At 44.1% G+C, this 144179-nt stretch overlaps 1 protein-coding gene across 1 annotated transcript; it reads right to left on the reverse strand.

The window, feature by feature from the left end:
• Positions 1–15996: 15996 nt before the first annotated feature.
• Positions 15997–87481, reverse strand: LOC139414157 (zinc finger protein GLI2-like). Its single transcript, XM_071162039.1, has 14 exons — positions 87293–87481; positions 76746–76868; positions 53566–53671; positions 45350–45549; positions 42687–42866; positions 34829–35030; positions 32596–32794; positions 31496–31606; positions 30399–30539; positions 26049–26198; positions 23844–24008; positions 20715–20978; positions 19236–19605; positions 15997–19112 (listed from the first exon to the last, which is right to left on the reverse strand). Exons 2-14 carry the CDS (start codon positions 76858–76860, stop codon positions 16723–16725), a joined length of 4593 nt encoding a protein of 1530 aa, XP_071018140.1. The 5' UTR covers positions 76861–76868; positions 87293–87481; the 3' UTR covers positions 15997–16722.
• Between the last annotated feature and the right edge of the window lie 56698 nt (positions 87482–144179).

A 144179-nucleotide genomic window follows, 5' to 3' on the forward strand; every position in this document is an offset into this window, starting at 1 on the left:
GAGGAGGCAAACTGAAAGTGGAATTGAGCAGTTATTAGTTGTCCTGCTCCTCTTATGGGCTCACAGGTGCACTGTAGCCTTCCCTACTCAGGGGTAGGATAGAGGGCACAGGCCATTACGCTTAGGATGTGGTGAATCGGCAGACCACAGACACTCATTTGTCACTGCAGCACCCTTGGCTTGTGTGCGTTCTCCAGTCATCTGAAGGCTCCCCAATAAAGAGTGGAAAAACACTATTACTACCTGCATCATTAGTGATCAAAAAGAAAGTGTTAGTAGGCTGGCCAGCTTTGAAGCGGATTCCCTCTAACAAACAATACAATCAGCGGCATATGATTCAATTAACATTGGGGCAAATGTGTCACCGCTGAGACATCCAGGTTTACAAGCTTTAACTAGGCATTAATCTTTGAACTCTTCTGGATCACCCAAGACTCCAAAAAGGTCCTTTTCATTTAGAGATGAAAGCTGAAGGAGAAACAGTGCAGTAGCTGCAGTGAGCGGCCTGTCAAGCAGCTACCTAGTCTCCACCGTCCTTAATACCCTAAAACAGTCTCATTAAGGCAGGTATCTCTCTGCGGTGGCCGTGTCTCGTCTCCGACACGCCACCACCAAGGTCTGCTCAATTCAGCTCTATTAGTATTCACACGCTGTTGAAAATGTATTCTACTAAAGCCCCCTCCATTTCCACTGCCCCGGCCAACCCCCTTCTGTTTAAAGATCTTTATGGTGTGTGATTAGCACACATTTCCCCAAGCAGGCAGGGGAGTGGCGGCTGGGTCGGGAGGTCGCCATAATGAAAGAAAACAACTTCATTGTGAGATGACTAGGCCATAAATCATCGGCCATTTTCTATAAATCACGGCAGATGGCAGGGAGCGGTGTGGGGACTCATGGGAGCTCGTATGCCCCTGTGCATGATGGGAATGGTGGTAGCATTACCGCGGCAGCAGACGCTGGCAGACTAAGAGGTCAGTGAGGAGAGGAAGACAGTGAGGCAGAGCAGGCAGTGGGGGAGAGAGGAGAGGTTTTCTTCTTGTAGCCCATGTTGTGTGTGTGTGTGTGTGTGTGTGTGTGTGTGTGTGACCTCACTTCCGTACCTGCCTGATGAGAGGCAGCAGGACCCCGGAGGTCTCGGTAACAGCACCTCTCCAGGCTGCCCTCCGTTTAAGGTGTCTAATCTGCCTGTTTAATATGGAAGGGCCCTCATCAGGCCCCTGGCTTAGTCCCCCAGCGGTAGAGAGCAGAGCAGCACCAGTGTCAAACTGACACCTAGATGTCTGCTGATCTGGGAATCCAGGAGGTGAATTTCTCTGTTTTATTATACAGGATGATAAGAAACTGGAACAAAGTAGGATTCAGGGATTGATGTGATATTCAGTGTTTTAAGCAGTCTGAACACACCACGTTTCAAGTCCTTTCAAGCCAGCAGAGAGCCACTTCTAGTTAAAAGGATGTTCTGCAGAAAATAATTCAATCTGACATTATTTTTAAAAAACGAGAACACCTTACAAACAGTCTAATTCAACGCCTGTTGTGATTTGTATCCCTTCTGAAGATGTCTGATTTGAAAGTTTGGACACAACTACTCATTCACGGGTTTTTCTTTATTTTTACTTTTTTCTACATTGTAGAATAATACTGAAGACATCAAAACTATGACATTACACATATGGAATCATGTAGTAACCAAAAAAGTGTTAAACAAATCAAAATAATTTTATAGTTGAGATTCTTCAAAGTAGCCACCCTTAGCCTTGATGACAGCTTGGCACACTCTTGTAAAAAGAGTACTGTATATGTTTTTAAAGTAGTAATTTAATTACACTGTAATTAAACTATAATCATTCTACACACTGTATGTACAGTATGGTAAAGATCTTAAAGGTGTTCTGTCAAATTGGTTGAGTTAAAACTGTTCCATGTGTGTCCACTAGGGAGCGCTTACGGGCTGCTAAATTGAGCTAGACACTTCAACCTGTTGAACATGCATTCTACAATGGATCAACACCATTTCATATGTAGGCTATATAATATAATGTTTTTGTTATTCTGTCTTTATAATGTTCTCTCAACTTACAGTAAGCACTTCAAAGTAGATATATGTTATCATTTAGGATGTATATATTCATATAAAAAATAATTTGTTTTGTATTTTTCATGTAGAAAACATTTTATTTAAAAAAATTGGTAAAGCTGCCAAAATGTATTTTTGTGAAGCAGCAGAACTCTCTCGCTCTCTCTCTCTCGGAGGCAGCACATTATTTTCCTGCTCAGCTCACAGGCTAATTGATCTCCCTCCGTATTGTAGCCTTCTCTCTGCGCCATGGGTCGGGGCCAGCAGCACAATGCAAGGCTGTGATTATGGTTTGATTTAACAGCATAATACAAGATGGCTTCCTCTGAGAGAGGGGATTTATGGGCCTGTCTTGGCAGTGGGCCCGCCATTTCTCAGATCTGCTTTTTACTCTGGTGACCCCTCTGACCTAGGGGTCATTAGAACCCCCAGAGTCTCTCCGATTGGCTGGACGGTGGATTCTGGAACGCTTGTTCTCCATCAAACACTGTAGTTACCATAGCCGCAGCCCGGCAAATCCTATAGACATCTGGTTGAAATTGCCACTTGTGATAATTGTGTTTTGTTTTTTGTTTGTTTTTCACCTCAGTGCTGAGGCTACTGAATATTCATGAAGGTGATATGAGGGGAAGGAGAATCACATTTTGTTTCAACAATCCTCTGAATGAATGCAAACACAACTCCTTCCGATGACATCGACATCTGTGGTAAAAATAGAAAAGGCCATTTTGTTTCATTTAGTTTGTAGAATTTCTTAGCTCTCTAAGGCGATGTGTATGACTTGATGCTAGTTAAAGTCTAAATTCTCATGTATTATACATAGAGTACAACACATACTATTCTGATCTTCAAGAGAATATCTAAAAAGAAGCACATCAATACACCCCCCCCCCCCCCCCCCAAAAAAAAACAGCAATATTATTTTGTCTCACTAAAGTATCTCCGTTAGTTGATGGATGTCAACAGTGTATTCATTTCAGGATATTGTTTAACTTCAACCTCAGTCCTAATTTAGATATAGGTTTTAAAGTTCCTCAGCCAAAAGACGGAGAAGGAGAAGAAAAAACAGTGTTCCTCCTTAGTGTGAATTGGTGCATGTGGGGAATTCTCCACATTCATCTATTCCTCTGGTACATCACACTTAAAAGTGGAGCCCCATTAGCCTCTTCTCTTATTTTCCTACTCCTTTTTTTTTTTTGCCTTCTTCTTTTTAGTCCAGCTGGCTCTCCATCAGAGGCTCCGTTTCCCTTGGAGACCCCTCGGTTCAAACACTTAGTAAAAACAGGACAACTGAACTGACTGAGGCAAATGTTTCCAAGTCCTTGGCTGCTTGGCCGTCTAATGAACATTGCTCTGCTCAGGGGGTTTAAGGGGCTTGTTCCAGTGGAACGTCTGCGGTTCGGGTCACTCTAGTCGGTGATATTGGACAGATGGAGGGTCAGATGAATGGTCAGTGTCTAGCTTTGGTATGATGATACTGCTGTATATATTTATCGAAAGAGACAACCGTAGGAAAGTATGTGCTTACAGAGAATTGTGCATATTGTAAATACAGTTGGAGTCGGAAGTTTAGGTACATCTTAGCCAAATACATTTAAACTCATTTTTTTTCTCACAATTCCTGACATTTAATCCTAGTAAAAATGCCCTGTCTTAGGTAAGTTAGTATCACCACTTTATTTTAGGAATGTGAAATGTCAGAATAATAGTAGAGAATTATTTATTTCAGATTCCCAGTGGGTCAGAAGTTTACATACACTCAATTAGTATTTGGACTCCAATACCTTGACTTTGTTGTCCTTATGCCATTTTGCCACAACTTTGGAAGTATGCTTGGGGTCATTGTCCATTTGGAAGACCCATTTGTGATCAAGCTTTAACTTCCTGACTGATGTCTTGAGATGTTGCTTCAAAATATCCACATCATTTTCCTTCCCCATGAAGCCATCTATTTTGTGAAGTGCACCAGTTCCTCCTGCAGCAAAGCCCCCCCTATTGTTTGTACAGATGGACGTGGTACCTTCAAGCATTTGGAAATTGCACCCAAGGATGAAACAGACTTGTGGAGGTCTACAATGTTTTTTCTGAGGTCTTGGCTGATTTCTTTTGATTTTCTCATGATGTCAATGCAAAGAGGCACTGAGTTTGAAGGTAGGCCTTGAAATACATCCACAGGTACACCTCCAATTGACTGAAATTATGTCAATTAGCCTATCAGAAGCTTCTAAAGCCATGACAAAGTTCTGACCCACTGGAATTGTGATACAGTGAAATAATCTGTCTGTTAACAATTGTTGGAAAAATTACTTAAAGTAGATGTCCTAACTGACTTGCCTAATCTATAGTTTGTTAACAAGAAATTTGTGGAGTGGTTGAAAAATTACTTTTAATGACTCCAACCTAAGTGTATGTAAACTTCCGACTTCAACTGTATATACTAAATCGGTATAAAATGAGTACAGCAGTGGAGGCTTCTGAGGGGAGGACGGCTCATAATAATTGCTGGAATGGAGTCAATGGACTAACACCAACAAACCAATGGAGTATAGATATCAGGACACTTTATGCTGTTGAGAATACTATGTTGAATACATCCTACTGTGCACATGGCTTAATCAACGTTGTTTCCACGTCATTTCAATGAAATAACGTTGAACCAACATGGAATATACGTTGAATTGACGGCTGTGCCCAGTGGGATTGAAGCAAAGTTCAGGCCATCTTTCTCAAGGTTAGTAATGAGTCCTTATGATAGTGACCATCATCATATGGGATGTAAGACAATAACTCTCTGGAGGCCAAGGACAACGGGTGCTCTTGAAGGTGGACTCGTCCTAACAAACCAGAGAGGCGCGGGGGCCCTAGATAGCTGTCAAGTCCCCCAACACCCCAACCAGACATTAATGCAAATTATGGGCTGATTATTTAACTTTAGAGGCTTGATCTGTCCTTTTTATTACAATTATCATCAGTCGGGGGGCTGCGTTCCGTCATCACAAAATAAACATCATCGATCATCCTTGTGGTGATTAGCCGGTGACAGGCATCGGGCTCTGGCTGCTTTGCATAACTGGGTTCTAATGCCGGGCAGTCCGGATGAGGGGCGAGGGGTGGAGAGAGCGAAAGAAGGACTATTTTTCATAGCCACGATTTTAGATATTGTCTGTCTGCAGAGGCCTTCTGTGAGGTTATTACGGTGCTGATAATCAGACAGGAGAAAAAGGGAGTGGATTTTCTTTGGCGAGAGAGGCGATGTGGTGAGAGGATAGGAGAGCAGAGGAAAGGAAAAGGGGTTAAGAGAGGAACGGAGAGGAGAGGGGGAGAGGAGGCCAGCTCGCTCTCTGTAAGCAGCGTTACATCACCATGTCCTCTTGCCCAACTCCAGCCCTGCTTTCCCAGCCAAAGCATGCTCTGCTCAGCCGCTGTAGCCCTGTTAAGTCCTTCCAGCAAGGCTAGAAGGAGCCACACAACATGCCTGGTGCCTCAGCCAAGTTACTTTACATCAGGCTGTCTAATTGCTGTGGAAAATGATGTTGCATTTTCCTGCTTATTGAAAAGGCGTGTTAATAGCCACAGTGATTTATAAACTGAGAATGACTGTACGTTTTCTTCAAAAAAAAAAGAGGAAAACAATCATGTTTTGGAGCCTTTTTTACTTGGTAGATTTTTGGCAGGCGTGAATTATTTTCTCGCTAGGAAAACCATTAGCATGTGTTACTGTGGAGTTATTGCATCAGTCTGTAAACCCATGATATCAGTAGCCTAGTCACTGTTAAATCCTTTTCACAAATAAGATCATTTTCTACATGGAGACATAAACTGTATCTATTTTCAATGGCTACAATAGTTTAAACTCTACTTTAAACAGTATAGTCTTTGCCACTGGAGGAGCACAATCCCATCGTCAACAGGGACATGTACTTTCACCCTATGTAAGCCAACACAGGGCTCCTTTGTTATTTTGGGCCTTAGCTACAGTACACTTTTGTTTTGAAATTCTGGGTTGAAATGAACTTCCTTTCAGGGGAACCTGTCTTCTCAGACCGCAACGGAATGCAATCTTCAAACCAGCTCTTCTTTGTGAAAATGTAGAAATATATTATTCATGTTTGAACCAAACCACCATTGTTGACCTTGTGTGGCATGCAGATCAAAGAGGGATGGTTCCTGTTTGGGTCTTTGCTCTCTGAGGGAACACGTCAAGAGTTTTGGGAAGGTTTGCTCCGTTACGGGGTAAGTGGGTATGTTCTGGGAGAGATTGTCTTGACAGCTTCATGGTTAAGATATTCTGTGTCTCAACTGCATTCCCAGTCAAACCTTTATTTCACCTTCTCAAGCCAGCACTAGATGTAGAAAACAATGTACTCCACAGACTTATATTGTATGGCAGATGTAGGTTTTATGAAACTGATTCTATTGAGGCCTTATGAAACATCCCTTTCAGTATAGATTTGTTCGTGACAAAGTAAGAAACATTCAAACAAATACATGGAAAAGGTGTCCAAGTACACAGAAGTCAAATCCTCTGTCCTGATTGGAAGAATCTCAAATTAAATAGATTTTGTATCAGTTCTGCTCATTGAAATAGTTCCGTAGTAACCGTCTCAGGGTCTTGTTACTACTGTGTCCTTGCTCATCACAGTCCAGGGACAATCACACCATCAAGGGCATTAGCCCTTCCCTGCCAGTGATACAACACTACCACCATCCTGGCCGTATAAACATCACCATCCACCGTTAGTCTGTCCCAGAGAGGGTGGTAAAAACACTGGATACCCTTTTAGTTGAATGCTGAACCTGACAATAACAGCAAAACCTCCGCTTTAAGCACTTGAAAGGTGTTCATCCTTTTAGGTGGGAAAACATCTCTGGCATGAGGGATCGCTTGACATCCTGGGTAGTGCAGGGAGAGAGAGTGTGACCACGGTCAAAGCACCTCTAGCATCTCTAGCCCAGTCCCACTGCAGTGATTCTCAGTAGTGATCAGCTGTTGGACTCTAATATCCAGGCCCTTAGTAGCATTTCAGGAAAGTTCCAGGCTGAGACAGCGAGGGAGGGATGGGATTGATGGAGCGTGTTAAAACTCTGCAGATAGCGGGGTCTATGAGAGTCAGGAAGCCAGGGTAGTGGCAGCAGCAGAGGGGGGTCAGGAATGCCACCTTGCTGTTCACAGGACTTCCAGGTCTCCCCTCTCTGGGGCTTCAGGAAGCACTCATTAAAAAAAACCTAGCCTGACTTCAGGTTCACCACACTGCCCCCTCCATCCTCTCCTCTCCTCTCGATTTTGTACAAATACTAAATTGGACATTCCGTCATCCACATCAATAAATGACTATGAATCAAAATACCACTGATACCTATTTTTGTGTATACACTTTCAAGGTAATGAGCATCACAATTGTTTTCCAAACACCTTATTGTGTGGTATTTCTCTCATAAACAATAAATATTACAAAGTCCCTTAAACAGATGGTAGGCTATTGAAAGACAGATGCTATTTTGCATAGCAACACATCATGAATATGTATGTTATATTAGTTAATGACACTGATGGCCTCGCAACCGATTGGATAAGCCTTCTCAACTGTTTTTGAAATACTAGCATACATATCCAGGATTATACTGATATACATTATTTAAAATTGTACTGTGATGTTTGTGCGGCAATATTTTGATCAAATTTGCTGTGATGTTTTTTCTTTGTCAAAATTAAACCCAACACTGCTTTTGTTGGGAAAGTTTATTGTCATATTCTATCTCATTTGATTTATAAGAATCAATGAATACTTCTTGGTTTAAAAATGTTCAAAACTGAAATACTTCTTTCCTTTCCATTGCATGTTCTCATTTCCATCGTGTGATTAACACGGACAACAACGCCCCCCTGCATCTTTTAACACTTTCTCCCCACCCCTATTGTCTGGGATTTAGGATGAATAGGTCCCCCAAAACCACTGCATTTAAGCTGCAGAGCAGAGAGAAGAGAAAGCCTCCACTCCTTCTTGACAGACTGTTGTGTAAGTAGGTGGGTCCCAGGTGAAAGAGCCTGTTTTTGGGCTGTGGATGTGGGACCAAGCTGGACACTGTCGGGCCTCTGCTTGACGCAAAGACAATTTTACCCTCTAATAACCCGTCCTTTCTTGCCTTCGTGAACTACTCGCCACGATTTTAAAAGCCTATTTCTTCCACCAGTCATATTTTCTTTCAAATCCATGAAGTGGGGTTAAAAAGTACACCCTGCCGGAGAAATGCACTTCTATTGGGACGCAGGGTTGGTGTTTCTGTGTGTTGAGGAGAAGGTGGACCTTCTGCATGAGGGTGCCTACTGCTTAGCCTCCTCTGCTTGAATAGGGGTCTGGTCTGCCACCAGAGTTCTGCTGAGCTGCTCAGAGCATCACAACTGGGACTTGGTTTTGTTGAACCTGCATCTGGAATCCATTTTCAGTAAATCTTTCAACTTTAAACCACGCCATCTGATTTGACATTCCCCACAAAGCTTTACAACATGACTGCGTGACAGAGGTGCTCACCAGTGGTGGGGGAAAGTACCCAATTGTCATACTTGAGTAAAAGTAAAGATATCTTCATAGAAAATGACTCAAGTAAAAGTGAAAGTCATCCAGAGAAATACTATTTGAGTAAAAGTATTTGGTTTTAAGGTTACTTAAGTATCAAAAGTAAATGTAATTGCTAAAATATAGTTAGGTATCAAAAATAAAAGTGTAAATAATTTCAAATGGCTAATTATAAGCAAATCAGACAGCACATTTAAAAAAATTAATATTTTTTTATATATGGAAAGCCACGGGCACACTACAACACGCAGACATCATTTATAAACAAAGCATTTGTGTTTAGTGAGTCCTCCAGATCAGAGGCAGTAGGGATGAGCAGAGATGTTCTCTTGATAAGTGTGCGAATTGGACCATTTTCTTGTCCTGCTAAGCATTGAAAATGTAACGAGTACTTTTGGGTGTCAGGGAAAATGTATGGAGTAAAAAGTACATCGTTTTTTTAGGAATATAGTGGAGTAAAAGTAAAAGTAGTCCTAAATATAAAGTACAGATACCTAAAAAAAAAAAGACTTATGTGGTACTTTAAAGTACACACCCACGCACAAACACACACACACACACACACACACACGGTCGTACAGTATTGGTAGATACACACATTCAAACACGTATAAAATACAAGTTTGCAGCTATTTAAATCCATGAACTTGGCCATTTTATAAGACTTTATCATGAGTAAGACACCAGATTTTGAAGTGAGTGACTCCCTCTCCCTCACTAACTCAGCCAGTGGGTGTCTTTCTTTCCCACTCCACTCTGACCTTTCAGCAGAGGTAGATTATGCAGGGAGCGTTGTTAATATTCACCAGGTACAGAGACATGGCCCTTGACGTCCTACTCTTCCTAGTCATTCTCCTCCTATTGGCTGTTTGGTGGTCCTATTGTAATGAGCGGATCAGAAGTCAGGAAGTCAGTAGGACATCACCATGAGTTATTAATATATTATTAATTCTCCTTATAAACCACCTCAGAAGGGTTTATGACTCCCAGGTTGCTGCACCGTTCACCTCAGTGCTGCAGGAGAATAATATTCAAGGAGATCTTTCTCTCTCTTTGGACCTTCTAAAACATGGATCATCAACTAGATTCAGCCGAGGGACAATTTTTTTCTTGAGGGGGAGGGTCAGGGGGCAGGAACTCCATTTATCATATTTTATCATATTTGACTAAAACATAATAATTTCAAACCTTGCTTACATTTGTTTACGAGCACATACATGTACAGTTGAAGTCAGAAGTTTACATGCACTTAGGTTGGAGTCATTAAAACTCCTTTTACAACAACTCCACAAATTCCTTGTTAACAAACTATAGTTTTGGCAAGTTGGTTAGGACATCTACTTTGTGCATGACAAAGGTCATTTTTCCAACAATTGTTTACAGACAGATTATTTAACTTATAATTCACTGTATGACAATTCCAGTGGGTCAGAAGTTTACATACACTAAGTTGACTGTGCCTTTAAACAGCTTGGAAAATTCCAGTAATATATGTCATGTCTTTAGAAGCTTCTGATCGGCTAACACAGAACCCAAACCGGCTACGCGCGTGTAGCATCGTGCAGAAATGTATTTTGTCCCCCCACACCAAACGCCATCACGATCACGACAGGCAGGTTCAAATATCAAAACAAACTCTGAACTAATTATATTAATTTGGGGACAGGTCGAAAAGCACTAAACATTTATGGCAATTTATGGCAATCTAGCTAATTTATGGCAATCTAGCTAATTTGTCCTATTTAGCTAGCTTGCAGTTGCTGGGATACTGGGATATAAACATTGAGTTGTTATTTTACCTGAAATGCCAAAGGTCCTCTACTCCACCAATTAATCCTTAATCCTTAATTTCTTCTCTTGACTTTATATTGCGATTGTCAACTTTCATAAATTAGGTGCATTACCGCCACCGACCTATTTTGTCTTTCAGTCACCCACGTGGGTATAACCAATGAGGAGATGGCACATGGGTACCAGCTTCTATAAACCAATAAGGAGATGGGAGAGGCAGGACTTGCAGCGCGATCTGCGTCAGAAATAGAACTGACTTCTATTTTTGCCCTTGGCAACTCAGACGCTCGCGAGCAGTGTGGGTGCAATAATTGAATAATATAGATTTCAAAATGTATTTTGCCATGCTTGCGCACGCAATGCGAGCGGTTTAGTCAGCCTGTAATTGACATAATTTGAGTCAATTGGAGGTGTACCTGTGGATGTATTTCAAGGCCTACCTTCAAACTCAGTGCCTCAGGAATTAGATGTGTTCTGTCTCCTGGAGATGAATGTACTTTGGTGCGAAAAGTGCAAATTAATCCCAGAACAACAGCAAAGGACCTTGTGAAGATGCTGGAGGAAACAGGTACAAAAGTATCTATATCCACAGTAAAACAAGAAGCCACTGCTCCAAAACCGCCATAAAAAAAGACAGACTATGGTTTGCAACTGCACATGGGGACAAAGATCGTACTTTTTGTAAAAATGTCCTCTGGTCTGATGAAACAAAAATAGAACTGTTTGGCCATAATGACCATCGTTATGTTTGGAGGAAACAAGCCGAAGAACACCATCCAAACCGTGAAGCACGGGGGTGGCAGCATCATGTTTTGGGGGTGCTTTGCTGCAGGACGGACTGGTGCACTTCACAAAATAGATGGCATCATGAGGCAGGAAAATTATGTGGCTATATTGAGGCAACATCTCAAGACATCAGACAGGACGTTAAAGCTTGGTCGTAAATGGGTCTTCCCTAAGGGTCTGACCCTAAGCATACTTCCAAAGTTATGGCAAAATGGCTTAAGGACAACAAAGTCAAGGGATTGGAGTGGTCATCGCAAAGCCCTGACCTCAATCCTATAGACAATTTGTGGGCAGAACTTAAAAAGTGTGTGGGAGCAAGGAGGCCTACAAACCTGACTCAGGTACACCAGCTCTGTCAGGAGGAATGGGTCAAAATTCACCCAAATTATTGTGGGAAGCTTGTGGAAGGCTACCCAAAACGTTTGACCCAAGTTAAACAATTGAAAGGCAATGCTACCAAATACTAATTTAGTGTATGTCAACTTCTTGTTATGCTATGCTTGGTGAATACTTTTGAACATATTTCCCCAAAAATTTAAATCACTTGGAGTGGATTTGCTGGTGTTTTTACAGTCTTATGTCTAACAATAAAACATAAAAACTTTTTTGTTATTGCGCAGAAAACATTTGGCCAGTTGGGGAACCTTGTTTAACCATCATTGAGATCATATAATGACCAGCAGACATGGTGTCACTCAAAGCCAATGCTAGTTGTTGGGTTGAATGGTGTCTCTGACCGATGGAGAATTCTGATTAAATGAATGATTGCAATGTCGCTGGTCCAATGAGCACCGGATCCACCCTGTCAGTTAAAGAAAATCTACTTTGTCACAAAGGAGATGGTGAAGGAGACTGCATGTCCTCTAACCCCCCCCCCCCCCCTCCCTTACACTCCCTTGTGCTGCTTATCAAACACCACATTACACCATTCAAGCCCCAGCCGTGCATTATCACACATATTATTACATATTACATGCTAACAAGGCCGAATCGTCCCCACAAATATCCCCGCAGTTTTAGTTCCTGCTTGTGATGTCATCCTTGACGGATCATGCACGGAAATCCCTGATAGGGCATTCATTTTTATTAAAATAATATCATGTACGTTTCTCTGAATTCTAGCCGGGCCTCTTTGCCACTGAAATACAACGTTCATTTATGAATCAATTTGAGTTCCCATGCGGCCAGTCAAACAGAGAGCAACACTGTCGTCGTGTAGACTGGCTGCCCATATATAAAATGTGCTGGTCCATCTGAGCAGCCTTGGGACAATCACATTTCAAACACAATAATTTCCCTAATAAGGACCAGCCCAGGCACTGCTACATCCTATATGCAGGGAAAACCATCATCTCCCCCCTCTCCTCCTCCTCATCGGGGGTGCTTGTGCTGACAACTTTGCGGTTGCTCGCTCGATCTCTCTCTCTCTTTCTGACAGAAGCCCGTGACACCACTTTGGGAGAGGAGAGCTTTGGTATTGTGCTATATCTAATTAACAACATCCAGGAGATGTAGGAGAGGCACTTCAAGTGTGTTGGCCCGGGTGTGTCTCATGCAGCAAATGCTCTTCACTCTGAAAGTTAAATGAGAGCGAGCACCAGTAGAGTGGAGCGGTGGGGGGGGGCTGGCTGCCCCTCTTGGAAGCTCTCACGGGGGCCTGGTGAGAACGGAGAGACCCTCAGATCTCCGGCAGATCACTAACAGACATGTGTAGGCCCCTCCGCAGGGGGAAGTGTGTGTGTGTGTGTGTGTGTGTGTGTGTGTGTGTGTGTGTGTGTGTGTGTGTGTGTGTGTGTGTGTGTGTGTGTGTGTGTGTGTGTGTGTGTGTGTGTGTGTGTGTGTGTGTTGAGGCTGATCTGATGCACCACCGTGGATGGTGATGTTCTGACTAGGGGACAGAGGATGAAAGCCTTCTCTGATGAAGGTCTAGGGTGCTGCAGAAGACAAACTAGGTGTTCAGAATTTTTATCAGGCAGGGCTGGTTTAGGAAACTGTCACAGCACAATTTTACTGAGGTTAAAATGACAAATCATTACATACATAATCTTTTGCAATGCTTCATTTGTTGAATAATCAAATGCAATTGTTGTTCTATTCAATGACCCAAAGATGGTTGTTTTAGACCCCATGCTGAGCGATGTAAGGACTTACTCCTGTGTGGTAATTAGGGGGGCCTGCCTGCCTGCTGCCTGTAATCGAGCCAGCCTGGATCTGCCTGCTTGGTTAATTGATTGATTTTCCAGCATGGTGCTTGCAGCTCTTTGCCCTGCTCTCATTGCTCATCCAATCAGTCAAGGGCCTGTTCCAGAGGACAGCAGCGCTATATTAAAGCATCATTAGTACTGTGCTCTTCTCCTGGGCCTGTGCCTCAGTACACTGCTCTAGCACTAGTCCCATGTCCCACAGGTTTGACTGGATGGAGATGATGTATCTCAGTTGTCTGTGGATGTTGCCAGTGTATCATTTGAGTTGTTCCAGGTCCAGTGGTCAGCAGCGGTGGAGACCATTCCAGACCAGTAACAGTGTTAGTCAGCATGTAGCTGCCCCGCTATGCCGTGTGCCAGACTGTCTGTGGCTGATGTTTGTGGGCAGCTGTATGGAGAGTCGTGTGTGTGTGTGTTCTGAATACCTTGTCACTCACAAGGAGACCCTGTAAATCACATTCCTCTCCCCTTGGGGAGTGAAGAATGCAGGACATGCTGTAAAACGCATACTTCGAAAGCCCTTTTAATTCACAACAGACGTGTCTGCTTTACTGCAGGGTTTAGAGGGACATGCTTTCCTTTGAGGGCCGAACCGGGATGTTGAACCGGGATGTTGAACCGGGATGTGGACATGAAGCTAGGGTTAAACCAGGATGTGGACATGAGGCTAGGGTTAGGGTTGAGCCAAGATGTGGACATGAAGCTAGGGTTAGGGTTGAACCAGGATGTGGACATGAAGCTAGGGTTAGGGTTGAACCAGGATGTGGACATGAAGCTAGGGTTAGGGTTGAACTGGGATGTGGACATGAAGCTAGGGTTAGGGTTGAACTGGGATGTGGACATGAAGCTAGGGTTAGGGTTGAACTGGGATGTGGACATGAAGCTAGGGTTAGGGATGCTAGGATTGAGGTTAAGGCTGTAATAAACCTGGGTTCTTTTAAAACATCTCCAGATTTCTAAGGACCAAAGGTTTTTTCCCCTCAATGTCTACCCAATATAGATGATGTGTTTGTAGTCTATGCATACTGCACAAGTCAGTACATCTCCCTATTATCATACTATTAGATCTACCAATACATTGAGGTGTTGCTAATTTATGACTTGAGTCTCACTAACCCCTTTACTGATACAACTTCATATCCTCGGGCTATTTTCTCGCTTTCATTTCTGAGAGAATAAGGAATTCCTGTGGCAAAAGCTCTCAAAAACCTCAGATCAAACGTATTCTCGGCTGAATTAGCTGTCAGAATAAAATCATTTGTTCCTCAGCGCCTACACTCTGCTTGACACTTTGTCCCTCCCTGGACCTCATTCTCGCTCTTTCTCTCTCTCTCTCCAACTGGTGTGTGTTTTATGTGGTTTCAACAGGCATTTCCTTTGGGCTAATCTGACAATGCTAATGTTGGACTACACACAGGCTAACTTTTTAAACTGCTCTGTATGCGCTCTGCGCTTTTACAAGTGTGTCCTTTCTCATCGGTTTCTAGAGTGAAACTAGTATTGTGTCCATGCCAACATTACAAGCAGGGGCAAGACAGGGTCAGAAGAGCCTATTTCAAAGCCTCCATAATCACCTTGAAAGATAGCCGGTGTCTTATAAATGTCTGATATGATAGGATACGGTGTGGAGGGGAAGAAATGCTTTGTTGGCAGCAAGGAGGGAGAGAACTTGTGTGGCTTCAAAGAAGACAGTTTTTCTCCTGAATTATTTAAGCAATCAACACTCATATACTTCTAAGATTAAAGGAGAGGTTAACAAAGAAGAGTTCATCTCTCTGATGTACCGGCTACTGTGTATTGTGTCGACTGTCTCCATGTTCAGTTTTGAACCAAGGAGTGGGAAATACAACAACGTACCATTTATATTGTGGCGGGGATTTCTGTACTTTACTTTTCTAGTAAAGTGTAACATGAATTTACAGGCCAATTTGAATTAAAATCGGCCTGGTACTGTATATGAGAGAGCTAAAACAATGCAACCTAATTTCAAACATGTCATATTCCACGAGAAAAAACACCCATGGTTTGAAATAACTCACCAGACAGCAATTCTGTAAAAAAAACAAAAACAATATTGTATTTCATAAAAATGTACAAAATATATATACATATCCAACACAACAGAGTTGCATGGAAGTATACAAAAAAACGTTGATTCCTAATACTCTATGATATCTTATTATCCTCGTCATCATCAAGGACTGGAGAAAAAGTCATTTGACACGAAAAAAGGAGGATCCTTTTTCCCTTTTCGATTTTTCCTAATTCATCACCAAGCGTTAATGGCAATGTTATCACCCCCAGAATACGTATCATATCAAGTATTTGCATATTCTTTTGAAATTGTTGCTTAATTCCAGTCACAACTTGTCCCCGACACTGAGACGTCACTGTTCATCTCAATAGTCCAACTCAACCAAACAGACAAATAAGACAATGGCTCATATTGAAGACACTGTATGGAAGTAGACCTGACATGACTAAATAGATTGGAAAAAGATTTCTTCTGACTCTATTGAATTATTTAATCATTTTTCTCCCATATTTTTTTTTTTTTTTTTTTTTTTTTTTTTAGCAATTTCACTGACAGAATATTTTTTAATGAGTTTCAAATAAGATCTGAAAGAAAGAATCAAATCATTTTAGATCAAGTCATTTACACTATTTACATATATACGTGTGTCTTTAAGATCGAAAAATCCCAAATCCGTATCATACAGAAGGACTTGGTTGCGTTTCAACGTGAACTGTGTCATATGCTCGTCTTGCATATTCTGCGGCATAGCCAGGCACTTGGTAAACTTGTTTTACTGCAGAACTGCACACTATCTCATGTACAACATTAACAGAATTGTGCTGTGGATTACATTATACTTACTTACTCATCTAAGGCAAAATATGGCTTCTCAATAGATATGAAATCGCCATATTAGCTTCATAACGATACTGTACAGGATAATACAATAAGTAGCACAAACATAGTGGTGTTTTAGCATGAAGTCTTCAGAATCTCATAGGTTCCTTAGTCTCTGGTGGTCGTCAAACTTCTCCAATGAGGTGCTTAGTGTTCAATCACATGGTCAGGAGGACCTCTGCAACAATGTTAACTAGTAGGTCCCCCTCTTGTCATTCACACAGTCAGTTTAAACTCTTGGTGGTAGATATACTATCGTTCATAGAGCTTGGGTCACAATAGGTCATTTCTTTTAACACACGTCCTGGGCCAAATACACCAAGGTAGGTACCCTGGTTTTACCTCTGTCTGCCTTCAGTGTATTTGGGATCGTCCTTATGACATCATGTTGAGGAACTTGTTCTCTTCTGCAAGCGCGGTGAGCAGGGAGCTCATATCGCCGATGGCCATGTTGCTTCCCCCTGCAGAGAGCGGCAGGGAGGGCAGGGTGACAGAGTTCTGGGGGGTGGTGAGTCTGGAGGAGGTCTGGGACAGACTCTGGAGGATACTGGGGCTGATGGTGCCTGACATCAGGCTGGAGTGGTCCCCGTCATCCAGCATGGTGTCAAAGTCAATCTGGGGATCCTCTGCCCCTGTCCCATTGGACGAGTCCACCGTACTGGAGACCTGGTTGCTTACTCCCGGTGAGGTCATGGCGGTCTCAGTGCTGTCTGAGGGACATTGAAGGACGTCCACTACTGATGATGCCATCATCTGCATGTTGACGTTTCCGTTTGGCTCAAACACGTGAATCTGTCCTGTGTATAACATAACATTGCTGTTCTTGTTGTTGCCATTGCTGCAGTGATTGCCAATTGAGTTTTGTCGCTGCATTGTCATTGACCCTGAATGCTGTCTGCTTAGAGACTTAGGTTCTGTGGGCGGCCTTGGCTGGAGGAGTATTTGACCTCCATTTTGGATGGGATTCTGAACCTGGGACGCTATATTATACTTCTGTGAGATCATCCGCAAAGAATTCACACCGCTATCCTTAAATGTGACTTGAGACGATTGACTCCCCCCTGGCTGCGCCCCCAGCCGGCTGTTCTGCGTGTCTACAGTGTGCACCGTCTGTTGTTGTTTACTGTTTTGGCTCAACATACCCAGAGTGCCACCAACTGCCATACTACTACAGGAGGACCGCTGGTTAGCGTTAGCGGTAGCATCGCTAGGACCAAGACCCTGGTTAAACCCATGCCCGAGACTCACTGGTTCATTGAGGTTAGCATTAGCAGGCTGCTGTTGCTGTAGGCTCTGTTGCTGGACACAGCTCAGCCTTGAGTCCGCCTTCTGCAGCTCTATGTATCTCCCCTGCTGGGCTGCGTGAGCCAGGTTGTGAATCATCTGTGCAATGTGTTGGTTGGAGTTAAGATTCTGATTCTGGAACGAGACAAAGTTCTGTTTCTGTTGGACCATGGTGAGGTTTGGGTTGCTTCGACTGAACGGCAGCTGTTGACTTGGGTTGTGAAGAGCTTCCACAGTACCTGAGCTGACCTCGTTCCACTGCACCGGCATGGTGCTCGTCTTACTGGGTAAGGAGGGGAAAGACTGCTGCGGATGGCCTGAGCTTAGGGCACAGAAGAGGGGCATGGTTTGTGGTGCAGATGAGGGGTTCATATTCATATTGGTGTCCACCACAGCCATCCTTTGCTGGTGGTAAAATTGCTGTTGCAGCTGGGGGTTAGGGTTTATTGTGTTTCCATGGAAACCACATTGTGCTTGTCGGTTGTACCCGTTGGCACAGTCTGACTCTCCAGCTCCGCCCTGAGAGGCGATGTAGTGAACGACGTCATCAGGAAGTACCATCATCTCCTCCTCACTGTTGTTGCGACTACCGCTCATGTCGCCGGCCATGGTCTCGATGGCCACGTTCTCAGAGATGCTGGGCGGCCGGGGGCAGTATGGGTATCGCTGCAGACTGCCGTCGGAGCGCGGCTGGTGGCTCTGGGGCGCCAGGTGGCGGCGCTCGGCTGCAGACGGGGCCTGGTTGGGCTGGGAGGCGTGTGGGTGGAGATTCTGCATGTTGCCCGTGCTGTTGTAGCGCTGCACCTGAGGCTGATGGGACAGCGGGTCCAGGGGCGGCGGTCGGGGGACGGGGTCGCTAGCCCGACGGGGAATGTTGGACGGAGCTTCGTGGGGCATCATGCTGCGGCCGTTATAGCCTCCCATATCGCCGCTGCAGCGCCTGGGAACACCACTGGGGGCAATGGGGTTGAAGGAGGAGTAACCAGACGACGAGTCTCCCTGGGAAGCATCCCTGTAGAGGGCCATGCAGGTCTTGAGACTCATCCTCTCCATGTTGGGTAGAGGTGTGGGTGGGGCTCCGCCTGTAGCCGCCGCATATTTAGCCTTGAGGTGGTAGAGCTGGGCGGGGGTGAGGCTGAGGTGACTGGGCAGCCCTCCCCCTCCTCCACTCTGGCTGGCGTTGCTGGACCTCCGAGACAGGTCTGTAGAGATGGGGTCGTAGGAGCCGGTGGAGCTGATGTTGTGGTGGCGGTGGCCACTGAACGTGGAGGCGTCGCTGGAGCGGCGGCTGTAGTGGCAGGGGGAGATGCCAGAGGAGCGCCGGCTGATGTAGGCAGAGGAGACGGTGCTGGTGGCGCTGTCCCTGCGCTCCATCAGATGGTCCAGCTGGTTCAGGACAGTCACCTTACTGGAACACAGCTCACTGAGGCTGAGGAACGATCCAGGCCCACCATCCATATTTCCTCTCTCCAGAAGGGACCCTGAAGAGAAGAAAAATGGATTTCACACAGGAGAAATATAGAGTGGTTTTCTGAATGTACTGAATACTCAAAAAAGATAATTATGAGAACACTGGTTACTTCTTTCTTTTTACGGTCACTCACCGCTTACTGGTATGGGCGGTAGCTTGGTGTTCTGGACTGGAGGAGCTGGATGATGATTGGCCCACTGGCAGGAGTCCCTCACCATCTTCAGTTTCTCCTTCTTCAGGTGTTCTAGTCTGTGGATGTGGCTGAGACCTAGGTGTTGACGGAGGTGGAGGCCCACCCCGACCCCTGCTGTCCCAGACCAGAGGCCAGAGAAGGAGGAGTCCATGAGGGGCCCTGAGGGGTCGTCCAGCCCAGTCAGGTCCCCCATGCTTCCCCCGCTGCTGTGGAGGGCCATCTCTACTCCACTGTCATGGTTGGTGGAACTGCCAAGTGGCGACGGCTCGCTGCTGCATGACGACTGACCACCAGGGCTGGACTGATACATCTAGAGAGAGAGAGAGAAGGAGAGGGAGGGAAGGGGAAAGAGCGAGAGAGTGGAAGAGAGAGAAGCAGAGAGAGAGAGAGAGACAACATGTTTATAAACTATCTAAAAAGGAAAGGGATCGCCATCTAACGAAGAGAAAGTGGAACAGTGATAACATAACAACATAAGGAGATGTACAGTGAATCATGCAAGTTCTTTTCTCCACAACTTTAATTGTGAATAACGAGTGTTGGTTGGGGTGGCTACAGATTACAGCTCCCTTAAGACCGTCTGTGAATTAGAAATGGGGGAGATGAAAGGATGCTTGAGTACATGCTAAGCCAGCACACAGGGCTATGAATCTATGGCTCTCCGGGTTGTTGGGCTCCCCAGTCCCTCTTTATGTTGTACAGTACGTGGGACTTAAAATTCTGTAATAACTATTATACACATTTTTGGACTGTGTTCCTTACTGGCTGTGGCTTGTCATACAGCAGTAGTGCATGAAATGATGAAAGATATTCTGTATTGAACTGAAGCTCAAACTGAAGCTGTGCTCACCTTAGTAATGTCTGTCCTTAAGGAAAAGTTCAAAGAGAAGAGAAATGGAAAGGAAATGTGCAGAGAGTGTTAAATAGGAAGGATAAAAGTTTGTTAGGTAAGATTTGCATGCCATTGTTAGTAGGGGCTCAGACTGAGAAAGTAGAAGGGCATTGTCTGACTGCACAAATCTATAAAGTGGCTTAACCATAGATTGGGAGGCACACATTTTTTATCTAACAAGTCAGTTAACAACAAATTGTTATTTACAATGACGTCCTAGGAACAGTGGGTCAACTGCCTTGTTCAGGGGCAGAACGACAGCTTTTTACCATGGCAGCTTGTGGATTCGATCTAGCAACCTTCCCGTTACTGGCCCAAATCTTTAACCACTAGGCTACTTGCCATAACCGTATGGTAAACATAACCGTATGGTAAAACTGTCTGTTTGCTGAATTATACTTCTACTCCAAATGATCTCTCATTGGATGACACGCTGCAACCCCAAATGATCTCTCATTGGATGACACGCTGCAACCCCAAATGATCTCTCATTGGATAATAGGCTGCAACACCAGATGATCACTTACCACAGAGTTCTCCGTCTTGATAGACGTGGCCTGGAGGTAGTCCTCCGTGCCTCTCGAGGTGCTGTCCATCTTCTCCTCCATGCCCCGGCCTGTCTCGTTCTCTCCATTCTCTTTGGGTGGCATGGGTCTGCTGGGCGGCAGGTCGCTGCGCTGTTTCTTGGTGACGTGGGCCTCTGGTCCGTGGACTGTCTTCACGTGCTTCCTGAGAGAGCTGGGGTCCGTGTAGCGCTTCGTACACCCGGGGACTTTACACACGTAGGGTTTCTGTGGACACAAGTGTATTTATTTCACCTTTATTTATAAAGGTTATACTCAGAGCGATAAAATACATTACAATAGAGACATGTCATGTACATCTACAGTTGAAGTCGGAAGTTTACTTACACTTAGGTTGGAGTCATTAAAACTTGGTTTTCAACCACTCCACAAATTTCTTGTTAACAAACTATAGTTTTGGTCGGTTAGGACATCTGCTTTGTGCATGACACAAGTAATTTTCCCAACAATTGTTTACAGACAGATTCTTTCACTTATAATTCACTGTATCACAATTCCAGTGGTTCAGAGGTTGACTGTGCCTTTAAACAGCTTGGAAAATTCCAGAAAATGATGTCATGGCTTTAGAAGCTTCTGATAGGCTAATTGACATCATTTGAGTCAATTCGAGGTGTACCTATGGATGTATTTCAAGGCCTATCTTCAAACTCAATGCCTCTTTGCTTGACATCATGGGAAAATCAAAATAAATCTGTACAAACAATAGTATTCAAGTATAAACACCATGGGACCACGCAGCCGTCATACCGCTCAGGAAGGAGACGTGTTCTGTCTCCTGGAGATGAACGTACTTTGCTGAGAAAAGTGAAAATCAATCCCAGAACAACAGCAAAGGACCTTGTGAAGATGCTGGAGGAAACAGGTACAAAAGTATCTATATCCACAGTAAAACGAGTCCTATATCGACATGGCCGCTCAGCAAGGAACCTGAATGGCCGCTCAGCAAGGAAGAAGCCACTGCTCCAAAACCGCCATAAAAAAAGGCAGATTACGGTTTGCAACTGCAGATGGGGACAAAGATCGTACTTTTTGAACAAATGTCCTCTGGACTGATGAAACAAAAATAGAACTGTTTGGCCATAATGACCATCGTTATGTTTGGAGGAAAAAGGGGGAGGCTAACAAGCCGAATAACACCATCCCAACCGTGAAGCACGGGGGTGGCAGCATCATGGGGGTGTTTTGCTGCAGGACGGACTGGTGCATTTCACAAAATAGATGGCATCATGAGGCAGGAAAATTATGTGGATATATTGAAGCAACATCTCAAGACATCAGTCAGGAAGTTAAAGCTTGGTCACAAATGGGTCTTCCAAATAGACAATGACCCCAAGCATACTTCCAAAGTTATGGCATAAGGACAACAAAGTCAAGGTATTGGAGTGGCCATCACAAAGCCCTGACCTCAATCCTATAGACAATTTGTGGGCAGAACTGAAAAAGCGTGTGGGAGCAAGGAGGCCTACAAACCTGACTCAGTTACACCAGTTGTGTCAGGAGGAATGGGCCAAAATTTAACTATTGTGGGAAGCTTGTGGGAAGCTTGTGGAAAGCTTGTGGAAAGCTCCCTGAAACGTTTGATACCAAATACTAATTGAGTGTATGTAAACTTCTGACCCACCTGGAATAAGATGAAATCTTTTTAAGCTGAATTAAATCATTCTCTCTACTATTATTCTGACATTTCACATTCTTAAAATAAAGTGGTGATCCTAACTGACCTTAGACAGGGAATTTTTACTAGGATTGAATGTCAGGAATTGTTTAGAGTTTAAATGTATTTGGCTAAGGTGTATGTAAACTTCCGACTCCAACTGTATTTAATCTGAAGCGATTTACAGTTCAGTGAGTGTATACATTTAAATGTGGCCCCAGCGGGAAGCAAACCGACAACCCTGGCGTGGTTACCACCACACTCTTACCAAGTGAGCCACATAGGATCCAGAGGGAGATGAATATCATGCAGTTCATATTCTGTTTAATAACATTCAAATACATGCCTGGGAATTAGAATATCCATCCCCTCCTACTTACTCAGATTAGCTGTGACTGGCTGTTGTTGTAAACACGCAATTAGAGTGTATAAATTATGTATGTTAGACCAGTGACTTGTTGGTTCTGCTTACAGCCACGGAGTATCACTAAGATTTATATGGTTTCCAGTAATAAAGTTAGTTATATTGGTGGGATGGATCCAGTCTTATTTTTCATCCCGAGGGGTTGTGTGTGTGTGTGTGTGTGTGTGTGTGTGTGTGTGTGTGTGTGTGTGTGTGTGTGTGTGTGTGTGTGTGTGTGTGTGTGTGTGTGTGTGTGTGTGTGTGTGTGTGTGTGTGTGTGTGTGTGTGTGTGTGTGTGTGTGTGTGTGTGGATCCATGGGATGCTGTGCTCTCCCCCTACACCTCCCTCCTCTATCTCCTGATGGATAGGCCAGTAGGAGGCTTGAAACGGTTCCAGGGTTCATTTTGTATTGGTGATCTGCAGGTGGTCTGGGTCTCCATTAGGGATGCCTACGCTTGATTCACACGAATCCGTTGTGGGGCTGCCATGCTCATTAGTTCTGTACATCATTATTTACTCATACACACGCCTGCATACACACACACACACACACACACACACACACTTAGGAACACACGCACGGCCGTGGTTTAATGCGGCAAGTATAGACATCCAAGAACAATCACTGTGCGTGATGAGAAAAAGTCCACACATCTCATTTCAGCCTGAATATGTAAAAGGCTAGCAGACAACATCATTTTCTTGATGCCACAATCTTTTGGCCCAGGACCTTACAGTAAGTCACAAAAGGTAGAAGAGTATTGATCCTATGGATGTCTGTCTAAGAGAATATCTAATGGGCTCTATAAGTGAGTCTGTCTGAAGTCTTGGCAGGGCAGAATGGAGCTGCAGTGTGGGAACGTGTCTGCATCCAAAATGGCACCCTATTGCCTGCATAGTGCACCGTTTTTGACCAGGGCCCTGAAAGTAGTGCATTATGAAGGGAATAGGGTGGTGTTTGGGAGGCTACCCCAGTAGGACCTCAATGAAGTGTGTGTGTGCGCGTGTGCACACCTCGTTGGAGTGTGTGCGGTTCTGGTGCTTGGCTCTGTCCGAGGCGTTGGAGAAGGCTTTGTTGCATCCCTCGTGGTCACACACATATGGTTTTTCCCCGGTGTGAGATCGCAGGTGGGTCTTCAGATTCTCCAGGCGAGAATAGGCCTTACAGCAGCCCTCAAACTGCAAGAGAGAGAAAGGAAAACACCAAAGCAGTCAAACACAGGATCTTTGTACAGTTTATTTCACATCTATCCTAGTTTTCCATTTCCTTTTAATTTCTATAAAGATGACCTTTGCAATTATTGTGTAATGAATGACACTCTGGTGTGGAGGCATGTACAGCGCATTCAGAAAGTATTCAAACCCCTTGACTTTTTCCACATTTTGTTATGTTACAGCCTCTGTCACGACTTCTACCGAAGGTGGCTCCTCTTCCTGTTCGGGCGGCGCTCGGCGGTCGTCGTCACCGGTCTACTAGCTGCCACCGATTCCCTTTTCTGTTGGTTATGTCTTTATTGGTTTCACCTGTTTCTTGTTTTGGGGTTATTGCAGGGCTATTTTAAGCCTGTTTGGGGGCTATTGAACATCCTGTTTCCATTGATCATCCTTGAGATGTTTCTACAACTTAATTGGGGTCCACCTGTGGGAAATTCAATTGATTGGACATGATTTGGAAAGGCACACACCTGTCTATATAAGGTCCCACAGTTGACATGGCTTGGCTTGTCCATAGAGCTCAGAGACAGGATTGTGTCGAGGCACAGATCTGGGGAAGGGTACCAAAAAATGTCTGCAGCATTGAAGGTCCCCAAGAACACAGTGTCACGTCTGCTCTCACGTTCCTGCCGGTTCGTTGGGCTTCCATGCCCCAACCGGCTTGCCCAGCGCCCATGACTCGGCCGGTTCGCCGGGGGGCGCCCCTAGAAGGGGGTGTACTGTCACGTCTGCTCCCGCTGCCCTGCATCATTGCACTCCTATCATCCATTACACACACCTGCCTTCCCTCGTCACCCGCATCAGCGATATTGGACTCACCTGGACTCACCCATCACCTGTTATTACCTCCCCTATATTTGTCAGTTCCCCAGCTCTGTTCCCCACTTCTGCATTAGTTGTTTTTTGTTTGTTTTACCTTTTTCCTGACCCTGTTCCTGTCTCGTTCCATGTCCGTTCTATATTAAATGTTTTACTCCCCGTACCTGTTTCGTCTCTCCAGCGTCAACTCATGTGACACACAGTGGCCTCCATCATTCTTAAATGGAAGAAGTTTGGAACCACCGAGTCTTCCTAAAGCTGGCCGCCCGGCCAAACTGAGCAATCAGGGAAGAAAGCCTTTGGTCAGGGAGATGACCAGGAACCCAATGGTCACTCTGACAGAGCTCCAGAGTTCCTCTGTGGAGGTGGGAGAAACTTCCAGGTCAACCATCTTTTCAGCACTAGGCCTTTATGGTAGTGTGGCCAGACGGAAGCCACTCCTCAGTAAAAGGCACATGAGAGCCCGCTTGGAGTTTGGCTGAAATCGCTGCCAGAGGTACTCCAACAAAATATTGAGTAAAGGGTCTGAATACTTATGTAAATGTGATATTTCTGTTTTTAATTTTGTATACATTTGCAAAAATGTCAAAAAATCTGTTTTTGTTTTGTCATTATGGGGTATTGTGTGTAGATTGATGAGGGGGAAAAACTATTTGAATACATTTTAGAACAAGGCTGTGTCGTAACAAAATGTGGAAAAAGTGAAGGAGTCTGAATACTTTCTACATAGTCACCAATCCTAACTTCAGAAACAAATCTCCCCCTGACACCAGTGCATGATTTATGTGAAAAGTTAAGGATTTGGCCTGAAGAGAGAAAATCTTAGATGTTGTACATGAGGGACTTACAATACAGTACCGTAGAGGATATATCTAGGTCTTACTGTAAGAAGGACCCATTGCCCTTACATGATATAATGGTAATAACAGCTGGAACTACTAACATACACCCTACTAACCAGTTTAGGGACATCCTCTATGCGAATATGTAATGTAATCAAACTGTGAGCACATTTTTCCTTCTTTTCTAGAATGATCACGTGAAATATTGAGAAAAGCCCAAACGGCATTTCTATATTTGTGTGTGTGTGTGTGTGCGTGCGTGTGTGTGACGGTACACTCTGCAAGTGTTTAGCGAGGCAAATGCTCAGCGAAAGGCCGAGCCTGGCGACGGTCAGTTACTCACGGTACACTTGTGTGGCTTCTCCCCCGTGTGTCTCCTCATGTGAACCACCAGCATGTACTGGGCCTTAAACGGCTTCTGCTCCCTGGAACACTCATCCCAGCGGCACACGAACTCCTTCTTCTCCCCGTGGATGTGGTCGTTATTGATGTGCTGTGGGGGAGACACGCCCGGATGAGACTGGATCTCTACAGCCTGTGAGACTTGCGGACCTGTCCAGTAACAACCCCTAGCCCCTAAACACTTGTGTCGATCTAAGGGATTGGATAGGTGTAAAGCAACAGTCATTCGATTGTAGTAATTATTTTACATCTCCATAAGTGCCTAAGGGGAAGGGGGCGGGGTTTTCTTTCTGTGCATGGCCTGCAACTTCTCCTGTTGTTAATAAGGTTTACATAATGTGGACATATTTTTGCATTACTCATCGTATATGTACAGTTGAAGTCGGAGGTTTACATACATTTTAGCCAAATACATTTAAACTCAGTTTTCCACAATTCCTGACATTTAATCCTTGTAAAAGTAAAAATGCCCTGTCTTAGGTAAGTTAGTATCACCACTTTATTTTAAGAATGTGAAATGTCAGAATAATAGTAGAGAATTATTTATTTCAGCTTTTATTTTTTTCATAACATTCCCAGTGGGTCAGAAGTTAACATACACTCAATTAGTATTTGGTAACATTGCCTTTAAATTGTTTAACTTGTGTCAAACGTTTCGGGGAGCTTCCCACAATAAGTTGGGTGAATTTTGGCTCATTCCTCCTGACAGAGCTGGTGTAACTGAGTCAGGTTTGTCGGCCTCCTTGCGTGCACACGCTTTTTCAGTTCTGCCCACAAATTTTCTATAGGATTGAGGTCAGGGCTTTGTGATGGCCAGTCCAATACCTTGACTTTGTTGTCCTTAAGCCATTTTGCCACAACTTTGAAAGTATGCTTGGGGTTATTGTCTATTTGGAAGACCCATTTGCGACAAAGCTAAAAATTCCTGATGGATGTCTTGAGATGTTGCTTCAATATATTCACATCATTTTCCTGCCTCATGATGCCATCTGTTTTGTGAAATGCACCAGTCCCTCCTGCAGCAAAGCACCCCTACAACATGATGCTGCCACCCCCGTGCTTCACGGTTGGGATGGTGTTCTTCGGCTTGCAAGCCCCCCCCCCCCTTTTCCTCCAAACATAACGATGGTCATTATGGCCAAACAGTTCTATTTTTGTTTCATCAGACCAGATGACATTTCCACAAAAAGTACGATCTTTGTCCCCATGTGCAGTTGCAAACCGTAGTCTGGCTTTTTTTATGCCGGTTTTGGAGCAGTGGCTTCTTCCTTGCTGAGCGGCCTTTCAGGTTATGTCGATATAGGACTCGTTTTACTGTGGATATAGATACTTTTGTTTCCTCCTGCATCTTCACAAGGTCCTTTGCTGTTGTTCTGGGATTGATTTGCACTTTTCACACTAAAGTACGTTAATCTCCAGGAGACAGAACACGTCTGATTCCTGAGCGGTATGACGGCTGCCTGGTCCCATGGTGTTTATACTTGCATACTATTGTTTGTACAGATGAGCGTGGTATATTCAGGCGTTTGGAAATTGATCCCAAGGACGAACCCACATTTTTTCCCATATTGTCAAGCAAAGAGGCACTGAGTTTGAAGGTAGGCCTTGAAATACATCCACAGGTACACCTCCAGTTGACTGAAATTATGTCAATTAGCCTACCAGAAGCTACTAAATCCATGACATAATTTTCTGGAATTTTCCAAGCTGTTTAAAGGTACAGTCAACTTAGTGTATGTAAACTTCTGACCCACTGGAATTGTCATACAGTGAATTATAAGTGAAATAATCTGTCTGTAAACAATTGTTGGAAAAATGATGTGTCATGCACAAAGTAGATGTCCTAACCGACTTGCCAAAACTATAGTTTGTTAACTTGTAGAGTGTTTGAAAAACAAGTTTTAAATGACTCCAACCTTAGTGTATGTAATCTTTCGACTTCAACTGTGTATATACCGTATTCTATTCTACTGTATTTCAGTCTATGCCACTCTGACATTGCTCGCCCAAATATGATATATTCTTAGTTCCTTTACTTTAGATGTGTGTGTATTGTTGTGAAATTGTTAGATATTACTTGATAGACATTACTGCACTGTCGGAGCTAGAAACACAAGCATTTCGCTATAACATCTGCTAAACGTGTACGTGACCAACACAATTTGTTTTGTTTTGATTGAACGTTTCTCTCCCCACAGAAGTCCCTCTGAGGTTGTCTTTTTTTACTAGGTCTCTAGTTGTGTTCTGTTCTGTCTGTCATTGAGTGCATTTGTACTACTACTATCACCTGGAGACAGAGGTTTTCTCTGTGACAGAGGTCCATTAGAACAAGCCCATTTCAGCTTGTGACAGAGGCGGAGCAGCCATTTGCCTTTCGAAGAAATTAGGAGTAAAGCCATCAATCAAAGTTTGCCGTTAACTTTCCGTTTTGTCAGACAGTGAAGAAAGACGACGTGATTGTGTTGTCGGGTACGCACTATTTGCCGTGTGGCTCCGTTAGTCTTTGATAGATGAGTTCCACTGGTCTACACTCTTTCCACAAGAGGGATTCTACGGTTAGGGAAATTAAAATCAGTCGTCAAACGGGCAAATGCTCCTTTGCTCCGCTCTGTTTGTATGTGTCTAAAGGGGCAGCCTCTCAACACTTTCATTTAATGGAATTGCCCCGTGACGGATTTCCAACTCTCTTATCCAAGATTGATGTGGCATCCCGCTGGCTGGCGTGCATAGCCTAGGACAAATGGGTCTGGACAGGAATTGTGCTCTTCCCTCATTAGGGCTGTAGTTTTTAAGTGCAGGGACCCAGTGAGCGTGGAGGGATTACATCTCAAACACCACCGTTTCCTGGGATCCCTTGATGAGCACATCTGCAGAAATAGACCTAATACCCTGAGAACATCAGGAATTACTAACAACCAGGTAACCAGTAGGAGGCGTGGGTTTCAACCATGCAAGCTTATAGAGCTAACAAGCATGTATGCATTCACACACACACACACACACACACACACACACACACACACACACACACACACACACACACACACACACACACACACACACACACACACACACACACACACACACACACACACACACACACACACACACATATACACTTCAGTGCCAAGGACCATCATTGTGGTAGCTAAATGCCAGCATATTCCTTAGGCTACTCTCTCTACTTGTTGGTTTGATGTCTGGCCCATGATAATTAAGCCAAAGACACGGTTGAGCGTGCGTTGACTGCTCTCTCAGACAAGCAGCTCTTTGTCCGTAGCTGCCTAACCTAAACCATCCTGGCCTATCATTAGGAAGGTGTTTGTGTGTGTGTGTGCCTATCATTAGGAAGGATCTCCGAGAGGTTTAACGTTCAGCTGGAGTGTAACTGTTGGTGACTGAGGGAAACAATGAGGACAGATAATGGAGGCCTTAGTCTGAGCTCTGCGTCACAGTGCCCCACCCCCCACCCTCTCTCTCTCTCTTCCTCTCTCTTATCTCTCTCCCTCTCTTTTATCTCTCTCTCTCTCTTCATCTTCTCTCTCTCTCACTCCCCCCCCCCTCTCTTTCTCTCTGCCACCCCTCTCTTTCTTTCTCTCTCAGTCTCTCTCTCCGTCTGTCCCCGTCTCTCTCTGCTTCAGTGATGGCCTGGAATGCCCCTGCTCCTCCAAAACTCTACATGCCAAAAAGTCCAATCGAGTAAAACAATCCCAGTCTCATGGAAGCTAAACACTTAGCGAAGCTTACTTTATGTGAACAACCAATGAATCAGCTGACTCTCAGTATCTATCTGGAGGAACGCATAATAAAACAGGAGCCCAGTTGAAGTCCATTGACAGGTCTCAGTCTTAGAAAGCACTGAAATATGGACTCTTAAGTATGTTAGAGGTTACTGTGGAGACAGTGAAATCAGGGAGGGGTTAAGGGTTTAGTGTTCCTGGCCGGACGGCTTTATGTTGGGCTTCAGAGGTCAGAGGTTAGGGAGCACATATAGACCAAGAGGTCAGTGGGATTTATTCTGCACTTATTCCAGCTGCACTGAAAGGCAGACCTCCTCTCTCTCACCACACACTCATCAGATAGTGACCTTCCTCTGCTCTTGGCCCAGGGCCTGGTTTCTTCGTTAGAACCACAGGTAATATACTTAGCCGTAAGGTGCTTTTAGGAAACCGGCTCCAGGTTGGTTGATTTAAAACAGGCAGGAACATTTTCTGAGCTAGTTAAAGATAAGGAAATTCTTGTCTGATGCCTGTCCCTTGTCACGTGTCCCTGTCCCCCGTCCCCTCCTTACATGGACCAGTTGTTCCTGCGTGTCGTACTCCTTGGAGCATCCTTCCCAGTGGCAGTTGGTCTCATACACCATCTCTGGCTCATGCTTGCATTCATCTTTATCCAAGTCCTCCTTCATGTCCAGCATCCCACCTAGATGATCCTGTTACGAGAAAAGAAAAGAGGAAGACTTTATAATCCATTCTATCTTACTGTCTAGGAAATGTGTATTTAATTTTAACCCAACACAAGCCATTAACACTATTAACTGTTACTGATGTGGGGAGGGGACACCCTGGCATTATCTGAGAGAGCCCAGATTGACTTGACTGGAGGAACAGACAGGTGTGTTCATTTTGTTTCTGACCAGGCAAGGATTCGTTGACACGGCTAAGACAGATCCCAGGCCTGCAGGCCGTGTGCGTGTTTGTGTGACGTGCAGCACATCCCCTGGTCTCTTCTTTCCCTCTCCACAGCGCCAGCCTCCCACCCTTCCCTGCTCCAATGTGCTGACTGCAGCATGTTTATCTCTGCACCTCGCCACTATCTTCATCAATTCTACTGGCCCCAAGACGACTATGTACACCGCCATCCCCATGCATCAAACCTGCCTCTGAGTCGAAGAGGAGGGCTCCGCAAATTTGTCAAAAGAGAGAGAGAGAGAGTGAAAGAGAGAGCGAGGGAGAGAGAGAAAAAAGCACCTCAGATGACAATAACGTGGGGCCAATATTTCATTGAAATGAAGTGCTGTGGCACAGTTTACAGCGGCCAGGGAGAAAAGAAGAGAGGGAGGAACAAACGAATGGATGCAAAGCTCTTATCACACAGAGTTTTTCTTCTTTCAGCCGTAGCAGAGAAAGAAACGGGGTCAGGGGACTGGCTGGTTCCCAGGGGTCTGTGTCAATTCAGGACAGAGGAGTATTTGGGCAGAGGAAAGGAAGTAAAGGAAACAGTTTTTTTTTCTTGATCAGTTGCAAAGGATTGATCGTTTTTTAATTGCCCTCAACACATCATTCTCTTTAGATCCTATCAGCCCATACGTCTCATTTCCTGTACAGGGCAACAAAGTTCATCATGACAACTGATTTATAAAGTAGTAGATCCTAATCCCATTCTTACCGGAGAACATGGGGACAGTGGCCTCAGACACTCCACCTCTGTCTTCACCTTTGACCTCTTGGTGATCATGGGATTAACTGTACTGCTCACTGCCGAGTCCCCACTTGTGTTCTGGAGTAGAGGAGCGGAGAGAATAGGAGAGGAGACGAGATGAGAGGAGGGGAGAGAGGAGAGGAAGGGAGAGAGGAGAAGAGAGGATAGGAGAGGAGTGGAGAAAAGAAAAGAGAAGAAAAGTTAGGGGTTAATACAGGGCTCGAGTCAAATAGACATTCATATATCAGAGTTGAGTCACCACAGAGACTAAACAATTTCAAGTGTTTTATGATGAGAGGGTGGAGCACAATATGAAAACATCCCATCCATCTACAGAGTGAGACCACTGCCCGGGGCTTCAGTGTAAACCTCAGGTGACTCCTGGAGAAACGAGAGTAGGCACACCCCACCACCTACACAGTTGATGCTTCACAATAAGCTGACATAGGCTGTATCTGGCAGTTGACTTTAATAGTCATGCTAGACTGGGATTCTGGGATTGCACTAAACCACAGCAAAGTGTTCCTAATCAGAGGAAGACTTTGCTTCTCCTCAGCATCCCACTGTGTTTACTGTGGTCTGTAACAGAACCGTGGGGTTGGGATCGTGTGTGTTTGGAGAATGAGGGTTTAACGTCCCCAGTCCCCTTATTCATGGGTATGGAGTTTACCTTACGGAGGGGCATTTCAGTGAATGGTATTATAAGAACCACAGAGACGACCACAAACCACAGTGGACGTACACAATGGATGAGGGAAAGGGACAGCAGTATTTATGTTTTAAATCATCTTAAAACAAGTTCACTGACAACGCAAACAAACAGAAGAAAATTGTACGGCTATAGATGTCATACTGGTTTGATTTGAGCATCCCACACACTACCAGGATTTCCAGAAGGCCACAGGGCAAGGCTCACATTTGGCGGTTATGGATAATGAGAAGATCTACCTCGTACCAGACAATTTAGGCACAGTTCAGGAAGAAGATTGACAACCTGGAGGAAAAAGTCTACGCACATCAAAGCTGGTTTGCATACCACCGTTACCAAAGAAGAACAGCAGTCTCACCTTTGACTGTGAGCCATTGTTGTGGTTGTGTGAGGCGGGGGGCAGAGAGGAGAGACCCAGGACAGACTGGCGACTGGAGAAGGTGGGTGGGGGCTGGATGAGCGGGGGGGTGTGGCCGAACACACTCAGGCCTCTCTGCTGGGACAGGAGCTGCTGGTAGGCCATGGGGTTGATGTGGTGGGGGAATGTAAAGGACGGACTGGAACACAAGACATTAACGCACATGAGAGATGTGTCTCTTATCTCCAACTGTGACACAAAATTCCACTTTCAACCCAGGTAGCCTAGAGGTTAAGTGTCTTGGGCCAGTAACTGAAAGGCTGCTGGTTTGAATCCCTGAGCCAACTAGGTGAAAAATGTATCAATGTTCCCTTGAGTTAAGGCACTTAACCCTAATTGCTCCTGTAATTCAAGGGTCTGCTAAATGACAAAAATCTAACTCACACGTTGCAAACTTTTCACCCGAACCCAATGTTAGTCATGTATAAGACTGTGGCAGCCGTGCAGTTCTGTCAGCCGGTGATTGTCAAGCAAATAACTGTCGGTCTCACGGTAATTGAACATGAATTAACATAAACACTTTTAGCAACTCCTGGCTTCCACACACGGCCTACAAGCCACTGATGCAGATCTTTGGAACATCTACATTTTAAAAAGTCTAATACATCCATGTAATATAGGCCACACTGTCACAATACATCCATTATTTATTTTAGACAGGTCTAAAGAAACATGATATTAAGGAAAAGTAGTCTATTTCAGAAAAACAGAATAGCATACTCCGAGTTGTCCTGATGCTGTGGGCTACACTAGTTCATTCAGCAGACAAGATTTGCTTAGAATTCCATAGCATTTTTTATATTATTTTATAGTATCATGAATACAATTGAACATAGCTGAATAAAATAGAAAGGATAGTTTCTCCAAACAATTTGAGGGAGTGCACAAGTGGCTATTCTGTGTTGAGTTGTTAACAAAGAAACAGGTCCTCCCATATGCTTAATTTAGAGTTACATTAGTTGTGATATAAACGTTGGGCTATATGTTTGGATTTTTAATACATTCTAAGGCTGCATACTGCGACTCTAATGATGATTTGAAAAAACTTGAAAGGCATGAGCTCTGCTTTGTTTTTTTACGCAGGTTGTACACACTTCATCAGTCTCTCATTCACAATTTGACAAGAACTTGATAATGCCTTAAATTTCCTGGCTGCATCACCTTTGTGTGGCCATAATGCCCCCTAACAAATCCATGCATTTTGCGACCCAAGTGGCCGTTGGGCTGAATATAATAATTATAATCCCCTTCACTCGGCTCCTTGCTGAAGCACCTCTCACTCACATGGCTCTCTGTCAAGTAATCAGGTCTTTCTCACAGGCTACAAGTGAAGACAGACACATCGGGGACTCAACTACGCACGTCCTTATCCAATTCCGAGGCGCATATTGAAGATATTGGAAGAACTGTCCACATTTACTTTTCGTCAGCCTAACGAGTACTGAGTAGGCCTAACAAACAGCAAAAGAACTAGCCTATGTCAATCTACTATCCCCCATAGTACAAAAGTTTACATTCTATTCTGTGCGAGAAATAAATATTCCAAACATAGTCTTGGACACTAGCATAAAGAAACTGTTTAATCAATGAGCCTTATGCAACAGATGAGAACGTTTAGCTTAAAAAAGGCAATTTCTTCACATTATAAGCGCAGCAATATGCACATGGCAGTAGGCTATAAGCGCGAATGTTCCATAGGCAGGAAAACACCATTCTCAAAAGTGTCCACAAATGCGATTATGCATGTAATGCTTTTATCATCAAGGTGCATTGTTATGGTGAAAATTATCTTCCCCAAACTTGAAACTATGCCAGTTAGGCTCTACACCCATTGTAAAGCGGATTCATGTGCTTCATTTTATGACGTTATTTGGCCACTTTAGTTGTGATACAATCTTTATCAAAATATATAGGCCTATGGGATAGGCCTTATGGGTCTCCCGGTCGGGACACAGCCTGAGATAAAAACCTGGGTCTGTAATGACGCCTCTAGCACTGCGATGCAGTGCTTTAGACCACTGCGCCGCTCCGGAGGCATGTATAACTTTATATGACTTAAATGGAGTTTATAATCATGTGACCAGTATATCAGTTAACCCTATCCAAGCATCTTATATCAATAGTTTGAGCAATCAGTTATTACTACATATTGACTAGTTACTGGCTAGGGTACCTGATGCCTCCAACAGAGAGGTGTCCGTAGGAGCTGCTGGCTGCAGAGCTGGAGCGTGAGTTGTTGATGTAAGCCACCAGAGAGTTGGGTGAGGTACGGATCATGGTCTGCAGGTCGATGCTGGCATCCGAGAGAGGAGAGATGGACAGGGCTCGCTTTCTGTTCAGCCTGGGGGTCAGTCTGGGACTGGAGAACCGTGACACTGTGGAAAAGAAAAACACACAGACACATACAGACCGTTAGTCTGACAACCTCTGAACTTCTCCTCTCAGCTGGGCATAGTTGCATCTGATTCAAGTATGCAGAGACGTATTGTCGTAGTTTGCATATACTGAATACATACGTACATGTGTGACGCACACAAAATGTATGGTCACATTCGTGTTTATGTATTGTTTCTTAGTATTGGGGAAGAATGCTTTTACTGAATTGTCAGTCCCCCAAGGTTTCGCCATTGCTATGCGTTGATACTACTGTTGGCCAGTAGGGGGCAGTGAGACGTGTTCGCTTCGCACTGGAACTATATGCGATCCTGCACGTGTATGTTCTAATAATCAGAGGTGGAAAAAGTATTAAATTGTCATACTTGAGTAAAAGTAAAGATACCTTAATAGAAAATGACTCAAGTAAAAGTGAAAGTCACCCAGTCAAATACTACTTGATTCAAACTCTAAAAGTATCTGGTTTTAAATGTACTTAATTACAGTGGTGGAAAAAGTACTGAAGTGTCATACTTGAGTAGAAGTAAAAAGTAAATGCTATACATCAAATTCCTTATATTAAGCAAACCAGACGACACGGTTTCCTTACTTTTATTGTTATTTATTTATTTATTTGACAGCCAGTGGCACACTCCACCACTCAGACATCATTTACAAACTAAGCATTTGTGTTTAGTGAGTCTGCCAGATCAGAGGCAGTAGGGATGACCAGGGACGTTCTCTTGATAAGTCCGTGAATTTGATAATTTTCCTGTACTGCTAAGCATTTCAAATTGTAACGAGTACTTTTGGGTGTCAAGGAAAATGTATGGAGTAAAGAGTCCATTATTTTATGTAGGAATGTAGTGAAGTAAAAGTAAAAGTTGCCAAAAATATAAATAGTAATGTAAAGTACAGTTACCCCCCAAAAATGACTTAAGTAGTACTTTAAAGTATTTTTACTTAAGTACTTTACACCACTGCTCATAATTGAGAGAACCTTTGAAAGAGCCACGTTCTCCTGTTTCATAATTTATCCTGTCAGTAAAGTGCAAAAATACACTGAATATCACAATATAGTTATGTAACTTGTCCGTTGAAGTGAATGTAATGATTTTGAACAACATAGTAATTGTATAACTTTGTACTAGATAGAAAACGTATGTCGAGTGTAAAGTGAAATGATGGCAGGGAATTCCTTTGATCTAGAAGAAAACAAATGGTTAACTCCTGAACATTTTTATTTAAAAAAAAAAGACACTCCTGACAATATCCTAAGGATTTAGAGAATTTAATGTTGCAACTGTGATGTTTAATAATTTTGTAATTGTTGTACTGTAAATGTTAGAAAAGCTGCTAGCTTAGAGCTAGCTCCGGTTAGCTTTTGGCTAGTTCCGGTTAGCTGTTTGCTAGCTCCGGTCAGTTGGTTGCTAGCTTCGGTTAGCGCTGTGCTAGCTTGTTCAGTCATTTTTCAATAATTAGCATTAATCTCAGTTGCAATAGTATTGTCTTTCTATTATCCCTTCTTACACTTGGGTGAATGTATTTTGAGCATGGGTTTATAAAGTAACTTCTAATGAGTTATACCATTCAAAAGTGTTCATGCTTTAGAGTCTCCTATGGGGCTATAGTGAGCAACAGTCAACCACATAATTATAACCTAAACAAGTGAATTCCAGTTAAGAGTAAATGTGTGTGGGGTATAAATGTAAGGAATTTTTGGATTGGAATTCGATTGGAATGTAATCATTTTTATGTGTGAATTTATGTATTTTTGACATGTTTATGAAATAATATGTCAGGGATTTATAAGACAAATTATTAAATACACCTTAAAGAAAAGAAAACAACAAATTTAAATGCAATGAAAAGACAGAAAAATACGATTTGTACTTGAGAAAATGTTGAATAAGATAATTGAGAGAACCTTTGAAAGAGAAGCCACGTTCTCCTGTTTCATCATTTATCCTGTGTTACAGGAACGATTATCTGCTCCACCAGTCCCAAAACTGGGACCTGTAACACATGCATTACATACAGTATATATACAGTACCAGTCAAAAGTTTGGACACACCTATTCCTTCAAGGGGTTTTCTTTATTTTTTGTATTTTCTACATTGTATAATGATAGTAAAGACATCAAAACTATGAAATAACACAAATGGAATCATGTAGTAACCAAGAAAGTGTTAAACAAATCAAAATACATTTTAGATTTTAGATTCTTCAAAGTAGTCACCCTTTGCCTTGATGACAGCTTTGTACACTCTTTGCATTCTCTCAATAAGCTTCACCTAGAATATTTTTCCAACCGTCTTGAAGGACTTCCCACATATGCTGAGCACTTGTTGGCTGCTTTTCCTTCACTCTGCGGTCCAACTCATCCCAAACCATCTCTATTGGGTTGAGGTTGGGTGATTGTGGATGCCAGGTCATCTGTTGCAGTACTCCCATCACTCTCCTTCTTGGTCAAATAGCCCTTACACAGCCTGGAGGTGTGTTTGGTCATTGTCCTGTTGAAAAACAAATGATAGTCCCACTAAGGGCAAACCAGATGGGATGGTGTATCGCTGCAGAATGCTGTGGTAGCCATGCTGGTTAAGTGTACCTTGAATTCTAAATAAATCACGACAGTATCACCAGCAAAGGACACCCACACCATCACACATCCTCCTCCATGCTTCACGGTGGGAACTACACATGCGGAAATCAGACCAAAGGACAGATTTCCACTGGTCTATGTCCATTGCTCGTGTTTTTTGGCTCAAGCAAGTCTCTTCTTCTTATTGGTGTCCTTTAGAAGTGGCGCTTGATGGTTTTTGCAACTGCACTTGAAGAAACTTTCAAAGTTCTTGAAATGTTCTATATTGACTGGCCTTCATGTCTTAGAGTAATGATGGACTGTCATTTATCTTTGCTTATTTGAGCTGTTCTTGCCATAATATGGACTTTTACCAAATAGGGCTATCTTCTGTATACCACCTCTACCTTGTCACAACACAACTGATTGGCTCAAACACATTAAGAAGGAAACACCTGTTAATTGAAATGCATTCCATGCACCTCATGAAGCTGGTTGAGAGAATGCCAAGAGTGTGCAAACTGTCATCAAGGCGGCTGCTTTGAAGAACCTCAAATATAAAATATATTTTGATTTGTTTAACACTTTTTTGGTTACTACATGATTCCCACATTATTCCTTATGTGTTATTTCATAGTTTTGATGTCTTCAGCATTATTCTACAATGTAGAACATAGTAAAATAAAGAAAAACCCTGGAATTAGTAGTTGAGTCCAAACTTTTGATTGGTACTGTACACACACACACATATACATATTTATCCCACACCATGCTTGATCTATAATGGCTATCAGTTTAACCTTTTATGCCATGTATGTAGCCTGCTTTCTGCTCCTCCCCCTATCGCTCACTCCAAGCCAATTTAAGAGCCCAGTGGGGAAGGCACCCACTTTACCACTGTGAGATATTACGAATGTTTGCAAATATTTGTGTTTATTTCATACAGGCAGAAATAATTATATCGAGTCAATCTTTTTTTCTCACTATCATTGTGTCATTTCCCCATCCTACCCTGCCCAACTCTGTGCTATTTCTGGAGCTCCAGCGAGAGAGACAGACCTAGAGGAATGCTCCAGCTCAGCCTAGCCTCTAGCCCAGCCTGGGACTGGGTGATGGATGCTAACGCAGCCTCCCTCCGACACCCAAACCCCCTGGGAAAAGAGCAGCACTATCAATAAGTGCTCAAGATTGATTCCCAGCTAATACAGTAAACAATTTGTCTGAGGTGATGGAAACCGAGCCTGGCAGAAGATATTGTTGCAGTAAAATAAACTCATCTCTTATCCGGTGCTGGAATTATAGCAGGGGAAGGAAGTAAAGCAGAGGACGGATACGGGATGGAGATGAAAGATGAAAATAAAAAACCTAAAACAACAATCCTCAAACAACTTTAATGTGCCCTAGTGACACACATTTTCCACGTACACAGTCTAAAATTTCAATAGCACAAAATGCTCCAAACAAACGGCTTCTATTCTGTTTGAAAAGATCTTAGCTCTGTTGTCTTTCAAAATCGATGCATCGTAAATGGCAACCCATTTCCTACATAGTGCACCACTTTTGACCAGGGCCTTATGAAGGGAATAGGGGGCTATTTGGGATGCACCCATAGGCCACGGTGACCTCATTAAGATTCAGTGTAAAGGATAATACATCTAAGCCTAAATAATGTACTTTAATTAAAACAGATAAAAATCTCACTGTGATCGAAATAACATTCTGTACTTCACTTTGGTAAATGAGGCCAATTTAGAGAATTGATTTCAACTGAAATGCATGCAAAGTGTTTTTGATCGCTCTTATGTTCATGGTTTATAATGTGCATTTTGTCACCGTTTATTTGTATACGTCGCTAAGCTACCTGGTCATACTTTGAAAAATGACAAGGTAGGATAATAATTACATAATAACAATCCAATAATTACTTAATGAAAAAGTGCCACTGTGTTTAATTTGCTACTAGCCAGGTACAGCAGTTACTGTAACCAGCTGTTTAAACATATTTTAAGACTAAAAGCCTTAAACTGTATCGGTAATGGCATTTTGTAAAAAAATAAATAATTCAAACACCAAATCACAGGTGAAATTCATAAAGCTGGTTATTATCTAATTTCCTATGATATGTAACCGGTGTGCTTCTGGAGTCCGTTGCTCTAGGGGGGCCAGTGATGTCAGCAGGAGAGCCAGTCAGCCAGTTGTTCAGGGCTCAACAGGTGCTAGACATTAGCAGTGGTGTTAGTGGAGCCAGTCCAGAGCAACAGTGTCATTAGGACCTGTGGGATAATAACCAAAGACACTGCAACCGGACGTCCATAATGGCTCAATAACATGTGTTGCCAACACCAGGCACTGCACCAGCAGCTCTACACAAACAGTGCCTCGGCTGATTAAACTCAGGCTACTGTACCACCACAGAGAATAACATGCTGAGCCATTATTCTTAGCAGAAGCTCTAATGGCTAACTGTCATTTCTACATTTTATCTCCAATACAGTAACACACACGTGCTCAGTTTTAGTGTTTTGGGACTTTCGGAAATGTCCTGGGACATATTGACCAGGGCTGGGGTCAATTCAATTGAAGGCAGTCAGTTCAGGAAGTAAACTTGAATAACAACAATATATTTTTTTAAATGCATCTATTTTCAATGACTTCTCAATAAACAGATGAGTAGAATATATTTATTTTTTAAAGTTGACCATTTACATAAAAATGTAAAAAATCACTTTTAAATTAAAATGGATCCCAGCCCTGAAAGGGACTCCACCACTGTCTCTCAGGGGATATTTCTGCTGTCAAACGTAGTATAAATACATTTCTCACATGAGCTGTTAAAGACATTGAGCACACGATCGGGGGAGGGGGTTCGCGTTGGAGAATACGTGTTGTAATTTAGCGGTAGTTAACTAGTTAATAACTCAGGTTCATCCTAAAAAAAAAGCTGAGGTGAATTTAGCCCTTAGTATTTACATTGCATTACTGGCTCTATAGTTTCAGTGACTGGGACAAGCCATTCAGAAATGGCAGCCTTATTTATCTGTGTTAGCGGCTCACCTCAGGGGAGATGTGTTTATTAATGTGCCACTTCCCCTGATAAATGAGGTAATGGAAAGCCGGGCCTGGCGCTCACCACACCTCTCCTCGTCCCCCCTCCCCTCGCCTCCCTTTTCCCCTGTGATTTATGTCAGCAAGCCAGGCACCAGGCAGCGACCGACCGACTGCTAGGCTGTGTGTGTGGACAACCGACTGCTAAGTTGTTGTGTGTGTGGACGACCGACTGCTAGGTTGTGTGTGTGTGTGTGAAGTGGACCCCTCCTCCTCCAGAGGCTGGGCTGGCCTTGAGTCCTGAGTGGCCATGTCACTAAATAAGGCTGGCTCTCACACTCACAGCCTGCTCTGGCCAGGCCTCCTGGAGAAGCTGTGTGAGCCAAAGTGTCTGTGGTCTTACTTAAACTTTTTTTCTCCTGGTAGTTAAGGTCCATTGTGTCTCTGTGTAGCATATATATTACACTACTAACAAGCCAAATGCATCATACAGTACACAGCATTTGTCTTGGGAGCTGGGCTACAGAGAGGCCTGCTCAGTGTATTTCACTGTTTGGGAATGAAGTTATGACAGTTTTTATACGCACAGCAAGCTGAGGCCTTTGGCTGCGGGCCCCTGGTTGGCCTGAGCAAGCAGAAGCTTGGCCCAGACACAATGCAGCACAACAGCTCATTCAGAACCCCGGGCCTGCTGGATGCTGTACAACTCAGAGACTGGAGGACAATGTTTACTCTCTCACAGTACACCCAGGTAGACCGACTAGCCTCAGAGCAATAATTTAACTTGTACAGGACAGGTAGCAAAACTCACTGTCTGTGTGTCAAATCAAACCCTACCCTTCACCTGGGGCAGGGGCCCGATCTCTCTTCCTCTGAGTGTTTGGAGCGAAGTGTGAGCTGCTTGAGGCGACATCTATGGGGTGAGTTGTGTGTTTTAATCGGCAGAGGAAGCAGTAGTGGTAGTAGCTACCATAGCAACACCGGTAGCAGTGAGCCTCATATGGTGACGGATCAGGGCCGACAGTGTCTCCTATTGCCTTGACGTCTTTCGGGATTCCTGTAAATGTCACGCAGCGATACAGTAAAAGGCAAGTGAATATCAGTGGCTGTCCTAATCTGAACCCATCTGTTATATAAACACAGTCAACTCGTTTGATATCCACGCTTCTGTATCGGGTGGTCTTTGTTGTCGTGTTCCCTCACACCACACTATAGCCTAATGGGTAACGCCACTGCACGGTAACACTATCCCTGTGTATAATAGTCCGTCTCCCCCTTAGACACCACTACCCTTTTAAAGGTGACAGAGGTAGTTGAGGATGAAAGTAGGCATTCATTACATTAAAACATATTTCTGACCCAGGCGCCCTCTGCCTCACCCCTCCTCCCCCTGTCCCCCTCCTCCCCTCTGAATGAGCAACCTCCTCCAGTAAATGTCGTCTCGGTACAATCAGGTCTGTAGTTTATGGAATGTCCTGGCACAGACTTGAGAGAGGGAAAATACTTACTGAAGCTATACTGTGGTTACAGTACCTGAGGGCTTCTGGCCCGCCCTTTGAAGTTGTTTGTAATGAAAAATGTATAAAAGCCTTTTTTTTTAATGTTCTGCTGCCTACAGTTCCATTGATCTGGGGTTTCATCATTCTCCTAAGGTGAGGTCGTTGCAATCTCAGTGTTGCTTTTAAAAGTTAAATACCTTCCAATACAAATGCCACCATATCATAGTCTTAGAGTACACACTGGTACCAACAGAGGAAGGGGCAGGGGACACAAAGAAAATCGTTCCCCTAAAATGAATGTTACAATTCATACCCACACACTTCCAAGGGTGGAAGTCTGGGAACTGGCGAAGTCTGAGAACTCCCCACTGTAAATCACCAGGAATTGAGTGAAAAAATACTCGTAAAAATGTTTCCCCTTTTGTTCCCATGCATTCCAGCCCTTCCCACACAGACAGTATCAACCTGTTGTGTAGATACAACAGATATACGGTAAAGAGGAGTGGGCCTCTGTGGTCCCAGTCTAACTCACCATCCATGGGGGTGATGTAGTCTGGCAGGTGTGCAGCTGCCGCCCCACCCCCCTGCATCAGCAGCTCTCCGTAGGGGTTACGGTGGCTGGCCATCAGGTGGTAGTACTCAGCAGGGCTGGCTCCAGGAGGGGGAGGGGGCAACCCAAACAGACCCCGCTCTTTCAAGTGTTCATGCGCCACTGCAGGGGGAGAGGAAGGAGGAGAATGAGGGAGGGAAGACCGACATTAAAGGAGAGGACGGAGGAGAGGAGGGTGAGAGAGTGAGTGAAGGCAGGAAGGAGGAGACGAGGGAGAGAATGAGTGAGGGGAGGAAGGAGGAGACGTGGGAGAGAATGAGTGAGGGGAGGAAGGAGGAGACAAGGGAGAGAATGAGTGAGGGAAGACAAGAACATTGCAGGGAGAGGAAGGAAGGTTTAGGGGGAATGAATGAGATGAAGAGAGAGAGATAATGAGTGAGGGGGGAGAAAGACATTCCAGATTCCAGCCCCGGTTGGTCTACTTGGTCTCACCACATGCTGCCAGAGCAGTTTGAAAAGGGTTAGGGTTAAGATTGGCGACATCATGGCCCTGTCCTAGGGAGACATTATCTACATCCCAAATTGCACCCACTTCCCTATATGGTGGACTACTTTTGACCTGGGCTCTGATCAAAAGTAGTGCACAATATAGAGCATATAGTGCCATTTGGAATGCAGTCATTGATGCAGGACAAGAGGAACGGGAGGGAATGGGAGGGCTAGGCTGGCTGGGCAGTGAGGTTAGTGATGTGCAGTGAGGCATGTCAGAAGTCCTGCAGATTAAGGAGAGAGAGAGAGAGAGAGAGCGAGAGCGAGAGCGAGAGAGAGAGAGAGAGAGAGAGAGAGAGAGAGAGAGAGAGAGACAGCGAGAGGGAGAGACAGCAAGAGAGAGAGACAGCAAGAGAGAGACAGAGTGAGAGAGAGAAAGGGCCCCACTCAATATTCCTGCATTTCCTCCAACTCAGAAACAAAGTAGTGTTGGGGTTTCTCTCTTTGAACACACACACACACACACACACACACACCCTGAAGGAGAACCCTGAATCCTACAGTGACAATGGTGTTAGTCTGTTAACAACTACACCCAGTAAAGCCCTTTTAAAAGTGTCAGGGGCAATAAGAGTGGGATATGGCCTATAGCTGCTGTTGAATAGCAGCACTCTGTCCCAGAGGCTTCCAAAGTCCATCTGTTTCTCCAGGAATTTAGAAGGAAATATCTGCTCTGTTTATAGTTTGGGTCAGGGTCCAGAGGAGGAAGAGACCAGGACTCCCCTCATTTTCTCTCCCTCTCGCTCCCCTCTCTCCCCCTAATGTGTCACCTCTCCCACTGTAAGTGATCTTTCAGACACAATTAGGCCGTGCTGCGCTAAAAGAAAACAGACATGTGCTTGTACTGACTTCATATAGCAGAACCAGACCTTTATTTTCTCCTTCTCTCTCTCTCTCTCCTGGATCACATAACCACTTAAATGGAGGGAGTCACTTTGGATCAGCACAATGAGGAACATATCTTTTGAAGCAGTCCGATGAAGGCCCGAGCAGAGCTGAGCCGTCCCTGCCGGGCAACTGTTCTTTTTTTTCAATCAAATGAACAGAAAGTCCATAGAAAGAGAATGTGAATGACAAATAGAACACAGCAGACTGGGCCCAAAGGAATCCTGAGGCCTGTCAATGCTAATGTCATGCTAATGGGATGTAGCGCAGAAACGGCAATAAGAAAAGAGCAGCAGAAACTCTGCCTGTTCTACCCCTGTTATACCTCTGTTATATGCGTTGGCCAGCGACTAAGAAGAGATTTTCCTGAAACCATTTCATTTCCATGGGTAGTGTTCTATATTAAATCAGTTTTAATTGAAAACTAAAGGAACAAAATCCAGACTGAAACACGGTTGCCCTATTCTAGAAGATATAACAGTTGTTTTTGAAAAGGCTCACATAGGAACATCAAACGTCAAACTAAATGTCCGCCGTCTCTCAATGAAATCCAAGGCCATCTCTCCTCTCTCGCCAAACCACCTATTTGCGTTCCCTCAACCGAAAATAGCCTCCTTCATTTGCTCCCTCTTTCCCATGGCTTTATCACTGCGAGATCTCCAACCCTGCACTGCTTATTTAACTTTAAAAGCAAGACCACATTACTGTTGACAGACTGTAAAAGGTGATTTATTTCCTATTCTGGCTCCTCGCCTCCACCCGTTATTGTAATTCAGCTCTGAGGTAAAGGGGGAAAGTTGGGGGGAGTTCCATTGGGACTGTTTTGTTTGATCAATTTCCATGGCTTTCCAATAACCCCCTTGTTATATTGAACACGTGGTGAGAAGAGGGAGGTCAGAGCTTCACAAAGAGCAATATGTAGCATATATGACTAATTTATGCAACGATGTAGCACCTTCTCTATGTGTCTAACCTAATCTGAATGCCCAATCAAACATGCTGTTTACTGACAATCACAACAGCAAATCCCCTCTCCACACTGAAAACAATTGCGTAACTCTTCAGAAGTGAGAATCCTTCAATTCTCCACCAAGCTTTCAGTAATAGATCAATGACACAATTCCTTCTGTTGGGATCCACATTGTAAGGTGATGCTCATGGCAGTGAATGACCTTGGGTGTTGCACAATCTAGGCATGCAGTTGAACTCACAGTCTGCAGGGCTGAGTCCGCGGGCCGCAGAGATCATGGACAGGGTTGGGCTGCTGTGAATGGAGCGGAGGTAGTGCTCCATGTGAGGGTTGAAGTAGGGGTGAGCGGGGCTGAAGGGGGACTCCCCCGTTCCGGCTGCGTGGGGGGACAGACGGATCAGAGAGATGTCTGACATGACCGGGCTGCCACCTAGTCCAGGACTGGAGAGGAGAGGAGAGGAGAGGGTGCGTTATTATCTTAGTTCACGTACACTGTGGTTCATGGCGTATTTAGACGGAAACTATTGAACAGGTTCCTGTGATTTTCTTTAAGTTACAATGGAAATACAAACAGTTACAAATGAAAGTAAAACAACGGGACTCTCTGCTGTATCTCACCTGACCTAAGTCCTTACATGACATAGCCTAAGGCCTAACCATTTCCCCATCTGATACTACAGAGCGGTGCAGACCGTGCTGCGCGATGCAGTCAGAGCACTCGTTCACACACACACACACCTGAGACTTTTGTATAAGTGTATCAGCCAGCCAGGTCTAAGCCTGAATAATGAATCTAAGGTGAATCTGATACGCTCTGTCTCCTTGCTCTGTGTCTATAGACTGGAATGAGAATGAGATCACGTCTAATATCATGGCCTGCATCCCAGATGGCACCCTATCCCCTAGTGCACTATAGGGCCCTGGTCAAAAGTAGTGCACTGTATAGTGATTAGGGTGCCATTTGGGACGCAGGTCATTCCACATCCTATCAGGGCTTTGATCTGGAAATACGTTGCAACAGAGGTTTCCTGTGAGATGGGGTCATGGAGCAGACTGTGTGTGTGTGTGTGTGTAACGCAACCATGCAATGTAATGATATTACAGCCCTACGGCATTACCTGATGTCGCACTAATTTACCCTAAGTTACCTCATCCACAGACAAATATACTGTAACATCAGGCAGGCAGGCAGACAGATAGACAGATAGACAAAAGGTTCAACCCTCAACATTAAAAGACGTTGGTCTGGCTCTGGCACTGTAGCTGGTTTCAGCATTTCACCTGTCCTTGTTCCTTTAATCCCAGACAGGGATGATATTGAAGATAGTCACACTGTGTCTGATATGAGTTCTAACCTGACCCGGAGAGGAGAAAGTGAGGAACTCATGGCATGTCAATGCGAGGTGTGTCTCCTGCCTGGTTGCTGCTAGCTGTACAGATAGATCCTCTGACAGGCTGAAGATCCGAGGATACAGTAGCACACACCAGGTAGTCTCTTCCTACAGCCACTGTATGTCTGAACCTCTGGGGTTGGAACCATGAGTCTGGAAAGCCAGACTACTCACTATGCAGGAGATACCAGACTCATTTTCCTTCAGCACACCAGAAACTAGTACATACAAATATCGATATACCCAGACGGAAGACTTAAAGCAGGTTGAGTTTCTAGAGTTTCTCTAGTTACCCTATGAGAAATGAGTGTACAGTTTAGTGTCTGAAGCTGGAATCTTCGTCTGTTTGTACTCCTTCTGAGACGCTTTTTGAATACAGACCCATATTGACCTCAATCTCTCAGTTATCCCCAGTACTGTCTGTCTCTAGGGGCCGGTTGGTCTGTGCTTGACCCAAAGTGAGTCCACTCCGTTTCCAGTAAATGCCCCCCAGACGAGCAAGGCTTGTCTCAAAGCCAACTTTCTGCCATGGGACTTAGCTAACGGATGACCATAAAGGGCTCTGTCGTTGGCCTGAGAAGAAACAGATATTCCATACACAGAAAGCCTTTAGATTACTGAGCAACTTAAAACTTTAACTTGATATTATGGACTGGAACCTGGCTGCAAAATGCGCTTATCTGCCTATAGCTCAGTCAGTCGCTCTAGCCACAGACCTTTTCATGTCCCTGAGTCTACCTGTACCATGGGAAGGAGTCTACTAGGTCCAGAGAGCCAAAAGGAATCACCAAAGTATGTGGACACCCCTTCAAATTGATGGATTCTGTCACGCCTGCTCCCGCTCCCCTGCTCTGGTGCTCAAAGGTGCCAGGCTGCCCATCATTACTGTCACGATCGTTATAAGGAGTGGACCAAGATGCAGCGTGGTATGTTTCCATCCTTTATTATTGAATAGAAAACTTAAAGAACAAAACAACACGAACAACCGAAACGTGCCGCTAATAATATGCTCAACAGGCAACTATACATAGACAAGATCCCACAAAGCACAATGGGAAAATGGCTACCTAAATATGATCCCCAATCAGAGACAACGATAAACAGCTGCCTCTGATTGGGAACCCTATCAGGCCAACATAGATACACAATTCCCCTAGATAACCCACCCTAAATCACACCCCGACCCAACCAACATAGAGAATAAACAGCTCTCTATGGTCAGAACGTGACAATTACGCACACCTGTCACCATCGTTACGCGCATCAGCACTTCTTTGGACTCCATCACATCTTTGATTGCCTCCCCTATATCTGTCACTTCCTCAGTTTCTTCCCCGTGTCTGCATTAATGTTGTTTTGTTTCCCTTGGCCAGACGCTGTCTGTATTTTGTTTCATGTACGTTATTAAATATTCACTCCCTGTACTTGCTTCTCGTCTCCCAGCATCTGTCCTCACAGATTCGGCTATTACAGCCATACCCGTTGCTGACAGGTGTATACAATCAAGCACAGAGCCATGCAATCTCCATAGACAAACATTGGCAATAGAATGGCCTTACTGAAGAGCTCAGTGACTTTCAACGTGGCACCGTCAGAGGATGCCACCTTTCCAACAAGTCAGTTGGTCAAATTTCTGCCCTACTAGATCTGCCCTGGTCAAATGTAAGTGCTGTTATTGTGAAGTGGGGCAACAACGGCTCAGCCGCGAAGTGGTAGGCCACACAAGCTCACAGAACGGGACTGCCGAGTGCTGAAGGGCGTAGGGCGTAACAATCGTCTGTCCTCGGTTGTAACACTCACTACCGAGTCCCAAACTGCCTCTGGAAGCAACGTCAACACAAGAACTGTTTGTTGGGAGCTTCATGAAATGGATTTCCATGGCCGAGCAGCCACACGCAAGCCTAAGCTCACCAAGCGCAATGCCAAGCATTGGCTTTAGTGATGTAAAGATTGCTGCCATTGGATTTTGGAGCAGAGGAGACGCATTCTCTGGAGTGATGAATCACACTTCACCATCTGGCAGTCCGACAGACGAATCTGGGTTTGGTGGATGCCAGGAGAACCTGCACCAATGCATAGTGCCAGCTGTAAAGTTTGGTGGAGGATAAATAATGGTTGGGGGTTTTTCATTGTTCATTGTTCATTGCCCTTTAGTTCAAGCGAACGGAAATCTAAACGCTACAGCATACAATGACATTCCAGATGATTCTGTGCTTCCAACTTTGTGGAAACAGTTTGGGGAAGGACTTTTCCTGTTTCAGCATAACATTGCCCCCGTGCACAAAGCAAGGTCCATACAGAAAAGGTTTGTCGAGATCGGTGTGGAAGAAATTGACTGCCCTGCACAGAATCTTGACCTCAACTCCATCGAACACCTTTGGGATGAATTGGAAGGCCGACCCAAAATCAGTGCACTAATGCTCGTGGCTGAATGGAAGCAAGTCCCCGCAGCAATGTTCCAACATCGAGTGGAAATCCTTCCCAGAAGAGTGGAGGCTGTTATAGCAGCAAGGGGGGGACCAACTCCATATTAATGCCCATGATTTTGGAATGAGATGTTCGACGAGCAGGTGTCCACATACTTTTGGTCATGTAGTCTATGTAACATTGTGACTCGAGAGAGAGAAGCCAACGGTCGTATTCTATTGCAGCAATACAGTGTGATTGCGTCACGAGTAAAGCAAGACCTATTGTTGGATCTGAAGGAGATAACGATCTGATTGATAGTTAAAATGTCTCAACGTCATTAACCCTCGCACCACCATAACTATTAACACGTCATCTGCATGAACTGACAAGACCTTGTCATAGAATACCACGGGGTTGCCGGGGTTACAGTAAGCTATTTGCATAGGACCTGAGGTGTTCGTATATCATAACAATAGCAAGCACCTACATCAGGCATCAGTCCCGTCACAAGATCATAGACCTGAATAGATTTAACTGACTTTTAAATATGAATCACATAAATATTGATTTCTTTAGCCAGCAGTCATGCAAAAAAACGAGAAATGCTTAACTTAAACAAAACCCTCGTCCACAAAGAAGAGTAGGCCTTTACTTAAAATGATACGATGTAGAGAGAGCAGCACCCTAAATAAGTAATACAATATTCAAATGTTAAAGGCCCTCCCGTGGAATGGTTTCATCATTACTCTGCGGAGGCCTGGGCTTCAGATGCGACGGGAGCTTCAAACATACAATGCCAGGCTGTGGAGCGTATCTGGGCCTGGCGCCCGGTGGGTGTGAGATCAGGGAGGTTGTGGGGTTCTCAGTCGCCCTGCAGAGCAGGAGGCTCCTCCAGTCCTACTCTGGCTGTTAGGACTAGACCAACGAGTTGCTAGCCTAGCCTATACAGTTGTATACTTGTTCTAATTAGTCCACTTAGTGTTCTGTCTGAAACACTTTGGGTAATTGAACAGTGCGTGTTATCCCCCGGCTGTTCAGTTGACGGGGGTTTTATATAGGCTGTCTGGATTTAAAAGTGTGCTCAATATGAGATATCATGTGTATAATGAGGTGTGGATAATAATGTGTGTGTGTATGCGTTGTGTGTGTGTGTGTGTGTGTGGTGCATGTATGGCTGGTGTGTGTGTTTGTGTGTGCCTGTCTGTGTGTGTCATCACCCTGCGCTGGGCCTCTGCGGTGAGCGACACTAGAGATGAATTACAATGTGACGGTGTCTCCTCTGTAGCTACCTCAGTGCTGGAGATGTGATTTAGATAAATCACATCGTCCACTGCAGGGCTGGAATGAACTACTGCTGTAGATTTATATGGGCCTGGACTGCAACATGATATGGATGATTTGGGCTTAAACTTAGCATGCAATACTTTCAGCAGTTCCACATATGCAGAAAGAGGGGGGGAATTACTTACAACAAACAGTTGTTTTGTGGGGTTTGAAACAATGGAATGTTAACATATCACTATTTCTGTGGACACAACAATCCTTTGTTGACTCGGGTCAGCACGGTATTGCTCCCAGTGGCGGTCAGTGCCGTTTATGTTGAGGGAGGACAATTTATATATATTATTTTTACAACATAGGTGCGCACAGGTCAAGAGAGCTTATCTACGGTGTAATCATTAGTCCAACAGATGCAAACGAGAGTTTCTATTGGACAAATTCAGTTGTTTTTTTTTGCTTCCGTTTAAAAAACTTTTTCCAACAGAATCGGTGTAATGAGTACACCCCTGATTACGCGTAAACACAGTTCACTTTCATAGCATCCAAGGTGTATTCCTTGGATGCTATGCTTTCAGTACTAGATTCATTCTGTGATCCTTTGATTGGGTGGACAGCATGTCAGTTCATTCTGCAAGAGCTCTGAAAGGCTTCCTCTGGAAGTTGTCATAATTAGTGTCTATGGAAGGGGGTGTATTGAAGTCAATGTACCCAGAGAAGGAAGGAAGCAAGCTCTCCTCCGGCTACACCATGGTGCTATCCTGCAGATTGCTGTTGAGGTTACTGTAGACCATCATTGCAAAACAGAGTGTTTTAAATCAACTATTTGTTGACATGGGAATATATTTTGCATAGTTGTATCTAAAAAGTAAATTTTTAAATGTTTTAAAAATGTTATTTGTATTAAATTCACTGAGGAGGATGGTCCTCCCTTTCTTCCTCTGAGGGAGCCTCCACGGACTTCTACCTACTAGGAAAGCTGGCCAACCTGTAGCATTATTTGCCGATTGATAAAACATCTACTAATTGTTGTGTTTAAAACTAGAGCTGACAGGTAAAACTGTTGAAACAGCACTGCCGTAATAACATTAGAAATAGTCTTGCTTGCCTGACTCATAGCGATCCACTGTGGGAAGAAACTACATGATTCACCCTTTTTTTAAATGTACCTTCTGGGCTGACAACACTTTACCAATCAACCAAACAAGTAATCTCTGCAGAGTTGTTCCTGGTAGCTCTAAACAAACAGATGGAATGGGAATGAGACAGCGATTATAGAGTCGTTAGAACTGAAGTCACAGAGCAACAGAGTCAGAAGCTACAGTGTTAGGATATTAATGGGAGTGTTGCACTCACTGGCAGCCTCTGTCAATGACTTGATCTGATCTTATAGCCCTGGGCAGTTTAGTAGACGCAATCCGCCTCATAGATAATAATGGGCAGACTGAGACACTGTTCTTTTTTCACCCCCTAGTCTGGGATACTCAGGATGGGAACAACAACATCTAAAGAAACTGAACCACAACTTGTGCACTTTGTTTTAATGATCATATTGATAAAGGTAAAAACAAACAAAAAAAAGATTCTCTCTGGGAATAATGCTAAAGTGTTAAAATGATATCATATTCTCTCTGGATTGTCATTCGTTGGAAAGTAGCTGTAGCTGAGCTTATATCTTACAATAGGTCTTCGGGTGAAAAACTACTCCTAAAATGTTTTGGGAGGTTTCTAGAACAGCCATGATTTGTCATAGTGTCATGAATGCCGGGACAGCTTGTGTCAACGCACACACTCCATGCGGGTGGTTTATATCATAGCTTCAGTCCAAGCTCCTGCATAGCTACCCGGCACAGCAAAGGAGGTTAGTATCCCCATCCCTACTGTTCTCTGTCTCTAGCTGAACCACTGCTTTGAGCCCAGGACTGCTCCTGTCCTCTCATTTGACAGTGATTAAAAATCTCTCCTCCATACAGTAGAAAAACCCCAGAAGAAGAGACTCTTCCCACTTCCTCCCACTGCCGCCGCTTCCTCCCCACTTTATGACAGCTGTGACAAAATAACCAGCCCTCTCATTATGTTATATGCAAACAATGATAAAGGGGACTGTATGGAGATGTCATGTTCGACAATCAAGCAGGGGACCTCTGACACGCAGCCACCAGCGTATAATAAAGTGGGCCTGACTGCCGCGTCTCCTCGACAAATGACACCACACTTAATTTGCTGTGCAATGTTCCTGTAATTAGAGTGAATTTGGCACAGGCACGGGGAAAGACAGCTAGATCAAGGTCTTGATGAATTAGGGGTCCACTGTCAAGATCAAATCACATTAATCAAGGTGGCCGTGTGTAGAGACAGATTTTCTTCCCCCTCTACTTCCCTGGTGCTGTGATAAATAGCCCTGCTGAAGCCAGGCAAACAGTATGTATCACCATCAAATCTACTGAATTGAAATGGAAATTAAGCCGAACACTATTTCCAGAATTCTATTGACTTTTTTGTGTTTTACTACTATCGTTGTGAAGATAAAGATAACGTCTTTACTATAGCAAAGTCAAAAAATGTTCTGGTTCAATTTCACTTGTTAAAGAACTGAGATGTTGCTACCAAACCAATTATGGCGACTACTAAGCAAGCTAAATATCCAACAGACAGCACAATAACCTGAAAGTTGAATGAATGTACATGTAAGCATCATAGAACCAATTACGATACTGTATTGGAGACCTCTGTACTTGTACTGTGTGGGAGAGTAATGATGTTGTTTTCTTGGGACCAAACAGATTAGGTCCACTATAACACAGTAAGGAACATGGAGGACTGTTGTAGGTAGAGGGGGAAAGGTTGTGTGTGTGTGTGTGTGTGTGTGTGTGTGTGTGTGTGTGTGTGTGTGTGTGTGTGTGTGTGTGTGTGTGTGTGTGTGTGTGTGTGTGTGTGTGTGTGTGTGTGTGTGTGTGTGTGTCTGTCTGTGTGTCTGTCTGTGTGTCTGTGTGTCAAGTCATTTGTGATGGATCCAGCCCTGTACAGCTAACTAATGGAAAGAGGATGTGTATTGGCTGGCCACAGGCTTGTAGGTTGATACCTGGCAAAAAAGCAACGCTGTCCCCCATAATCATCAACTGTTATAGGAAATGAGAGATGTAAGGAATAATGTTAACATTCTGTATGAAATGACATTGGATAGTAATTTGTAAAGATAATAATATTTCACCTGTGATATTAAATCTGGCCAACACTTTTGCTCTCATCCTTTAAAGGGAAGGTTGCCCTTTAAATACTATGCAGTGTTGGCTAAAACAAGGCCATCTAATAGCTAATTTCTATATATTAGTGTAAACAGCTTGTGTATACAGCAGAGACCAGCCTGAAGAAGACTTACCCATGCATGGCATGTAGGGTGTGTGGTTCATAGAGGTATCTTCCCTCATGGTGACGCATGTCAATCGGGATGGGCGTGTGGAACGTCGGGAAGACGTGGTGAGGGGCTGCAGAACAGAGAAGAAAAGGGCGAGACGGAGAGAAAAATTGTTCAGACTCAAAAATAAGAGCTGGGCTTTTCAAAAGCTTCGTTTCAAAGGCAAAACGGGGCTACAATAAAGCAACATGAATTTCAGTGCAAGCTGAGCAGTTTCGCCTAAAATATTGGCACTATCACACAAGAGGAGTGGAATAAATAAATAATCAAAGTCATCCTAAGAAATCCTACATCTTGAACATAAAAGACCTCCAACTGGGCTTTTGACAAAGACCTGCAGCTAGTCAGTCTTTGAACTAAGAGGGATGATGGAGTGCATCAAGGAGAACTGGAGTCCCGACGCAAACTGGGCCTGACAGCATTGGGAAGAGGCTTCTTCTTCTAGCCCCCTGCAACAACACTACCCATCCAAACAGTAACAGCACCTCTGACGTCTGAGCAGGCGGTAGACAGTAGACACCGTAGACAGCAGTGACTGGGTAGTATAGTGTACCCAGCTACTCACTCAGTCACACTCTAGTCTAAAGCATGCTTGTGAACATGACAGAATCAAATTCCCGAAATGCCACAGTATTATTTAGCTGTGAGACAAATTATTATTCAGGGTTATACAGGATTACAGCTCAGAGTCAGAGCCCAATGAAACACACATGAAATAAATTGTTGTTTAATTTACTTAAGATATATTAGTACATTTACAAAAGATGTCTTAGTAAATGCTTAGTAATCGAAGCTGCTTTCTCAGCAAGGCTGTTGGAAGAGACCTCATTTTTGTTTAAGACACACAGATCATTTTAAGATACTTTTCAAAGTCACGTTAGTGTATTAGGGTTAGCATGAAACGGCTTTAAAAACAGCTTTACAGTCTCTTAACCAAAACCAGACCCAGGGACACAGGAATTGTATTATTTATGTCCGGAAACACAAGAGAGCACAGCTGGCCACGCACGGAAAATGGAAAAAAGCAAGGGAAAAAAATGAGGTTTTATGAGGGTCAGGTCATTTTTTTTATAAAACATTGGTGTTAGGCATTTCAAGACAAATTTGAGGGCCCCCAAGCAGACAGTCAAGGAGCAGGCCGGTCTCCAACCGGGAACTCCCCCCTGCTAAGGCACCGGTCAGTCTTGGATCCAAACCAACAGGAGGCATCCCTCCACATGCGGCATCCCACAGCAGCTGGTCCTAATTTATGTTTTACAAGAAACTCCCTGGCTGAGATTGTTTCTCCATCCAGAACCTGTTGAAGTGAACGCTATGCTGCGTCCACTGTAACAGCATTGCCGTGTTTCACAGCAGAGATTTCTAAAGCAACCCTGGATGACTCTGGCCTGAGGGTGATCAAATGGAATTCAGTGAGGAGGTTAGAAGCTAAAGTCCCCCCACTATCTCTCTCCTGACCACACCTCTTTAATGGAGAGAGTGCTGGGCAGGCAGGTCACTCCTGAGGAGCTGAACAAGTTCTTTGTATAGAGAGGGCAGAGTTTGTATAAGCTAAGGACACAGAGGTCAGAGGACAATGTGGGCGGAGAGGAGCCGGGCCAATCCTCTTATACTAGCATTCACAGAGGAGACCTCTGGTAATCTGGGCTGAAATAGGAGCTGTTCTGTCCACCCACCACCACAGAGTGGTTTCTGTAGTGGCCACCACTGTTGGCCTGTTTGAAGGGCTTAGTTGTAGTGGAGCTTTCCATTCTGGGAAGACTTGGAGCTCTTTCTAAACATCCCTGTATGAAAGCCAGTCGAGAGGGGACCTGCTTTACATCACAAACAGCAGTGAAGTACCTCGGACAAAACAAACAATGAGAAGTCAAACCACTAGGCAGCACTAGTAAGGTCACGGGATATGTGTCATGAAGACCGTTGCCTTGTTTGCAAATACAGAAGTTATAGAGTTGCACATTTCACTTGGCAGGTCATGGATACTGGGCAGCGTCCCATCGAGTCAGAAGAGACTGTTTATAACGTGCTGAAAGGACAGGGCCGTTGGAAGACTGGTTCTATTTTAGCGTTGTTAGAGGGATCAGACTAGGAAGCAGGAGAGGAGTGGTGAGAAGCGCGAGGAGGCAGGAAGCGGGGGGCTATTTCTGGCTCACAACCATCCATCACCGACAGGGCTGTATACAATGAGGAGAAGAAGAGGAGAAGAATGGTGCATCATTCATAAACAGTCCCAGCTTCGTTATTTAGTTCCCCCTCCTTTCAGTAACGTCCCACACCATGGAAAGAGAACACTCCGATTGCCAGACTGAGATCCAACCTCATCAAGACGCCACTTCACACCATTAAATCAGCTGACATGGTCACAGCTAATACACAGTCTTATATACACGCCGTCAAACAGCCACTCGTTTTCAGTTGTTCTTTTCAGAGCTCGACAACATGTTTTTCCCCCTTTCTGTTTGAGATGAACTAGGACCTTGTTTAAAGGTGCAGATCTAAATGGGCCTTTGGAGTAATTCCCCATTCAGCTGGTACCTACACCCTTCACTGAGGTGTAATCCCAGCCACCCCCTGTAAAGTGTTCCAGTGGGGTAATATGAATGTTGGCAGGCGAGCACTCTGACAGCCGCGGCATATTTAATGACTTGTATTTTAATTATGTCCCTCATTCACCAGGTACACAATCTTCCTTGGCTTTTCTCCACAGACTCCTTTTTTTTATCACTGGGCTCAGTCGTAAAGATAATAAACTTCTGGTTTAAGGTAATTACTTAAATCAGGACAAACCTGTGTGTTAAGCAGTGCTATTAGGCGGTGTGGTGATTAATCAGACCTGTAGCGATGGTGTGATGCTGCTGGGTGATTACATCCACTGTGTAATCAGTCTCTGGGAGACCCTTGCAGTCGTTAAGTACCTAAATTACACAAACAGCATGCTAACACCACGCCGCTTGTATCGGGCCGTGGCGGAGGACAGAGGCCCATCAGGATGTTTGTTAATGCCAGCCAGGTAGCCACTAGCACAACGCAGCACAGTGATGCATGGATGTTATTGGTAGGTGGCTCAGGACCCAGCTGGCAAATTCTGATAACTTCCCCCTTCTCTCCCTGTCCCGCAGCTCATGGTGGGGTACCGTAAATATTACACTGAAGGTAACAATTCAAATTGACCAATAACAGGAAGGACATGGTGGAGCTTTTGGTGTAATTCCTTATAATCACATTTGTATTTTCAAAGCTTTAAAATTGAGAGGCTACTGAGAGCTATTCCGAAAGCCAATCTGAAAATCTTAAGCCGCTTGTTCCCCTGTCATCTCCCAGAGTGCCGTGCAGCATGAGGCCCTGTGTGTAACAGCAGTTGGCATGGGGTTTTGTAGTTAGAACCCCAGGCAGATTGTACTGGAGGTATTTCCTGTCTGAGTGAGGCTAATTTCCCCCCATCATTCTGCTAGTAAGACAGAAAAGCTTTTAATTTCACTGCTGAGGTCTCTCCTCCCAGGATATCCATTAATCCCAGTGAGCCTATTACGCCATCCAGATCTGGGATCAGTTTGGACCTGAAACAAGAGGGATTTATTTTTGCCTGTATAACAGAAAAGCAATAGGACTGTCAACACCTGATGTAAGTATACGCTGACTTAAAGACAGACACAGAACGGATTCCACTTCGTATAATTGTGGGAATGTCCCTAAGTGGATGGATCTCTGTGTGAAATAGCATGAAGAGTTGGAACGTTTAAAAAATAAAAGAGTTTTCCACCATCAAATGTGTTAGTGCTCCAGGCCAGGCCAGTTCAGACAATGCAATGTACAGTCCGGTCCCATTAGAACCCAGTGTTTATGCATGTGGAAGGGTGTGTGTTCTGTGTGTGTATGTGTGGAAGGGTGTGTATGTGACTATGAGAAAGTGAGAGGGCCTGCTGCGGTGCTCCACCAGATGTAAAAACAAATGTTATCACCCAAAGACTAATAGATGTGAGGGCCTAAGCACCGGGACATTCCAACACTGTTTCCCCCATGGGGGGGATTGGGCCCAGTCAGTGAATCAGGTGAACGCATGCAGCCTCCTGAACTCTCCAGAGCGCTCGCCTTTTGTTCTCCCCCGCTGCGTGTGAACAATGGACCTGTCTGGGTGATGGAATAAACCCTGCTCAGGGTTGGTCAATCCCCCCCACTGGTACACTGAGCTGACTGGCTCAGGACGCCCATGCTGCCTCTTCAGCCTGCCTCGGGGTTCTCTCAGGGCTACGCTACAGACAACGTCCCCCCCCGAGTGGTGAAGCCTTTTTGTTGACATGTGAGAAATGTAATAGCAGGTATCCATCCGTAAGGGATGGAATTAGTGGCTAACACTGTATGCACGCTTGTGGAATTAAAATAGCAGCTTGCAGTCTTTTTCATTGTCACAGTAAAGTCACTTTTCCGGAATAGGTCAGTGAGTGTTGAGTGTGGTCACACCATGGTGTGGTGTTGGGAGCCTGTTTGCTCCGTCATGTTTAGGTGACCTAGTTCTGGCTACTCTTTGTCTCCTTGTCCCACCTCGACCCCTCAACCCCTCGCTCCCCTATTATCCCCTCCCATAATTCACCCCCAACCATTATTAATGGTGCATTAACTTGGCCGGCACATTGAATGAGCCTGTTTGGTTTGCACCCACTCAACCACCCTATGCAGTCACACAAAGAGGGCTATTATTCTGGTGTCAAAACATCACTATGGTGGAAAACGCCTGTCCCACACACAGGGGAGAAAGACACACAGATCCCGGTCAGATAGATCCACTGCTACAGACTACGGAGAAGACCGCCAGTGATCTGCTGAGGGGATGGGACTTAGTTACAGCAGCAACGCTCCTCTGTTTTCCATGTTGTGTTTAAAACAGCTGTGGAGCATTATTGTTGTGCCTGCCTGCCTGCCTGTCTGCTGGAGTTTTGAATGTCAGGTGTACTTTGTTTTATGAGGTTTAGATAAATTAAACAGAACCCCGGGCATGTTTCCATGACGAACACTTCAGAGGCGGAATATGACTCAGGCATGAGTCACTCACACAACAGCTTTAAAAGGCCCCCGCTGTGGTAGAACGCCACTAGAAGCCCAAGCCCTGCAGTACAAAACATTACTGAACACTACAGTAACTATGCGCTGTGGCTGTAGGACTGAATCGTGTTTTCAATTGAAAAGCAATGACTTAATATGATCAATCAGTCAAGTTACCATCCTTATTCTAGAACACAATCACATTTCTTAAGCCATATGTTTTTTCACCAGAGCTTGCATTTTTGTTGCTAGTCTCTAAAACTAAATAAAGCTCAGTCACCAGAGAGAGGAAAGGTAAAAACAAACATTGGCCATCTTGAGACAAAGCATATACCCTCAAATAACCACTCCTCTTAAATCACAATACTCTGTGGCATTGTGCAGACCTGCTGGAGTGGGGCCATTTCCTGTGTCGTGGGGACGGGCCTGTCCATCATGTTGTCAGACTACAAAGTGAGAGGAATGGCCTTGGAATGCTGACTCACACAGGTTCTGTCCCTACACTGTGCTCTGTGGGGCCCCGGCCGGGTCCCAGAGGCCCCTAGTGTGCATGGCAGGTACAGATAACGATCTGTGGCCCTGACCCCTCTGACTCTCTGCTCACCCTATAACGCAACTCCCGCTGGTACCCCCAGGGCGGGGCTCGTGATGCCCAAAGACTTTTAATACGATTCAGAGATCAGCTGGCTGCCCCTCCTAGATCTCCGCTCGGTGCTGTCCTCTGCTCTCCTCTCCTCTCAGCAGAAGAACATCACACAAGTTTACAATTAGAAGGTACGAACGTAACTGAACACAGGATGGAAACGTTCCAAATTCGCAACAACTACCTTGATAAGGAACAGGAGAATAAAGAGAATTAATGCCCTCATGGAACGTTTTCAAACATAAAGGTCAGAGTAAAGAGAACAAACACACACTGTTAATGAGAAACAAAACTCTGTTAAAGAACATAAAGACACAAAACTTGCTATTCATATGGCACAAAAAAAAAGAGGCTCGCCTGCACCACACGTCAGCTGTTATCACAACAGTTAATGAGGAACGCCTGTTGTTTTTATTAAAGATGACCAACGCCAAAACATTTTCTACTAAAGGATTATTTCCCGAACATATGAAAATTGCCACAAAAGAGTTTGCATGAACAGGTTTAAAACCACTTCATACAGCCTTGCTGTAAGGGGTGTGTACTGGCAGCGGAGAAGTCAGACGCAGGAGAACAAAAACAGTTTCCAAACGGCGCAGTTTAATAACAAAAAAACCCCCCACCGGAAAACAGAACAATCAAATGGGTATATAAACCGCCGCACACCAGGACAGCCGTGAACAAGCACTTACAATAAACCATCACCGACAAGGACATGAGGGGGAACAGAGGGTTAAATACACAACATGTAATTGATGAGATTGGAACCAGGTGTGATGGAAGACAAGACAAAACCAAAGGAAAATGAAAAGAGGATCAGCGATGGCTAGAAGGCCGGTGACTTCCGACCACCGAACTCCGCCCAAGCGAGGGAGAGAGGGACCAACTTCGGCGGAAGTCGTGACACTTGCTTTTTATGGAGAGATGACGGCAGAAGCCTGTAGCCTCACTAGCCTGTGAATCTCAGACCAGTGTTTCTGACTAGGACCAAGTATCGCTCTCCTGACCCTGCTCCGCCACTGCCTTTCTTTCATCCCCCTTTCTTTGGACATTGCGACGGGAGCCTGCTCCATTCTTGCTCCAGCTCTGCCTGTGTCGTGCTCACTGCTGTCGCTCTCACTTCAGCACTAAGCAGCAGGCCAGGCAACACACATCGAAACAGCCAACAGGGCTCAGCCAGGAGGATACCTCCACTCTAGTCTCAGAACCCTGGCCAAGAACTTCAGTCACATCCTTTGACATGTTCTGTAGTCTGGCTGCAGTAGCAGCTGCTTGTCTCTGTGTGTCAGTAGGCTACATCCCGCCTAGCTTTCCTTTGGTCGTGCACACTACACTATTCAAAACCTCTAACATTCTGGCAAATATTGTTGAACAAGCCTTGTGCACACTTGCAACAATATGGGCCTGGATGAACTGGGGCCAGGCCTTTATTAAGACTGCAGCAGTGACTTGACTCCACCACCCTCTCCAGCCATCCCTCTCTCCCTCTCTTACACATCCCCAATAGGACACCCCTGACCCCTGTAATTCAGGGGCTGAATACCAATGGCAGGGGCACACAAACCAGGCAAACAGAGCAGTGTGTAATGATAGTGCTTAGTCTGGGAAAGTGGCTGGCCACACAAAGAGAGAAGAGTACACAGTCAAAACACGGAACTCAAACCTCTCATCTAAGCGCGTATAAGATTAACAGAGATCTCAACAACTCACAAATCAGATGAGGGATATTTTAACAAGAGATTCAAACAATGGAAATATCTATTTTTTTTATTAAGCAATCAACTAAAGCAGCGGTAGGGAAAGCATTTTACACCAACAATTAGTCTACAGAAGGACCATTGGCCTACTGAGAGCATCAGAGACAGTAATAACAAACACGACACTCATTTCATCCATTTGTCATATACCTTAATTAACATACATACTGTACAGAAAGAACATTGACATGTAGAATCCAATAGTCAAATAAAAGCCCATTAGAGAATTTTGCTACTCTAACCTTCTACTGCAGTGGTCTAAATCAGGGTCACACAGAGTGATACTCGGTAGTCTTCACACCTCACACACGTGGCTATGGGCTTAATAAAATAAGACACCTGTACCATGTCAGATATAGAGTTGAAATGTGTTACATTTTGAGTTTGCATCCCAATATTACACTTTATATGCATCACAGAAGGCTGACATATAACAAAATGGTTTGACATTGAAACCCCGGATTTACGTTGTTTAAATTATTTGTATTAATTATGAATAACAATCCACCCATGAGGCCACTTTTGGTCATTGACTGCAGTAAAGGGCTACAATTGAGAACTGTAACTTTTGTCGTTGGAAGGAGACCAAGGTGCAGCGTGGTAAGTGTTCATGATTCTTTAATTACTCAGCACACCAAACAAAAACAACAATGAACGTCACGTTCTGCAGGCTTCACAGAGCTAACAAAAAAAAAACAAGATCCCACAAACACCAAAAGGAGAATGACAACTTATATGTGATCCCCAATCAGTGGGAACCACACTCGGCAAAAAACAAAGAAATAGAAAACATAGATATAAAGAAACTAGAATGCCCACCCTAGTCACACCCTAGCCTAACCAAAATAGAGAATAAAAGCCTCACTATGGCCAGGGCGTGACACATCCAAGTTTTCCAAATAATACTACAATCTTGAGCTGCACTCTCAAAAGAAAGAAGAGAACAGTGAAGGTTTTTACTGACTGAGACCCTGTTTGTGAGTTGTCCTCAGACTCAGCTACTATCAATCTTACCAATCTTACCACTTTCTCATAATTACATGGAGTAGAGCTCAGTGATTCCAGTATAATTTGAGAGAGGAAGGGAGGAATCCCCTTGATTGTGATACGAGGGGAGAAATCATGGGTCCTGCTGGTTAGAGAGCGTGGCTCAACAAACCCTGCATGCTGCATCACACCAGTGTGTGTGTGTGTGTGTGTGTGTGTGTGTGTGTGTGTGTGTGTGTGTGTGTGTGTATGACTATGGGGCCACAGCCAAAGCAGAGAGAATGCTGCTGTGCAGGACTATCCGTTCTACTCTGGTTACACCCCAGACGCTGGGTCGGCTCTGTACAACTACAACCTCCAACCACTACAAGGTAATAGAGCTGACAGGTTGCCAGATATGATTGAGTTTTACCTTCAATGAGAAATGTGTCATTACACCCACAGCTCAGAGACGAGTTTTTCCAAAATGTGTTCCCGCTGTGTTTTTAGTTGAGTTCCAACCACATGGGGTAGAGATAATATTTAAATGAAAAAGCCAGCGTATCAAGTAAGTTAAATCAGACAGATTTTGTTGGTCAAATTATTTTGTTAAATTTGCGTATCGGTAGTTGATCTTGAACTCAAGCCAATGTAGAAAAGGTCCATCCATCTCTGCCCTGTTTTTAACACGATGTTCAGGGAAATCTGCAGGATTGCTAGCCAAGTCATTAGCTAGTGAAAACAGATCAATCTCTCACTATTTAGTCTCCTTTCACCTTCTGACTTTCTACATCCTCCACTTCACCGCCGTCAATGGAAACCCTGTGTGCGACTCAGATGGCACCCTACTACCCTATGGGCCCTGGTCAAAAGTAGTGCACTAAATAGGGAAAAGGCTGCCTTTTGGGATGCAGCCCCTATGCCTCGGTTTTCCCTCCCTGCCACTTCACTCAAGGGCCACTGGGTATTTTGACTTTCTCCATGCCTGTTCTATTCTCATTGGAATCTCCTTCCCCTTCCCTTCTCGTCCCAAGCCTTTTTTAGGCAGGCAGACTGACTGATGATGGGGGATCAGGAGGAGTGGCAGTGATGAGAGGAGGAGAGGAGAGGGAGAGAGAGAAACCCCCATTTGGGGGAAGTACAAAGGGTCTCATTGAGAGGCAGGTCTTTCGTCAACCCTGAGGGGAAGAGACGTTCATTACCGGAGGGGAATACAGTCACCTTCGTTGGGCCTAGATTTGTCAGTTCCACTGAAGGTTTGTGGGACTTCCCAGCTCTACTGGGGTCTAGATTTGTCAGTTCCACTGGAGGTTGGTGGGACTTCCCAGCTCTACTGGGGTCTAGATTTGTCAGTTCCACTGGAGGTTGGTGGGACTTCCCAGCTCTACTGGGGTCTAGATTTGTCAGTTCCACTGGAGGTTGGTGGGACTTCCCAGCTCTACTGGGGTCTAGATTTGTCAGTTCCACTGGAGGTTTGTGGGACTTCCCAGCTCTACTGGGGTCTAGATTTGTCTGTTCCACTGAAGGTTTGTGGGACTTTCCAGCTCTACTGGGGTCTAGATTTGTCAGTTCCACTGACGTTTTGTGGGACTTCCCAGCTCTACTGGGGTCTAGATTTGTCTGTTCCACTGAAGGTTTGTGGGACTTCCCAGCTCTACTGGGGTCTAGATTTGTCTGTTCCACTGAAGGTTTGTGGGACTTCCCAGCTCTACTGGGGCCTAGATTTGTCAGTTCCACTGAAGGTTTGTGGGACTTCCCAGCTCTACTGGGGTCTAGATTTGTCTGTTCCACTGAAGGTTTGTGGGACTTCCCAGCTCTACTGGGGTCTAGATTTGTCTGTTCCACTGAAGGTTTGTGGGACTTCCCAGCTCTACTGGGGTCTAGATTTGTCAGTTCCACTGAAGGTTTGTGGGACTTCCCAGGTCTACTGGGGTCTAGATTTGTCTGTTCCACTGAAGGTTTGTGGGACTTCCCAGCTCTACTGGGGTCTAGATTTGTCAGTTCCACTGGAGGTTGGTGGGACTTCCCAGCTCTACTGGGGTCTAGATTTGTCAGTTCCACTGGAGGTTTGTGGGACTTCCCAGCTCTAACTGGGGTCTAGATTTGTCAGTTCCACTGGAGGTTTGTGGGACTTCCCAGCTCTACTGGGGTCTAGATTTGTCAGTTCCACTGAAGGTTTGTGGGACTTCCCAGCTCTACTGGGGTCTAGATTTGTCTGTTCCACTGAAGGTTTGTGGGACTTCCCAGCTCTACTGGGGCCTAGATTTGTCAGTTCCACTGGAGGTTTGTGGGACTTCCCAGCTCTACTGGGGCCTAGATTTGTCAGTTCCACTGAAGGTTTGTGGGACTTCCCAGCTCTACTGGGGTCTAGATTTGTCAGTTCCACTGAAGGTTTGTGGGACTTCCCAGCTCTACTGGGGTCTAGATTTGTCTGTTCCACTGAAGGTTTGTGGGACTTCCCAGCTCTACTGGGGCCTAGATTTGTCAGTTCCACTGGAGGTTTGTAGGACTTCCCAGCTCTACTGGGGCCTAGATTTGTCAGTTCCACTGAAGGTTTGTGGGACTTTCCAGCTCTACTGGGGTCTAGATTTGTCAGTTCCACTGAAGGTTTGTGGGACTTCCCAGCTCTACTGGGGTTTAGATTTGTCTGTTCCACTGAAGGTTTGTGGGACTTCCCAGCTCTACTGGGGTCTAGATTTGTCTGTTCCATTGAAGGTTTGTGGGACTTCCCAGCTCTACTGGGGCCTAGATTTGTCAGTTCCACTGAAGGTTTGTGGGACTTACTGGGGTCTAGATTTGTCTGTTCCACTGAAGGTTTGTGGGACTTCCCAGCTCTACTGGGGTCTAGATTTGTCTGTTCCACTGAAGGTTTGTGGGACTTCCCAGCTCTACTGGGGTCTAGATTTGTCAGTTCCACTGAAGGTTTGTGGGACTTCCCAGGTCTACTGGGGTCTAGATTTGTCAGTTCCACTGAAGGTTTGTGGGACTTCCCAGCTCTACTGGGGTCTAGATTTGTCAGTTCCACTGGAGGTTGGTGGGACTTCCCAGCTCTACTGGGGTCTAGATTTGTCAGTTCCACTGGAGGTTTGTGGGACTTCCCAGCTGTACTGGGGTCTAAATTTGTCAGTTCCACTGGAGGTTTGTGGGACTTCCCAGCTCTACTGGGGTCTAGATTTGTCAGTTCCACTGAAGGTTTGTGGGACTTCCCAGCTCTACTGGGGTCTAGATTTGTCTGTTCCACTGAAGGTTTGTGGGATTTCCCAGCTCTACTGGGGCCTAGATTTGTCAGTTCCACTGGAGGTTTGTGGGACTTCCCAGCTCTACTGGGGCCTAGATTTGTCAGTTCCACTGAAGGTTTGTGGGACTTTCCAGCTCTACTGGGGTCTAGATTTGTCAGTTCCACTGAAGGTTTGTGGGACTTTCCAGCTCTACTGGGGTCTAGATTTGTCAGTTCCACTGAAGGTTTGTGGGACTTCCCAGCTCTACTGGGGTCTAGATTTGTCTGTTCCACTGAAGGTTTGTGGGACTTCCCAGCTCTACTGGGGTCTAGATTTGTCAGTTCCACTGAAGGTTTGTGGGACTTCCCAGCTCTACTGGGGTCTAGATTTGTCTGTTCCACTGAAGGTTTGTGGGACTTCCCAGCTCTACTGGGGTCTAGATTTGTCTGTTCCACTGAAGGTTTGTGGGACTTCCCAGCTCTACTGGGGTCTAGATTTGTCAGTTCCACTGAAGGTTTGTGGGACTTCCCAGCTCTACTGGGGTCTAGATTTATCAGTTCCACTGAAGATTTGTGGGACTTCCCAGCTACTGGGGTCTAGCCGGAATTTTGGAGGCTGACTGACTTGAAGTTCCAATATTTGCAAGGGTGTACTTATTCTGTGTTTTATGGACTATAACTCGATTGATTACCTAAACTATTTGATTATTGCTTTCACATGATCAGTGTACATTATACACATATGTTTTTACTCGAGGGGTGTGAGAGCGTTGAATCTAATGCTCAAAAAATGTATAACACATTTGGATTTGGTCTGGGTTCACACTCCAACTAAGAGCCTTTAATTGGAGTCTTTTTAATTATCTTGCTAATAGGGGCCCGTTGACTTCACTGTGTTTATGAGGGAAAATACGGCTCAAACAGGGAATGAAACCCCCTGCACTTGTTTAATAGTCATTAATTGTTGGCCATGGGCCACTGGTGATGTGTGGACTGGATGTGTTATAGGTTATACAGTAAAACAAAACAAAAACAGGAGGTGGAACACCTAAGGTTTATTTTCAAACCATAAATGTACCGTAAGAACCTGGTCTTTTTGTAATGATTCATAATTAGCAGACAAAATACACTGCTGTGGTGTTTTATCCTCCATTTGAGCTTTGATTTGTGTATTAAACTCTTGACAGTTTTAATGAGATGTTATTGCTTCATCTCCAGCTGTTTGTCTCCGTAGTTACAGGGCAATTAGTCCGCCTTCTCTTATTTCAAATCCCCTTTAAGCAGTGTGATAATAGGTACAACTTTATTGCACTACTAGTAAAGCAGTTAAATATTGCAACTGAAATACAAAAGGGGACAAATTATTACTATTTTGTATAAAAAAAAGGTCCCCCACATTTCTTTTCTACAATATTTATTTTCCTATGAATGGTAATGCCTCAAAATCAGATCAAAAAATGAGTTTGAGGGAACTGAGGTGGCTAGGAGTTGATGGTAAATGTCTCAAAAAACTCTGAGAAAAATGACCTTATATATATAATGAAATATCAAATATCCCACCTCATAGCTCATATTTTCCCTTTTGATAACATTACAAAGACAAATTGCCTCATAGAAGCTGCATTTTCCCCACTGTATGGGGGTGAATACGCATGGGGAACGCTGGTGTTACCACTAACCAGTCTTAAATCCCCCCAAAGAATCACATGTCATTATGATGGACAAATGAAGCAGGAGGCTTGAATAGATGTGAGAGGGTCTCATTGTTGATCCAAACGGAACCCCCTCCGACTCGCCACCCTGCTCAACACCCACCCATCCAGTCTCCTGTGTCTCCCTCTGCCTCTCTGCCTCTCTGCTTCAGCCCACAGATTCCTCATGTCCTGCCCCCCTCCTTCCTTCCATTTCCCTCCTCCTTCTCTCTCTTTTGTCAGATGGAGTTAGGAACGGGCCCATGCTGGGATGGGAAATATTTCCACATCAACTCTTTGGGCCTTTATTATCATTGCTTAAAGTAGCATTTCTTATTTGTTCATTATACTTTTAGAAAAATAATTGGGGGATGTAAATCAACAACTTGGGTCAGGCCACAAGCTATTCAAAGTACCTAGTTATCAAGTGAATTTAAACAATTTCAGGTCCAGTTAACAAAATGTAGGGACCCCTAATTCATTACTTGCATTAATGTGATAAATATTTCGATACATGTTTAGTCATGAAGGACTTCCTCCCCTCACTGTACTGTATAAGCCTCGATGTTTGTTGGGTGCCTGAAGGTGTGAATGGATCGACTCCACACACAGCATTGCCAGACTGATCCCACCAGCACCACCAGGCAGAATGACGTGGGAGGACGGGGGCCTGTTTTTAAGGTTTGGCACAGCCGTGACGGCCCTCACAGATCCAAGACGCCTGGGAGTCTCCTCACCTCGTCTCCCCCAGCAGGGCGAGGCTTGCCTGACTGACTAATGGGGAGGGAGGGTTTACCTGGAGCCCAGGGATAACTGGCTGCCAGCCAGACTACCCTTGGCAGGGTAATGTCTACACAACACAACACGATCGAGTGAAGAAAAACAGAGGAAGAGAGAAAAACAAAGCAATATTACACCACAACACAAATACTCTGATAGTGTCTCGCATGGGCCAGTCAGGACTCACCCAAGGGTGTCCTCTTGTCTCCTCCACTCCTCCCTCTCACTCGCTTCTTCGTCTCCTCCCCTTCACCTGTTTATCATCCCCTCATCATGCAAATGAGCACTGTGTGCAGCAGGGCGAGCACCAGCACACGACTAAAGCGCCTGAGACACAGACTCCTGCTGCAGCCACAGTGATTTGCAATGCTCAATAATTCTTGATGTGCTCTTTTCTGGATGGTTGAGTATCACAGATCAGTACCACATGAGTACATCTGCTGTCCTGTTGCCTGGTGCTCCAGTCCTGACCCTAACAGTTAACTACTGAACAGGCAGAGAGCGAGCTCTGAGAGGCTCTGTCTGGGGAGAGGCTGAGAGAGGTGTAGCCTCAACTTGTCTCTTCTTTGAGCAACTGACCCAGCCCACTGCAATGAAGACTCCATGTTTCAGATAAACACACAGCGTCATGGTAAAGTGAACCTCGGTTTACCGTATGAGGTTACGAGCTAAACGAACACATACACACACGTGTTGTGTTTTAATTCTGCAGAGGGCAGATGTGTCTAAGCTTTTTAGTCAGTCTGGTTTGAGCCCAGATGACCCGTCCACCCCTCGCTAGGGTCCCACGCCCTGACCTGTTTACACAAGGAGTGCACCATGCTAGCTGCCCTTGTTCTCTGTGTGTGTGTGTGTGTGTGTGTGTGTGTGTGTGTGTGTGTGTGTGTGTGTGTGTGTGTGTGTGTGTGTGTGTGTGTGTGTGTGTGTGTGTGTGTGTGTGTGTACCGTCTCCCTTCCCACGTGCTCCCCTTCCCCTGTCTCTGTTTATTATGGTTTGGGTAATCCACAGGCCCTGTGGCTACGCTGTCAGACAGTGAGCTAACAGTGGCAGTCTGGGGCTGGACTAGATCCCTGACTTAGAGCAAGAGATCACTGGGGCGCTGGTAGTGGCAGCAGATTCCCATGTTCTGGACTGCAGACCCCTTTCCTCTCTGTCTGAGAAGGGTAGCTCACTGGGTCTGTATTGCAGCCTACAAGAGCAATATGGTGATCTGAAGAGGACGATAGAAGGCAACCAACCTGCCCCAAAACTCAGACATGGACACAACCCTCTTCAGAGACGACAAGGAGTCATTTGAATTTATAAGAACACAACACACGACAGGGAAAGCAGCGCTAAATCAGAACCTTCTGGGAATGGTATGTCGCTTCTTGAAGAAGAAGATGAAGGGAAAAAAGAAGTGGGGGGTTAGACTCTTAATCCCCTGAAGCATTCAAATATCGCTCTCTAAACCTCTCTCAACCTCTCCAAACCTCTCTTCCAACACTTGTAAATCTCCAGGAATGTAGCATGTTGTTTTTGGGGCTCAGTGCATGCCAACTCAGTTTAATGGATTTGATAGATTGATGTTTCTAGACGTTGTTGCCCAAAGCTCACTATTACATTAGACTTTGAACTTGGAATAGAAGTAAACCAATGGGACAAGTATTGCTTGATACCCATTATTACAGGGACTGTTTATAAGGTCTAGAAATCTGCTCTTGATTCACAGTGATGAACCGGAAAACCAAGACTTCAGCTAACAAAACATAGATTTATAGTTTACTATAGTCACCTCGGTATAGGGATATTTTAATAACAGGTCCCACCTTTTGAAATAATTCACAGTCTTAGATATTCAATACAGCTGCAGTGGCTATGCTTTTCCCCCATTAGTTGTTTTGCTTGAGGAAGATAAAAATCACGCAACTTAAAATATATCTGATATCTTGAATTATCTGGGCCATTCATCTTTAAACTTTAACTCTCTCTAATCACAAGGATATCCCAGCACAACAAGAAACGACTTCTTGAGAGAGAGAGAGAGAGAGAGAGAGAGAGAGAGAGAGGAGATTTTAAGTATACATTTATCTGGGCAATCAATTGCCCTGCCTATAAATGGACAACAAAATTAGAAAAAACTTCTGTTTTCACTTAGTCTACCTAATCTTAATGGCTGCCTCCAAGCTAGCCAGTCCCCCAAGTACACGTTCAGATAAAAGGGAGAAGGAAGAGGGCATCTTGGAAAGTCATCTAGCTAAATGTTTCCAAAAAAGCCACAGAAATGTATTTGTGCGGAAAGAAATCCCATTACCAAGCCGATTATTCTGTCCTCAGAACAACAGTGTTTCCATGTGGAAAGACTTGTACGCTCTATTGAAAGACTACAGCCACTACTACCTGAAAGCACAGCAGCTACAAATGACCTAACTGTAACTAGAGGAAATCCAGTTGAAAATGTGCAACTGTAATTCATTCAATTGACTTCTTAATCAATACATGCTCATATTAGACACTACTGACACAGTATGCCTCTATGGTTCTTTATCCTCTCTCAAATGCACAGTATATGTTACTGTTCACTGTTAATTGCATTTTATATCCAACTTTTTGGGATATAAAATGCCACAAGGCTGTTAAGAATGAGAGATCCCAGTCTGCCTGAGTTGTAAGTAAACCTTAGTTCCCAGTGTCAGCGGGCTCGTTTCTCCTCTCGCTTCTCCTCTCGTTTCTCCTCTCGCTTCTCCCAAGCCCTGTGAACCCTCCCTGAGAAGGCCTCATTTAGACAGAGAGAGAGAGAGAGAGAGAGAGAGAGAGAGAGAGAGAGAGAGAGAGAGAGAGAGAGAGAGAGAGAGAGAGAGAGAGAGAGAGAGAGAGAGAGAGAGAGAGAGAGAGAGAGAGACAGAGAGAGAGAGAGACAGAGAGAGAGACAGAGAGAGACAGAGAGAGAGACAGAGAGAGAGAGAGAGAGAGAGAGAGACAGAGAGAGAAAAAAGAAAAGAAAATTCCCTTCTCAGGAAGATTAGTGGCCGTCCTTTTGGACTAGTAGGAAGAGGTGGACTGGGGGATGCAGAGGCTTTTTCTGCCGCATTTCTCTCTGCCAGCGGCCTGACCCCCGAGTGCTCCCTGCCTGTCCCCCAGTAGCTCATGTGCTGCTGCTGTAGAGGGAGCCAGTGGTGGGGGCCGGGGGCTGGGGCCCGTACATCCTCGATCCAGCCTCAGCCGCCATCAATTATTCCCTGCTGTAGCCAGGCAGCCCCCGGCCCTAGGACCAGACATCAAGGAGGTGATAAAGAAAGCGTCCTTATCGCTAACACACCTCTCTTTAAAACACTATTTACACAGCCCAGACCCATCCTCCATCTCCATCCATCTAGCGGAGGACCCAATGACCAGGGTCTCGGATTCCATTCCTCCAAGCCAATCAAAATAATGTTACTGTAGCTCTAACCACCTTCATACTGGCTAAGGCATGAGAGGACCTAAGCACTTTAACAGCCAGCAATGTTTAGCCCGGTAAAGATAGCTACGACAGTGCCGCCCGTCATTGATCATTACCTCTGTTTATTACCTCAAGAATAACATAAGCATAAGGCATCGTCTAAGAGGAAACAGGCTCAGAAGAAAATATATCTCATTGTTTTGTCCCTGGTCTCTCCTCTCCCTCTTCGCTCCTCTCCCTCTCTGCTTCTCTCCCCTGGCGCAGTGGGACTCTCTGAGCCTGTTTAGGCTTGGCCTGTGGGGGCTGTGGGACTCTGTTTAGGTATGGTCCCGGGTCCAGGGGGCCAGACTGGGAGGTGCTAAGTACTTGGCATCCTCCCTACGGGCAGCCCGACTCAGCAGAAAGAGCCAGAGCATTGCGGGGGAGAACCAAGGGGCCCAGAGGTGCTCGCCGGGCCACATCAATCACACTCTACAATGACAAACTCACTCTCAACAAGATGTACACTACCGTTCAGAAAGGTTAGGGTTTGTCCATTAAAATAACGTCAAATTTATCAGAAATACAGTGTAGACTGGCTGCTTCATGAAATAGTATCCGCAAAACACCAATTTCAACATCAACAGTGAAGAGGCGACCCCGGGATGCTGGCCTTCTAGGCAGAGTTGCAAAGAAAAAGCCATATCTCAGACTGGCCAATACAAAGAAAATATTAAGATGGGCAAAAGAACACAGACTCTGGACAGAGGAACTCTGCCTAGAAGGCCAGCATCCCGAGTCGCCTCTTCACTGTTGACATTGAGACTGGTGTTTTACGGGTACTATTTAATGAAGCTGCCAGATGAGGACTTGTGAGGCGTCTGTTTCTCAAGCTAGACACTCTAATGTACTTGTCCTCTTGCTAAGTTGTGCACCGGGGCCTCCCACTCCTCTTTCTATTTTGGTTAGAGCCAGTTTGCGCTGTTCTGTGAAGGGAGTAGTACACAGCGTTGTACGAGATCTTCAGTTTCTTGGCAATTCCTCGCATGGAATAGCCTTAATTTCTCAGAACAAGAATAGACTGATGAGTTTCAGAAGAAAGTTCTTTGTTTCTGGCCATTTTGAGCCTGTAATCGAACCCACAAATGCTGATGCTCCAGATACTCAACTAGTCTAAAGAAGGCCAGTTTTATCGCTTCTTTAATCATCCATCACAACAGTTTTCAGCTGTACTAACATAATTGCAAAATGGTTTTCTAATGATAAACTTGGATTGCTGATGGTTGGTTGCTGATAATGGGCCTCTGTACGCCTATGTAGATATTCCATTAAAACATCTGCAGTTTCCAGCTACAAACGTCATTTACAACATTAACAATGTCTACACTGTATTTCTGATCAATTTGATGTCATTTTAATGACCCCAAATTTTTTAACGGTAGTGTGTGTCACCAGCCCACCAAAGCCAGGGAATCAAATCATTACCAGCGAATAGCACCAGGCTCCAATGGCCTAGGTTAGAAAAGGAATTCAAATAGCTTAATCCTTTGAAAACAAACGTTGCCCCTTTCCGGTTTCTCAACCCCTGTTACAGACCTTCCTATATTTCACCCGCTTACAACTTTTTGTTTTATTCAAAGAACAAAATAATATTCACCAGCACATATCAATAAGGGTTGAATAAAATTATAGCAAATATTCACATCTTCCGAAAATATGAGTACAATTTCGACAATGTATGATGTCTATAAATGCCTTCCAAATTATGAAACGGATTTGAAATCATAAAAGTCATGCATGAAACCCCATAAACCTATACACCCGGTCTGCCCGGGCCCGCAGCCTTTATAACCACTAACCAGACAGATGCGGGCTGTCACAGAAAATACAGGAGCTCATTTCAATTCATTAAAGGGAACCAAAACCCTGTGCACGGCCCAGTGGTGAGGGTTAGCTGTGCTGTGTCCAGGCCCAGCAGTTACCAATGAACACACACATACAGACACACACACACAGAAAGGGAGGCCAGCCATGCTTCAATAAGCAATGTGGGCTGCAGTCCGGAAGTCACAGGCCAGACTTTTTATAGGTCCAGTTAACATCACCTTCCTGGTCCTTCCACCAATATAAATGACAGATTGAGGACAGGAGCAGCAACTAAAGCTCCATCCATCCACCCACGTACTTACACACACACACGCACACACGCACACACACACGCGCACACACACACGCGCACACACATCATCAACAGGACCAGACAGGCTAGTCGGTCGGTGCACCTGGGCCCCCATTTTAAACAAAGTGACTCCTACTTGAGTCCAATGTGTGCACGCAACGACTCCACCCCCAATTTCCATAGACCTCTGGGATATGAGACCAGACCTGGGCTGCCTGCATGTTCACATCAAATAAATGACCGCTCCATGATAAATGGTTCTATTAGCAATCCAGATTGTTAAACTCTGATATAAAAGATGGGAGCGGCCCATTCATTTCACCCCCACCCTTCCGGTCTACACACATAGAGCGCTTGTTTTTTTTTTTTACGCGTAAATAACATATTAAAACTCTGCATTAGCCCTGTCCTCTGATAGAGAAGATATTGTTGTGAATAAATAACACAGACAGGAGAATAAAACAGGGGGGATTCTATAATGGAGCTGGTCGGCCATGTCTGGTCCTCTGTGGTGGGCCCGACTTAGCTGACAAGGATCCACCAGCCCGTAGTAAACTACACACTGACAGTAAAGCTACAGCGCCGGGAACAGGGGCGGTATATTACAATGGTCTACTTTTCATTCCAAAGCAGGAGGCGGTTCTGCTCGGGAATGTGCTTTTTAAGTTCAAGGACTTTGTCTCTTTTGGCTGCACTCTCACTGCATATTCACTTATCTGTGTCTGGCAAACAGGAATAATAATGCATGTTATTGAGATAAGTAATTGCCCTGTCTTGGTGTGCTGGCAGATTTTAGACCTATGAAGCTGCGACTCTATAAGCTGGTTCTACCCAGACCCGATTCTATTGGACTGAGGGTGTGAGTGTGTGGTGTTATTAAGATTAAAATATGGACGGTGACACTATTCTAATAGTGATAGGGTAAAGGAGTTATGGGACGAGAGAAGCCGATGGATGCAGGTTTAACACAGCAGCTCCACTTTAGGGGGGTGGGGTGGGGTGGGGGGGGGCAGAGCAACACAAGCCTGGAACACAGCACTTGTTCTGGGCCAAGCGGACCAGGCAGAGACCCTGCAGATCCAGAGCCATTGTAGACCAGGGAAAATCATAGTTATAGGAGGGCAGGGAGGAGACACAGGGGGCCTGCCTTGTTACCCTGCGCCTGGTAATCAAGATTCTTTCTCCAGGCCCCTTTGAAAGTTAAATCAACCTACTTTAAAAGACCCTCTCTACAGGGCTGAGGGGGCTTATCCACAGAAGACGATTGGCCCAAACAGAAGGGCCTCTCTATCGCTCGCTGCGGCCGAGAGTATTTCCACATATGACCTCAGCGTGTGTGAATTGGCTCCATTGAGGAAGGCATACTGAGATTAAATTAGAGAGGGTGATCACATTAACAGATTAGAATTTTAGGTTCGTAGGCAGTCAAATGTTTTCTTAATTGCCAGAAGGCTCAGGTCTGGAAACATGTTCCTTCACGACAAAATAACCATTGTTCAGACATTCCAAGCTCCATATTAGAAATGCTTATTAATGGCCAGTTATATGATTGAAGTAATTGTAGAGTGATAAAAAATTAATGAGTTAGCTGGAAATAAAATGGTAGGTCAATATAATTGAGTTAACGATATTGATGTCGACATGAAACAAGTTGTTGAAAACAAAGTCCCACTTGATTCATGTCCCATTTATAGTGTATGTAAAATATGTCCTAGATTCATTTAGCCTAATAATCATTTCTTTATCATGGCAGGCCACCAAGCCCTTCATTAAAGAATGAAAATGTCACTAAAATCACAAGAAGTTGTATTACCATTTCAAAGGTAGCCGTCAATCTGCATCTCTGTCAATCTCTGAAGGAAGAGCCATCTCGCCCACTGAGCTCTGCTCTACCAGCCATTTTTTGTAATTCATCAGTGTGGTACTCTGGAGGTAAGAACAAGGTCTTTCAACCTCATTATACTGGCATTCACTGACATCTTTAAAACATGCATTCTCTATCTGTCTGTTTCTCCTCATCGTGGTGGACACTAGTCTTGAATGTCATTTCAAAGACAAACTATCCTCGTGTCATCATACACGTGTATTAATTGAAGTTATCAGTGACATCTTGAAATTGGTCTAATTAACTAATTAGCTTTGGCCCTTCTGATAGGTTAAGGAATTAGGGTTCACTCTGAATTAAATTAGGAGAAAAACTGCTGGATTCTGTTGCAGGAATTCCTAGTAGACATTTAAGACATCACAGAATCGCCCCTATAGACGCTTACTATTTTACTCGTTGTCAACTCAGATTGTCTTTCCTTATTCTTACACAAAATCATGAATTTATTGTTGGACTAACGGGCATTGCGCTGCAAACTCCACAAGGTTATGAAAACAAACTTGAGGTCTATAGAAGGTTTCAAAAATATTGGGCCTGATGTCAATCGTTAGGGCCAGAAAATGTATGGCCTATTTTTATCTTTGTTCTTCCTTAAACAATTAATGGATATTTCTTTATCATGGCAGGCCACCAAGCCCTTCATTAAAGAGTAAAAATGTCACTAAATCACAAGAAGTTGTATTACCATTTCAAAGTTAGCCGTCAATCTGCATCTCTGTCAATCTCTGAAGGAAGGGCCATGTCGCCCACTGCAACGCTGCTCTACCAGCCATTTTTAGTAATTCATCAGTGTGATACTCTGGAGGTAAGAACAAGGTCTTTCAACCTCATTATACAGGCCTTTCATCACACATTCACTGACATCTTTAAAACATGCATTCTCTCTCTGTCTCTCCCGGCCGCCCTATGATAGAGGCACACTGCTACTTTTCATTAATTTCAACAAACACAGCCATTTTACCTTTCCCAGGCCAGCCCCATGTAGTTATATGAACCATTAATCAGAGATTATGCCGCCAAATCGAGCAACGTCGCTGTCTTTAGTCTTTATGAACTTCTCCCTGTGACAGAAGCGCACGCACACACACACACACACACACACACACACACACACACACACACACACACACACACACACACACACACACGTACCTGTTCAGTATTAATGATGCTCTTTAACAGGGCCCTGCGTTACATTACTGATTCCCATCAGCTCTACTGTAAGTCACCTCTGACTGCTCCAGGTGCTACAGGAAGAGCCTTATCAGGGACGATTAGAGCCCAGAGCAACTTCTCCCAATACCGCGTTTTATCTTTCATATGTATATTTCATGTGCATGTTCTCTCTCAAACCTCCTCCTTACCCCCGGCCCTGTCAGTCTCTTTAAGACCTTGGCTTGTGTGACAGTCTTACAGTATGTAGGGATGCAGGGACCCTTTACCTTACAGTAAAACCTGTGTCGGCAGGAGAAACCGGCCTGGAGTGGATGTGCACAAAAGAATGGAGACGGACCCTTATCCTTCCAGTAAAACTAAAACCGTCCCCCCCTTCCCTTCTTTAAAGTCATTGAAGAAAAGTGGACAGTACCTCTGGTGACAGCTGAAGGTGAGAGTTTCTTCGGGAGGTCAGTGAAGCCGTTTCCATCCAGACCAGAGCCTTTCTTCTCTGTGGTCGTCGGGGCAGAGGTCTCCATTCCGGACATCAGAAGCTCTGAAGGAAACGACATGGGGTGGCATCGTCATTATCATTTCATTATGTGACATGTATACAGTAGGCCAATGATATGTAGGCCAGTAGGCCACATTATACAGTAGGCCAGTAGGCCACATTATACAGTAGGCCGCATCCTCTGAAGAGATCCAATGTGTTTTCTCAACACGTTTGAAGATATAAGGGTGTGTTATTCTTAGCAAGCGAGGCTGAACAATCAGTTCAAATAGCGCTGATAAAAAGATCCACAGTTAAATGAACTTGGATGCCAGCCCAGGCTAGGTTACGCTAAACCACCTTTGGAGACAGCAAACCGTAGCACGGATCACTGGGGTCCTGGAAGAAAGCAGCAACTCAAATTAGATTTCTTTCAGGACAAAACCACTACATGTTTGCACTGCAACCAAAGATAAGCGGCTAGGTTCAACAAAGATAAACAAGCGACGCGCTGCCTGCCAAGTCATTCTTCGTTTAGGTGGCTGTTTGAGCGTGTTGATGGCTGTTTGAGACTGCAGGCTGGGCTCAGTTCAGTTGATATTATAGTTTGCTACACGTGCTTTACACAATATAGGGGAGGTTTTTCCTTGAACCTGTTGTGAAGCCCGGGCTTAGTGTATCTATCTAGCTACCCTATATTGTGTAAAGCAGGTGTAGCAAACTAATATCAACTGACCTGAGCACAGTCATCAACGTCCTCAAACAGCCATCTAAACCATTTTTCCTTGAAGGTGTTGTAAAGTCAGGGCTTAGTGTATCTAGATCATAATGGGTGTCTTACTAATAAGACTAGCCTCCAGCCCAGACTACGTGCAAGTGGGGTATGTGGAGATGGGGGAGGAGGAGCGGTAAAACTGTCCCTCCTCCTCTGAAGAGCTGCGACACATGGTCATATCTTCCCCCGGCGGAGACTGGCCGGACGGACGGGAGACAGGAGACAGAAGAGCCAGAGCTATGGGACACTACAGGTGTCAGACACCACACTGACCGATGGAAACCAAGGTAAACAAATGACCAGGGGCACGCTTGATCTCTCCTGTTGGTCACCAGGGCTCACTCCACTCTTGTCTGCTCTTGTCTGCTCTCCTCTCTCTTGTTCCATGACACTGATGAGGAGGGCATGTCAATAAGATCCACGGATAGTTAAAAGACTTTCAACACTCCGTGAGACTAATCCCAACCTCACCTAAATGTGTGAATGGCACATATTATTACTAGGGTGTAATGAAGGACCAGAAGGGGGATTGAGCAGCTAAAATCTCTAGCCTGACTGATGTTAACTAATGAAAACCTAAATACACCAAAGAACTGGCTGACTGGGACATGAATGAATGCCACGACACTACTGTCTCATGTGCCACATTTACCACCTTCCCCACAAAGCAGTGTCGGTGGAGAAAAAGGGCCCCTGGCCCCCCCACACCTGCTAGGCTGTCTCAAAGAGACACCACAACAGTAAAGACAGTAGACAAAGCTGTCCATCAGGCTTTTACATCCTGCCAACCCTCCCAGCTTGTTCAAGGGGCAGTAAACTGTGTTTTAACAATGTGGACCTACAAATTCACTCTCTGTTCGGCGTGTTTAACTGTTTCACTCTGTTAACTGCTTGTGACTCAGTCTGTGAAAACTAAATGGGTTCTCAAGAATGGAACAAGAAATTCAGTTCATGTCAAGTGTGTGTGTGTGTGTGTGTGTGTGTGTGTGTGTGTGTGTGTGTGTGTGTGTGTGTGTGCGTGCGCGCGTGAGATGGTGTTCCTGAGTGTGTTATTTTGTGTGTGCCTTTGTGTCAAGATATGAATGTCTTATCTCTGAGAGTCATAGCTAAATATATTGATGGTAGAAACAATAAACCATACCTTTATTAAAGTTGAAAAGCAAAATAAATAAACAATTATATTATTTTAGTAGCTAGGAGATGGTTAATTACCATGATAATAAACCCAGCAGTAGATTTAGATACGCAGCTGTGAGGAATAATGAACTTCTACCTCCTATTGTTAACCGCCATTACCTTTAAAGACGACACCCAATGTTCCATTTAACCGTGAAAACGAACAATGCAAAGCTTAACAGAAAAAGGTTATTTATGACAGAAGAACAACTCCTCCTCAAACTACTTTTCTCATTCAGCCTCTGTCTGTGTGTTGAAACCAATGCCTGTTTGTTTTAGAACCTCGGTCTTTAACTGATGCTCCCTCCGATACGGTTCAGCTCTCCTTTCCTTTCAGGAGCTCTGAGAGGAGAAGAAGCTCAAGCCTCTTCCCAGCTTTTTTTTGTTTTGTTTTAGGTATTGCAATTTTGTACAGGGTCTACCCCATGTGTCTCTAAACCACACCCTACTGGAGCTACAAAGGTAAAGATTTAATGCGCTGTGTTCTGTTCCCACTCTTCAACTATTATATATTTAACATGGCCTCGGTACTTATGAGTCATTGTAGTTTCAGGCCATTAAAGCGTAATAATCAGGAAACTGTCTGAATAAGATAGGAATGGAAAGATGTTTCTCATCCCTATGAGACTGAGAAGTGATTGAGTACAGTTATCCAGTTAACCCACTGTCCAGTCCACTTCCTGTGTGCAAACTCAAGTAGAGAAAACACAGCTTAAAACATGCAAGGCCAGCTTTAACCACTCATAGCTAAACCAATGGAGACTTTCCTCTTGTTGATCTAATCCTCTTTTCACGAACAACCTCTTAATTCCAAGGGCAGAAATGAACTAAACATTATCCATGATCGTTAGACCGTTAGACATAGTTGCATGAAAAAGAATCTTGGACAAAAAGTATAGTATCATAAGGTTAATTATGAGCAACGAAAATATCTGTGTGTAGTTCTGAGTTACTCTGACATACATGTATTATTCTTGTAAGAAATTTCCTAGGATTCAAAACGGCCTGCCGTGAGAGAGAAGGGTATTCCCAGTGTCTGGAAAAAATGTATGTCTCTGCATTCCAGGTGCTGGTCTCCTGCTTTACCGGGAGCAAAATGCAGTTTGGCAAGTCACAGAGTATTACTTACAGCTTCCCACAAACCATCACCACGCTTAGTTATTACACCGCGAGCTGTCGGCCAAACAAATGACTGTGACTGAACACTGAAAGGTCACAGTAGTGCAGTAAAATCACAGAGCAGAGTCAGGCCCACTACCGAGCCTCTCTCTGAAGGGACTGAAGCCCGGGCGTCGGGCACTTTCTGGAATTTATGGTTACGTGTCCCCCCCCTTCTGAAAAATTGTAGTCACGTAAAAGCAGCCCACATACTGCTTATGACTATAAGCACAAGTAGGGAGATCACTTGTGGTGTGGCGTTTGAATACGAAGAATCTTTACTATTCGGAGTACTGTTATGTATGCAGAAAATGTCAAAGTTCAACAAGGTTGTTGTGCCGAACAATTTGAATAGGTGAATCATTTCCCTCTCAAAAGGCCCACCAAGGGTCTCCTGAGAACACACTCTGAGGAGTGTATTAGTCACTGGACGAGTCTCTAGCCTAGAAACGTTTCATCACAACAAGGGCTATCGTTGACACAAGAGCAGTGTATTCATGGAGGCCAAGGGAAGCCTGGCCTCCATGAATTTAGTCTCGGCCTATATTTCACGGCGGCAAGGCATATGAACTAACAGTTTATAGAGCAAACAACACAATTATCCTGGCTTGGCGTCCACAGTGATTTTACCCACGCACCACTACCGCATAAGAGCAGACTCGCAGAATCACGCTATTCACTATCACCCGATCCATATCATTATTATTTCACTTCAATTAGTGAAGTGAGACTGAGGGGCCTCTCTCTCTCTCTCTCTCTCTCTCTCTCTCTCTCTCTCTCTCTCTCTCTCTCTCTCTCTCTCTCTCTCTCTCTCTCTCTCTCTCTCTCTCTCTCTCTCTCTCTCTCTCTCTCTCTCTCTCTCTCTCTCTCTCTCTCTCTCTCTCTCTCTCTCTCTCTCTCTCTCTCTCTCTCTCTCTCGGTTGGCTTGTTGTGGACAGACGAAGCAGGGAGGAAAAGAGGAGCCCCGTGGATAAGAACCCATCCCCTGCCTGTAAGTGCAGTATCCTGTGGGTGATCTCTTCAGGTCCTGGCAATGCCATACAGATATTGGGCTTATAGCTCCAACTCCACTTCAGGGGAGAAATCACCTACTAGAGGATTTAGCCGGTCACCCTGACAAAAAATGACTGCTCCTCTCTCGTCTGCCAGAGATATAGGCCTCTTCAGGCAAAGAGGAGGAGGCTCTCGTCTCTAAACACAGATTCACAGTAGCAAACAGGGCTCGCTCCGCTAAGTGCATTGCCCAGAGCAACGAGGGTTACACCCTGGCCCTTCATATCCCTGATCAACAGTGAAATGGCTTGTGGGCATTTATTAACCGCTATGCCTTTTCATCCGGATGCCAAATGGTGTGTTAAACTGTGTTACACACCTCATGTTTTAGTCACAGTTTGGACTCCTTCCGTCATCTCTGCTGTTGGCAGCTGAGGCTCTAAAAGGGTGAGTGTTTATCCCCAAAACGCCACCCTGATCAGCAACGCCCTGATCTCCCCATTTAGCACAACATTAACCTCTTAACCAACCAGTAAGCTCCTGCTCAGAGGAAGCTGTCGCCATGACAGGGAAGCACCACAGCCAGGGGAATCTCTTCAAACACCCTTAAGCCATGGCTGTAACCACTCTCCAGTCCACCAGCCACAGCTGCCAAACAGCGGAATAACAGAGTGAAACCCACACAGCTCACCTTAAAGCCATGCGGTACTAATGGCTACTGACACAGTGTAAGGCCCAGTGACCCCAGCGAGGCTCTGTTGCTCAACGTGAAGGCATGAGGGCCCACAGGATGAAGAGTACTACTGCCTCTGTCAGCCCTTGGCTGCGTCCCAAGTGGGACCCTACTCCCTATATAGTGCACTACCCTATGGGCCCTGGTCAAAAGTAGTGCACTAAATAGGGAATAGGTCGCCCTTTAGGATGCAGTCCTTGCCTTCAACAGGGAGGAGCGAGGCCTCAGAGGGCCCACGGAGAGCCCCAACCAGGTCCTGACCCTGCGCCTGAATGTAGGAGCTGGGAGCTGAGTGTGCTGCCTTGTGGGGGGAAGAAGGCAAAGGGGATTGATTGCTAAGGGATAACACATGGGCTGGGTGTATACCACATGTAAGACAAGCCCTGTCCTGGGTTCTTTAGACTGTCAGTAAGGAGTCTGTGGCTTGGCAGCATTTTAACCCTGATCTAATACAGAACCCCTACAGGCAGGATTTGGGTTGCCTGCTTTGAAGCTATTCAGCGCTGACAAATAAGTTATCACATCTCAAGTTTCTTCCCTTGCCATGGCCAAATCATGAAGGCATTTCTTTATGCGAAATCAAAACGACCCCTTACCCTCTGACACCAATCAAAGTCCACTGATTCTCTGACACCAATCAAAGTCCACTGATTCTCTGACACCAATCAAAGTCCACTGATTCTCTGGCACCAATCAAAGTCCACTGATTCTCTGGCACCAATCAAAGTCCACTGATTCTCTGGCACCAATCAAAGTCCACTGATTCTCTGGCACCAATCAAAGTCCACTGATTCTCTGGCACCAATCAAAGTCCACTGATTCTCTGACACCCGTCACTGGTTTTGGGCTGCATTTGAAATGGTTGGTGTTGTTGATTCTGTTTACTTCTTTTCACTGCACGAGGACATTTCTATTACTGATATCACACACACACACACACACACACACTGTTGCTGTCAAAAAGAGTCAGAAGAGATCGTCAGGGCTATAGCGTCCCTTCAGGAATTAATTAACTAGTGAATCAAAGCAGAGCCATACTACATTAAATACAGTACTGAGGACGAGGAGCAGAGAAGGAGAGAGGCCCATGTCCCCTGTGGCCCTCTGGTCCGGACCTTTGATTTCTCATGTCTCTTGGTGTGTGTGTGTGTGTGTGTGTGTGTGTGTGTGTGTGTGTGTGTGTGTGTGTGCTTACGAGCGTGCGTGCGTGTGTGATGTATCTTGGTCTGTGTGTAATGTCTTGTCATGTGTGTGTAATCTGTGATGCCATTGCATGAAATGGAGCTCTGTTTTCATCATGTATAATTGCATTTGCGTTAAAATAGATTTTTCTGCATATGATGCAGTATCTTAGTATGAGGGGCACAACTGGTTGGGATTGATGAATAACAATTACAATCTAGATTATGCAAAAACAAAGATGAGAGAGAGAAAGAGAGAATAATAGAGGCAGTCTAGCTGTGAGACCAAACTGATTCTGGAGTTGAGCTCTGTGTTGTTGACGTCTGACCCTGCTCCTGTGGAGTGCTGGGAGAGAAAACACAACTCACTGTTTGTTTGATCTAAAGAAATTAAATAAATATGACCTGTAGATATCCTCAAACACAGTGGTTGAGCTGAGCCCCTTAAAGCTGCAATTTTAATATATTGTTAAGATGGTCTTATAATGCAAGATACATCCCAGCTAGCACATTTGATTCCTTGGAAGTTGTGGGAACGTACATTTTAGGTTTCCCATTGATTCTGGGAATGAAGCCATACGTTTGGTAAAAGGGAAAGTATTTCAAACGTTCTGAGAACGGAAGTAAAAATTTGGCCTGTTCTGGGAAAGTTCATTTTTAGGTTGCAGGGAGGTTCTTAGAACGTTTTACTGTGGTTCCCTGAAAGTTTTCCTCTGAGGTTTTATTAAAGTTCAGAGAACTAATATTATAGTTTTATTTGAATAATGATTTAATGTTCTTAGAACATGTTTCAATAAGACCTAAAAATACTGCTAGCTTGAGTTAACAGTTTTGAAATTAATTTGCTGAGGCATTCATTCATTTGCTTAGGCAATAATGCTAACACATTTATTTTTTATTGTGGGAGATTTCAGGGGGATTCAAACCTATAATCTTCAGCTTGCATGCCATGTGTTTGTTTTTTACTCATACAGAGCTGGTCATTTTTGTCTGTTCAAACAGACCTCATTTCAAAGGAAACAAAGCACTTATTAGGACCAGGTGTGGCCAATTAGTGGGCGTGGCCAACACCCCTGAACACAATTAACAAAATAGAGCATAGAGAGCGATTTGTTTACGCTGAGAACGGAAAGTACATGTTTTTAAACAACATTCTTACAACGTTCTTTGAATGATACTGTTTTCTTGTGGTTAAATAGAACCATGACGAAACCTATAGAAAACGTTATGCTGAATTACTCAAATTGTCGCAGAGGAACGCTCTCGGAACAATTTGAGAACATTGCTTAAATAGAACCACGAGGAAACGTGTAAGAAAGGTTATGCTGAAGTCCTGAAATTCACACCTAAGAAACATGAATGTTATGCGCTAGCTGGGTACCCTGCACCATTCCCAGAACATTGTGGGAAGGTTGTACGCAAAATAACCATAGGACAACCACACTCTCACCAAGCTCTAACAAACATATGGTTCTCAGAATATTATGTGCTGGCTGGGATATTGGCCTCATTTTTTGTTAACATTTTTCCAAATTAAACAAAACGTATATTAGACAAGGTAGTGTAACGAGCAGATAAATAGTTGATGGAGGCGAAGTTAAACAATGGAATTAACAACGTTTGATTAATATTCCAATTCCCTCCAAAGATAGCATTTGGTTTGACCTGAGCCAGATGTGATGTGGTGTTCAGAGGAATAGTGCAACAATGTTCACGTCTTTGTCTGAGCCAAAGCTGTAGAAACAGCCAAGCTGGATAACTGTAGAATACCGTTTACATGAAGGTGAAAATGCATGGTATTAACAGTGACAGTTTCAAACTTTACGGTCATAGTTGTTCCTCTGAAAAACGTCTAGCTAAGCAACCTGACAAAATTGACTCACTTCACATGATGTAATCCATAAGGACTATTCCATAAGAAATATGTGAGGTGGTTCTAGTGTTGTCCCCTTAGGACAGAGACAGTTAATGCTGCCTTTGTCGATAGAGCCATAGCACGCGTGCACACAGACGCACGCACAGCCTCCAGGGCAGACTGCTGTGGTCAGGGGCCTCTCTGAACAAACCAAAATATTAGTTTTCTGGAGGGTATGGCAGCAATTACTGCTCTTTTCTGTGTGGGAAAGAGAGAGAGAGAAAGAGAGAAAGAGAGAGAGAGAAAGAGAGAGAGAGAGAGAGAGAGAGAGAGAGAAAGAGAGAAAGAGAGAGAAAGAGAGAGAGAGAGAAAGAGAGAAAGAGAAAAATAGAGAGAGAGAGAAAGAGAGAGAGAGAGAAAGAGAGAAAGAGAAAGAGAGAGAGAGCGATAGAGAGAGAGAAAGAGAGAAAGAGAGAGAGAGAGAGAGAAAGAGAGAGAGAGAGAAAGAGAGAGAGAGAGAAAGAGAGAAAGAGAAAGAGAGAGAGAGAGAGAGAGAGAGAGAGAGAGAGAGAAAGAGAGAGAAAGAGAGATAGAAAGAGAGATAGAAAGAGAGAGAGAGAAAGAGAGAAAGAAAGAGAGAGAGAGAGAATAAGTATTCCATTGTTAGTCTACACCTGTTGTTTACGAAGCATGTGACAAATATAATTTGATTTGATTTGAGAGAGGGAAGGAAGGGGTTAGTCATGTGACGTGATTAAGTGTAGTTTGATTGTAAATGGACACTTCTTAACAGTTGGACATCAGATAACGTTTAAAATGTGAATACAATTAAAGATAACCGTGTGTATACTGTAGGTATCTCATACTAATTTCTCATATTTTCAAACAGGCAGAAATAAGAATAAGATAGCATCCAATAGAAAGTGTATTTCACTACATGGTAATGCCAAAGGTTTAAGCCTTAACCAACCTGTTATTTCTAGTGTTTAGCCAGTGGCATTTCCTTTCCCCTGCCTGAACGACTTCCTAGGCCAGATAGCTTAATTGGTGCTGTGTTCTTGTTTATGGGGGATAAGATACTTTTCAATCCTCTCAGTGGGGAGTTTGACTCACTTTTCATCCAGACATCTCCCCTGCTCCTCTCTCTCTCCTGAATACCAGACTCAATTTCTATTCCACTTTTTCAAACACTTAAGAAACCAGGAAGTCCCTCTCTTTTTGTCTGTGTTCTCTGGAGAAGAGAAAAGCTAGCAGAATCAATAAAGGCATTCGTGGAGTAGGCCAGCGGTGTGAAAACGGCTGCAGAATGGCTCTGCTTGGTGAGTGTCCATGTCCCAAATGACACCTTATTCCCTATATAGTGCACTGCTTTTGACCAGGGCTGGATAGGATGCCATTTGAGAGGCTGAGATGAAAGTGGGGGTAGGTTGATGACCGCAGCACCAAGCCTCAGTCCCCTTTGAATAATGTGAAAGGCCCATCATTTCTTGAAATCTTTTCAACTCTTCGCAGCCTGACTGCTGGAACTCTTCATTCTGCACAATAGAAAATGCACTAAAACTTTTTTTCTAATGCAAATGAACTAAACCAACCAACGGGCCATTCACATAAAAACACACAGACGTCCCAGGCCAGAACCAACTCTGTTTGGAAACAGAGAGTGGTAACATAGTAGAGGAAGGTATTGATTTATTTAGAATATTTTTTGATATTTCTTATCTTCGTACATTTTGATTATAATGCTTATCTCTACTAACAACCACCCCAGCTTATTTTCTCTCAAATAAAGATGACTATTAGCAAATGCTTCTTCAAATGTTGTTTCATGTTTTGATTGTAATTTATTCACACATTAATAACACACCAGGGAAACATTAACAATGCATATTAATTGCAGCCATTGAAATGCACAGCAATGTACATTTTCCTGCATTGGGTGTGACTGCTAATGACTCTCAGTAGCAAACACACTAACTTTTTTGCGAGTTGGATACCTTTCAGATTGAGGGGATTTAGGAAGGGTCTCTTTCATTCAAGCAGCCTAAACTCACGAAAGCTCAAGTTAAACCTAGAATCCTTAAATGAAACAATAACAAAGCGAACATCCAGCCTCTGTTTTTGGTACAAAGCTGAGGGATGGGCCTGGAGAAATGTAACCACTCTCGAATTCATATGCATAGCTATGGATGCAAGGACTGGCCATCCATGGTATCAAAATGATAGTTTTAACCATGTTTTGAGGTTTTACAGCGTTTGTTACATTTACATTTACAAATATTGGACTAAAACAAGCTTATATTTGGGGTTATGATGGGGTACGACAGTTGAACTAAACTCACAAGGCATCTATCTATACGTTATATTCTTCAAGAATCAATGGGTATATAATACATTTTTTTATGTAAAAATAAATAAATATATATATATATATATTTTTTTTTAAACGCTATTTTAAAAGGTTACGTTTAAATACTATTTTAGGCAATTCAAAGTAACAATTTCTGATGTGCACTAAAATGATTTACTAGCCTATTCATAATGAGAATAATCTTCTAATAATGAATAAGAACGATGATTTCCAGAGTTCATCATCACATGCATGTCCAGTCCACCTACCTCAGTGGTGATGCCTGTGGTCGGTATGGTCCGAGTCTGACCCGGTGCGTCTCCCTCCGTTCTGTTTGTCCACTAGTTCTGTACAAGTTTCAGCAACGCTATCGAAGATTACCGTTAGGTCTAACTTTCTCCGACAAAAAGCAAGAAGTAACAAACTCCTTCCAATGCAAGGATGACATCCATAAACTATATTCTAGTAGCCTAAACACGATCAAGACTAACTACATTCCTCTTCCCAACTTCTCATAAAGTTCACCGTAGAGTTTATGTGCGTCGTCTCAACTTTTACAATCCATCACCGAGAATAACGAAACAAGTTCTTGAAATCGATCCTCCCTTACTAACGAAACATTGCAGGATATCGAACTTTGTAGCCTAAAGAGGTCTGAAAGGTTTGAGGGTGGTTCGTTCTTCGTCAGAAATGTGCTTTTGAGACGCCCGGCTGATATGTTTTCAATCTGGTCCCCCTCATTCTCTCTCTCCTCTCTCTCTTCTCGCACTCCTCTCTAGCTCTCCGGTGAGTATTTCCATTTGCTGTACCAGATGGGCCGGTCTAGCCAAACCAACTAAGGCTCAAGGTTTAGGGAAAAGTTGTGTAAAGTTTCACCATTGTTTATTATTAGGTGATTGACCTGTATCCAAGCTGCCCGTACGATGTTAGTGTCTCAGCCAATTAAAATATACATGTTTTAATTATAATGTTTTATTTAAAACATATTAGACTAGTTTGTATGTGTAGGATATGGTATGTGTAGATAGGCCTTAACATTAAGAAATAATTGCATAATAATAACATTACATTTAGATAAATGAATAAACTGGAGTCATTCTGTGAGCTGAAATGTATGCAATTTATTTATCCTCAATAGTAAACAACCAACGTCCTTGCCACCTGAATTCCAGCCCTTCTTATTACCTTGAAGTGCAGTGTGTAGTCCAATTTAACGATTCATTAAATGAATTACATAAACTATAACAAATATGATCATTAATGCCTATTTGGAGTATTGGAGCCAAGAAACCAAATCTGTCATAACAAGGTAATTACCCTAATGTATGCTATATGTATTTAATCTTACTCTAATTTATTAATAATGTATTCATTTGGACAATCATATCAATCCACGGCATGTTGTCTAGCCCAAATCTCTAGAGCACCTGTGTTTGGATTATTTTTTTCGTTGCGCGGTTATTAATCAATCGAACTAACGATTTTGGACATTTGTAGAATATAGGTTTATTTCATTTCTAGAATTGATTCTAACAAAAAAAAATGGATGATGTCCATTGCTTCTTAGACCATTGAAACGTTTTATTTACATGGCAGAACTGTATTTATTGTGTACAGGCCTGGTGGTGATTGACACATTTTGAAAGGTCCTCTTCCAGTAATTGCCGTGATTGTTGCAGACAGCACAGCACGGGCCCTTTTCCTTTCTAACCATTCAGACTAGTTCCGGTTTAAAATTCAGTTAGTGTTTCAATACAAGCATATAGGTAGGCCTACGGTCTGTCACTTCATAACTCAGTCGTTAAAAATATGTTCATATATTAATAATGTGTGTGGTGAGACACCAATAGAGCATAACTGTGTTGTATTTAACCAATAGTCCAGTAGCAAGGCTGAATATGGTCATTTCATATAAAATACCGACATCTAGTGGAGCAATGGATAACTTGCAAGGACAAAGACATTTAGAGAGCTATCAGGCCTTCCTTAGGCATTTAGAGCCCCCGTAGCTTCCAGGTTTACAGTGCAGAACATTTTAAATCAAATACAATTTATTCTAAGTAACCCCATCCATCATGGTAGAGATCGGCGCATTCTACAACCCACCGGGCAAATTTTAGAACTCATGTTTTTAAAGGTTTGTTCACAAGTACCAAGTGACATTCGCCTTGTTCTTGAGCCAGAAGATCGTAAAGGCAGGAATTTTAATGAGTTTCTTAGCATCCTGTCATCAGAAGAAAATAAAACAAGAGAGGAGGGATAGAGGCCTTGGGAGGAAGAGGCAAAGAGGTGTCAGAGTTTGGTTGTGGTTGGTGGTTGCACAGTGAAGTTATTGTGAGATCATACTTGTGAGATTTTTTCAAATGATCTCACACAGTCCTAAATCAGCACCACCGCCTGCTGTATACCGACAGAGCCAATGAAGCCATTGTTGGGTGCAGCTGCGGGTTTTCAAAGTCCGTTGTTTTGTGTGTTTTAGCGTGTATTAGAAAACAATTTGAAAATGAGGATGGTGAGCAAAAGGGTTTCTTTCTAGCACTGCATAATAAATAAATAAAACATTATTTCTTGTGAATGAAACATGATGAAATCAGTCTTTTTATCGGAAAATGTTCCGTTTTCGTTCTAATTTCCTGCCGTCCACCATGCTATTCCATATTACACCACATAGTGGCAGTAAGTCTCCTGTTGAGATATTCGTGACCATATTTCCATGTTTGAGTGCGTTACAACTGCTTCAGTATCTGTTCCTCTGTAGCTCAGTTGGAAGAGCATGGCTCTTGCAATGCCAGAAATGGGTGCAATTAAAATGTATGCACCCGTTACTGTTAGTCGCTTTGGATAAAAGTGTCTGCCAAATGGAATATATTACAGGGCCTTCATAAAGTATTCCGACCCGATGACTTTTTCCGCATTTTGTTATGTTACAGCCTTATTTTTTAAATTGATTAAATAAATAAAAGTCCTCAGCAATCTATACACAATACCCCATAATGACAAAGCGAAAACAGGTTTTAAGAAATGTTTACAAATGCATATATATATAAAAAATACATAAATACCTTATTTATATAAATATTCAGACCATTTGCTATGAGACTCGATATCGGTTTCCATTGATCATCGTTCAGATGTTTTTACAACTTGATTGGAGTCCACCTGTGGTAATTTCAATTGATTGGACATGATTTGGAAAGGCACACACATGTCCCACAGTTGACAGTGGATGTTGACAGTGCATGTCAGAGCAAAAACAAAGCCATGAGGTTGAAGAACTCCAAGACAGGATTGTATCGAGGCAGACATCTGGGGAAGGGTACTGAAACATTTCTGCAGCATTGAAGGACACCCAAGAACACATTGGCCTCCATCATTCTTCAATGGAAGAAGTTTGGAACCACCAAGACTCTTCCTAGAGCTGGCCGCCCGGCCAAACTGAGCAATCGGGAGGTGATCAAGGTGACCAAGAACCCGATGGTCACTCTGACAGAGCTCTAGAGTTCCTCTGTGGAAGAACCTTCCAGAAGAACAACCATATCTGCAGCACTCCACCAATCAGGCCTTTATGGTAGAGTGGCCAGACAGAAGCCACTCCTCAATAAAAAGCACATGACAGCCCGCTTGGAGTTTGCCAAAAGGCACCTACAGGACTCTCAGACCATAAGAAACAAGATTATCTGGTCTGTTGAAACCAAGATTCAACACTTTGGCCTGAATGCCAAGTGTCACGTCTGGAGGAAACCTGGCATAATCCCTACAGTGAAGCATGGTGGTGGCAGTATCATGCTGTGGGGGTGTTTTCCAGTGGCAGGGACTGGGACTGGGATACAGACTGGGGCGAAGGTACACCTTCCAACAGGACAACGACCTTAAGCACACAGCCAAGACAATGCAGGAGGGATTTCGGGACAAGTCTCTGAATGTCCTTGAGTGGTCCAGCCAGAGCACGGATTTGATCCCGATCGAACATCACTGGAGAGACGTGAAAATAGCTGTGCAGCAACGCTCCCGATCCATCCTGACAGAACTTGAGAGGATCTGCAGAGAAGAATGGGAGAAACTCCCCAAATACAGGTGTGCCAAGCTTGTAGTGTCATACCCAAGAAGACTCGAGGCTGTAATCACTGCCAAAGGTGCTTCAATAAAGTACTGAGTAAAGGGTCTGTATACTTATGTAAATGTGATATCTGATTTTTGTTTTCAACAAATTAGCAAAAATCTCTAAAAACCTGTTTTTGCTTTGTCATTATGGGTAATTGTATGTAGATTGATGAGGAGAAAAAACAATTGAATCCATTTTAGAATAAGGCTGTAACGTAACAAGATATGGAACAAGTCAAGGGGTCTGAATACTTTCCGAATGCACTGTCTTTAGTAATAAAATGCAATTGCAAACAGATTCACATACAGAGTACCTCAGTAGTCTATAGTAAACATCTGTGTGGCGAAACAGGAGACAACACTCTTTATACAACCTACCGTCAATCATATCTTAACATTGTTGCATTGGATTACATACAAAGTATCTAAGATGATAAAAACATGTCTAGACTCTGGTTTTTCACTCAACTATCTTGGCCTTGAGCCTACGTGACTTATCAGCAGCTGCAGGAAATTCTCAGCCTGAGAACTAAAGCAGTACATGTCCATTTACCCAGTACTTTTCCATCATTGCTTGTTGCTAGCATACAGAGGTTATCACATATACAGTTGAAGTCGGAAGTTTACATACACCTTAGCCAAATACGTTTAAACTCAGTTTTCCACAATTCCTGACATTTAATCCTAGTAAAAATTCCCTGTTTTAGGTCAGTTAGGATCACCACTTTATTTTAAGAATGTGAAATGTCAGAATAATAGTAGAGAGAATGATTTATTTCAGCTTTTATTTCTTTCATCACATTCCCAGTGGGTCAGATGTTTAAATACACTCAATTAGTATTTGGTAGCATTGCCTTTAAATTGTTAAACTTGGGTGAAATGTTTCGGGGAGCCTTCCACAAGCTTCCCACAATAATTTGGGGGAATTTTGTCCCATTCCTCCTGACAGAGCTGGTGTAACTGAGTCAGGTTTGTAGGCCTCCTTGCTCGCACACACTTTTTCTGTTCTGCCCACAAATTTTCTATGGGATTGAGGTCAGGGCTTTGTGATGATCACTCCAATCCCTTGACTTTGTTGTCCTTAAGCCATTTTGCCACAACTTTGGAAGTATGCTTGGGGTCATTGTCCGTTTGGAAGACCCATTTAGCGACCAAGCTTTAACTGATGTCTTGAGATGTTGCTAAAATATATCCACATAATTTTCTCATGATGCTATCTATTTTGTGAAGTGCACCAGTCCCTCCTGCAGCAAAGCACCCTCACAACATGATGCTGCCACCCCCGTGCTTCGCGATTGGGATGGGGTTCTTCGGCTTGCAAGTCTCCCCCTTTTTCCTCCAAACATAACGATGGTCATTATGGCATTTATTTAACCAGGAAGGGCTCATTGAGATTTAAAATCTCTTTTTCAAGAGCGTCCTGGCCAAGATAGGCAGCACCAAAAATTACAGACAAACAACATGAAAAACTACAAGTAATCTAGTGAAAACCATTGAATTCACAAGAGTATAACAAAATCAAAAACAGCAAATTAAAAACATTGACAGGTCAGGGAATCAGCCTCAAAATCCTTCATCAGACATTTAAAAACACCAATCGGGACAAGTTCTTCCAGTTTAAATTTTGTAAGGCGTTCCAAGACGATGGCACAGAGTACATAAAAGCCCTTTTACCAAATTCAGTTCGGACATTTGGAACAGTTAGCAGGATAAAGTCCAGCGAACGAAGAGAGTACCCACCACATTTCTGAACAATAAAAATGCCCAAATAAAAAGGTAGTAAAAACCCCAAATGGCTTTGTAAATAAAAGTATACCAGTGACTGAACCTACGAGTGACTAGAGGCCAGCCAACCCTGGTATACAAAGTGCAGTGGTGCTTAAGGGTTTTGAAGTTTAAAATAAATCTCACAGTGCCATGGTAAAGAGTGTCAATTGATCTCAAACACTGAGCGGAAGCATTCATACATAAAATATCCCCATAGTCCAGTAAAGGCACAAATGTAGCTGATACTAGCCTCCTTCTGGCTTCAAAAGAATAACAGGCCTTATTCCTAAAATAAAATCCCAATTTCAGCTTCAATATTTTTGTAAGTTGTTGAATATTCAATTTAAAAGAGGCCGTCATCAATTAAAATTCCAAGATATTTATATGACCTCAATGTCCTTGTCCTGACAGGTAGTAATAGGTGAAAGGTTCAGAGGTCTATTTCTTGCATTAGAAAACACCATTTGTTTAGTTTTGTCAGTATTGAGGATAAGCTTCAATTGACACAAGGTATGTTGAACAGTATAAAAAGCAGTTTGCAAGTTCTGGAAAGCTTTTGTAAGAGACGAGGCACAACAGTAAATAACAGTATCATCAGCATAAAAATGAAGTTGTGCATTTTGGACATTTTTGTCTAAATCATTCATATAAATAGTGAATAAGAGAGGACCAAGTACAGAGCCTTGGGGCACACCATTAAAGACAGACAATTTAACAGACATAAGCCCATCAAATTGAGTGCACTGAGTTCTATCAGACAGATAGTTAGCAAACCATGCAACTCCATGCTCCGAAAGACCTACACTCGACAATCTCTCCCTTAGTATAGCATGATCAACTGTATCAAAAGCCTTAGAGAGATCAATAAAAAGTGAGACACAGTGCTGTTTTTTGTCAAGGGTTTCAGTGATATCATTTAAAACCTTCATGGCTGCTGTAATTGTGCTATGCTTCTTCCTGAAAGCCCGATTGGTACATTGATCAAATAGAGTTAGTTTTTATTTACTATTTTAGCTGTTCACTTACAAGGGTTTCAAGTATTTTCACCAGGGGTGACAGCTTTGAGATTGGCCTATAATTATTTAAAAGAGTTGGATCTCCCCCTTCTAAAAGAGGTAGGACAAATGCTGATTTCCAGATCTTTCGAATTTCATTACATTCCAGGGTTAGATTGAACAAATATGTAAGTGGTTCAGCTATGAAATCAGCTGCCAGATTTAAAAAGCAGGGATCCAAAAGATCAGGACCTGCAGGCTTTCTCTGATCTAAAGATTTCAGGGCTTTATGTACCACCTGCACTGATAATGGCAAAAAGCAAAACGTTTGACCAACTCTCACTGGTTCATCCACACAGGGTTGTACAGAGACAGAGGACACTGAATCAAACAGCCTACCAGATGACACAAAGTGCTCATTGAAACAATTCAGCATTTCAGTTTTGTCATATATAGCAACAGAGTCCTTCAAAACACATTACTTTTACCAGACATAGACTTAATAGCCTTCCAAAACTTTCTGGGGTCATTCAGGTTATCAGTGGTAACAGACATAAAATATTCAGACTTGGCCTTCCTGAGAAGAAAATAACACTTGTTTTGTAACTGCCTAAAAATAAGCCAATCAGCATCAGAACATGATTTCCTTGCTTTAGCCCAGGATAGATTACGGTCGTGAATAAAGACAGCTCAGAAGAAAACCATGGATTATCCCGCCCTTTAACCCTGAACCTGCAGAATGGGGCATGTTTGTTTACTATTTGGAATAAAACATAATGAAAGAATTTCCAGGCAGTTTCCACATCAGGGATAAGCTCAATCTAACTCCAGTCCAAATAAAACAAATCATGAAAGAAAGCCTGCTCATTAAAACACTTCACATTTCTCTTACGAATAAAACGTGGGTTTGTCTTTGGAACCTTAGTATTTCTAACAGCAACAACAGCACAATGGTCACTTAAATCATTACATAAAACACCATGTCGATATAGAACTTGTTTTACTGTGGATATAGATACTTTTGTACCTGTTTCCTCCAGCATATTCACAAGGTCCTTTGCTGTTGTTCTGGGATTGATTTGCACTTTTCGCACAAAGTAAGTTCATCTCTAGGAGACAGAACGCGTCTCCTTCCTGAGCGATATGATGGCCGCGTGGTCCCATGGTGTTTATATTTGCGTACTATTGTTTGTACAGATGAACGTGGTACCTTCAGGCATTTGGAAATTTCTCCCAAGGATGAACCAGACTTGTGGAAATCTACAATTTATTTTCTGAGTTCTTGGCTGTTTTCGTTTGTTTTTCCCATGATGTCAAGCAAAGAGGCGCACCTCCAATTGACTCAAATTATGTCAATTAGCCTATCAGAAGCTTCTACAGCCATGACATAATTTTCTGGTATGTAAACTTCTGACCGACTGGAATTGTGATACAGTTATAAGTGAAATAATCTGTCTGTAAACAATTGTTGGAAAAATGACTTGTGTCATGAACAAAGTAGATGTCCTAACCGACTTGCCAAAACTATAGTTTGTTAACAAGAAATTTGTGGAGCGGTTGAAAAATGAGTTTTAATGACTCCAACTAAGTGTATGTAAACTTCCGACTTCAACTGTATACAGTAACCATGGCACTGGTGTCTATCAACACAGGAACTACAAATAGATACCCATTCAAATCTGTCCCATAACATTTCCAAATTTCCCAGTGAACCATTTTCCCATCCTGGTCAGAACATCATCGTCACTGGGGCTAAGAGTATTGGAGAGCTTAGACATATCAAGCAGAGTTTTGGTCATGTTATCAGAGGAGTCAGGAAGTAACATTACACATTCGTCAAAATTAACACCGCAGTCCCGTTTGGGGACACTTTTATACCTAAGTCTCGAACAAACTTTACCCACGCGCACACCCACACAACAAGTAGTGTGGATAGAGCCAACACAGTCAACCACCAACGACCACATGCTGTCGTCTTCCCTCTCTTATACCCCCTAAGTGTTTGTTTATTTACAACATAACCTTGCTGATCATGTAAAACAGTTGGTTCTTCAGGGCTTTGGTCTTGCCCTTCATCTTTTTCAAGTCTTTGGTCTCGACTCACATCTGCTTCTGCCTCTTGTTTCAGGCTGTATCTGGCTCCATCATCTCCTGTGGGCTGAGCACCTTCTGGCAGTGGGGCAGGTGGTGTCAGCCGGACCTTTCCTGAACTCTGACCGATATTGGTGTTGCCATGGCTACCTTGAATGGCCCCATCCATCTTGGCTGGTCCCATTTTCTCTTGTGGACCCGGATTTTGACCCAGTCTCCAACCTCCACAGGCAGGTAGTCAGGGTCCTCGCCTGGTACCTCCTGAGCTTTCCTAGTGTGAGAGTGGAGAGATCTGACAATAGTAGTTCGCTCTCATGTACTCCAAGTGTTCTACTTCAGCTAGAGTGAGGTCTATGTGTCTGTCAGTCATGGGTCTGTGTGCGAGAACATTCATGTGTCTTCCTGTCAACATTTCATGTGGTGTACACCCAGGCCTTTATTAACACAACTGGGCATTTTCATTAACACCAGTGGTACACAATCCACCCAAGATTTCTTGGTGGAGTGGCATGTCTTAGCTAACCCTTGTTTAATGGATTGGTTAGCTCTCTCCGCAACCCCATTACTCTGGGGGTGGTAGATGGACACAAACTTCTGGTCCACTCCCATCATTATGGCTACCTGCTTCACTACATCACCAGTGAATTGAGTACCATTGTCTGCAGATAAAACCTTTGGAACACCAAATCTAGGTATTATCTCCCTCACTAGTAGCTTTGCTACTGTCTCAGCATCACAGTGTGTGGTGGGAAATGCCTCCACCCACCTTGGGAACCTGTCAGTAAGGACTAAACAGTACCTTTTCCTTTCTTATCTTTCTGTAAGATCTATAAAATCCATGGCAAGATGGACAAATGGTCCTCTTAGCGTAGGGAAATGACCTGGTTTCAGAGGTGCTCCTTTGGCAATGTTAAATTGCACGTAGCACATCGAAACAGAAACTGTTTCACATGCTGAGTCAAATTTGGACAAAACCAATCCAAAGAAATTGCCTCCATCATATCCCCCCTTGACAAATGGGCCACACCATGGGCCACCTGGCAAACAAAGGAGACAAGACAAGCAAGCAGACACGGTCCGCCAGACAGAGTCCGTCTCCAAGCCTTAGAAACGGGGTCAAGTTTACAACCCCGCTGTTGCCATACCAAATGAGGACCAACATCCAAAGCCTGTTCAGATGCCAAATCATCGGTGTCTTTCCCAACAGTAGCAGAGAAGAACATGGAGGGCTATGGCAATTTGAGGTAGCCAATTTAGCAGCCTCATCTGCCATGGCGTTACCCATATTCACAAAATCTTTCCCCCCAGTGTGAGCAGCAACCTACACAATAGCCAAAGCAGAGGGCCGCATCATAGCCTCCAAGAGATCTAAAACCACAGTTCTATTATGAATAGGACTTCCACAAGCATTGTTAAAACCCCCACTCCTCCAGACACCACACCAGGAGAGACAAACCCCTATTGCATATGCAGAACCAGAGAAAATTGTAACCCTTTTCCCTTCTCCCGTTTTACAGGCAGTGGTTAATGCCAAAAGTTCAGCTTGTTGAGCTGAGAAAGTATCTGGTAATGGTTGTTGTATGTGAGTGGGCCTATCAATTATCACAATACCAAACCCTGCATGTTTCTTCCCTGTAGTTTGATCTATATATGCAGAACCGTCAACAAAAAGCTTCAAGTCAGCATCAGTCAGGGCAGTGTCAGAGGTCAGGCTCACCCTTCATTGGTGTGGGACCCACTGTCTCCACACTGCCTTTGGTTGAAGCTGTCATGGTGCCCCGTGGTTTTGGTTTAATCAGGTTCTATGTAATGTGGACTGAGCGACTTATCTGTATGTAGAAAAACCTAGTTCTATCCCCGTGTACGGGTAGTAGAACCTAACATAGGATGACATACCCAACGCAGTTCTATACCCGTATACGGGTAGTAGAACCTAACATAGGATGACATACCCAACGCAGTTCTATACCCGTATACGGGTAGTAGAACCTAACATAGGATGACATACCCAACGCAGTTCTATACCCGTATACGGGTAGTAGAACCTAACATAGGATGACATACCCAACGCAGTTCTATACCCGTATACGGGTAGTAGAACCTAACATAGGATGATATACCCAACGCAATTCTAACCCCGTATACGGGTAGTAGAACCTAACATAGGATGACATACCCAACGCAGTTCTATACCCGTATACGGGTAGTAGAACCTAACATAGGATGATATACCCAACGCAATTCTAACCCCGTATACGGGTAGTAGAACCTAACATAGGATGACATACCCAACGCAGTTCTATACCCCTCTTCTCCTTTAGTTCCACTACATTTATTCACTAACCACGCTACTGTAAATGGTTCCACATATGTGTGGTGTGGTAAATAGCTACAATTGGTTTCAATTGGTTGTATTTTAACTTCAGTACGAGGGGTCTCTCTGTCTCCTCTCTTGTGGATGTCATGGAAGAGTAAACTCACATGTCTTTCCCAATACGTAATTCGCAAATGTATCCCTTCTTGTACTAATCTTAGAGACTTGTTGTCTATACCTGTCTAGATCTATTTAAGTACATATAAATTCTTGATATTGACAAGTATATATCCATTCACTGTTATCAAATGCACTAAACTCACACAACAATTGTCCCACAACAAATCTATAATCCCACCAATTATAAATATATCAAAACAAAAATCCCTCAGTTAAGAACACCAGACATAAAACCAGTGTCTTCCCTCAGGTAAGAACACCATACATAAAACTAGTGTCTTCCCTCAGGTAAGAACACCAGACATAAAACCAGTGTCTTCCCTCAGGTAAGAACACCATGCATAAAACTAGTGTATTCCCTCAGGTAAGAACACCAGACATAAAACCAGTGTCTTCCCTCAGGTAAGAACACCATACATAAAACTAGTGTCTTCCCTCAGGTAAGGACACCATACATAAAACCAGTGTCTTCCCTCAGGTAAGAACACCATACATAAAACCAGTGTCTTCCCTCAGGTAAGAACACCATACATAAAACCAGTGTCTTCCCTCAGGTAAGAACACCAGACATAAAACCAGTGTCTTCCCTCAGGTAAGAACACCAGACATAAAACCAGTGTCTTCCCTCAGGTAAGAACACCATACATAAAACTAGTGTATTCCCTCAGGTAAGAACACCATACATAAAACCAGTGTCTTCCCTCAGGTAAGAACACCAGACATAAAACCAGTGTCTTCCCTCAGGTAAGAACACCATACATAAAACCAGTGTCTTCCCTCAGGTAAGAACACCAGACATAAAACCAGTGTCTTCCCTCAGGTAAGAACACCATACATAAAACTAGTGTATTCCCTCAGGTAAGAACACCAGACATAAAACCAGTGTCTTCCCTCAGGTAAGAACACCATACATAAAACTAGTGTATTCCCTCAGGTAAGAACACCATACATAAAACCAGTGTCTTCCCTCAGGTAAGAACACCATACATAAAACTAGTGTATTCCCTCAGGTAAGAACACCAGACATAAAACCAGTGTCTTCCCTCAGGTAAGAACACCATACATAAAACCAGTGTCATTCCTCAGGTAAGAACACCATACATAAAACTAGTGTCTTCCCTCAGGTAAGGACACCATACATAAAACCAGTGTCTTCCCTCAGGTAAGAACACCATACATAAAACTAGTGTATTCCCTCAGGTAAGAACACCAGACATAAAACCAGTGTCTTCCCTCAGGTAAGAACACCAGACATAAAACCAGTGTCTTCCCTCAGGTAAGAACACCATACATAAAACTAGTGTATTCCCTCAGGTAAGAACACCAGACATAAAACCAGTGTCTTCCCTCAGGTAAGAACACCATACATAAAACCAGTGTCATTCCTCAGGTAAGAACACCATACATAAAACTAGTGTCTTCCCTCAGGTAAGGACACCATACATAAAACCAGTGTCTTCCCTCAGGTAAGAACACCATACATAAAACCAGTGTCTTCCCTCAGGTAAGAACACCATACATAAAACTAGTGTCTTCCCTCAGGTAAGAACACCATACATAAAACCAGTGTCTTCCCTCAGGTAAGAACACCATGTGCATATAACACTTTCAATCACTTGTCACCCAGTACCTCAGTACTGACTTGGTTCATCCTAATCTACAACCAAGTTCCTCACACAAGGTTCCATTAGACCCCCAGGAATGTCTAACTATTACACCTGGGGTTCCGTGTCATTTATCACATATACATCCTATATGGGCGTGTACATAAATGTAGGTATCGACTGTTCCTGTAATTATCAACCCCATGAGTGAGGTGCCACTTACATACTGGAACGAGTCATCAACCACACGGTGCTTTTTCTCATTTCAGACTTCTGGTTTTACAGGCGTCTGCTTACCTTATAATTTGCTGCGCTGCACAGCGGGACGAAGATCATCCAGACGCGGTGGTCACTCTGTCCTGGCGAGCTCGCCAAATGTTGGGGGGTCCTTTGCATGGGGGGAGGGGGTGGGGGTAAGTTTCCTTTAACAATCAGTCTTCCAGATAGATGACACAGACACAGGAACCTTGGTATAAAACGCTTTAGTAATAAAATGCAATTGCAGACGGAGATTCGCATACAGAGTACATCAGTAGTCTGTCGTAAACATCTGTGTGGTGAAACAGGAGACCGCACTCTTTATGCAACCTGCCTTCAATCATATCTTAACGTTGTTGCATTGGATTACATACAACGTATCTACGATGAGAAAAGCATGTCTAGACTGTGGTTTCTCACTCTACTATCTCGGCCTTGAGCCCGCGTGACTTATCAGCAGCTGCAGGCAATTCTCAGCCTGAGAAGTAAAGCAGCACATGTCCATTTACCCAGTACTTTTCCATCATTGCGCATTGCAAGCATACAAAAGGTTATCACACATATACATAATAATCATGGCACTGGTGTAGCCCCACACCTGACCCCCCAGGGTAACCCCTGACACTATTATGGTAGCCTAGAGTGATCGTTTTTGGAGGCCATGGTGAGAGGGTGAAAGGGTTAGATGAGCTATCTTAGTAATGCAGCAGGAATCCAGACAAGATCTGTGAAATGAATAGTCCCTGAAATCCTTTCGTAAGTCTCCGTCTAGTGGTATTACAATCCCTCACGGTACACAGAGAAAGGACACTAATGGCAATAGGTGTACAGCGCGGTGAAGATAATGTACGGGTTGATGTTAATTGAACGACATAATTTCAAAGTGGATCTTCGATAGCTAAGGCTATTCAGAAGATAACTTTAGTCCTTTAAACACGTTCACTAAATGTTCCAGCTCACATAGAAAAATGGCAATCAAATGAAATAAAGGTGGATCTGTGATCAAAGAGGTAAATCTGTAATGAATCTTGGCTAATTTACCTGATGGATGGGTAGAGTTTAGCCTTCAGTAACCTTAGAACCTGAACACATGCTAGATGACCTCTGACCTTTAATATCCGCAGAGGTTTCTTTGTGCCCCTAAAAGACACACACACACACGCGCGCACACACGCCGTGGCCCGAGTGTGTTTTGTATCAGATATGCTGCCTGGCCAGGCTGCATGAATAACACCCTGTCTTACTTGACCCCACGTGACTTGTACATTTTCCATGGTAATTGATTAAGAGCCCAGACTCAGCCATGTTTGTTATGAGTGAGCCACACTGTTGACCTTAAAGCTGGTACAGGATTGAGATTGATCCACCGTGCAGCAGACCCACAGCACAGTACCATTTGATTGTGTGGTATCATTTCACCAGGGTGGGATGACGTTACGTCACTGTGAAAACAAGATACAGAATAGGGAAATCTGCTGAATTGGGTACCTTCTTTGACGGGGTTCAAAGACACAAGGAATGAATGCATCCTTCATAGTCCAGTTTACTTAGTTCTGTTCCGTCCTCTTTTGTAAAGTAGAATGCAATTAGTACACTTTCATTATATATTTTGTATTAGATCATTACGCTCAGATGACTAACGCACGAAACGCACAGAAATCTCAACTTAGATTTATACTTACAAAACTTCCAGATCAGGGTGTTCAGCAACAAAGATAAAAAATGACGCATTGGTGTCCTCAGGGGTGTGAAAGGAGTATGCCCTCCTCTGCCATCATTTATTCAGCTTCCTGCCAGCCCTACAGTTCCCACAGATCACAGAGAGCACTCTCTGTTTTCCCCCTGAGTGTGTCGGCTGGCGCCACGCCAGGACGGGCTGAGCTGCTACTCTGAGGGACGAGGACAAGGGACGGCAGGCCCAGCCCAGTGAGACCAGAGACAATGGGCGCTGACACACCGACTGACTGACTCAGCCTGGCTGGCCTGGGCTCTGTCACACACACGCTCTCCTCTCCTTCTGTCTTCTCTTTCAGCCTGCAAGACCAGGTGGAGGCTGCAGTCTGCAGGGACAAGATGGGGACTACTGTATGAACGGTTTTAATCTATGACGTTGTACTCGTGAGATGGCGCTTTGTCCTTCATACTGTATCTTCGACCAGCACCAAGTAGGACGTCGTTTTAAGTCCTTGTGTATGTAATGTGTTGGTAACCAACAGGCATTTTCAGTGACATTTCAGTTGTTTAAACATACTTGAACACCATAACTTGAGGTGTGGACTGTGTTAGAGTATTGTGGCTGTCATATACTGTATCCATGATTCATGATGTTATCCTCAGCCAGTGGTTTTACAATGCTCAATAAATCAAATTCATTTCTAAAGCACTTTTATCATCAGCAGATGTCACAAAGTGCTATACAGAAACCCCAGCCTAAAACCCCAAACAGCAAGCAATGCAGATGTAGAAGCACGGTGGCTAGGAAAAACTCCCTAGAAAGGCCGGAGCCTAGGAAGAAACCTAGAGAGGAACCATGCATAGATAGATGATGGCATCAAGTTCACCTGTTGCCGACCTCTTGATGGACCCTGCCCCTCTAATGTGCTCTTTTGTTCCTGGTACTACAGAAAGAGTCTGTTTCGAGTGCTACAGAGAGTCTGTTTCTCCATGACACTCCAGAAGGCGGTTTATTCATTCACATGCATTGGCAACACGTTGGACCACTTGTCTCATCCCGCTGCATACACGTGTTTCGGTGTGAGAACCAGCGACCACCAGACAATCCTTGTCAGCGTTATTGTCCTGAACTGAGAGTCTGAGACACCACACTGGGCCCAGGGAAAAAGGAAAGTCACACTTAAGTGATCTCCATGTAGCTGAATGTGAAGTCCAGATGAGTCCTTTTGTTTTGGTCCAGTCACATCTCAGTGGACTAAGACGTTCCAGTCCTTGTCCTGCCCCCAGAAACACTCAGTAAAAGGCCTGCCTGCCCAGAGCTTCCAGTGAACTCCCTCCTCTCTATTCTGTCTCAGGCTTAGGCCTGTGTGCTGCTAATTCAATAAGTGTTTATTTGTCACATTCAGGAAAGCAATAAACGCCTCGTTGTTTCATTTAGTCTTCATTTATTCAATTGCCATTCCCCCTGCATTAGAAAAGCCCTCGCTCTCTCTCTCTCTCTCTCTCTTTGATATCAATAAGCAGCTCTTCTGTTGGGCAGACACAGGACACAGAACTTGAACCGCGGGCCATTTGACAGAGGCTTGTTTTAGGGATGGGAAATTCGCTGGCGTTATTAGCGCCATTGTGTGAAGCTAGCTGCATCGTGGGCTGTGGCTGCGGAGGGGCCAGGCCCTGAATGGTGCGAGGCGAGCCCACAGCGAGGGAACGACCCGGGGGAGAGAAAGGGGATTAAAGCCTGTAGAAAAAGACAGGTTTCTGGTCATTGTGCGCCGACGTAGGGGTATGGCAGTGGGAGATCTTCCGGCTGCTCATTGTTGAGAGGAGAGTTGCACGTCCTGAGAGGCTTATAGCATCAGGAATCCTTTCGGCGGCAGAGCTGACCCTGTGACTTCATTCTGCTGACACACTGCTGTCAGGATGTGTCTCCCCAAATCCAGTCAGACTCCACTGTGAGCCCTTAGAGCTAGGCTGCAGACTCCACCAGGCTACCTCATTTTCTTACTTCAGGGTATTGGGTAGGGCACTTCTTGGTGGTGCTCTGAGTGTAATGTAATCTTGTTGTGTTTGGGTAGAACTGCATAGTTAATGCTGAGATCTGTGAAAGGTGAAACGTTGCCACAGGTCACCCCATGCACATTTGTTATTGTTGTTTTTGTAACGGAGGAGTAGAACACGCTCCGCTGTTCTGTGGTATGTGCAGTGATGTCCGAGGGAGTAAGACGGTGCTTGTTGTTTGAAGTAATTTCCTTGTTGTAATATCACAAACAACTGTGGCAGTTTCACCGCAACAACCTCCAACTTTTAATTATCATTTTTTTTTTTTAGCTTCACACCCAATAGTGTGTGATTGCGGCCCGCAATTCGGGGCGTTCCTGCATCCCATTGGTTCCTGCATGAACGCCCCCCTTCCGAGCACAAACCTCATCACGTTTGTGTGGCACTTTTTATTTTCTGGATTTCCCCTGATTGTCGATGCAATTAAAATGTGGGTCACAAAGGAAAATCAAGGTATTATCAGAGTTTTTTGGTGGCGAAGGACACTGTCTACCCGTGTCCTAGCTAGCTAGCTACCGGTGTCGCCCCTGCCTCCCTCCTGCTGTTTACCGGAGTCCTAGCTATCAAACACAGTTCTATGAACGACGCCGAGGGCAGGACACTGTGCTTTGCTTCCGCCTGCCGAACACCTGCCCACGCCGTCGTTAACAGAGCTGCGGGAAAGCAGTGCCTGACAGTGCCTCTTCTTCTTCTGTGGGGTTTATCGGCAGGTGCCATCCAATGTTATGGTGCGTTACCACCACCTACTGTACTGGAGTGCCCCCGCCTCCCGCCTGTGGACCAGAGTAATTAGTAGGACCAATAGAAGTATAAAGAGGGGTTCCTGCAGATACAGGAACGCCCGAAATTGCACCCTTCTCTTCACACTAGGTATCACTGTTATTGCATATTTTGAGCTGTGGGGGGAGACATAACTCAATAAGTGTAGTGTAGTAGAAGTATTTTACACTGAGCGATTCAAAAATAAAGTATCAAACTAACAAAAAATGCCCGTCACAATGGTGCTTATATAAAGCACACTGTTTCATCATGTAGGCCTAGCAGTAAACTATACATTGAAAAAGTATTTAATTGAAGCTTTTCAGACAGTGCCTTCCTATCTGTCAACCCTTAGGGACAGTCTAATAGTTGTGTGTTGTTGACACTATTAAGGAGCAGTTATGCAGATTTGAGTTGGTTTTAGCTTTGGTAATGGTCTGAGTTCTGAGGCCCATTCAACAGCAAGCCATCATAGCATGACCACCAATGATGCTATCACAAGGTAAGTCCATAGGGTGGCGTACAATTGGCCCAGCGTCTTCCAGGCTTAGGGGAGGGTTTGGACGGGTTAGGCCGTCATTGTAAAATAAGAATTTGTTCTTAACTGACTTGCCTAAATAAATAAAGGTTTAATTTTTTTTATTTTATTTAAAATAAAAAGTCTGAAACTTTAACTACAAGGACTTACAAAGATAACCTTTGGTTGACTACTGGATTGAAATATAGAGAGGCTTACTGTACATCAAGTTATTATGTGGTTATAACGGGGCATATACACTGAGTATAACAAACATTAGGAACCCCCCTCCGCCCCCTTCTGCCCTCTGAACAGCCTCAATTCGTCGGGGCATGGACTCTACAAGGTGTCGAAAGTGTTACACAGAGATGATGGCCCATGTTGACTCCAATGCTTCCCACAGTTGTGTCAAATTGGCTGGATGTCCTTTGGGTGGTGGACCATTCTTGACACACGGGAAACTGTTGAGCAAGAATATCCCAGCAGTGCCTGGCACCTACTACCATACACCATTCAAAGGCACTTTTTTTGTATTGCCTATTTACCCTCTGAATAGCACACATACACAATCCATGTATAGATTGTCTCAAGGCTTAAAAATCGTTCTTTAACCTGTTTCTCCCCTTCTACACTGACTGAAGTGGTTTTATCAAGTGACATCATCAATAAGGGATCATAGCTTTCACCTGGATTCACCTGGTCAGTCTATGTCATGGAATCTGTTCTTAATGTTTTGTATACTCTGTGTAGAAGAAGCTGTTTGGAGCCAACTTTATTGACACTAGAGAGCAGTATCGAGCCATAGGACTCTGGCAACCAGAAGACATTGAACTTGACTTATTCTGTGTGGTGATAGAATCGGATTATTTATGAGATTTCTAGATACACAACATGATCAACATGTTCACGAGACATTTTTCAAATCCATTTACAGGAGCGTTATGAAATGTCATCGAAGTAGAATTAGAATAAATGAGTGCATAGAGTGCATTCAGAAGGTATTCAGAGCTCTAGGTTTTTTCCACATTTTGTTACGTTACAGCCTTCTTAAAAAAGAATAATCCTCTACACACAATAGCCCATAATGACAAAGTTAAAACAGGTTTTTCAACATTTTTGCAAATGTATAAAAATAAAAATAAATGAAATACCTTATTTACATAAGTATTCAGACCCTTTGCTATGAGACTCGGAAATTGAGCTCAGGTGCATCCTGTTTCCATTGATAATCTTTGAGATGTTTCTACAACTTGATTGGAGTCCACCTGTGGTAAATTCAATTGATTGGACAACTGTCTATATAAGGTCCCACAGTTGACAGTGCATGTCAGAGCAAAAACCAAGCCATGTGGTCAAAGGAATTGTCCATAGAGCTCTGAGACAGGATTGTGTCGAGGCATAGATCTGGGGAAAGGAATTCTGCAGCATTGAAGGTCCCCAGGAACACAGTGGCCTTCATCAATCTTAAATGGAAGAAGTTTGGAAACACCAAGACTTCCTAGAGCTGGCCAAACTGAGCAATCAGTGGAGAAGGGCCGTGGTCAGGGAGGTAACCAGGAACCCAATGGTCATTCAGTCAGCGCTCCAGAGTTTCTCTGTGGAGATGGGAGAACCTTCCAGAAGGACAACCATCTCTGCAGCACTCCACCAATCAGGCCTTTATGATAGAGTGGCCAGACGGAAGCCACTCCTCAGTAAAAGGCACCTGACTGGTCTCTTGGAGTTTTCCAAAAGGCGCCTAAAGGACTCTCAGACCATGAGAAACAAGATTCTCTGGTCGGATGAAACCAAGATTGAACTCTTTGGCCTTAATGCCAAGCGTCACGTCTGGAGGAAACCTGGCACCATCCCTACGGTGAAGAATGTGGTGGCAGCATCATGCTGTGTGGATGTTTTTCAGCGGCAGGGACTGGGAGACTAGTCAGGATTAAGTGAAAGATGAACTGAGCAAAGTACGGAGAGATCCTTGATGAAAACCTGCTCCAGAACTCTCGGGACCTCAGACTGATGCAAAGCTTCACCTTCCAACAGAACACAGTCAAGACAACGCAGGAGTGGCTTCGGGACAAATCTCTGAATGTCCTTGTATGGCCCAGCCAAAGCCCGGACGAACATCTCTGGAGAGACCTGAAAATAGCTGTGCAGAGACACTCCCCATCCAACCTGACAGAGCTTGAGAGGAAAGAGCAGCCGAGAAGAATTGGAAAAACTCCCCAAATACAGGTGTGCCAAGCTTGTAGTGTCCTACTCAAGAAGACTCCAGGGTGTAATCGCTTCAAAAAGGTACTGAGTAAAGGGTCTGAATACTGATGTAAATGTAATATTTCCGGGGGGGGGGGGTTTGTTTATTTTTTGCTTTGTCATTATGGGGTATTGTGTGCAGATTTATGGTGAAAAAACTCAGTTTAATCCATTTTAGAATAAGGCTGTAATGTTACAAAATGTGGAAAAAGTCAAGGGGTATCTTTCCGAATGCACCGTGTGTTGAAACATTTTTTTTTACATTCAGCATCACTACATCAAGGGAAATATATTATTCTTTCTAACAAAGATATCTACATATATTTCAGGATGTTGTGTATCCCTGGATATAGTCAGAATTCATATAAACATAACAGTTTTGAAAACATAGTTTGTCCAAAAAAAGTGGTCTCTTTGTTTATCTTACCCCGGTATGGGGTAAGTGGGCGATGGTGTCCTGTTTCAGTGGGTGATGGTGCTGGTAGGTCAAAGTTTAATTCATGGAATGGGGGGTGGTATATTGTATATCTTAAACGTACGCCTTTAAGACACAGACGTTCAGATATACACTGAGTGTACAAAACATTAAGAACCCCTACTCTTTCCATGACGGACTGACCAGGTGAATCCTGCTCTTTCCATGACATAGACTGACCAGGTGAATCCTGCTCTTTCCATGACATAGACTGACCAGGTGAATCCTGCTCTTTCCATGACATAGACTGACCAGGTGAATCCTGCTCTTTCCATGACATAGACTGACCAGGTGAATCCTGCTCTTTCCATGACATAGACTGACCAGGTGAATCCTGCTCTTTCCATGACATAGACTGACCAGGTGAATCCTGCTCTTTCCATGACGGACTGACCAGGTGAATCCTGCTCTTTCCATGACATAGACTGACCAGGTGAATCCTGCTCTTTCCATGACATAGACTGACCAGGTGAATCCTGCTCTTTCCATGACATAGACTGACCAGGTGAATCCTGCTCTTTCCATGACATAGACTGACCAGGTGAATCCTGCTCTTTCCATGACATAGACTGACCAGGTGAATCCTGCTCTTTCTATGACATAGACTGACCAGGTGAATCCTGCTCTTTCCATGACATAGACTGACCAGGTGAATCCTGCTCTTTCCATGACATAGACTGACCAGGTGAATCCTGCTCTTTCCATGACATAGACTGACCAGGTGAATCCAGATGAAAGCTATGATCCCTTATGATGTCACTTGTTAAATCCAATTCAATCCGTGTCGATGAAGGCGAGGAGACAGGTTAAAGGAGGATTTTTAAGCCTCGAGACAATTGAGACCTGGGTTGTGTAACATGTACCTTTCAGAGAGTGAATGGGCAAGACTTAATTGCCTTTGAATGGGGTATGGTAGTAGGTGCCAGGCGCAGCGGTTTGAGTGTGTCAAGAATTGCAACGCTGCTGGGTTTTTCACGCTAAACAGTTTTCCGTGTGTATCAAGAATGGACCACCATCCAAAAGACATCCAGACAACTTGACACAACTGTGGGAAGCACTGGAGTCAACATGGGCCAGTATCCCTGTGGAACGCTTTCGACACCTCGTTGAGGAATCGAGGCTGTTCTGGAGGGCAAAAGGGAGAGTGTGTAACTCAATGTTATGAAGGTGTTTCTAACGCTCTGTTCGATCTCACTTACTCTTCCATTTCTTGACCAGTTGTCTGGGACAGGGATGTTGTTTCAATTCGTAGGCAAGATCACCGTATTGAAGGCTACTAAGCTCATAGAATTGGTCTGCGAGGTTCTTGATATGTTCAGCAAGCTCAGACTCCATGTCGTCAGATATGAACATGTGTGTCTCTGCTACTCTATAATAGCCTCTCTTTCACACCAATACATGTTAGTTTTCTTTTTTTTATCAACGTAACTCTTCAGTGTCCTTCAGTCTATTTTCTCCTCCCTTGCTGCTGCTCAAATGGACTTCTTCCCTTCTCTCACTGACCTGGCTGCTCTCTTAAGAACCCCAAGGGGGGGGGGGGGGGGGGGGGGGGGTTCTATTCTATATTGGTTCAACTTAATTTCATTGAAATAACATGGAAACAACGTTGATTCAACCAGTGTGTGCCCAGTGAGAAGCATCACGAAACATTAAATGAATTTGACTTTGTGAAAATCCGTTCTTTGGACCTATCATGCTTACCCATTTTTCCATGTGGTTTCTAACTTCACAGACTCCATGAAATGATGGCAACTTCCTAAATATTCAGTCATATTATTAATGTTGTATATGGCTTACTAGAAACAAGGGGTGGCTCAATTAACCCTTCGACGCACCCTACTCTCCCCTAAAGCACTCTTGTGCAAGGACGTTGCTTAAACTTCATGCCAACATTTTCATAATTGATTGATCTATCTTTTTAGTGTGTACGTGCGTGCATGCATTCGAGTGTGTATGTGTCTATTTGTGTGAGAGAGGAAAAACAAAACAGGTGTAACTATTGAGAAACCCTACATTGAGAAACCCTACATTTTCACCTTGTTATTAATGGGCATGAATGCACAATGTCCTGTGTCTCAACAGTTTCCCAAGGTACCTGTGTACCAAGGGGAACCCCCCTGACATAAATAGGATCATTGTACACCTCTGGAGTGATGTTTTCAGGACCCCTATGACTAAACAAATTGCTATGTGACCCCAGCGCCCCCATATTTACTTGTGACAGGTGTATTAATTACAGCCGGGTTCCCTCCCCACCCTCCTCATTACACCCTGCTCTCTGGGCCTCTTTGTGAAGGGTTTTCCAACATGAGAGTGTCTAACCTTTGACCTTTAACTCTCGTATGGGTCCCCTCCCCTGGCCCCTGGCCTTGGTGGTCAGGGCCCCCAACCTGCCTTGTCTAAAGACGCCTGATTTATTTCTCAACACTCTAAGACTAAATTACTCCCTCTCTTCCCTGACCTCCCCCATTGTGCCGGATGAAGAGGCGAGAGGAGGAAAGGAGAGGAGGAGAAGAGGAGGACAGCTTTCCTTCACTCCAGGCCAAATACAAGGGAGCGAGGCTGGAATTGGCAGCAGAGGACATGCATGAAGCAACCACGCCACTGACCAAGGAAGTATTTGAAAATGAAAAGATGTTTCCCATCTGTGTCATCTCACAGTTTCTCAGAGGAAGAGAGGGTGAGAGGGAGAGGAGGGAGACAGAGAGAAGAGAGTGAGAGAGTGAGAGGGGAGGGAGAGAGAGAGAGGAGGGAGACAGAGAGAAGAGAGTGAGAGAGTGAGAGGGGAGGGAGAGAGAGAGAGGAGGGAGACAGAGAGAAGAGAGTGAGAGAGGGAGAGGGGAGGGTGAGAGAGAGAGAGAGAGAGAGAGAGAGAGAGAGAGAGAGAGAGAGAGAGAGCATGTTTTTAATTATCACTGGTAAAACTTGTTGAAGAAGATAAGGAAATATATTAGGAACAGCCAAGATAATCACCTGATAGTAAGAACAGAAAGCCACTTGATAACATGTAACAGTACGTTCATTCATGTTACATTTTGTTTGACAAAATCAGTCTTGGTGTGAACCAGTGGACTGTGGTTGGGGTAATGAGTGACTCCCACCCCACAGGCTAATAACCCCCTTGTGTTTCAGTGTACGTGAGGGGAAGCATAGCCCTGAGGGCAGGAAGTGGGGGTTGATGGGCTCCTCCCATGCCCCACCCTCTGTACACCCACTCCCATGTCTATGGTATCATCAGCGCAGTGGATTGAGAGCCAGCGGAGCCCTGACCTCCCTCCCTGTCACACACACACACACACACACACACACACACACACACACACACACACACACACACACACACACACACACACACACACACACACACACACACACACACACACATCCCACTGTGCTGCTCAACTCTGTCTGTCACAATGGAATGGCAGCATGGCCTGGCTGTCACAACCTATTATCACTGAGGCGCCTCTCATACTCTGCCTCCCTCTCTCATACTCTGCTTCTCTCTCTCTCATGTATCTCTCATGCATCTCTCTCTCTCTCTTGCTCTCTCTCTGTATCTCTCTCTCTCTTGCTCTCTCTCTCTGTATCTCTCTCTCTCTCTCTCTCTCTCTCTCTCTCTCTCTCTCTCTCTCTCTCTCTCTCACACACACTGGACAATGGATGCCTGCTATCGTCTCAGATGCTGATATTTCAATCAGCCTTTGTTTACTTGGCATCGTTCGTGGCCTTGGGAGATCAATTGCAGCGGTGCTCTTTGTTATCTCTGTGAACAGGCTGGAGGAGGAACGTGAGAAGAGAAGGAGGGGAGAGAAGGGAAAGGTGAGAGCGGAGGGACGTCCCGTAACATGGCTCCTCCCCCCACAGCCAGGCCCAGCACCATAGAGGAGACCTCAGAGACCAGAGGGACCAGAGGAAAGACTAATCACTGGTCTTCTCCGTCACCTCTGTCTAACCTCTGGTCGGCTCTGATTTGCACGCCTCACTTTTCTCGCCCTGCAGTTTGAGCCAGACAACACGGAGAAAGAGACGGCATCGCTGATTGAAAACATGGGAGGATGATGATGGCACTAATGATGGCGATGATTAGGATGATGAGGAGAGTGATGATGTCACAGTTGATGATGATAAAGATGATATTGACATTCACTTTTGCACGTACCAGAAAAAGGTTGCAATCGGAGTCTGACCCGTCCTAGCCAGCCAGTGTTTGTCTTATTTAGTGTTTGTGGTCCAAATGGCACCGTATTACCTATGTAGTGCACTACATCGGGAATAGCGTGTCATTTGGAACGCAGACAGTGGAATTAGGTGTGGTACAGGCTGAACTTCATGTGATGGCCTCGTACTGCATTCCAGACTGCTGGAGTGTCATCTAATAAGGTGCACTGCAGACCAACATCTTACTCCTCCACCGGGATGTCTGTAGAAGAAACAACACAGACAGGAAAATGAGTCTCTTTCCGTGTGGTGGTGGCCGGCGGCCTCAGACGTACTTGTCCTTCCCATGATTCTCCACAGACTCGCCAGGTCAAGGCATTTCCCTTTCCACATTATTTACATCTCACCCAACCTTCACTCAACTTTGATATTGCAACGCCACTGTTGCTCTTTGCTGTAGTACGCATTAAAGTAGACCCGCAAGGTTACTCTGTCTGTCTGGAGCTCTGTACGACCACACGTCTGGAATTGTTCTGCGGTAAGAATGAATTTTCTAAGGAAATGAAGCGACGGTGCTATTTGAAGTTGACAAAGGATGGATACCGTCACCGCGAGCCGCGAGGCTCTGACATTCCTGCTTTAAGTCTCTTGTTTTGGGATAATAACTGGTGCATTTCTGGTGCAGACAGACAAAGGGGTTACAAAGAGAAAACAAATGCCATCAATGGACTTTGTGCTGAGACTAGAGAGAGAGAGAGAGAGAGAGATAGAGAGAAGAGAGAGAGAGAACTTTTTCTCTATTTGCTCGGAGGAATCTGCAGCCTGGCCTCTCAATCTCTAGGGGTGGAGGTGGTGGAGGTGGAGGGGACTGGGGACAGAGGGGTGGAAGTGGTGGAGGTGGAGGGGACTGGGGACAGAGGGGTGGAGGGAGTGGAGGGAAAGGTCAACAGGGTCCCTTTTGTTTTTCCCTCTTCTTCTCTTCCCACACGGCACGCTAGTGGTGATGAATCAGACCCACACGGCCCTCTAGTGGTGATGAATCAGACTCACACGGCCCTCTAGTGGTGATGAATCAGACTCACACGGCCCTCTAGTGGTGATGAATCAGACTCACACGGCCCTCTAGTGGTGGTGAATCAGACTCACACGGCCCTCTAGTGGTGATGAATCAGACTCACACGGCCCTCTAGTGGTGATGAATCAGACTCACACGGCCCTCTAGTGGTGATGAATCAGACTCACACGGCACGCTAGTGGTGATGAATCAGACTCACACGGCCCTCTAGTGGTGATGAATCAGACTCACACGGCCCTCTAGTGGTGATGAATCAGACTTACACGGCACGCTAGTGGTGATGAATCAGACTCACACGGCCCTCTAGTGGTGATGAATCAGTTTCACACGGCACGCTAGTGGTGATGAATCAGACTCACACGGCCCTCCTCTGGCTCTCCTCTGGAACCTCTTTGAAGTTCATGGCAGGTGGCGGGCGAGCTCTTTCTCAGACGGATGCCCTTGATGACAAGAGGCACCCCCGTGTTTATAACACTACTCTGACAAGTCATAAAAGTCTGGCCCGGGCCAGACAGCCAGTGTGGGTCGAATAAACAGGCTCAGGCTACCCACCCCTCCTCCGTTCTCAAGATGCCAATGACAAGTTTTGGTTCCACATCAACAGTTTTGGACAATGTTGTCTGATATCAGATGAGGGAGCGGCTGGGGGAATATGTGAGATTGTCGGACTGGGTTACTTTAGGAATGAGAAGCAAAGCTACAGTATATAGCACAGATAGATCAGCAAATGATTCACAAGAGGTTAACATTCAAAGGCCAAAGGTGATGTCTGCAAAGTCTCAGTTGAAGACGTTGCATTTAGACTTTGTATTTAGTCATTGCCAAGTGTTGTCTGCAGTACACAAACTATATAAACTGAGTGTACAAAACATTAAGAACACCTGCTCTTTCCATGACATAGACTGACCAGGTGAAAGCTATGATCCCTTATTGATGTCACTTGTTAAATACACTTCAATCAGTGTAGATGAAGGGGAGGGGACAACATATTGTGTATGTGTGCCATTCAGAGACTGAATGGATAAGAAAAAATATTTAAGTGCCTTTGAATGGGGTATGGTAGTAGGTGCCAGGCTCACCGGTTTGAGTGTGTCAAGAACTGCAACGCTTCTGGGTTTTTCACGTTCAACAGTTTCAACAGTTTCCTGTGGTTCACCACCCAAAGAACATCCAGCAAACTTGACACAACTATGGGAAGCATTGGAGTCAACATGGGCCAGCATCCCTGTGGAACACTTTCGACACCTTGTAGAGTCCATGCCCCGATGAATTGAGGATGTTCTCATGTTCTCAGGGCAAAGGGGGGTGCAACTCAATATTAGTAAGGGTATGAATACTTATGTAAATGTGATGTTTTAGTCGTTTTTTTATAAATACATTTATAGAAACTTTTCTTTTGTTGATTTGTCATTGTGGGGTATTGTGTGTAGATTGATGGGGGGGGGTTAGGGTTAGGGTTAGATTGTAATGTAACAAAATGTGGAAAAATCGAAGGGGTCTGAATACATTCGGAATAAACTGTATATATACACTACCGGTCAACATTTTTAAAATACGTACTCATTAATGGGTTTTTCTATATTTTTAATATTTTCTACATTGTAGAATAATACTGAAGACATCAAATCTATGAAATAATACATAGAATCATGTAGTAACCAAAAAATTAATGGGTTATTTCCTTTGTTTTGCATTTATTTAGTATGGTCAGGGCGTGAGTTGGGTGGGCAGTCTATGTTTGTTTTTCTACATTGTATGGTTCTCAATCAGAGGCAGGTGTCATTACTGAAGACATCAAATCTATGTTCACACTATATAGGCTGTTATACGTTTTGTTTTGTAGTATTGTAGAATTCGTGTTTCATAATAAACATAGTAACCATTTTGGTCCGACTCTCCTTCGTATGAAGACGAAACTCGTTACAACAATTCAAAATATATTTAATATTTGAGATTCTTCAAATAGCCACCCTTTGCCTTGATGACAGCTTTGCACACTCGTGACATTCTCTCAACCAGCTGCATGAGATAGTCACCAGGAATGCATTTCATTAACAGGTTAGCCTTCTTAAAAGTTCATTTGTGGAATTTCTTTCCTTTTTAATGCGTTTGAGCCAATCAGTTGTGTTGAGACAAGGTAGGGGGGGCTATACAGAAGATAGCCCTATTTGGTAAAAGACCAGCTCAAATAAGAACAACAAGACAAATGACAGTCCATCTTTACTTTTAGACATGAAGGTCAGTCAATGCGGAAGATTTCAAAACAATTCACATTTTATTTTATTTGTCACATACACATGGTTAGCAGATGTTAATGCGAGTGTAGCGAAATGCTTGTGCTTCTAGTTCCGACCATGCAGTAATATCTAACAAGTAATCTAACCTAAGAATTTAACAACAACTACCTTATACACAAGTGTAAAGGAATGAATAAGAATATGTACATAAAAATATATGAATGAGTGATGGCCGAACGGCATAGGCAAGATGCAGTAGATGGTATAGAGTACAGTATATACATATGAGATGAGTAATGTAGGGTATGTAAACATTATATAAAGTGGCTAGTGATACATTTATTACATCAATTTTTCCATTATTAAAGTGGCTGGAGTTGAGTCAGTATGTTGGCAGCAGCCACTCAATGTTAGTGATGGCTGTTTAACAGTCTGATGGCCTGTTTTTCAGTCTCTCGGTCCCTGCTTTGATGCACCTGTACTGACCTCACCTTCTGGATGATAGCAGGGTGAACAGGCAGTAGCTCGGGTGGTTGTTGTCCTTGATGATCTTTTTGGCCTTCCTGTGACATCGGGTGCTGTAGGTGTCCTGGAGGGCAGGTAGTTTGCCCACAGTACTGCGTTGTGCAGACCTCACTACCCTCTGGAAAGCCTTACGGTTGTGAGCGGAGCAGTTGCCGTACCAGGCGGTGATACAGCCCGACAGGATGCTCTCGATTGTGCATCTGTAGAAGTTTGTGAGTGCTTTTGGTGACAAGCCGAATTTCTTCAGCCTCCTGAGGTTGAAGAGGCGCTGCTGCGCCTCCTGAGGTTGAAGAGGCGCTGCTGCGCCTTCTTCACAACGCTGTCTGTGTGGGTGGACCAATTCAGTTTGTCCGTGATGTGTACGCCGAGGAACTTAAAACTTACTACACTCTCCACTACTCTCCCGTTGATGTGGATAGGTGGGTGCTGCCTCTGCTGTTTCCTGAAGTCCACGATCATCTCCTTTGTTTTGTTGACATTGAGTGTGAGGTTATTTTCCTGACACCACACTCCGAGGGCCCTTACCTCCTCCCTGTAGGCCGTCTTTATCCCTTTACACGTGTGTGTATAAGGTAGTAGTTTTGGAATTGTTAGTTAGATTACTCGTTGGTTATTACTGCATTGTCGGAACTAGAAGCACAAGCATTTTGCTACACTCGCATTAACATCTGCTAACCATGTGTATGTGACAAATAAAATAAAATGTGAATTGATTTGAAATCTTCCGTATTGACTGACCTTCATGTCTAAAAGTAAAGATGGACTGTCATTTGTCTTTTTCCACAAATTAACTTTTAAGAAGGCTAACCTGTTAATGAAATGCATTCCTGGTGACTACCTCATGCAGCTGGTTGAGAGAATGCCACGAGTGTGCAAAGCTGTCATCAAGGCAAAGGGTGGCTATTTGAAGAATCTCAAATATAAAATTTGATTTGATTTGACATATGTTTAGCACTTGTTGGCTACTTTTCCTTCACTCTGCAGTCAAACTCATCCCAAACCATCTCAATTTGGTTGAGGTCGGGTGATTGTGGAGGCCAGGTCATCTGATGCACCACTCCATCACTCTCCTTCTTGGTAAAATAGCCCTTACACAGCCTGGACATGTGTCGGATCATTGTCCTGTTGAAAAACAAATTATAGCCCAAACCAGATGGGATGGCGTATCACTGCAGAATTATGTTGTAGCCGGGCTGGTTAAGTGTACCTGGAATTCGAAATAAATCACAGACACCCCCCCCCCCCCCCCCACCCCACACACACACACATCATAACACCTCCTCCTTCAGACTTTACTGTGGGAAGTACACATGCTGAGATCATCAGTTCACCCTCACGGTTGAAACCAAAAACTCCAAAAAACAAAAATGTCCAATTTGTCCTCTGCTTATGTTTCTTGGCCCATGCAAGTCTCTTCTTCTTATTGGTGTCCTTTAGTAGTGGTTTCTTTGCATCAATTTGACCATGAATGTCTGATTCACACAGTCTCCTCTGAACAGTTGGTGTTGAGATGTGTCTGTTATTTAAAGGTAGGGTGGAGGTGATATGGTCCTTGACTAGTCTCTCAAAGCACTTCATGATGACGGAAGTGAGTGCTACGGGACAGTAGTCATTTAGCTCAGTTACCTTAGCTTTCTTGGGAACAGGAACAATGGTGGCCCTCTTGAAGCATGTGGGAACAGCAGACTGGGATAAGGATTGATTGAATATGTCCGTAAACACACCAGCCAGCTGGTCTGCGCATGCTCTGAGGGCGCGGCTGGGGATGCCGTCTGGGCCTGCAGCCTTGCGAGGGTTAACACGTTTAAATGTTTTACTCACCTTGGCTGCAGTGAAGGAGAGTCCGCATGTTTTGGTTGCGGGCCGTGTCAGTGGCACTGTATTGTCCTCAAAGCGGGCAAAAAAGTTATTTAGTCTGCCTGGGAGCAAGACATCCTGGTCCGTGACTGGGCTGGTTTTCTTTTTGTAATCCGTGATTGACTGTAGACCCTGCCACATACCTCTTGTGTCTGAGCCGTTGAATTGCGATTCTACTTTGTCTCTATACTGACACTTAGCTTGTTTGATTGCCTTGCGGAGGGAATAGCTACACTGTTTGTATTCGGTCATGTTTCCGGTCACCTTGCCCTGATTAAAAGCAGTGGTTCGTGCTTTCAGTTTCACGCGAATGCTGCCATCAATCCACGGTTTCTGGTTTGGGAATGTTTTAATCGTTGCTATGGGAACGACATCTTCAACGCACGTTCTAATGAACTCGCTCACCGAATCAGCGTATTCGTCAATGTTGTTGTTTGACGCAATACGAAACATATCCCAGTCCACGTGATGGAAGCAGTCTCGGAGCGTGGAATCAGATTGGTCAGACCAGCGTTGAACAGACCTCAGCGCGGGAGCTTCTTGTTATAGCTTCTGTCTGCGAGCAACAAAATGGAGTCGTGGTCAGCTTTTCCGGTCAGCTTTTCCGAATCTGGGAAGTCCTTCAAGACTGTTGGAAAAGCATTCCAGGTGAAGCTGGTTGAGAGAATTCCAAGAGTGTGCAAAGTTGTCATTGGCCCAGACACGAGACAAAAATCTATTTAATCAATTTTAGAGTAAGGTTGTAACGTCACAAAACGTGGAAAAAATCAAGCGGCCTGAACACTTTCCAAATGCACTGTATACACAGAGTATACAAAACAGTTAAGACACCTTCCTAATATTGCGTTGCACCCCCTTTTGTTTGTCTCTTAGTTGTATCCCCTACAGCTTTCACCTGGATTCACCTGGTCAGTCTGTGTCGTAGAAATGTTTGTGTTCTCTGCATGTTGTGTAGAATTGTCTTTGAAGAGCAAGAACATGTGGACAATAGGCCGACAGTGAGCGTTTGTGCTTCAGTGCTTGCCTCTAAAGTTCAGTGAACTGCCTTTTAAAGGGAGTCTGTTGGGAAAGTAGTACAGCAGAAAGCAAAGAAAGCACAGCATACTTTTCCAGACACAAGGGAAACACTTTGTTCTCTCAGAGGCTGTGGCTAGCCTCACAGCAGAGTCAATGTACGTGTTTGAGATCGACTACCGCAATCAGAATCGCTACTCTACAAATCCCCTTGTATCCCAAATAACTATGTATAAGCGAATATTGTGATTGAGATTGGCTGTTCTGTGCCTCGTCTTGCTAAAACAGATCCCCTCTAACACGTAGATTGTGATAAAGCCTCTATCTGCTCACAACACACCACCACCACCAGCCCATTGCCCACGGATCAGCCTTTGTCTTGGTGCCTGGACCAAGTCCATCTCTCAACTCTCAAGTCCATGTCCAAGGACCATGTCCATGGCTAGGAGGGTGTGAGGCGTGGGGGTAGCGGTGGATGATAGGAGTGGGAACCAAACAGGACACGGCGCACAGCGAGTAACCTGAGAGAAGTGACCTGGGCGTCGGGCCATATCGGCAGGGAGATCAGGCCTGGAAGTAAAGCCTTCTCCAAAGCAGCTCTGGGGTTTATCAGTCCATCTCTGGCCCCTCTCCAGCCCACTCTGCTTGACCCCTGGCAGGCCCTGACCCTCTCATGTGCCGCTGTTTGTGTGTTTGCTGAGCACCTCAATGACCGTGGCCTTTGGTTTGGGTTCTCTGTGTATGCAAGTGTGTGTGTGTGCGTGTGTTGAGAGGGGGTTTGATGTTGTCCAGGGCCTTTGCAAGACATAATGCTGTCGCTGATGTATTTAGGAGTAGGTGCTGTTCTGTGAGACAACACATTGTAGGTTTCAGATTCTATCAGCTCTAGATACTGAGCCTTCCTCTGACCTGACCTGTCCTTGACACCAGATACTCCACTGTTTGGATACCATTACATTTTTATGGCTCTTTTTCGGGAAATGGAAACCTTTCCTCCTCCAACTCTTTTTTCCCTCTCTACCGAGCAGCAGGCACCTCATAGAAACCTCCCCAATACTACTGGACCGATTTCTGAAGAAGCGTTCTGTCAGAACCTCCCAAGGAGATGTCAAAATGTTGACGTTAAGTTAGAAAATTGTTTCCTCCGGCGTGACTTTAAAAGGGAAACATGTGTCTGGGCCTAAGAAATGAAGAGGTGATATATAAATGCAGATGCACTCAGCCCATCTCCAGTTCAGGATATGAATGAGTGAGATAAGAATGTGGAGTATTTGCCTGTGGATGTTATAAACCTGCACTGTAAACAGAGTGGGTGTGAGCAGCAGGCTGTGGCGTGGTGGTTGGTGCCCGAGGGTCCATGGGGGTTTGGGGACCCATCCTGGAGAGAGCCCTTCTTGGTGCAAGTTTACTAAGGCTGCTTTTGGCCACTGACTCTCTCTCTCTCTCTCTCTCTCTCTCTCTCTCTCTCTGCCCCCCCTTCACTCTATTCTGCCTCTCCCTCTGCCCCTCTCTCTCTCTGTGTTCAGAAGAGGAGAGACTGTAATCCCACAGTGTGTGTAGAGCTTTCTCTCCCTCTCTTTGCTCTGATACTGCCAGGCCAGCTGCAGGCTGCAGGCATTCCACTCGTTACAGCGTGTCATCCAGCACCTCTTTAAACTGGACAGGCTCTAGGGGGCTGGAGCTGGGGCTGGAGCTAGGGCTGGAGCTGGGGCTGGAGCTGGGGCTGGAGCTGGGGCTGGAGCTGGGCAGCATGCCAGGGCCTCAACCGCTACTTAACCAGGCCTACGCACTTTATAAAGATACCCAGGACAGGTTTCTAGCAGGACGCACCCCGTGGATCATTTTGAATTACCTTACGGAAGTAGAACAGGAATTAGACTGGACAATTAGATGGCCAAACAGATTAGGTCTTTGTTACATTGTAGTTGCTTAATCTTCCTAGCAATGTGTCATATCAGGGTTATGCTGTGCGGTAGAGGTGTCCTGTGGAGTCGGTGGATGTGTGAGACTTCTAACACGTGTTTGTATACTGTTTGGAGAGTTTCATGTACATTTCTACATCTAAATGACTCTGAAACAACTTCCATTGACATGTGAACATGTCCTAATATGGACACCGTACTGAAAGTCACACTGTATGAGTCCGTCTGGGACGTTTGTTGATGTGCCTGGTCACGCTCAACACATGATAGCTGTGTCACGGTTCTCTGGGCAGACAGTTGCAACGCCAAGCGGCCAGAGAGGTCACGTAAAATAACAGCACAGCATCATTTGGCTGCTGCAGGCTGAGGCTATGCAGTTGTGTAACTATAGGTCTCACAAAGCTAGCTATTTAGCTGCCCTCATTCTGCCCACAAGCTTAACAAACTGTAAATCTGTAGGAATCTCATTAAAGCAATACCGGAGTCTAGACTGGGGGGGATCTTCAGGCACGAGCGTTTATTACCCTATAGCGGATGCTGCCACATTCAGCAAGTAAACAAAGCCTAATCCTCTGAAAATGTTACAGCTCACTGAGGCATAAATCTTCCACAGCCGCACAACATCAGTTGAACTGGGAGTCCCAAACTGTATCAATGTATAGTGCAGTTCATATACCAAAGTAAGTAGGTATTACTGAGCATATGTCTGGCTCTATATGTTAAACAAAGTCACGTACAGTTTCATATTTTTGGGTCAGTGAAATGTATATTTAGAAAAAGATGATCTCGTGTTTTGGCGCGAGTTGATTGTTCGTACTTCATGTTGGATATTAGAGCAGGATAAGCTTCACAAACAGGTGTTTCAAATGAAACAGGCTTTGCCTAAAGACTTTAAAATACAGTGCCTTCAGAAAAGTATTCGCATCGCTTGACTTTTTCCACATTTGGAAGTGTACAGCCTGAATTTAAGCTGAGCTGAGCTAAAATACAATATTCCAGAAATGTTCCATACGCACAAAAATATTATTTCTCTCAAAATGTGTACATACATTTGTTTACATCCCTGTTAGTGAGCATTTCTCCTTTGCCAAGATAATCCATCCACCTGACAGGTGTGGTATATCAAGAAGCTGATTAAACAGCATGATCATTACACAGGTGCACCTTGTGCTGGGGACAATAAAAGGCCACTCTAAAATGTGCAACTTTATCACACAAAACAATATCACAGATGTATTGAGGGAGCGTGCAATTGGCATACTGACTGGAGGAATGTCCACCAGAGCTGTTGGCAGAGAATTGGATATTTATTTCTCTACCATAAACTGCCTCGGACAACAAAGAGAAATTGCATTTCATCAATGGCAATTTGAATGCACAGAGATACCGTGATGACATCCTGAGACCCACTGTCGTGCCATTCATCCTCCTCCATCACCTCATGTTTCAGCATGATCATGCATTTATTGCAAGAATCTGTACACAATTCCTGGAAGCTGAAAATGTCCCAGTTCCTGCATAGTCACCAAACATGTTCCAGTTCTCTCCCTACAATATGCAGCAACTTCGCACAGTCATTGAAGAGGAGTGGGGCATCATTCCACAGGCCACAATCAACAGCCTGATCAACTCTATGTGAAGGAGGTGTGTCGCGCTACATGAGGGAAATGGTGGTCACACCAGATGCTGACTGGTTCTCTGTTCCACCTTTTTTTGTTGTGGTATTTTTTAGGACCAACAGATGCACATCTGTATTCCCAGTCAAGTGAAATCCATAGATTAGGGCCTAATTAATTTATTTCAATTGACTGATTTCCTGATATGAACTGAAACTCAGTAAAATCTTTGAAATGTTGCGTTTATATTTTTGTTCAATATATATATTAAATTGTGATTTTGTGTCACTGGCTTACACACAATACCGCATAATGTCAAAGTGGAATTATGTTTTAAGACATTTTTTACAAATGAATAAAAAATGAAAAGCTGGAATGTCTTGAGTCAATAAGTATTAAACCCCTTTCTTATGGCAAGCCAAAATAAGTTCACAAATAAAAATGTGCTCAACAAGTCACATAATAAGTTGCGTGGACTCACTCTGTGTTTCAATAATAGTGTTTAACAGGATTTTTAAATACAATTATCTGTAAGGTTCCTCAGTTAAGCAGTGAACTTCAAACACAGATTCAACCACAAAGACCAGGTTTTACAACGCCTCGCAAAGAAGGGCAACCTATTGGTAGATGGGTAAAAAAAACATTTTGGATGGTGTATCAATACACTCAGTCACTACAAAGTTAGAGGCGTCCATCTTAACTCAGTTGTCTGAGAGGAAGGAAACCGCTCAGGGATTTCACCATTAGGCCAATGGTAACTTTAAAACAATTACAGAGTTTAATGGCTGCAATATGAGAAAACTGAGGATGGATCGACAACATTTTATTTACTCCACACTACTAAACTAAATGACAGAGTGAAAAGAAGGATGCATGTACAGAATAAACATATTCCAACACATGTATCCTGTTTACAACAGGGCATTACATAAAACTGTAACAACAACAAAAATGCCAAAGAAATTATGTCCTAAGCATGGTGGTGGCTGCATCATTGTATGAGTATGCATGTTATCGGTAAGGAATATGGATAAAATAAACAAATAAATAAAAACAATAATAAATATATATATATATATATACAGAATAGAGCTAAGCAAAGGCAAAAGAGGAAAACTAGAGGAAAGCCTGGTTCAGTCTGCTTTCCAACAGACACTGGGAGACAAATTCACTTTTCAGCAGGACAATAACCTAAAACACAAGGCCAAATATTCACTGGAGTTGTTTACCAAGACGACATTGAATGATCCCGAATGGCCTAGTTACAGTTTTGACTTAAAAATTATAATATGCAAATATTGTACAATCCAGGTGTGGAAAGCTCTTAGAGACTCACAGCTGTAATCGTTGCCAAATGTGATTCTAAAAAGAATCGACTCGGGGGTGTGAATACTTATGTAAATGAGATATTTCTGTTTTTCATTTGAAATAGATTTGCAAAAATGTCTAAAAAACATGTTTTCACTTTTTCATTTTCATCATGTGTTTAGATGCGCGAGGAAGCAGGCCGGCTGTAGCAACAAAATGTGGAATAAGTCAAGCGGTATGAATACTTTGTGAAGGCCCTCATCCTCATTGTCTGTTTGTTATGAGATGATGATTTATTGAGATATGCATAAAGTAGCCTTCAGAAATCTACACAGCACAGTCTTATACCGAGAGAACAAAACATTAGGGACACCTTCTTAATATTGAGTTGCACCCTCTTTTACCCCCAGAACAGTCTTCCACGGGGATGCTGGCCCATGCTGACTCCAGTGCTTCCCACAGTTGTGTCAAGTTGGCTGGATGTGCTTTGGGTGGTGGACCATTCTTGATACACACGGGAAACTGTTGAACATGAAAAACCCAGCAGCGTCGCAGTTCTTGACACACTCGAATCGGTGTGCCTGGCACCTACTACCATACCCAGTTCAAAGGCACTTCAATATTTTGTCTTGCCCATTCACTCTCTGAAAGGCACACATACACAATCTGTGTCTCAATTGTCTCAAGGCTTAAAAATCATTCTTTAACCCGTCTCCTCGCCTTCATCTACACCGATTGAAGTGGATTGAACAGGTGACATCAATAAGGGATCATAGCTTTCACCTGGATTCACCTGGTCAGTCTATGTCATGGAAACAGCCGGTGTTCCTAATGTTTTGTACACTCAGTGTACTCTATGTGTCACCAAGAAGTGCCCGTTCACATGATACAGCATGTGCATTGAATATCATCACATTGTCATATAACCAAACAGACAGAGGGTCATTAAGAGAAAAATGGCCTTCGAGACTTTTCCAGTCACCCAGGCAAGAGGCAAAGCTTCGTACTTATCCTCAATCAAACACCTCAAAAAAAGCACTTGTGCAGCATTAAGGAACTCCATCGGATGAGAGCCAAGTCAGTGAGTCAATAGGCGACGGATACTTATCCAGCTTTTATTAGGCCAGTGAATGAAGTGGTTTCCCCATTAACAGCAATAGGTTCTTAATCACAGCTCTACCGTCTGTGGCAGTCAGAGCTTGATTCGCCCGGACGGGAGGGACGAACTGTTATCTAAAGCAGATACAATTAAGTTCCTGGCATAGGATTAGTGGTCAGTAGCATCTGCTGACTACCGGCCAGGAGGGGAGTCGAGAGGGGAGTCCCAGCTAGGGCCGTATTCTGATTAAAAGGGGACCTTCTGCCCTCTCCAGTCCCTTCTCCCGTCTTGGCCAGGGCCAAAAAAAGCATGGAGAGGCCTGGCCAAGGTTGGCGTACTGGAAGTGGACACAGTACAGCGTGCCTAATAAAACGCCTGGCGTTAATATGAACCTCTTCCTCTCCTCAGTCCACTCCTCATCCATCAGTTTTCAACTGGACTGGACATATGGGGTTCATTAGGCTAATCGACCGGGAGGGAGTAGAGCGGGCGTGAGGGGCTTACTTTGTTCGCATGCCACTCACCCTCCTTCAACCCCCCCCCAACAGAAGGTATTTCGGTAATGAATTTGACAGAGGTCAAGTTCACGAGAACCATGGCGTGTGTGGAAATCCTGACTGACCTTGTGAGACGATGCAGAAGGGGTTAATACTGTGTGTGGGGGGGGGGGATATCTTTAACCTACAGATATAGGATCTGTATAGCAAGTACATATTTATCTAAGATCAATGTTTCGGTCACATAGAGTAGACCGTTGTCTGTTCACGTCAACGTTCCCCCAAACGTTTCTGAGATCGGCCCCACGGCATCTTTTGCGTAGTACCCACTTTGTGGTATTTGGCTATTTTGCGTGTTAAATTCAAGTCTTTATGTGTTCTAAGTTTAGTAGGGTAATGTGTTGAAACAGTGGGTCTACCCAACACTGGCTCTATGGGTCAACAGAGTCCAGACTGTATAAGGATTTGATAAAGTCGCACAGTTTCAAGGTAAACTGAGATGAATACGGCAGCCACTGTGTTGTCTGCTGTAAGTGATGTTGGGATAGTAGATGGTAGTCAGTTCTGGACGATGGTGTGGTGCAGCCACTGACCAGGAACACCACGAGTGTCTATCTGACGTCCCTAAGCTTCATGTCCTGCAGATGAATGCGCAATTTGTGTGGATGGATCATTGCTGTGGATTTTGCAGAGTCAGGGGGGCGAAACAGGCTTCATTTCTTGAGGAACATCTTGTGTCATCATGGTAAGTACCCTGCCATTAATGTGCAAGTCACACCCTATCAATGTTGACCACTTCTCTGAAATCTTGAGTCATTGGGTGTGTGTGTCACATGAATTGTGAATTAAAAGGGATTTGTTTATGACAGAAAAAAACATCACTGTTTTTCCAATGAAAGCGCCCAAAAAATCTTGCAACGGTTTTGCCTTTGTTTTGGAAACCACAATGCCATTTGAGAGCACAGCTAACTCTGTCCAGCTGTGACGCTCACAAGTCTGTCCTGTTCTAGGAGTTGTAAATCAGGAAAGCTGTTCTCTTGAAGACAAATTGGTTCTGGGTTTATCCCATCGATCAATGTTTGTACTCTGTGTGTGTGTGTGTCTGTGTGTGTGTGCATGCTCTGGTAGGGGTCTCCCCTGTGTGTGCCCACCACATACCAGTGTTCACAGGAAATTGACCACAGCTTTGAAGATGCGGATCAAGGGATTTTCTTTCTCCATTGGGGATCACAAGTTAGTTCTAAACCACATTGGTTTTGATTATGGTGACTGTTGATGCGTTTTGATGAGGGAACCATGCTTGTCAACATAGTTAAACATGTGGTAAATTGATGTTGGTTTGAACCCCACTTGGACTCCCGGATGTTCCAGCGATGCGTAGGCATGGGATGTGAGGTGAAATGTTTATGTCATTTGGCAGAAGTGAGTGGGGAAATCTTTGGATCGTGAATCTTGCTTTTAAAGAGATTGATGGGTAGAGTGTATCATGATCAGTTCTCTACGTTGTCATGTCTGCCACAATCCCATTGTGATTAGGCCAAGCTAACAAATGACAACTCATTATTAAATGTTTCAGGAAGAGCCTTCATGCAATGTCCATCGAAGCAAAATCAACATTCCTTTTGCACTTCCAAGCATTCGTTATTTGTCTACTTAATTTGTTTATTTAATCAGCTAATTAATCATTTAAGCCATTATCAGTTTATCAAGCCACTGCCATTCAATTGTACATGAACGGTATCAGGATATCTGTTATTGGTCAGAGTGAACACAATGCCCATCCAGAGAGGGCAGTGTAGCCTACCTACTGCAGCGTGAGTACAGTAATATAACATCCAGAGAGGGCAGTGTAGCCTACCTACTGCAGCGTGAGTACAGTAATATAACATCCAGAGAGAGCAGTGTAGCCTACCTACTGCAGCGTGAGTACAGTAATATAACATCCAGAGAGGGCAGTGTAGCCTACCTACTGCAGCGTGAGTACAGTAATATAACATCCAGAGAGAGCAGTGTAGCCTACCTACTGCAGTGTGAGTACAGTAATATAACATCCAGAGAGGGCAGTGTAGCCTACCTACTGCAGCGTGAGTACAGTAATATAACATCCAGAGAGGGCAGTGTAGCCTACCTACTGCAGCGTGAGTACAGTAATATAACATCCAGAGAGAGCAGTGTAGCCTACCTACTGCAGCGTGAGTACAGTAATATAACATCCAGAGAGGGCAGTGTAGCCTACCTACTGCAGCGTGAGTACAGTAATATAACATCCAGAGAGGGCAGTGTAGCCTACCTACTGCAGCGTGAGTACAGTAATATAACATCCAGAGAGGGCAGTGTAGCCTACCTACTGCAGCGTGAGTACAGTAATATAACATCCAGAGAGGGCAGTGTAGCCTACCTACTGCAGCGTGAGTACAGTAATATAACATCCAGAGAGGGCAGTGTAGCCTACCTACTGCAGCGTGAGTACAGTAATATAACATCCAGAGAGGGCAGTGTAGCCTACCTACTGCAGCGTGAGTACAGTAATATAACATCCAGAGAGGGCAGTGTAGCCTACCTACTGCAGCGTGAGTACAGTAATATAACATCTAGAGAGGGCAGTGTAGCCTACCTACTGCAGCGTGAGTACAGTAATATAACATCCAGAGAGGGCAGTGTAGCCTACCTACTGCAGCGTGAGTACAGTAATATAACATCTAGAGAGGGCAGTGTAGCCTACCTACTGCAGCGTGAGTACAGTAATATAACATCCAGAGAGGGCAGTGTAGCCTACCTACTGCAGCGTGAGTACAGTAATATAACATCTAGAGAGGGCAGTGTAGCCTACCTACTGCAGCGTGAGTACAGTAATATAACATCCAGAGAGGGCAGTGTAGCCTACCTACTGCAGCGTGAGTACAGTAATATAACATCTAGAGAGGGCAGTGTAGCCTACCTACTGCAGCGTGAGTACAGTAATATAACATCCAGAGAGGGCAGTGTAGCCTACCTACTGCAGCGTGAGTACAGTAATATAACATCCAGAGAGGGCAGTGTAGCCTACCTACTGCAGCGTGAGTACAGTAATATAACATCTAGAGAGGGCAGTGTAGCCTACCTACTGCAGCGTGAGTACAGTAATATAACATTCAGAGAGGGCAGTGTAGCCTACCTACTGCAGCGTGAGTACAGTAATATAACATCTAGAGAGGGCAGTATAGCCTACCTACTTCAGCTGGTGTGTCTGATCAGCACAGATTGGTTTTAGTTGCACTAATAAAGCTGATTAGCTATTGGACCGCAGGCCCTTTAACCTGATACAGACACCATGTATGCTCTCAGTGTGTGTGTGTGTGTGTGTGTGTGTGTGTGTGTACCATACTTCCTCGGACACTAACACACACAACGTTAAAAGGAAGAGTTTAGTTAATAAGATACCTCATAGATTAAATAGCTCACTTTCAGCAAAGTTGTCTGAAAGTGCAGTGCAGAAAATCCACTATCTGCAATGATTAGATTCCTGTGCCTGGTTGCATAAAACAAGCCTTGAGTCTAGCGACAGAGGTCTAGACATAGGTGCACAGTGGCGCTGAGGTAACATGCTGTCTGGAAGGTACAAAGCCTCGACTGGAGGAGTCTAGGGAACGCCTCAGAACACACTGAGAAGACAGGAGAGTCTAAGCAGATAAAGCTGTTCAATATTTAATGCTTGGTTGGTTCCTCTCTTTCTCAAATGTCAAAGGAGCCCCCCAGAGTACCATGGACAATACTGTGAAAACAAACATTCACTGGATGTTTCTCTTTTAAAAGGTCTACCTATGTTGACCTATCAGATATCTGGATATAGGAATTCCTGGCTGACTGAGCCTATGATAACAGTTATTGTAAAAGATTAGGAGTAAGGGAAGATGGGAGAGAAAATGGAAGAATCCGCGATTCAAAATCATCACAAATGGTAAATGATCTAAATCTTTGTTTGTGTGTTACTTTTGACAGCCAACAGTGCCATGTAAAGACATGCTGAGGATGTTATATGTTTGAAGAAGAGAAATCACTGAAAGCAATTCAATTCAAACGTTGACTTCATGTAGTGATCGTGGAGAACATAGTTTCCATTTTTCATACAGTTTCTCCTCACATTTACAAATGACTCTAGGAAAGCAACATTGTCCTCACGTTAAGTCTTTAACCACAGTGTGAGGGCAATAATGATCTAATACCCGGACGTCTCAGGTGGAATCTAACTTCTGGGCTATCTACAGAGCAGGTTGGCATTTATTGTCATGAATCTTGGCCTGGAGGCAGCTCTGCAGAGTATTCACTAGCTAGCACAGCCACAAAGTCATGCAATCTAACCCTAACATTAGCCACACTGCTAATCCTAATGCCTAGCCTTAACCTTAAATTAAAAGCACATTTTAGTTTTCGTGAATTTTTACGCCATAGTCAATTTTGACTTTGCAGCTGGCCCATTTAGCCAGCCATTTAGTTTTATCTCAATCTCCTCATTCAAAGACTCAATCATGGACACTCTTACTGACAGTTGTGGCTGTTTTGTATGATGTATTGGTTGTCTCTACCTTCTTGACCTTTGTGCTGTTGACTTTGCTCAATAATGTTTGTATCATGTTTTTGTGTTTCTACTATGTTGTTGTCATGTTTTGTTGCAACCATGCTGTGTTGTCATGTGTTGCTGCCTTGTTATGTTGTTGTCTTAGGTCTGTCTTTATGTAGCGTTGTGTCTCTCTTGTTGTGATGTGTGTTCTGTCCTATATTTATATAGCATTTTCTATTTATTTATTTTTTAAATCGCAGGCCCCCGTCCCCGCAGGAGGCCTTTTGCCTTTTGGTAGGCCGTCATTGTAAATAAGAATGTGTTCTTAACTGACTTGCCTAGTTAAATAAAGGTTAAATAAAATATATATATATTTTTTTGTTTGTTGCTTGAATCGCTCAGTTCTGCCTCCAGGGCAAGATTCATGACAATAAACGTCAACCTGAGTCTACAGAGCTCCTCATTGTTTACTGTTCTGACTTGAGCCACCTCTTTAAAGGAAGTTAAAACCACCATGATAGCCCATGAAGATCAAATGACTTTGTACCCATCGTTCCTTCACAAAGTGTTCAATTGTGTCCCGTTGTGGCTTTCTTCGACAGTGAACAAAGCTCCCTACAGTTGAACTGTACATGTTGTATAGGTGTACAGTGGATTATTTTTTATTTTGCGCTCCATGGACTGTGAAAGCAATCTGGCATCAAAGGGAAGCCAAGATAGAGGTAACACAATGCTACATCAGTGACCATACAGTAGGACTGTTAAGGTGTGTTTTGTGTTCTCGTCTCTACAACCCCCCCTCCCCACTCCCCCCTCCCTTCCCACAGTGATGTAACATAACAAGGTTTTAATGTGCACGCTCAAATGACAAAGACGCTTTGTGAGCGCAAGGCTATGTACGAATCCATTGACCTTAGAGAAGTAGATCAGTGGATATAACAGCACGGCTCATTCGTTGTCAGAGAGTGACACACCAAATGTACAGATGAAACAGATAAGGGGGACTTTTTTATCGCCTTTGTCAGAAACAAAGACTTATAAAGTAAGATGATAAATGTGTGTTGTAAGGGGAAGAGCACCATGTGATGTTTATTCTGGGCTGCAGGTGGGCGTGATTTTTATTCTGGGCTGTAGGTGGGCGTGATGCCCCTACATTGAGGTCTGTTGCTTTTTCTTGATGAAGCAAATCGGGTAGTGGTTCCCAAGTTATATTTAGCTTTTAGGTTCGCTGTGAATGATCTGCCACGCAGCTCGTATGACAACATAATATTTTCCGTTGTCATTTACACAGGAGTCAATTGACAATGACATTCAGTTATTGTTTTTGACAATGGTGAAGAGCCTCACTTCCACAATGGACCCTTTATCTGACGGTCGGAGGCAAAGACTGCTAATCAGGATTACGCTTGAGTCTTCATGGGACATAAATGAATTCCTAGACTTTGATAGATGATTACTCTGAGATGAGATTTTAATGGCTTAATGTTGCCAGCAATTAATCTTCTAAGAAGCTGCTGAGTCTTTGTGCTGATTTGACCAGCGGGACCGATACACTGCTGGGGACCGAATCTATTTAATTAATCCTTCAGTGTGTTTGTTCCACAGGCCAGTCAAACATGTTGCCTTTCAATTAGAAAAACAATGACTCATAATAACAGTTCTTCATGTGTAGTGTACATCTGAAAGAGGAAAGGAGCGCTATGAAGAATAGAATGATGAAAAGGTCAACTATGGCGATACTGTCAGGGATTAAAGGGGAGAGTCTAGTTGAAATGATGATCCCATTGGATCATTCTTAAGACAGGCAAAACAAACAGACACTAGAACTCCAGTGGCAGAACCACATGCTATAGTTTCTCAATGAAGTGATAACTAGGTTTTAGGGCTCATACGTAAAATCAAGGCAATTATGTAATCATATCAAAGGCTTAAGGTAATTACTGAAAACATAGATATGGACTAAAGTTCAAGTTCGACTGAATATTTCATTTGGTTTTGGTTAGATGATGTCATATCAATATTTTGAGATGTAGTCATAGTACCATGTGTAGATACGAACATTGAATAGATATTGACATTGACTACTACTTTTATTTATGCATTTTTATTTAGTTGACATTTTTTTATTGAAGCTGCTCAACATTTACATTACATCAGTCATCTAGCAGACTCCCACCCAGAGTGACTCACAGGAGAAACCAGGGTCAAGCGCCCCACCCAAGGGAATGTCGACAGATCTCCCACCAAGTCAAGTCGGGGACAGCAAACCAGCGACCTATCGGCCACCGGCCCAAGCTCCCAACAGCCAGGCCACCAACCATCCAAGATCCCCCACAGTTCTCCAAGAGCTGCCCCTCAACCATCCAAGACCTCCCCCCCCCCCCATTCACCACCCCCAAACACCCAACAAGCCACCCTCCCCCAATGCGCCAACAACCAACAAAATGAACAAAAGAGAAAAATGAAGGAAAACAACAGAAAACAACAACACAAAAACAAAAGACATCAAGGACAACAAAAATCATAACAGCAAGGCAGACTGTATGCGTTTGAGTGCCTGTGTGGCACTTTGTGTGTGTGTGTGTGTGTGTGTGTGTGTGTGTGTGTGTGTGTGTGTGTGTGTGTGTGTGTGTGTGTGTGTGTGTGTGTGTGTGTGTGTGTGTGTGTGTGTGTGTCCGTGTGTCCGTGTGTCCGTGTGTCCGTGTGTCTGTCTAAAGGCTTGAGAGAAGAGAGGAGGAAGGCTCTGGGGGGTAAAAGCACCCTTCCCGGTTGTCCCCCCTCTTTTTGGAGGGAGATACATTTTTGCATGCGTGCAGGCGAGTCCAAGCAGGCCCAACAAAAGCCTCTAATACCGATTTTGTATCTCAACCCTTCGGCACATTTCTGTATGCTTTGACAGGTCAACTACCATGCAGCAATCTGTTCCCCAAATATTTGTTTTCCTCGACTTAAATCACTTATTACCTAGAGCGAGGAGGGGGAGGAGGAGGGGGAGGAAGAGGATGAATTGCCCCAGTAGGGGGATATGTAGAAGCTGGAAAAGTTCTAGAAGCCCGTGTCTGTGACATTCATCAACAAGGAGCTCTCAAGTATGTAGTAATCACAAAGTATTTCCATTATATTTTGGCCTAGTTGCTAGTTCCTTTATTGGTATGCTATCTATGATAGATAATATGTGACTTGCTCATACTTCAATCACATAAACCCCAACATACAATTTGTTAAAACATCCGAAATGCCTTGGTTGAGTCCTTTACCTAGTTGACATCACAAATTACAATAGTTATGTTGAGTAATTTGCTTGCTACTGTATAATGATTGATCCAGTATATACTGTAGCTACTTACCGTGATTTGGGTTATACTGTAGCGATTTACCTTGACTCTGGCTACCTACTCACCAGAGGGATTTGACATGATGGTACTGACAGATGTACGGTTGAAAAGAGGAGGCTAAGCTTTGACTAGATCATCTGCTAACTATCTTGTTAGCTAGCTAATTTGTTTACAAACGAGTTCAGTTTGTGAGTGTGCTAGCGAGCTAAACATCTACAGTTGAAGTTGGAAGTTTACATACATACTCATTTTTCAACCACTCCACAAATTTCTTGTTTACAAACTATAGTATTGGAAAGTCGGTTAGGACATCTACTTTGTGCATGACACAAGTCATTTTTCCAACAATTGTTTACAGACAGATTATTTCACTTATAATTCACTGTATCACAATTCCAGTGGGTCAGAAGTTGACTGTGCCTGTAAACACTAAGTTGACTGTGCCTGTAAACAGCTTGGAAAATTCCCGAAAATAATGTCATGGCTTTAGAAGCTTCTGATAGGCTAATTGACATCATTTGAGTCAATTGGAGGTGTACCTGTGGATGTATTTCAAGGCCTACCTTCAAACTCAGTGCCTCTTTGTTTGACATCATGGGAAAATCAAAAGAAATCAGCCAGAAACAAAATTGTAGACCTCCACAAGTCTGGTTCATCCTTGGGATCAATTTACAAACGCCTGAAGGTACCAGGTTCATCTGTACAAACAATAGTACGCAAGTACAAACACCATGGGACCACGCAGCCGTCATACCGCTCAGGAATGAGATGCGTTCTGTCTCCTAGAGATGAACGTACTTTGGTGCGAAATGTGCAAATCAATCCCAAAACAACTGCACATGTGGACAAAGATGGTACTTTGTCCTCTGGTCTGATGAAACAAAAATCGAACTGTTTGGCCATAATGACCATTGTTATGTTTAGAGGGAAAAGGGGGATGCTTGCAAGCTGAAGAACACCATCCCAACCGTGAAGCACGGGGGTGGCAGCATCATGTTGTGGGGGTGCTTTGCTGCAGGAGGGACTGGTGCACTTCATAAAATAGATGGCATCATGAGGAAAGGAAAATTATGTGGATATATTGAAGCAGCATCTCAAGACATCAGTCACGAATTTAAAGCTTGGTCGCAAATGGGTCTTCCAAATAGACAATGACCCCAAGCATACTTCCAAAGTTGTGGCAAAATGGCTTAAGGACAACAAAGTCAAGGTATTAGAGTGGCCATCACAAAGCCCTGACCTCAATCCTATAGACAATTTGTGGGCAGAACTGAAAAAGCATGTGCGAGTAAGGAGGCCTACAAACCTGACTCAGTTACACCAGCTCTGTCAGGAGGAATGGGCCAAAATTCATTTATTCATTTATTGTGGCAAGCTTGTGGAAAGCTACCTGAAATGTTTGACCCAAGTTAAACAATTTAAAGGCAATGCTACCAAATACTAATTGAGTGTATCTGGGTTGGCGTCCCCCCCCCCCCTTGGGTTGTGCCGTAGCGGAGATCTTTGTGGGCTATCCTTGTCTCAGGATGGTAATTTGGTGGTTGAAGATATCCCTCTAGTGGTGTGGGGGCTGTGCTTTGGCAAAGTGGGTGGGGTTATATCCTTCCTGTTTGGCCCTGTCCAGGGGTATCATCGGATGGGGCTACAGTGTCTCCTGACCCCTCCTGTCTCAGCCTCCAGTATTTATGCTGCAGTACTTTATGTGTCGGGGGGATAGGATCAGTTTGTTATATCTGGAGTACTTCTCCTGTCTTATCTGGTGTCCTGTGTGAATTTAAGTATGCTCTCTCTAATTCTCTCTTTCTCTCTTTCTTTCTCTCTCTCGAAGGACCTGAGCCCTAGGACCATGCCTCAGGACTACCTGGCATGATGACTCCTTGCTGTCTCCAGTCCACCTGGCCGTGCTGCTGCTCCAGTTTCAACTGTTCTGCCTGCGGCTATGGAATCCTGACCTGTTCACCGGATGTGCTACCTATCCCAGACCTATTTTTTGATCATGCTGGTCATTTATGAACATTTGAACATATTGGCCATGTTCTGTTATAATCTCCACCCGGCACAGCCAGAAGAGGACTGGCCACCCCTCATAGCCTGGTTCCTCTCTAGGTTTCTTCCTAGGTTTTGGCCTTTCTAGGGAGTTTTTCGTAGCCAATGTGCTTCAACACCTGCAATGCTTGCTGTATGGGGTTTTAGGCTGGGTTTCTGTACAGCACTTTGAGATATCAGCTGATGTACGAAGGGCTATATAAATAAATTTGATTGGATTTATATGTCAACTTCTGACCCACTGGGAATGTGATGAAAGACAAAAAGCTGAAATAAATCATTCTCTCTACTATTATTCTGAGATTTCACATTCTTAAAATAAAGTGGTGATCCTAACTGACCTAAGACAGGGAATTTTTTACAAGGTTTAAATATCATGAATTGTGAAAAACTGAGTTTAAATGTGTTTGGCTATGGTGTATGTAAACTTCCGACTTCAACTGTTGCTACTAGCCAAAACAAAACGTTTTGAAAGTGTAATATTTGGCTCTGTTTTAGTCCATGTGATTTGGATATTTTTGCCTACCATATATCCACCTTGTGTGAATCCAGGTGTCCAGTCCTGATGATGTCACGCGGTGCATCCAGAGTGCTCAGGCAAACTCTGTTACAGAAGCCTATGTGGAGTTTTCTAGGTAGAACGGATGTGTTATTGCTCTTAAGTCCCATTGATACACATTGAAAGCCTAGAACTTCCAGCTTGTCTCACACGCCAAACAAACAAACAAGTACTATAGGCAATAACCTTATAAGCCAGGACAAGATGTCCACTGTAATGGCCAACTGCTCTCACTCTGGCCTCACACTGTAGGCTACTCAATTCCCACTGTATGTTGTCTCCCACCCTAAAGTGGAGGAATTTGAAATAAAGCAATTTGCGATTTTGTATTTGAAGGGCAAAATTCTCGCGGAACTAAAAATGTTGACCTTTGCTGACTTTATTCGTCTTTCAAAAAATGATGACAAAAGTTGAAAGCTGAATTAAAGAACAAATGAATTCCCCAGATCTAGGCCCTTAGTCACGAGAACACTGACATAACATACCCTATGTCTCCTCATTTGATTTTCATCGATTTTTCCCTCCACCTAATGCGTCTAAGATATGAATTAAAATTAGATTATGCAGCGGCTCAGCAATTAAGCATCTTTACAACCCTTTGGTTTCCTAAGCTGCCCAACAGTTTACCTCCCTTTCCTCCCGACTACTCCCCCAGAAGGTCCCGGGCCCGTGAAGCCCCTACCAAGCCCCTACCATTCCCACCTGTGGAGAGGAGAGCATAATGTCCTAAGTCCATCTTAGTGTTCTTCCCAAAGGCTTTGGCCAACAGATGGATCCTCAAATCCCCTGGTTTCCTCTTGGCTTGAACATGTGTTCATCATGCCCCCCCCCCCCCCCCCTCCCCAACAACAGATATGTTTTTCCACATTACATCTCTTCTGACTGTGGTTCTGCCTGCCATGTATTTGTTCCTAACCGACAAGCAATATTTAGTGTCCAAAACTGAGCCATTCAATAAATGAACGTATTTTTCTCAGTTTCTATTGTTTGAAACATTGCTAAAAACAATCCTACTTAGATTTGTAATCGCTGTTTTAATCTCTTCAAGCATCTTTCTCAACCAAAGAACACAACTTGTTGTGCTTATGCTGAGAAGAACACAAGTTAATATCTTAAAACTGTCAACTCAGTTCTTACTGAACGTTCTCTTACACTCACTCAATGCCGTGAAAGTGTTACGTTTCGGAAAAGCATGTGTCAAAACTCCCTGTGAGAAGCCCACACTGTCCAAAACAAAGCTCACACTGTAAAATGACATTCGTGACAGGCTGGTGTCTTTTTTTAGTTGTCCATGTGTTCTCTTGACAACTGAAAAGAGCACGGTCCACCCCGATCATGATGGCCATTGTTCCTGCAGTCAGAGGCCATGATATCACAGTGGGACAGATTCCAGCCAGCCAACATGTCCCTTTGTCTCCAATTATGATAATGTAAAAGCCTTGGCTCCATGGAACCTGTCTGTGTGTGTGCCCAAATTCCCAGCGGACATTCCTGTTCTCTTCATATGGAGGAGGGGGTCTATCAACCCTACAGTATGTCCTATGGTTTGTATTCCGCTCTTGAGAATGTGATGAGCTCGTGCTGCCACATTTGGTAACACTTTATTTGGAGAGTCCCCTTACATATTCTCATAGATGTTCAACTGTTCAAATCATTGTTTAATTCAATATCCACTAACCCTAGGCCTATAACCGTAACCCTTAACCCTCAACCTAACCCGAGATTCTAAAATGCAGATGTACGTTCAGCCAGTGTAGAAGGTGATCGGCCTTAGTGTTGCTGCCCACTAAGGCAGCACTAACCCAGGGCAGACATCAGACAGAGGATGACAGGCATCTTTGTGGTGTGTGCTGCCTGCATGTGGCTCGCTGGGCTCACGGAGAGAATAATGGCGGTGTTGTTGCCGTGAGCAGCCTTAATGGTTTGTGATTAAGGAGACACACCAGGTTGTGTTGCTAATGACAGGGTTCACTGACGACATCAGCCCTGCCCTGCCACTCAAACGGACCCACTATGAATGCCATCATTGTTCTTACTCAGACTCCGAGAGGCAAAAGTTGCCATTGTGTGCTTTTCTAGGTCACAGGATACATATTTATGTGGCTGAAAAGATTAAGTAAGAGAGAGATTTACTCATCGTCTATTCTAGTGTTTAATTTTGTCAGTGTGTTAGTTCTGCATTGATAAACTGACGCACAGTGGGATCCCCCTGCCCTCAGTAGCCAAGGATTTAATTATCAGTAGTAAAAGATTTTAGCTACTCATGCAAGACGTATTGTTGTTTATTAATCACCACTTCCTTGTCATGTTAGATTGTGAGTTTCCCCTCCACAACCTGCAGTTCATTATCACAAGATTTCACAATGGCATTTTTCCCCAATGACATCAATTAATCAAATCTCCCTCATGGGATCTTGTTTTAACAAGTTACAGATGTACGTTTGCTATGTTACGTCTAGTCTATGAGACCAGGCTTGCCAAACATAGCTACACTAACTGTCAACCATGTGTGGCCAAACGCCTGGCCAGTGTTGTCATCTTCTATCTTGATCTTGTTTTCACCGATGTAGTGCGTGCGTCCGGCCATATGAAAAGCCAAAGCGATACACACAGTGAAATCGTTAGCGTGAAGAAGAAGACAAGAAGAAGACCGCAGGTGTTCTGAGCTCCCTAATTCCCCACACCTGTGAGGGCACATGGGCAGCGCCTTTTCACCAACACCTGTCAGCAGGCCGGCTTTTTCAAAAGGAACCTTCTCTCCTTCTCAACGTCCTCCCAATGCCCCAACAACAGCCATTGTTACCACAGCCCACCTATTGAAAGCAGGGCGGGGGAGCCCATCATTAATAAAAGCTGCTGTCAGTAGCTGTGAGGCACCGAGGATCAGCTCTAGTTTGCACCCCACAATCGCCCTGACCACATCTCTTTCAGGGCCAGAGGAAGGAAGGGATAGGTGGCCATAAAGGAATTCAAACGATATTGACATTTTTACACAATGTCTGTGAGAGGGGGCACAGATGGTCGGGGAGGGAGGGAGAAGCGGTGGTGAATATCCCGCTAGCGCGCTGAGGATGTGTTATAATTTTCCTAAAGCCCTGCTTGAATATGAGGCGACATGTTGCGCTCAGCGGGATGCCATGTCCGCAGAGAAGCAATTTTTATTTCCCCTCCCTACGCAGGCAGAAGCAGCAGCAGCAACACGACTTAAGCATGACCTTTTGTGTGAGCCGAGCGGAGCGCCACACTAAGCTACTGACCCTAAGTGCCACAATTCTCTGAATTCTCAATTTACCAAAAGGCAAAGCCTGTCAACATTTTTTTACAGTTTGGCACAACCTTCAGCACGTATTTTGAATTTGACTACAGGCCAAAAGAAGGGGAGGAGTGCCGTGTTGTGCTGTGAGAGCCTGTCTCTGCCTGTGCCTTGTGTGCCGTAATCAGAGGCTGTTTATTGTCCGTAAAGGGTCAAGGAGATGAGATTTGGAGTTTACTGCTGCTTGGGTGCGTCAAGTTGTTCACTGCTGACAGTAATAGGAGCCCAGCAGGGGACCACTCCAATGACGTGTGTTTGTTGGGCAACTGTGCCTCAGTGCTGCAGGAGTGCATTAAAATGATGACCTAAAGAGCACACACACACAATCAGTGGGCTACGCAGTGCATTCCTTCTGCTCCCAGGAACATCACTCTGGTCATGCAATGTTCTCCCTCTCACAGCATTCTCTATATCTTCAGTATTTCAGTCAGAGTGGGGCTGAGTGCTCTATGGGGTGCAATGGGATGGTCTTGGTGAGTTTACTACACAGCTCTCCACACATTGCTGTAGTGATATGCCACTGGGCAAAAACGGGTTCAATCAATGCTGTTTCCATGTCATTTCGACAAAATAAACCTATGTGATAACATTGAATCATTTACAAAGGTCATCGACGTAAAGGAATTGAATCTTTTTTTCCACTCAACTTTGAACCCTAATCCAATGACGGTAACATTTGCTGTTGGTTTGACGTCGATTTCACATTATTTGACAACTGAAGAAAATGCTAACCAAAACTAGGACGTTGAAATGACGTCTGCACTCAGTGGGATTGTTTGGGAAAGTGTGTGTGTGTGTACAGTACATGTACATTACATATGCATGTAATGTAAATGTGTGTCTGTGTACACACATTCTTCCTGGTTGCTTGTCTTCTCTATCCACACCATAGATAAGGTGCCTAGAGAGGTTGTCTGAGGTCAGTGTCCTCAGATGGCCTCGTTTCTGGGCTCTCTGCTCTCTGCTTAGACTCAGAGTGTTCAGTAACTGCTCAGTAAGCACAGCAGTTGGTAGTTTTGTCCCATCCCATCTTCTACTGGCACCACTTCACCATGTCATCCCTGAATTTATTCACAGCCACTCAGACAGTAGGACTGCTTTGTCACCGGAATGGCTTTCTGACTGAAAGCATATTTTTTACTCTGTAAAAAAAAAAACATGTAGCTTATACATTAAGCTCTTTTTTTTGTCAGCTGGCTTCATATCTCTTTATCATTGGCCATCTGATAATCGGATGGAAATGTATTTGAATAGTGAGTGGTGCATTTCTTTTATCTGAAAAGTAATGTTGCTCTCTTTAGATGATGTTGAAAGAGGAAGAGAGCCCATTGGAGCTTTAAACGCATCTGGTCTCTCTCTCTCTCTCTCTCTCTCTCTCTCTCTCTCTCTCTCTCTCTCTCTCTCTCTCTCTCTCTTTCTCTCTCTCTGGGCGTGGTCTGATCATCGCTCCTGCCAAACCGCCCTCTTTCTCACTCTCACAGAACTGTCACACCCGAGCCGAGGCCCGACAATTTTCCGTAATAAATTGGCAGATAATAGGCATGTCCAGTGGCCATTGTTTTGTCGGGGTAAAGTGTTTCAAATGAATTTAACCGGTGAGGCTGAAGAATACATTTCGTATTACGCATGTCAGTGATGTACAACGGCCCATTAGCAAAAAAAAATGATTGGGTATGATGCCAAACTCTGTAATCAAGGCCTCTCGCAGAGCCTATGTGCCAGACAAAAGACTGCACAAAATCCCAAGCGTTAGCTATGCATGCTTTTCAGTTGCCGTGGCTAAGGGGGGTGTGCCACGCAGGGACAACATGCATGCGCACTTTGTTGTATTGCTCCTCCACAGATGCTTTTTTGTTCACATTTTCAAGCTTTGTCAATTCTACTCTTCTCTCTCTGAGCCGACTGCCTCCCAAAAACCAGAGAGAACGTGACAGAGAGATGCCCTTCAAAAAAAGCTCTGTTAAACACAATTGTGACTTACTTTGGGGTCAGAGGAGGAGAAGGTTGGATACAGAGCTGGCTGAGCTGTAGACTTGGACGGGTGAATATACAGTGGAAATAGAAAGTAAATAGGTAGCTGGTCAGTTGGCAACCTGTAACCTCGGTGCACTGCCACGACAAGACACACAGGTCTGGTGTCCTTGACATAGATTAATTCAAGTTCAAGACTTGTCCTATATTTTACTCTGATTTTTAAAAATCATAGTTGTAGTACGCATGGCTTTGACAGGTAGTATGGTGCTATTTGTACTGGTAGGTTCAAGGCCAGAAGTTTGGGTCAATGAGTTTGTTGCACATAGTAGCTCATTTATATGCGACAGATTTAGATGATTTATAGTCACACTTGATCTGTGTTTGTGAAGTACAGATGTAGGATCTTAATTTGATCACTCTTTTGTTGCTGAGAATTTTCCTGCGCAGCAGTAAATGCAAAGTTGTAGTGTGTTTAAAAAGGTTTAAAAAGGCTTCAAATTTGGAATTTCCACTTTAAAATGTCAGACTTGATTTGCTCTAACGAAAAATGTATCACCCCCCACAAAAACAGTCATTGAATAGTAGTCCACATAATAATTAACGTTTCCTGTTTCTGCAGGATTATTTTCCTGCTGTAGCAAACTGGCTCAAATTAAGATCCTACATCTGTATCCATAGTATATGATAATGATGAGGTAATGCTGAATGGACAGAACAATACAGCTAATAATGTGTTAAATAGCGAGGTCGTGGGAAAAGCACAGTCTTGCCAATTAGTGGGATAGTGCTGATTAACCCTCCCTATGCCACATTGTGTAGACCCTGGGGTGGGATTCAACAGGCCACAATAGACACCCCTCAACACAAAAACAAACCTCTAGCTCATCTTTAGGGACGTGCGTGCGTGTTTGTGTGTTTGTGTGTGCTCGGAGGGAACTTGTTGAGGTTGAGCTTTCAGTTTGTATCGCAAGCCTTAACCAACTCTACAGCTAACTAGTATATTTATATGAATGTCGGCCAAGTTCAGAAGAGACTTCATATTCATCGGTTAGAAGTTTGGTATAAAACATGACAAATTTCAAACAAGTTCAACCCAGCCCATAGGTGTTGTCGGACGAGGGTCCTGTAGAGTACAGATCTATTCAACGCTCCTTTATGTGTCTGGTGTTTGATGGGCCACATGAAAGCAGAGTCATCAACATGACTCATTGTAGTTCCAGAACCCTGACAATTAATGTTTGATGTTCTGTGTCCAGGGTATTGGTTTCTGCGCTACATTTAAACACGGATGTGTTCTTGTCAAACACTCTTGTGAATGCAATAGTGCATATCTGTTTTATAGCAGGAGATGCACCGGTTGTTTAGATTCAAATTGTATATTTTTAAAATGTTGATTTTTATGCGATTCACTTTTGTGGCGTCTCACATGGCATATTCCAGTTTGGACAAGAGAACAGATCTTGTTGTTTTTAGCTTGATGTTGCGACTACAGTACAGAGATACCTGTATCTGTGTGTAACCTCAAGAGATTTAATTGGCCATCTGCAAATGTGTTTTGTCTTTCTGTCTTTTTCTCGTGCTCTAAATATGAGCGTTTCTCGGAGCAGCACAAACAACACATTTTATTCCAAAAACATTCACGATCATGGACCATCACTGCAATTCTAGAGACACATATCTTTGTTAACCCTGACACAACCTTTTCCTGAGAAGTATGCTGCATTGTATATCAGTCTGAAGATATAACGTGAGTTTATGCCCATGGGAAAGAGCCCTTTAAATGGCCTTCTGTCGATTGATGTGTCTGAGAGTCAGTGGCAACAATATTGCTCATATGCAGTTATTCCCAGCTCCTCCAACGAGATAGAGCTATGAAAGTGTGAGTACTCAGCTTTCTCCTGCTCCCTACCATGACTGAGAGATCCCACTGGGCACACACTGGTTGAACCAATGTTGTTTCCAATTCATTTCAATGAAATTACGCTGAACCAATGTGGAATAGACGTTGAATTGACGTCTGTCCCCAGTGGGATGCTTTTCCACTGTAGAAAGAGGAGCAGTATTTGCACTATACGTGTTCAGTGAGGGGACATAGAGATTTCGAAGCTACTCCGATGTGTAGAATACTTGGTAAATGCTTTGTAAATCATCCCCAAGTCTAGATAATTGCTGAGGAGGTGGCTGAGAAGTTGTTTGTTTTATGATAAGGATTCCTATTGTCACATGAGTTGACGCTGGAGAGACGAAGCAGGTACGGGGAGTAAAACATTTGATAAAGAACAGACATGGCATCGGCTCTGGGTCGCCACTGATTGAACCGGGGGCGCCTAAGCCAGCCCGTCGGGTTTTCACGCCCTGGCTGGCTCAAGAGGTTTCCTTTCCCCGGTTGGCTCGGATGGCGCCCATCCCACATCGGGCCTCAGCCGGATCGTCAGTTCTTGTTCGCCCAGCCGGTCCAAGAGTTTATTTGTTTGTTTTGTTGGTGACGTCGGGGTGGATTCCACCATCGATGGAACCGGGGGTGTCTAAGCCAGCTCGTTGGGCTTTCACACCCTGACTGGCTTGAGAGGTTTCCTTCCCTCGGTTGGCTCGGCAGCTTCCCATCCCCGTCACTCTCTACCGGATCATCGGACTCCCTCTCTGCAGCGGGATCAACAGGCGTCTTGCCTCAGCCGGATCGTCGGGCTTCCATGCCTCAGCCGGCTCGCCAGGCTTTCACACCCCAACTGGCTTGCCCAGCGCCCATTTCTCGGCCGTTTCACCCAGGTGGGACGCCGGGTGGCGCCCCTTGGGGGGGTGTTACTGTCACGTCTGCTCCCGCCCCTGCCCCCTCCCCCTGGCGCTTGAGGGTGCCAGGCTGCCCTGCATCACTCACTCCTATCATCTATTACGCACACCTGCCTTCCCTCGTCACGCGCATCAGCGATATTGGACTCACCTGGACTCATTCATCACCTGTTTATTTCCTCCCCTATATTTGTCAGTTCCCCAGTTCTGTTCCCCGCTGCTGCATTCATTAGTTTTTCGTTGGTGTTACTCGTTTGCTG

Source organism: Oncorhynchus clarkii, chromosome 7, assembly GCF_045791955.1.
Source record: "Oncorhynchus clarkii lewisi isolate Uvic-CL-2024 chromosome 7, UVic_Ocla_1.0, whole genome shotgun sequence".
Lineage (NCBI taxonomy): Eukaryota > Metazoa > Chordata > Actinopteri > Salmoniformes > Salmonidae > Oncorhynchus > Oncorhynchus clarkii.

Bases quoted from the DNA above. Each gene is read 5' to 3' on its own strand.
- LOC139414157 (XM_071162039.1), bottom strand. From the start codon at position 76,860: ATGTCCGGAATGGAGACCTCTGCCCCGACGACCACAGAGAAGAAAGGC. The intron at 30,540-31,495 runs GTAAGAATGGGA...TTCTCGTAACAG, and splicing joins CACTGTCCCCATGTTCTCCG to GATCATCTAGGTGGGATGCT. The intron at 19,113-19,235 runs GTGAGTGACCGT...TCTTCTCTTCAG, and splicing joins ACCGCCCATACCAGTAAGCG to GGTCCCTTCTGGAGAGAGGA.